The sequence below is a fragment of the Acartia tonsa genome, chromosome 14 (genome assembly GCF_053477335.1).
Source record: "Acartia tonsa isolate MP-2025a chromosome 14, ASM5347733v1, whole genome shotgun sequence".
NCBI lineage: Eukaryota > Metazoa > Arthropoda > Copepoda > Calanoida > Acartiidae > Acartia > Acartia tonsa.
Genome location: NC_137273.1, coordinates 23,505,537 through 23,627,638, shown reverse-complemented (window position 1 = coordinate 23,627,638; position 122,102 = coordinate 23,505,537). Strand labels below are relative to the sequence as shown.

The following is a 122,102-nucleotide window of genomic DNA, read 5'->3' as shown; positions in this document are numbered from 1 at the left end:
TTTCACAAACTAAACTTTGGGTATAATAGGGTTGTCCAAATTATGATTTAATTTTTCTAAAATTTTATTTTTATTTGAAAAAGCTAAATAAAACACTTTACATGAAAATATGAAAACAAATATTATTGACAATATTTTTTGGTGCACCCTATTTTAGGGTTCTTTGGTATAAGGATTTTTCCGAGGGTTTTTTCTCTTGCAGCCAAAAATCAACCAAGAAACTGTTAAAACGTATATTATTAACTCAATTTTCAAATGGCAAACTTTAAAAAGGTTGAAAAAAACTTAGTATGCATCTCAAAATTTAGATTGCTCAACATTTTGAGCGAGTTTATGACATATTTTCATGGAATTTTAGAATGATATTCTGTTACATCAATATTCGTGCTCACTATTGAAATACTCACACTTTATAATGTCCGATGATTTATTGAACTTCACTTGTAGAAATATCTTTGTTTTCTTAACCCTTACAGATCGGGCCCCATTTCCCACCTTAATAGATTAGGAGAGAAGGGGGGGGGGGCTTTAAGAGCCCCCCTATATCTCGGCTCCTGTTACAGATAGAGACGTAATTTTTTTTTCTGGTGGTTCATGAAAACAGCTGTAGAGCGGCCAATTTTTAGGACGAACTTTTATTTTTCATAACAAAAACATCGCAAAACGGCAAATAACGGAAACCGCAATTTTCGGCGGTAAAACGGCGGTTGTCGGCGCCAAATAATATTATTATCTGTTTATGATCAAAATAAAAGACTATCTACAAAAATTGGCTGGTCTAGAGCTGTTTTAAAATTTGGCAACTACTGGCTTAAAAACGGCAAAATTACGGGTAGAAAATAGAAAATCGGTCAAAAATCGGTCAAGGAGTGGCCAAACAGTCATGACCTTACTATTCACGGAAGTTCATTATTGCTCAAGGATTTACCAAAAAAAATATAGGTCACTATAGCTGTAATAGAAGTCACGATATTCATGATATATGTTTATAGTTTAAGCTGGACAATAAATCGGTCATAAAATCGGTCAGGAAGCGGTTACATGGTCAAACGGTCATAACACCACTTTTCTCAGATGTTCATTGATATCCAAGTATTCACCAAAAAAATATTAGGTCCTTACCTTATACAGAAAAGTCATAATGTAGAAATTAATATTTTTTAGAATTTTTCCAATTTTGGTGCCACCTAACCGACTTTGACCGGACACCACGACCGACGCACTAGACCAGATATCCTTATAAAATCAACTCTTGCCGACGTATAATTACTAAACTTAAAAAGTCATGAAGTGACAGCTCTCTATCTTACCTACAAAAAAAATGACATTGAAAAAACTAAGAAATAAATTAGTTAATAGAATATTTGAACAAAAAAATTTACGCTTCGCACCATTTCAAATAGTTTCTGATCTTTATCACATAGTATATTTTTAGTAGCGTAGCTTCTCTATAATTCGAAATGTCCGTCCGTCTGAGACAGAATAGGGGAAATGTGATTTTCTCGGCTCCTGTTTAAGATGGATGCCAGTCGAACCCCTTTTTAGCAGGTTTTAGGCTATTTTTATATTTTTCTAATTTTTCTTCATATCTTTGGTGTTTATTGTCCGATTTTCAAAATTTTTTCAGTTATAGATATCAAATTTAAATTTCCCGTCAATTAAAGAAAACTAACATGACGGACCGACTGCCTTTTTGCAGGTTTTAGTCTATTTTTATACTTTTCTAATTTTTCTTCATATCTTTGGTGTTTATGGTCTGATTTTAAATTTTTTTTCAGTTATAGATATTAAAATTAAATTTCCTGTCGTTTTAAGAAAACAAACATGGCAGTCAGATTGCATTTTAGCAGATTTTAGGCTATTTTTATATGTTTTACATATTTCCCCATATCTTTGGTGTTTTTTGTCCAATTTTCAAACTTTTTTGGGATATCAGTATCAAAATAATTTTCCCATTCTTATGAGCATCTTTTATGTCGTTATAATACAAAATAAAACAAGGTTTTGTGTTTATTTTCTCCGATAAATGTATTCTGGATTTTAAAAAATACACTTTGAATCTACTTGTACACATTCATATCCACGATTTTTTGTGCTTCGCTACTTAAGGATGTGTTCATCCTTGTTTTGTTATTTCTACAAAATATTAAAAACAACAAATACTTAAACCAAAAATTATCTAAGTCTTTTTCTCATTTTGTACATATTAAATAATCAAAATGCCCCCCCCCCCCCCTTGAAGCTAAGTGCCCCCCGGGGGCACTTTGATTTTTTTTCGCGAGGTAGGGGGGGGGGGGGAATTTTACAAAATGTTCAAAATGCCCCCTTCCCACTAGACAAAGTGCTTCGCACGCCACTGCATTATTGTGTCTGATTGGCCATCTCGGATAATAAATGTATTGTAGTGCGTCAACTTAAAGTAAAAAATTTTGAAAGGTTGGGGGTAGGAAGTTGTTTATTCATTTACGCAAATAGAGAAACATAGAAATTACCTCTACTTTTCAAATACTTGACGTTATGTATCATATCATTCTTATTTCTAATCGTATTTTTCTTGATTATTTACATTATTTGAAAACCATTCTTAGCTAACTAACAAATAATAAGTTTTTTCTTTTCTAAAAGGAACTCTTTCACTTTAATTATTCTTATTTTGTATAAATGAACTATATAAATGAATACTATTACTTATAAAATCTAATTAACTTGTTATTGCTGTGCTACAAGGGGACATAATTGTCTTTGCCCTTTTACTTTGGATATTCGATTATTTATTAATAATGTGAAATCTACAGATTATTATGTTAGCGCGTAAAAAAAATTTGCGAAATTGGTTAAACATAGGGAGAGCTAATCTGTAACCAATTTGTATGTCTGCAACACTCTAGATTTTTTCTGTGAAGATTCCCCGTACTAATGAGGTTCTATTATAAAATTCCTTTTTTCTGTCAGTCCGTCGGTGGACACGGAATTATTATCAAAAATATGATTACACAGCTTCTACTTTTTCCGTCGGAGTGTCTATTTATTCATCCAAAACACTATTTCTCCAGAAAAAATGTAATCTTCAATTCTGTATTTTTTTTAAAACTTATTTCCACTGCCTATTATTTTAAACATCAACTTTCTATAACTCATTTTGTTTTAATTTCTGTGCTTTACTACTTTTAGATGTTTTCTTCCTTGTTTTGGGTCAGTGGCGTGCGAACCGAAGGGGGCATTTGGGGCAATCGCCCCCCCCTAGCGACCAAAACGCCCCCCCCTGCCCCCCCCTAGCCACCGCCCCCCCTGCCCCCCCCTAAATGTTGAAAAATGCCCCATTTTGCCCCCCCCTGGTCAACAAAAATGCCCCTTTTTGCCCCCTACCCTACAACAAGCAAAACTATCCCAGTTTCCAAAAAACAGATCAAGAAATACTCAAAAAAAAAATTTTGGCGCTTCGCGCCAACCAGACAGTTACTTTTCATTTAACCTTACCAAATTTTTTAATTAGTGTAGAAATTTTTTTCACTGAACATAACAAACCAGGTAATAGGAAGTATTTTATTTTGTATAATATAAACTTTTTACCAAAGAAATTTTGTACATCCCCAATGATGATACACAAAATTACCTCTTATATAGATTACAATTAGTGGATGAAATGTTTGGAAACTTGATTCAATTAACCAACCAATCAAAATTCCATTAAAGTCCCCAAAGTTGTTGAGCCAACGAATAAGAAAATTTTATATGAAATATTTGGGACTAGTGTAATAAATTGCCCAAAAACCCCTCCCTCCCTGCATATTTGAAGAAAAAAATTTGCGCTTCGCGCCCTTCCAAATGGTTTCTGCTTTTTATCACATTGCATTGTATATTTTGTTTTTATTTCTATAAAAACATGTGTAAACAACAAATATTTAATCAAAAAGTTATTTTATATAAAAAAGAAACAGCGTTGATATTTATCTAAGCCTTTTTCTCAACACTGTATGTCTGTCTAAATGAATAACTATATATGATGTCATATTATTTTCAGGATAAGTTTCAGGATCATTTTTTTTGTGTACATACCCTTACAAAAAGACATGTTTTTTTTATGGCAATTTTCATTAAAAACCCTTACAACTAACTACACTCTATATTCCTAACTTGATAAAATACGCCAATCTTGTTGTCATTAATTGATTTTAGTTCAAAGGGGGAGTAAATATTTTTAGGTGCGCTTTATGCACCGCCCTTATAAATCCTTGGAAACACCACTTAATCAAAAATTAACAGAGTTTTAAAGTGCCATTTAAAGAGGGTAGGATAAGTTGATATAAACTTTTTAGCTTCTCTCTAATTCACTATGGCTGTCAGTACGTAATGCTAAGGGGGAAATGTGATTTTTTCAACTGCAATAAAAGATAGAAGGCTAAAACTTAATGTTAACATTCCCATCATTATGGAGTATAATTAACTATTAAAAATTCATGGAGGTCGGACTACTTTTCAGAACGTTTTTGGCTATTTTTGTATCTTTTAAATTTCGGGTATAGTCCCTTTTGTGACATTGCCTCTTAAGGTGCATTTCGTAGTATTTTCACAGTAGCTTTTCACCTATTTATAGCTCCTGCGGGGCCAATTGCCTAACCCTGCGGGGAAATCACCTGACCTAACATAACCTAGAATAACCTATTAAAAGCAACTATGAAAATACGACGAAATGCCCCTTAAGAGATTTTTATATCTGTAGATGAAAGGACATGTAATTTTTTTTATTTTTTACATTGTTCTTTATATCTTTGGTTTTTATGGTACGATAAATTTTTTTGTGGATTATAATATAAACAAAATAAAATTTCGAGCATCCAGTATGTAATTTACTTTGACTGTCATCACACAACATACAGGAAAAAGGATTTGTGACTTTTTCTACCTAAAATATATATTTATTTCAACAGATGCTCTTTAAATCTTTGTCTGTATTCTTATTAATGATTTTTTGTGCTTTGCTACTTAAAGATGTTTTCATCCTTGTTATCATACAATAAAGAAATATTTAAAATCAGTTTTACATATTAGGTTAATTTTTGGTAAATTATTTCCAAAATGAGTGTTTTTATCTCCCCCCCTTCCCGAAATTTTTTTTTAATGGGGTTATTCATCCTTCCTGCTGAGATTTTATAACATCCCCTTCCACCAATAAAAATTATTTTGTAGTAGGGGGGGGGGGGGGGGAGGTTAATTTATCTTCTGTACTTTTTTGATGCTTTCCAGCTCCCTTCCCTTCGGTCATTGCAGGGTGGGGAGAAGAGATGGGGGGGGGGGGGGAAGAGATAGGGGATATAAATGGGAAATAGGGATGGGGGAAGGGATGGGGAAGAAGGGATAAGAACTAGAAGACCCATAATCAAATAATCCCACCCCTTAAAACACCCTTATTTAAAATTAGTATATATAATCAAAATGCCCCCCCCTAAAGCAAAGTGCCCCCCCGGGGCACTTTGATTTAGGGGGGGCAAAATTTTACAAAATCTTCAAAATGCCCCCCCCTAGACAAAGTGCTTCGCACGCCACTGTTTTGGGTAGAAATATTATTTATATTAAGACCACATGCAAGGATCTTTAAGGAGACGTTTTATTATTTATTCTCTTTACCTTCTTGAAATTTCTCAGTTTATATTTTTAATTCTAACCAACGTGATTAGTTAAAATAAAACATGTTATTTTCTCTGTAAGTATTTTATAAAGCAAATCTTTCCCGATTTTGTATAATTTTTGATGGAACACGACTCCAGTGACGTCATATTTTTCTTTCCCGAAAAAGGGAAGGGGTAAGAAAAAAAGAGATGGGATAAAAGGGGGTTTTCCCATCTCTTTTGAAGAGATTTTCTTCCCTCCTTCCCTTTTTCGGGAAAGAAAAATATGACGTCACTGGAGTCGTGTTCCATAATAATTTTGGCCTGTCTGCATGTTCGTAAGATGATATTCCCTAATTTGGAGATTTAGAATATTGGGATCAAGCAGCCAAACGCAACAAGTATAAATATAGTGTGACAATATTTTGTCAAGTAAAGCATAGTATGCCAATATTCTATCAAGTTTGCAGAGTATGCCAATATTTTATGAAACAAAGCAGTATGACAAAAAAAGATGAATTTACCATTTTTTCTGATTTATTTTCATCTAAATCAAAATACAAATTTACTACTTAATTTACGCAAAATATATAACTAACAGCTGCGTCCCTAGAATCTAGTGGCTCTCTATTCCAAGTGGTAGAACAGGTACGAAAAATAGCCTAAACCATTAAGATTTCAAAATACAGGATCGCTTAAATAGCTGGACTGTTATGGTTCTCCTTTCAATGAAGCTTCTCATTGCATTGGTCCTAAAAAACACCCTGATTTTGTAAAATAAATTCTTTTTAAAATTTAAATGTCAAGTAGTGTTCAGCTCTCTCCTCCCCTGAAAAGTAGCCGATAGTATATACTATATAGGTATTTATTAGTTATTTATCATATTTTCGTAATATTGTGAATGCTAGAAAGGATATTAAAATTATTTCAACAATTTTGGTCATGTGATCAAAATTTGAATTTTCCTTCTACTATTGCCCCCTCTGGGGGCGAAGTAGGTGGAAATTTAAATTTTTGTCACTTGACCTTAATATTGGTGAAATAATTTTGAATGACCTTTCTTGTATAAGCAATATTAATAAAATATGATACTTGGTTTTGTCTCATTCTCTATCTTTTTCTTAAATTCAAAAAAGTCTATCAAAAAATTTACATCATCTAAGGGTGAACAATAAATATCTCTGTCTATTTTTCTCTATATTTCTTCCCCCTCCCCCCTCCCTCACTTTTCTGTCTATTTCCTTCTCTCTCTCCTCCTCTTTTGTACGTTCATTTATACAATAGAGATAACCTAGAGACAGCACAAGGGAATTTTGTTTACATTATGTATCAGCTATAAATTGTTGAATATCTTAGGTTAAAGCTTTCCTTGGGTGAAATATTTGAAGAAAATATTTCTTCCATCATATAATGTGAAGCGTATGACACAACATATATTCTAAGTTAGTTATAAATAATTTAATTTCTTATAATAAAGTTATCTTTCTAAATATTATATCATTGCAAAATTTAGTTGCAAATAATGTTGCCTAAAGGGCTGTATTTTATATACAACAAAAAGTGAACAAAGGTTTCTTTTTAAGAAAAAAATGGGGTCAGATTGACCATCTATGTCTAATGTTTATACCCACATCAAATATTAAATTATAACAATGTACAGTAGAGTGGATCAATTTTGGACATTGAATTTGTAATCAACATCTACAGTTTAAACGTCATATAAGAAACCTAAATATAAAAAATTGATTGTCCTTGAGGGGAAATGGGGGGAAGGTGTTTCCATGCATTAAAAATTTTAGAAGTTTTTTCTGGAGGTGCAACTTTTTTTCTTTCAAAGTATTGCTTTATGCATCTTTTTGAATTTGTCTTGTTGATTAATATAAGAATATCAAATTGGTTTTAAAAAATATTCATCCAAGCATGAAAAATCTTAAATTAAATGTAAAATCTCTTGGTTTTTAAATTTATTTATGGATTTTTCTTGCTAGGATCAATAGTTTTAAAAACAGATTTTTTATTCTTATTCTACTATTCAAGACAAAATTGGGAAGGTGCATAAAGCTATACTTTGAAAGAAAAATAATTGCCTCCCCCAAAAAAAATTCTCCCCACAAGTGTCTTTCTAAAAGTTTACATGCATCAGCGAGCCTCCCCATTATTCAAAATATTTTCTTTTCATTTTTTGGTCTCTTATATGATGTTCAGACAGAAAGTGTATGTAGCACATTAAAAATTAGAAAATCATTGAAAATCAAGCCACTCTAATGTACAGCATTTATTTCTTCAATTCCACAGTACAAAATTATTCCTGTATTTAAATTTAACATATCATATGGGAAAAAATATTCTTGTATTTAAAATTAATAATCATGTTGGAATTTTTTTTACAATTTTAAAATTTTTTAATAATGTACAGCAAATTATTTCCTTTTTATCTCATGTTTTGAAATTTATAAGATAGTTAGAATAAATTACAGAAATAATGAAAGACTTAAAGAAGAGAGCGTCAGGGGGGGGGGTCGAGGGGGGTCTCCCCCCTCAGAAAAAGCTTGGGCTTAAATCTTCAACAAATAAAGAAAACAAAATTATTTTAAAAATTTCTTTTTTATGTTAAATATTATTATTTTTGTGACACTTGATTTTGAATGACAAAAAATGTTGAAATAAATATTACCCACTGTATGAAATGTTAAATTAGAAATCAATAATGATGTTGGAAAATTTATTCTCATTTTATACTCTGAAAAAAGGAATTGACAAAAAATAATAATTTTTATTCCAAACTTTTAAAACAGCATGCCTATTTCTTATTGGTTGACACTTGAATTAAAATAAAATAATGAATATTATTTCAAGACCAGAAATAAATTTGAAATAAATAATTTTCTTTCCCCTATATTTTTTATTCCAAAATGCCAAGAATTAATTTTGAAATAAAATAATTTTCTTTCCAATATTTTTATTCCTTTTTCTTATTGGACGTCATTTTGTGTCCAATGAGAGACTAGTGTTTAAATATTTTAAAGCTTATTACAGCATTAATTTTGACAAGTAAAGCAGAGTATGCCAATATTATCCAAAGTAAAACAGAGCGTGCAATATTTCCCCTAGTAAAGCAGATTATTCCAATATTCCCCCAAGTCAAGCAGAGTGTGCCAAAACAGAGTATTGGCACACTCTGCTCGACTTGATCCGAATATTGAACTTAGCAGAATGATTCCTGTAACATTTTGGAAAGCGTCGCAACTCTAAAATATCGAAAGACCAAACTTATTTTTATTAAAGATGTGTTTTGTATTTATCAGCAAATTTTTACCCCAAAAAATCAGTTGTTTATATCACCTAAAAAATTTAATTTCATGTGAAGCATTACTCACAGACTGATGAATTTTGAATCTTAGAGTAGCTAAGCTACTAGATACTTTGACAGAAAACAGATATGTAAGAATTTTAGAGTAGCTACGCTTCTACAGTAGGTTTAAAAATCTGATAAAAATTAAAGTACGACAATTCATAAATGTTTCTCAGAGAGGGAGGAGAGATTAGGATGTAATTTATATTGGTACTCAATGTTTGGGCATATTCTCTTAAGCATTGGCTTAGAAACTTTGGGTAATTTTATTAAATCATGAAACTAGCAGCGTTCTATCTTTTGACGTAATAATTTTTTAGGGAATGTCATTAAGGAACTACATCAATTTAACGTACATTGTCATATCTCTTAAGATCCCTGATGTTTCTGCAATATAAAAAATATGGATCAAGTCGAGAATACGAATTAAGTTATTTTTCTGAATTTATCCAAATGTCTGCTATATAGCTGACGGCATAACTTAAGTTAGACATGTTTTAAAGTTGGGAAAAATTTATCATAGCGGTATTTAGTTTGACCGCTCGCAGCCTTTACAGAAAAAAGACGTATTACCGACTTAATCCGAAAAATATTGCTGTTTATGGATTCTGCAAAAATACTTGTTTTGTCTTATGCATAAACAAATTATTCTGTAGTTATTATCTTAGTATAAGTATGTTGCATTATAATATCTTGTAATTTTAATGCCTTCTCTTCCTGGATGAAAGAGTCGCAGCCGATAGTAAGATTTAACTGTATGAAATTTTCGTAGAGCGCGATTAATAGAACACCGAAAATGTTTTACCCTTTAAGTTTACGACTATTTACATACATACACAGTGGGACATAAATGAATATTTTTTACTATTTTTTAAACATATGTTTGCGCTGTGCCTATTTTTTAAGTGTCCATGTCTTTATTTCTAGTGTCCTTACATCTGTCTGTCTATCCTTCTGTCTGTTGTTCCTGATATTCTTGCTAGATTTGTATAAAATTATACAGGGTGTTTTTTTTATTGAGTTAAAAGTATTGCTTAATTTAACCCACTTGCCATTGACAGAAATTAATAATCTATATCTTAATTTGTTCATTGATGTGGGACATTTTGTATGAGAAAAAAATATTTGGCGATTTTCAACAAATTCTGCCTTAAAAACCGGTTTTTCCAAAGTACCTATTTTTGGATCATGACTAATTTAAAGAGTGTGCAAAAATGGGTACATTTTTAAAAATCAAATTGCGCGGCTTGTGTTAATAGTAGAAAAATGTTATGATAACCGTTAGAATCGTCATAAACTCTAGTTTTTAGGTTTTTAAGAACTATTCCTGTGCTACGTATAGTTTAGGATTGCTATGTGGTAAAATGTTCCAACTTACTTCAAATTTTTAACATTTCTCACATTTTCCAATGTAGCTTCTATACTAAAAATAGCATGAATATGATACATATATTTCCAAAAACTAGAGTTAATGACAATTCTAACGGTATGCATAACATTTTTCTACTATTAACACAAGCCGCGCAATTTGATTTTTAAAAATGTACCCATTTTTGCACACTCTTTAAATTAGTCATGATCCAAAAATAGGTACTTTGGAAAAACCGGTTTTTAAGGCAGAATTTGTTGAAAATCGCCAAATATTTTTTTCTCATACAAAATGTCCCACATCAATGAACAAATTAAGATATAGATTATTAATTTCTGTCAATGGCAAGTGGGTTAAATTAAGCAATACTTTTAACTCAATAAAAAAAACACCCTGTATAAGTGTGAAATTGCTAACTAAACGACGTACAATACATTGTTCTTGAGAATGGTGTGCAATCTACTCTCCTTCTCTCTCTTTTCCTTTTCTTTTCTTCCCTTTTATTTAAGACGTAGAAAGTAGCTCAAAAAAATCCGACGTAATAGAAATGAGGGATGGGGAGAGGAGGAGTGGAAAATAAAACCCCTATTACGTCACATGCTGATTTTTTGAGCGACTTTCTTCGTCTTTTTTTTTTTTCTTTCTTTCTTTTCCTTTTTTCTTTTCTTTCTCTCCTTTCCTCTGTATTTATGTTTGACCCAATGTTCCTATCATATCAATAAATCTTCGTTACTATTTGACGTAATCGTCCTTGTTTTTATATTCTTTTACCCTATTGTGCAAAAAGCGTGTAAATCCGAGAAAAGAAAATAATCTAATGCCGAAAATAGATATTCACACAAAATTACTACGAAAAAAAACTTTCAGAAAATTTAAATTGGTTTAGCTCAAATAATTTTGTCTATCCTTATACTAAAGTAACAGGATGTTTGTCTGTGTGTCTGTCTGTGTGTACCGAAGGATCTCGCTAACCGCTGAACCGATCGGGTTCTCCTTAACAGGGTAGATTCTCATATGTCCTGGGAAGGTTTTTAACTATTTTGGGGGAGGGTACTACCACCCTCCCAAAAGAAATGACAAAAAATTGAAAATTTTCTTAAAATCTGGGAGACTTCAACGTCAAATAAGGTGGTATCGTACATAAAAAATTAACTTTAACAAACAAAAACATTTAAAGTGCCACTAGAGGCCTCTAGGGGCGTAGCCGCTAGTAAAAAATAAAGTAGTCATAGCTGACATATAATCTAAATGCCATCATTCGAATGACATAACCAAAATCTACTAAATGCACGGATAATATTATGGACAATAAATTGATGTTCATCCCAACTGATGATAAACAAAATTGCCTCTTTTGTACTGCCTGTGCTTGTTTGAACCAACTAATTTAGATTAAATTAAAGTACCCATAGTTTTAGGGAACGGCTTTATAAAACTATCAAGTGCAATCTATAGTCCCACATTCCCTACTAAATGTCATTAGATGTTCATGAATGTCAAATTATTAATGAAACTCTATTCTATCGACATTTTGACTAAGTCGTATCTTTATATAATTACCCCACAAAATATCCTCACTTATATGATTTAATAACAGCTGCGTCTCTTGCATCTAGGAGCTCTGTATTTCCTGGAGATATGCTTCCCTAAAATGAAAAGCAAATCGATTTTTTGGTTGTAGATATCTTTGATTTTCTGTTAATATCTGTTAAACACAGAACCGATTAAATTTTAGAGAAGCTTTTCATAGCTCACATGTTGGTTTAAGGCTATTTTATTTTCACATTTAAATCTTGGTATGGTTTAGTCTATTTTTCTGCCCCTTATTCCTTCCAATACTCTAGATGCTAAGGGTTTAAGTTACTTTATATAATTGGAATTAAATTGATGCTTTAGTCTAAACTTTCATTTTTTGCATTATTGAATCAACATCTTTTAAATGTAGGTTATCCAGCGTACAAGCTGAAGCACCCAGAGAAAAGGTAGGAGGCATAGGAGAGGCTAGGGAATGTGATGGGTTCGAATCTTGGCTAACACTACGTTGAAACTAGAGACTTAAAAGTTTATCTATACTGCTGCTTTGTCATAGGCACGACAAGGCATATGGAATGTCTTGGCCCGTAACAGGTGCAACACATTGCTTTGCATAGACAAAGGTTGTGCAATCAATGAAGTTATTACCTGCAATAGTGTGGGTGTCTGGCTATACATAGCGCAGCTATAACAAAAACAGATAAAAATAACAGCAAACAAATTATAAATATTTAATTCATATTATCTGTTGTCTGTAGCTTAAGATATTAATAACTACTGAGTCGTTTAAGTAATTTAGTTTGTGGAAGTTTTAAATAGGATCTGGGTTAGCTTTAGACTGTTTGATTTTTGTCATATTTTGGTTTTGGAATATTTTGCTAATACTTCTTTCCCCTCTCGAATACGAACCACTAGATGCCAGAGGCGCAACCGCTAGTATATTATTTAAGATTTACAAAAATTTCTAATATCCAAATATTATTTCTCATTTTCCTATTCCCTTATCCAATGTAGGCCTCCGAGATGAAGCCCAACGGATCAGTGTTATGCGAAAAGGATAAGGTAAAAGGTGATCTAGGCCTTAATGTAATCTTAAAGGCCTTTTTATATTTTTATAGTCTATTAAGCAGCATGCCTTTTACTTATCTGTCCGTCTGTCTGTTTTTTCCTGTCTATATATATCCATTTGTCTAAATGTCTGCCTGTCCGTTTTTCTGTCCATCCGTCCGTCTGTCTGTTTAAATGTCTGTCTGTTAGCCCTTCATTCTTTATGTGAGTATAATGACTGTCCATTTTTTCCGTTTGTCCGTATGTTTGTAATTTCGTCTTTTTGTCCGAGTTCTCGTCTGTTTGTCCGCCTGCATGTCTGTGAGTTCTTCCGCCTGTCCGTCTTCAAGTGTTTTTGTTAAGATTGGTAAAGATGTTAACCAGAACAGCACAGAACTGGATCAAAGAAAACCAAGATTTTCACACCTCTCTATAGGTAATTATATTTCTTTTCAAACATGGAAGACATCGTCCATAAGGGAGAAGCTCCCAAAGAAACAAAAGAAGTTAGGACAACAATACAATAAAATATGTAAAATACTTTACGATTTGTAGCTACATTTAAAAGTGTTAGTTCAATGAAAAATTATTGGATTAATACAGCTCCGTTGGCCCTGTTTGGCTGAAAACTCGGGCCAACAAAAAAGGGGTTTAATTTAATTTTGAAAATTAGTCTATGTATCAGTTTAACAAGGATGACAACATCAATAAAAGCGAAGCTCTGAAACTGTAGGACAAACAAACAGGTATAAGTCTCAACAAAATTGTAATTAAATTTGTTGCAAACAGCATACTGTTTAAGGACATACTTAAATTTTAACGACTTAACTATAAAGATGCTTCGCTTATAATATTGTACCTTTTTGTAATGGGAATTAGTATTCCAAAAATCAGATAAATAGGATAATTATGTAACATGAAAAATTGTTGTTTGAAAGGTTGAAAAGCAACATGTTTTAATGGACGTAAAGACTATCTGGTAAAGATTATAGAAATGCTAGGCAATCTAAATTGTTACAGGAATCATCAATAATTCCAAGATGTCTCAGTTAACGAAACGGACGAACGGACCGACCATAATTGTAGAAAAGCTTTGCTTCTAAAAAACATGGGCATGCAGAAGTGTGTCGTCAATATAGCAATATACCAATTTTAACAATAAAATGTAGGAGGTCTGCCTTTCCTTTTCTACACCCCCTCAAAGTTCACGCAATAAACCCCGTGCATGCCCCTTATTTTAAATCATAATTTAATTTAAAGTTTTCTTTATTAACTTTTAGGCAGTCATAAAGAGTTCAGCAACTTTTTATCTGACAGAGAAGGAGAAAAACTTCGTGGAGGAGGGAAAAATCTGTGGGGAGAGGGAAGGAGAGAAGAGAGGTACCTCTCAGAGGAGGAGAAAGGAGAATTTGGTGGAGGTGCTACTATCTCTAAGGCAAGTGGGGGCAGGCATTAAACTCTAAATTTTATGTTTCAATTAAAACAGCAAAAAAGTCATTTTTAAAAGAGTCTGTAAGAGATGGGTTCGAATATTGACCCAAACACCAAGCTTAAAACAACTAAAGATGTTAAAAATTCTTTTAGAACGTTCCCCAATTTAATATTCAGTATATTTAAGATTTATTTTGCTATTTATTAGTTTTAGACTAAGCATTTTGTATAAACATCCTTTTTATTTAACTGTAAAATATGAAAATCAAGTTATGAGAGCATTATTAGCCCCATAGTTTATATGTTTCCCAAGTTTTTAAGTATTGTAAAATAGAAAAAAACAGGGTTTAAAAGACTGTAAACCTAACGTGTTTATTATACATCAACGTTTTCAAGGAACCTATTTAAGCTAATTTTCACTTTACGACAATTTTTCTAGAATTTAAATAAAGGATTTAAAATTTAAATTTCAGTCATAGCATAGAAAAGACAATTTAAACCTTATTTTACATTTTTTTTGCAGAAGTAGTCAATAAATCACTGAACTTAAATTTCATTAAATATACCATTAAATCAATTAATTTCCTTTTAAAATTATTCACAATAAAGGATAGAAGATACATTTAACTGTAAATTATACCATTCATTGAAGTTGAATCCTCATCCTATATGACTGGAGTCCCCTATTTTTGCGGGGCTAACCTGTACCTAATATAACCTAACATAACTTGACCTAAATGAGAGAAACTAAAAAACTCCTCACCTTCCTTATTTTTATTTTATTACAAAATTAAGAAGTCTTCGCTCGACGAGGCACTTTGTGGTAAACCGCCTAAAAATATCTGTATTAAATCAGGGAGGAAGAGTATAATTAGAAATAAATAAATCTTTACCAAAACCTCCAATATTTACAAGCTAGAAAAAGCAAAATATCTTTAAGATAAAAGTTTATGGGGAATATTAATTTCTCATCTACTACCATTTCCCTGTCTTCTTGCTATGAACTTGCACAGGCACAGTCAGTAACACTCACAAAAAGAAAAAAACTTAAAATTTCATAATGATGCTACAACAAAAGTAGTTTATTTTAAATAGTATAGTTCATAAAAATTATTTTAAATAATATAGTTCATAAAAATTATGAAATTCTGTAGAAAATAAATCTGTGGAATTTCCTGAGTGAAAAATGCGTATTCCTAAATTAAATTAAAGTGACAATTGCATTTTTTGTTGTTGTGAAAAATCAAACAGTGTATCTCATATTATACGTTACATTAAACATTTTAAAAATTTTAAACAAGGACGATTAAGTTCATAAAAAGCGATACAATAAGTGATAAGTTAAGTGTGATGTATTATAGTGTCAGATTAAACAAGACAGCCGCGTGCAACCGGTTAGCCTCAAGGAAAATAATCCTTTTATCATTTAAAAATTCGTCTAGAAGTCAAATAAATTTAAGGATGCCGAGTCCCATCAAAAACCTTCCTTGTTTGTCAAAACACCAATGATGTTATTTAAATTTACACCTCTCAGAAAAGCAACTCTTTATTTTTACGAGTATTGTCTAGAAATTATTATGGTAATAACATTCCCCTTTTACCTTATTTCACGCGTCGTACATAATGCAGTTACAAATTTTTTTACACCACTTTAGTAAAGAAAGACGGACTAACATAAGCCTATAAAGTAGTAAGTTTTTTTTTTGTCTGTTGCGAAGGATCTAGCTCAATATATCAATCTCGTAACACTTATGACTATTATTACTTTTCAAGTAGATTTAAATAATTGGCAGTAAAGTTAGGAGTATGTTGCATTGTCCAATCCCACTACCTTCATCCGTTACCCCCTAGCTAAGCAATGAAATAACGAGTTTATAAGATATTGGGGGGAGAATCATTTAGGTGGTTTCCTTCAAATCGCCTAGTCGAGCAAAGAAATCCCCGCATGGTTAAGGCCCCCCAAAGGTTTAGCAAAGGAAAAAATTAATCCTCCTTTTTCAATTTATGGAGCATGGAAAGAAAACAAGGTAGCGGGTTTCGTCGTATTTTTATAGTAACTTTTCCCTATTTCTAGCCCCTGTGGGAGGCTATAACCCTGCTGGGCCTATTTCCTAACTCTGCAGGGCAATTATTAAGATTTACCTAACCTTAAATAACCTATTAAAAGCTATTGTGAAAATACGATGAAACATGCTACTTTGTTTTCTTTCCATGGTCCTAATCTATTTCTTATAATAAGATTAACGTGGTTGGGGTTAGTGCTCAAAAGGAACAAAAGAAAAGCACCATCATTTAAAGTAAATAGATTAGTTACGCTTCTAATAAAATTTAAAATCAGAATGTCAAAATCAAAATGGGAATTTACCCGAAGAGAGTTTAATCAGTCATGGGTGCAGGTTGACTCTGACTTGGATTCCAGGCTCACATCCCCAGGTTCCAGGTTACCTTACAGGTAAGCACAATTTTATTGATTGTAGGGGAAATTCGATTTTCTTGGGTGCTATTTGAGAAGTTTTCATCCTATTTATATTCTTCTATGCATTAACCTATTACCAATAACCTAATTCTAAAATATTAATTATATATTAATATTAAATATTTGATTCAAGTAAAGCATTGCGAATTTACTCTATAAGTGTCACAACTTAACACAAAAGTACTGAAGATTACAATGTTTCGTGATTTATTTGATTTATTTCACTATCTTCTTTATTACCAAGATATTGTTAACTGCGCTTCTTATGGACATAATTGTCAGTGTTTGATATTTATACAATAAAACTTAAGTTTTGTAGGTTAAATACTGGTAAATCAGAGTTTCAAGAACGGCCAAACAGTTTGCAGAAAGAAATCATGACTGAGGAAAGTTTGTTGTCAAGAAATTGTTTTTAAAGACTTGCAAGTATTTTCCAAAGTGTTTGAGATATCCTTTTATACAAATTTTTATCAGAGAAGAAAAACCATTTGAAACAAAATATTATCTTTTAACACAATCTTACATAAAAAATATATTTGAAATATTGATTACGAGGGAAATTTTGTCCCTAATATCAAATTTTCTATTTGTAAAACCTTTTTATTTATAATCTAATTGTCGGACCATTTAAACGTTCTCAAGCAACAAACTTTACTATTAGGATTTATATTACGTGATGAAGGTAAGTCTGAATTCAGTTAAAATTAAAAAATATTACTTAAAATAAAAAAAAAATTATCAAAGTTTAAGTTTGGCTATTTTTATTATATCTTGATTGGTTGATTCAAACTTTGCAACCAATAATTTTAATCTCTAGAAGGGCTAATTTTGTTCATTGTCATTGAGGATTAATTTATCGTCCATTAACTTATAAACCAACTAATCAAGATTTGGTCAAACTACCTAATGTTTAAAAGTCAACAAATATGGAAGAACTTGTATATACATATATAACAATGTTTTACTTGCTTGTAGAAATCTCGGCTTGGCTCTGCTGTAATTATAAATAATCTGCACACTGAACAAACACCAACACAGATGGATGTTCAAGCCATGGTCAGTTTTACTTTAATATCAGCGGGCGATTTCCCTCAAACTGCCTATCGAACATTGAACTCTCTAGGAACGTCAAGCGTTTTATTTTGATGGGGTAAAATGAGACTTTTCTAATGTTTGAGGGGGTGTAAGCTTTTGTGCTTTTAAAATTTTTAAGAGAGTAAAATAAAAGGTTTAAAAGTTTGAACACCCCTCCCCCATTGGACGTCTGTGGAACCAGCCTCTCTCTTATTTTTAAAAGAAATGAAAATATAGGGGGGAATGGGGTTCTACCTAGTAACCTAAAATGATATTTAGAATTAAACAGACAAACGCAAAACTATATCCTTCCCCCACGTCAAGTCCCCTTTAGTAAAAAATATATCGCTAAAAATAATGATTTGTTTCTATTCTTTTTTAGTCAACAGTATTAAAGGATATTGGATTTGATGTTGTGATTCACAGGGTAAGATAATTATATCAGGGAGGGAGGGCACATTGGAATGTAAATTACACTGGTAAACAAAGTTTATAATCACATAATTCATTAGCGCATAAACTTAGTGTACTTTTTGTTATATTGTTAAATTCTAAACTGGTAGTGACTTTTCTACCAATAATTTAATATACAAAAGGGGTAATTTTGTTTACAATCTTTGGGTGGGTAAGAGTCACTGAAAATCAAGTACATTGTAATTTTTTTAAAATGGAAAAAAGGAAGCTAATTTAAATGGACAAACAAGCAAAATTCGAATTCAATAGGATTAATATAAAGGAATTGTCATAGTTCATTTTTACGGACCTAATTACATAACCTAGCTGGACGTAAACTTTTAAAAATCTTGTTCAGGATTTGACAAGTCAATCTATGAACAGTGTAAAGAGAAAGATGACAACTGAAACTATGCATAAGGTAATAAAATAAAAATAAGAAATCTAGACACTCAATAAGTTTATTAAACCAATAAGAATATATTTTAGGAACAATTAACCCACTTTTGTGGTCAGAAAAAGTTCATATCGTTTAACATTTGTTCTTATAAGAAGTATGTATATGTGAAAAGTTTAATTGTTTATTTTGTCTGATTGACCATCTAAGGGAATAAATCTATGCTCCTCAAGAAAAATTAATTTCAATGTTTTCAGACCAATAAACCTCTCAGTACATTATGGTTTATGGATTCGCTATCATCTATTGGCTCTCTCATTTTAGGGGAGAGGGGTAGAAAAAGCTCATACTATCATAAGATTTAAATAAAGAAAATAAATAGCCTAAAAGTCTGAAACCATCCTATAATCCATGTAAAGCTTCCATAAACTTGAAAACTCAATCGGTTCAGTGGTTAGCGATGTCTTAACAGAAAAACAAAAGACCTTACGTATTACTATAAATATTACGATTTTAGAAGCAATAAGCTAAATTATTATAAAGTTTAATAATATTTTTTTCAGGATTCAAATTGTTTTCTACTTCTTGTAATAAGGTAATTTAGTCATAATTAATCATAATATTTACAGTATATTTTATTTTTTAGCTACCGAGTCCCTTGTCTCTACAGGCAAAAATACACATAGCAAGATAGACTTATTATACTGAAAATTAGTATAAAAGTAACATATAGTGATGTTGTATAATATTTAATTACAATTATACATATAGTGGCTTTTAAGTTACTCCACATAAATTATTATTATAGTTTATTAGGAAGGAAGGGGACAATTAACCATTTATTAAACAAGACCCCAAAGTTTTATAATAAAGTTTTTTATTCTTTTTCTTTACAACTTTGGGGACTTTTATTGAATTTTGATTGGTTGTTACAATAAGTTTAGCGTCCAAATGTTTCAACCAGTAATTGTAATCTATAGAAGGAGTAATTTTGTGTGTGAACATAGTACATCAATTTATCGCCCATTGTCTTATTCATTTAGATACCTGAAGGTAATAAAAATTTGATAAAATTTCACACAAGGTACCTTGATAAGCACTGATGCATCTTCTTATTATTAATTTATTTAAAAACAAGGATGACAGCTTCCATAAGTAGCGAAGCTCAGAAATTATGAATATTTTTACAATATACCAGTGTCATCCTATAAATTTGATGAAATAGGGAAATGACGAAAACTTAAAAATCACGCAACCTTTAAATCACAAAAAATTAAAAATCTAGGAATCGATCTAGCACCACAATTTATAAACAAATCTTAATGAAACTTGATGGAAATATGTAGAATATAAGCATATTCAATCCCTGATAATTTAAGCCGCAATTCCTGATTAGGAATTGAGAAAACAATAGAAAACCTAAAAATCTAGGAATCGATCTAGCACCCCTATTAATCTAAAAATCGTAATAAAACTGAAGGAAAATATGTAAAATGTAAATATGTTATAAGAATCTTCACTAAAAATTTCAGCTGTCTATCTTTTATAGGAGCCGTGAAAATAACGTTTCCCCCACTTTGTCTCAGACGGACAGACGGACGGACATTTCGAATTATAGAGTAGCTTCGCTACTAATAAGAAGGCGGGAGGGTTACTCAAGAGGCACTAATTATAAAACGCCATTTTATTTAGTCATGGTACTGCTGACAACTTTCTTCTTGATAAGGTACACATTTTAAAATAAGGAAAATGATGGTTTAAGATGTGCAACAAGAATAAATTATTAAAAGTTGGGCGGTTTCCCTCAAATTGTCTGGTTAAATACCTTACACTTGTCCCTCCGTACAGCTAATTACGACATCATATTTCAATCGATACATAATTATTTGGACGTTGCACCAGATTTTCATGTACTCCCTGTCAATATAACCACGAATTCTATACCCATTCATATTGGACTTACATGCAGAATAGCAGAGAGCCGTCTCTGTTTCTTTACAAGATAGATAAATTTTGTTTATTTATATTAATGTATATCAGGATGGTAATAAAACTTGGAATATAGAATCACTTGTAACAGAAATTTGTGATGTTCAGGTAATATCATTAAATTAAGAGATTCAGGGATAGGACATTTTCATATTCCGATGTTTATGTCTCCCATTTGTTGGACTATCTAATATATCTAGTATTTGTGTTATTATTGTAGGAAGAATCAACTAATCAACTATAGGCCTCCCCTCATTTTTAATTTTAGTTATTAGAAAAGATAAAAAAAATTGTGAGGTGGACATTTTTTCTAGGGTCGATTTCTCTTGGGAGGTTGGTTGTACCCTCCGGGTATGAAAAGCTATAATGTAAAGGAGAACCATATCGGTTCGGTGGTTACTTTATATAAAGATTAGATTTATTTTGACAACTTGTTAATATTCAATATTTGTAAAGTATCTTTATATTGCAGAGCCTGGTTGGCAAACCTAAATTATTTTTCATCGAAGCTTGCAGGTCAATATTTTTTTCATTTTGTTTTTTTTATTTCCTAATGTCGGACGTGTAAAACAATTGCGCATGAAAAAATATGCCTAAATAAAGGTTCACCGTTTGTAGGGGTAAAGAGCAGAACCAGGGAACTGTACTGATGACAAAATCAATGGCGCCCCCACCCCAACCTTCAGGGGTTACTCTTCCAAATAAACAGGTAAAAATTTGGTTGCCCTTTTACAAGTATTTGTCCAAATACTTTTTTTACCCCTCCCATCCCCCTAACCTTCTCTTTACTATCCCTGAAGCTATTCTAACACTAACTTAACCTAGTCTAACCTAATCTCTTACTCATAAAGTATACTTGTGGTTAACTTTCGTGCACAGATATTTATAGATTTCTTTCCTAATTATCATGCTTCATGCCTTTTAAAAATATTGTATTTAGGATGTATTTGTTGGATTTGCGACAGTGCCTGGCTATGTTTCCCTAACATCTTCTGGTGGAAGTCCGTACTTACAGGTAAACAGTAACAAGGATTATTTTGATCATTGTAACAAACGTAGTCTTGTCTAATTAGTTTTTATCTATGAAGGGGTAATATTGATTATAATTATTGGATATTTAAAACTTGATTTAAATTCAGTAAATAAGGAGCAGAAAACTTTCATATATTTTGCATTTAAAAGATAATACAATAATTGTAGAATACATATTTATTTAAGATTTACAAATAACATGTATAATAATAAAATTTATATGCAAACATACAATTATTTAAGAACCAGAGAATAGCCAATGTTTAATTTATATGCAAACATACAATTATCTAAGAACCAGAGAATAGCCAATGTTTATTTTTTAAAAATATTTATCGCCCAGTTTAACTTGTTGCATAGATACTTTGCTCTTCATTTTACCTCTCACGAAGAGTAAATAGAGTGTAACTGTAGAACAAACTAGGTAATGGGCGGCCATACTCCAGTTATAAAGTGTGTTACTTTATTTTATGTTTTATTATTATTTGGCCACAACTTAAAAAATATGCTCACAAATCAGACCTTTTTCGACCAAAGATTCTCAAATGGTTCCTTTACAAGCCCAATCAATCAGTTTTAAGATATCTTTATATTTCAAGAAAAATTTATGAAAATACTAAAAAAAAGCAAATTTGGGTGTTACTTTTTATATGCACAGATACCATAAAATCAACAGAAAAAATACTTATTTTTACTTATTTTCTGTCATTTTTAAAGTTTGATTTTGTTAAATTGGCTATTCTTGAAGGGATTTATGCATTGAAATATACTGAAACATAATATTGGGCAGAAATTAATGTATTTCAAAGAAAGAAAATTTTAAAAATAAGAAATTCACTTCAGAGGACAGCTGCCAACCTCCAGTTGACATGATATAGTTTAATACTTGTTAGCAATAATAATTAGCCCAAAAAGTAAAACAAAAAGTTTTTTAATATGGTAAAAAAATGATAATCTAAATCTTAATTTTGGGGATGATGATCTGAAGGATGCTCCTACTGGTGGTGATGATGACCCAGATCGTATCCAAGTACATGAGCATTATGACAACTCATCTATTGAACTATGGTCCAATTTTTGTATTTGTAGCAGCCTCCAATTAAAAGTTGTAACAAGAAATACAGTGTGTTTTTTTTATGAGAACTTTTTTGAAAGCAATTTTACCCCACTTATAGTTATCAGAATTTAATGATTAATGGCTTATTTTCTTCGTTTTTAAGGGAAATTATGAAACAACCAAAAAAAATTACAGTTTTTGTTGAAAAAGTACAGTAAAGTTGAAAATTAAAAACTTAGGTGTCAACATCTAAAAATGGTTTTAGCGCATTTTTCTTATGTTTAAATATTCTACCTTTTGCAAGAATGGCTGCAAAACGCTTCAAAGTTGAGATATAGAGCTATAAATTTATACAGATACTATTAGGGACATGTACTAGAATAGGTCAAAGTTTGAAGGCCATATCTCAATCAGGGAGAAAGTACTGGCCCCCCAAAGTCGACTACTGAAAATCTAATTTTGAGCATAAGAAAAATGCGCTAAAACCATTTTTAGATGTTGTCACCTAAGTTTTTAATTTTCAACTTTACTGTACTTTTTCAACAAAAACTGTAATTTTTTTTGGTTGTTTCATAATTTCCCTTAAAAAACGAAGAAAATAAGCCATTAATCATTAAATTCTGATAACTATAAGTGGGGTAAAATTGCTTTCAAAAAAGTTCTCATAAAAAAAACACACTGTATAACCATAGTTTAATATGTCATAATGCTCATGTATTTGGATACCATCTGGGTCATCATCACCAACAGCAAGAGCGTCTTTAAGATCATCATCCCCAAAAGTAAGATTTAGATTATCATTTTTTTACCATATTAAAAATTTTTTTGTTTTACTTTTCCGGCTAATTATTATTGCTAACAAGTATTTAACTACATCCTGTCAACTGGAGGTTGGCAGCTGTCCTCTGAAGTGATAGAGGTCGAATTTCTTATTTTCCAAATTTTCTTTCTTTGAAATACATTAATTTCTGTCCAATATTATGTTTCAGTATAATCAATGAATAAATCCCTTCAAGAATAGCCAATTTAACAGAATCAAACTTTAAAAATGACAGAAAAGTAAAAATAAGTATTTTTTTCTGTTGATTTTATGGTATCTGTGCATATAAAAAGTAACACCCAAATTTGCCGTTTTTTAGTATTTTCATAAATTTTTCTTGAAATATAAAGATATCTTAAAACTGATTGATTGGGCTTGTAAAGGAACCATTTGAGCATCTTCGGTCGAAAAAGGTCTGATTTGTGAGCATTTTTGACCAAGCTGTGGCCAAATAATAATAAAACATAAAAAAAGGTAACACACTTTAGAATAACTGTGCTGTATATTGTTATTACAATTGATGGCATGATGATATAAAACACTAACATTAAATAACAATATACATAATAGAAAAACAGAAACATGCATTTTAAGCCATTTAATAGGATGAAGGGAACATTGGACTGTTAAATAAATAGGTACCCAAAGTTTTAGAAAAAAATACAGAAAGGGTAACAATAATTTATCGTCTATCGTCTTATCCGTAGCTATTTCTTATTTTGAACATAAGAATAAGTGAAGAAGCATATTCCTTTTTGTACTGTTGGCCAACAAACAAGAGCGTAGTCAAACAGGCTTATGGCAGAAAGTCCTAGATAAATAATATTAGGTTAAATCTTATAAAGAGTAGGTTTTGTTTTGGTAAGATTTTTAGGGGGGAGGGGGTCAAATTTAAAATCTAATATATTTCCATTTTTTTTTGAGGGGCAGGGGTGGTTTTTGGACGTCCTTAGTTAGCAATTTTATTTGTATTTCTATGAAAAAATACCTTTCACTAAAATCTTACCTATTCAAAAAACTTCAAAAAAACTAAACATAATTATTTAATGAAAGCTTTGCAATATTTTGATATAAATGTCCTTGGTGAACAACTTACCCAACCAAAGTCCTAGGGCACTGCCTAGCTCAACAGCAAGGGTAAATATATCAAAAGCTTTGACAGCCTTTGATACTGATACTGTTTCTGCTTTGATAAATCTTAACACTGCTTGTCCCTATATTAATATTTACTCCCTTTTAATATCTGCTTTTTTAGTAGCGAAGCTACTCTATAATTCACTATGTCCGTCCGTCAGTCCGTCAGTCAGTCCGTAACGCTATGGGGGAAATGGGATTTACTCAGCTCCTATAAAAGATAGGATTCTGAAATTTTTTGACAACATTCCCATCATTAAGGAGCACAATTAACTATAAAACATCAATGGCGGTCGGACGGCTTTTTGGCAGGTTTTAGGCTATTTTTTTAATTTTGCACATTTTCCCCCATATCTTTGGTGTTTATGGTCCGATTTTAAAAATTTTTTCAGTTAAAGATATCAAAATTAAATTTTCCGTCGTTTGGAGAAAACAATAATGACGGTCAGACTACCTTTTTGCAGGTTTTTGGCTATTTTTATATTTTTTACATTTTCTCCCATATCTTTGGTGTTTATGATCCGATTTTCAAAATTTTTTCAGTTATACATATCAAAATCAAATTTCACATTGTTTGAAGAAAACAACTATGACAGTCAGACTACCTTTTTGCAGGTTTTTGGCTATTTTATATTTTTTACATTTTCCCCCATATCTTTGGTGTTTTTAGTCCGATTTTCAAAATTTTTTCAGTTAAAAATATCAAAATTAAATTTTCCGTCGTTTGGAGAAAACAATAATGACGGTCAGACTGCCTTTTGCAGGTTTCTGGCTATTTTTATATTTTTTACATTTTCCCACATATCTTTAATGTTTTTAGTCCGATTTTCAAAATTTTTTCAGTTAAAGATATCAAAATTAAATTTCACGTCGTTTGAAGAAACAACCATGACGGTCAGTCCCATCCACAAAATTTTGTGCTTCGCTACGTATGGATGTTGTCATCCTTGTTATCATTTCATTGCTCAATTTCACTCTCCACCTCCCTCTACCTCTCCTCCATATTAATATCTCCCCCAATCACTCCCTCCCTCTCTCTGTTCCTTTCAATATACGTTACTTTTGAACGTATTATCCTTGTTAGTAGCGAAGCTACTCTATAATTCGAAATGTCCGTCCGTCTGTCCGTCTGAGACAAAGTGGGGGAAACGTGATTTTCTTGGCTCCTAGAAAAGATAGACAGCTGAAATTTTTAGTGAAGATTCTTATAACATATGCCCATCTAATCTATACATTATTTTGTCCATCTGTCTGTTGTTTGGGGTGCTAGATCGATTCCTAGATTTTCATGTTTTTGTAATTTTCTCAACTCCTTTTTAAGATAATGGGCTGAAATTTTCAGGGATTGTTTAAATTTACATTCTACATATTTTCTTTAAGTTTTATTACGATTTTTTTTTATTAGTTGGGGTGCTAGATCGATTCCAAGATTTTTAGGTTTTCTATGGTTTACTCGAATCCTATTCATAATTTGTGGCTGAAATTATCAGGAATTGAATATGCTCATATTCTACATTTTTTATCAAGTTTCATTAAGATTTGTTTATAAATTGCGATGCTAGATCGATTCCTAAGTTTTTAAAATTTTCGTTGTTTTTAAGGTTGTGTGATTTTTAAGGTTTCCTTATTTCCCTATTTTATCAACATTAATGTTTATTGTATAAAACTGCTTTATAGCATTTTTTCCGATATCCATTCATAATTTTTGAGCTTCGCTACTTATGGATGTTGTCATCCTTGTTTACAATGTATTTTGTATTCTCATTTGTGAGTACATTCCTTAAAGTGAGTGAGATGTAGTTTTTCTTCCAGTTTAATTTCAACTTTAAAACACGGGGGTAGACATTGTTTCATAAGGTCTATCTTCATACCATCTGTCAGAATGTCGATATCTTTCCAAATCTTAAATGTGAAATTGCATTTGAACAGGGATGTAGGGATGGGACAATGGATCTATTCTTTTTTGTTACATTGGATTTGTTACTAGAGCTATAGCAACTTTGCTTATTTTGGATAATGTTTAAAATTCCGGGTACTAATGAAGAAGCAGCTTATAGTGCCCAATAAAAAATTACGTCATACAATACAAATGACCAATAATAGGCCAGTTTACATTTTACCATTGGTCAATTACAGTGTATACTGGCTTATCATTGGTCATTTGTATTGAACGATGTTATTAGTAGCGAAGCTACTCTATAATTCACTTTGTCCGTCTGTCCGTAATGCTATGGAGGAAACTTGATTTTCTCGGCTCCTATAAAAGATAGACAGCTGAAATTTTTAGTGAAGATTCCTATGACATATGCCTATCTAATCTATACATCTTTTTCCATCTGTCTGTTATTTTGGGTGCTAGATCGATTCCTAGATTTTTAAGTTTTCATGATTTTCTCAATTCCTTTTCAAGATAGAGGGCTGAAAATTCAGGGATTGCTTAAATTTGCATTTTACATATTTTCCTTCAGCTTTATTACGATTTTTAGATTAATAGGGGTGCTAGATCGATTCCCAGATTTTTAGGCCTTTTCTTGATTTTCTCGATTCCTTTTCAGGATTGACGGCTGAAATTATCAGGGATTTCATTAAGATTTGTCTATTAATTGGGGTGCTAGATCGATTCCTAGATTATTAACTTTTCGTGATTTTAAAGGTTTCCTGTTTACCTATTTTATCATGTTAAATGTTTATTGTATGACACTGCTCTATAGTAAATTTTCACCCCATATCTATTAATAAATTTTGAGCTTCGCTACTTATGGATGTTGTCATCCTTGTTTTTTATTAGTCACTACAGGCTGCTTTCTAATGAAGAACTTCGCAAAATTTGTTATTCTCTAAGCAGACTCAGCATTTTAGTAATCATTATTTTATGATCTTTTAAATTTTATCAGTTGTGTTCACAGGATTTGGTACAATTGGTATGGCAGGTCTCCCAAATATAATTTTTAAAGAGGGTGTTGACAGCCCCGGCCCTTTACTAAATCCGATGTTTATTTATCATTACACTTCTGTGTTCAAGTTTATAAACCAATACTAAAGTTAAATTTTCATACAATAGTAAGATTTTGAAGGAATGAAATGTTGATAGGCTGACATTTTTAATGCAGATTATTCCTTAAGGTACAAATTTAGATCCATGTCTTTTGTTGGTATATCTGTTTCACATTCTTTCCCTTCTATAAACAATCCAGTCAAAATATATGCATTAATTTTATATTTATTAGCTTTCTAAATCTATTCAAACATTTTGGTAAAAATCTCCTGATTTATTTAAACTGTGGGCTTTAAACAATGGCGTGAAGCGCTAAAAATTTTTGAGCTATCATTTAGAAAACTAGAGTCCAAACTTAGTTGTAAATGTACTTTGTAGTTGGTAAGTGATGTACTTTTTTAAAGCGAAACTTTTCGTTGATTTATGTATGTTAAAGTTGTCCTATCAATTTCAAACTTTGCATAGTGATTCCTGTAGTAGCTAGGTAACATTTTAGAAAGCGTAGCAAATCTATAAATCGTTACTAGAATGTCCGTACGGCCATTTTAAACATGTTGATTCTTAACTTTTTTAACAGCAAATTTTCATATGATAGAATTTTTCGATTTATCTAATTTTTGGAAATCTGATTCCTAGGACAACAAAGTACAATGTTATAAGCGAAGCATCTCTATACTTAAATCCTAAAAATGTAAGTATGTCCTTAAACATTATCCTGTATACGCGCAGTTTTTCAACAAATTTGCTTAAAATTTTGTTTCTAATTTTATATAATTTATTCTGATTATTCAGTTATGGCACGCTACAAGTGTTAATGTTCGTTTGTCCTACCATTTCAGAGCTTGTTTAGATTTGGGTTCATTACCCTACCACTAATACAAAACATCCAATTGAAATAAAGATTATATATCCTAAAACCTCTATTAACAATCAGGTTTTTTTACGGTTTTCAATGAGAAAGATATAAAATTTATTGTTGACTTGATTCCTTTATTTTCCAACCAAGGAGGATAACATCCAAATGTTGAAAGAATATATTTTTTATAGACACTATAAACACAATCTGTTCAAATAGTAGATGCTTATTCAACAAGAGTTATTTTATTTACAAATGCCTGCTTTCAGTACCTAACCACTTCAAGTGGTGACATATGCTTTTATTTCTGATTGAATCCAAAATAAATTTATGATTGTTGAAATGAATAAACACCATCCTCCATAATCTTGATCCTTATTCCTGTAGTCAATACAGGTACTACCAGCATTTATTGTGTGGTCATGAACCTTAAATTTAAATGTAATTTTACAATTGAAGATTTAGTTAATTTCAGCTTTTAGAAAAAGAAATTGCAAATTTCCAAAAATACTACAATTATTGCTACTTTTATTTTATTGTATTTTCAGATAATATCTAAAAATATCTATGACCCCCCCCCCCCCAAAAAAAATGAAGGGCCTAAGCACAATCAAATGTAGTAACTTTGTAATTGTTAACAATAATCTAAAGATATCCACATTTTAAAGATGAAATAAATCGATTGATATTCAATTCACTATGACCTAATTTTGATAAAGTTCCTTTAATAAATTCATAATTGTAAAATCACTCTCCTCATATAATATTTCATAAGTTTTATAATCAAAGCTGTTGTTCGAAGTAGCCCCCAGCTCAAGGGCAGAATTTGAACTTTTATCTGAGGTCAACCTTCATTTATTACTTTGAGTATAGTTTTATGATTAAATTTTAAAGGATATTATAAAACATAATTTTAGCCCTTACATATGTACTCTATAACTATTGGTGCCTATTTCAAATATTTTTACTGATATAAATATGTAAACTCCTTGTACATTTTTATACAGTTTTGCAAATGTTTAAATGGAGCATTTTTAAAAACTTCCCTTTAATTGTAAAATACATTTTTGCAATTAAGATAATATGTTGTTTAAACTAAATTGCTGTAAGCAGCGTTGTTGGATATGCTGAGTTGCGGCTACCGATACTAAAAATCACCAAATCTTTCATCACGAAACCTTTCTTTACGTATTTTTTTTATTTTGTAGCATGAACGACCAACGGTCAAATTAAATTGTATACTTGATGCCTATTGGTATCGAAAATCTCAAAAAAAACTTCTGCCATCTACCCTAAATAGCAACTAATAAAATCACATTTTGGACTGATTGACTGACGAACGGACAGACAAAGTGATTTATAGAGTAGCTTCAATCCTAAAATTGGATCTATGTGATGAAGGAACTCAAAGTTGCCTAGTGTTTGTTGTTTCATGATCAATAAACGTTTTAATCTTCTTGTCTGTGGTAGTTATAGTTGTATCTTTGTTTAGTTGGACTATTAGCAGACAAAATCCTTAGTGGGGATTCATTGATATTCCAAACCCAAAAGGGATGTTAAAACCTCCTCAAAGGCCCTTTACAAAATCATTTTCAGGTACTAAATTCTTCCAATATTTTTAATGAAAAAAAGTCCCCTACAAAGGGAGCGCAACCAATTGCGGGGCGCTGTAGGAACGCCCTAATTTTTTGAAAGTACATTACCCCTCCACCCAATCATTAGAAACACCTTATTTTACTTAACTCTCCCTCAAATAAAATGGAATCTTGGACATTCTTGGGTGTAGGTATTTTCCGTGCGAGGCTGTTTTTATCTGTACTTAACCTAACCTAAAATAAGTATAAAAAATACATTATTTTGAAAGTTTGTTACTGGTGTATATGCAATTAAGAGAAATATGTCGATAACCTAACTAAATCTAAAGGTTATTTCACTGAAAAAATACAATCACGTGGGTGGGTAATTCAATGTTTTTTCCTTGGTAGAATTTGAAAACAAGTTTGCTTTTTGTATCCACTGTTACTTTACTGTAGTTATCATGTGAAAAGTCCTATGTAGAAAAAGAATGACAACATATTTATCCATATACGTAGCAAAGTTCCCAAAAAATCATTAATAAACGAACAAAGTGAATTATTCAAATGTTCATTGGTCACAAAAAGATAAGATAGATGAAGAAAAAAGTATAAGAAAGACATAAGAATTTGAGATAGAAAACGATAGAAAATCACGAAACCTTCATAAAAAGTATTTATGTTTTTTATTGTTGATGGACCCGCAGACAAACTAAGTTGTAGACTGAATACTCTTCAAAAAAATTAGTAATATCATACAGCGTTACAGACTGACGGATGTCGGACATGCATAAAAATGAGTCCATGTTTATAACTTTTCACTTTATTCCTGAAATCTTGTTCATAGATGTCATTCGCCATTTTATAGAAAGATGTATTTCCATACTTTCCTGCGGTTTCAAGATTTTTTATGGCAATCAGTAATTTATATTAACTTAAAATTTTGAGTTAGAGTTGGAGTAAACTCAGGGATGGGCTGGAGGGGACTGGTATCTAAAGTTTTAAAACATTCTACAAAGGGGGTAATTTTTGTACCATTCGTTGGGATGAATATAATTATATCCTCCATTGTCTTATACCTTAATTTCCTTGGGTAAAAGTGGTTTTTAATTGAACTATTATTATGATAATCGTTTTATAAAAAGAATTTGAGATCTATCATTGTAATTTAAAAATCTTTCCTTTCCACGAAGGTGCAGTCTCTCCCTCCATCATTCCCGCCAGAAACTTGGACTGTAGAGTGTATCCTTCTTTTCTGGCCTTACAAGTCAAGGGATAAAGTCAGATTGTACCTATTTTTGCTTCAGACATAATTGCATCCTTTTAACTTAAGTTATGCTTTCAAAGTGCCTTACAGATCAAAAAGACCCCCCCCCCCCATTCCCGTATTTTCTAATAAATTGTAAATCGAGGGGACGAGGGTAGTTTTTTGTTTGTTTGTTTCTTTTTGGTTCCGGTCAGATTTTTTCTGTTTCAAACCAGCAAAATAGTGCCTGTACAATATTTACACTCAGAGTTTTACCAATGGGTGTTTCTGTTTATGGGTTGATAAAAGGGGAATGCAGCAAATTGTTTTCAGTCCCAAAACAGCAAAATAGTGCCTGTACAATATTTACACCCAGAGTTTTACCAATGGGTGTTTCTGTTTATGGGTTGATAAAAGGGGAATGAAGCAAATTGTTTTCAGTCCCAAAACAGCAAAATAGTGCCTGTACAATATTTACACTCAGAGTTTTACCAATGGGTGTTTCTGTTTATGGGTTGATAAAAGGGGAATGCAGCAAATTGTTTTCAGTCCCAAAACAGCAAAATAGTGCCTGTACAATATTTACACTCAGAGTTTTACCAAAGGGTGTTTCTGTTTATGGGTTGATAAAAGGGGAATTCCTAATTTCTATTATAAGGGGGTGTTAACACTCCCTTCTCCTACAATATTTACACTCAGAGTTTTACCAAAGGGTGTTTCTGTTTATGGGTTGATAAAAGGGGAATTCCTAATTTCTATTATAAGGGGGTGTTAACACTCCCTTCTCCATGTTTAAAGGTATGAAATAAAGAAATAAGGATAAAATGAGAGGTTTCTCTCAGGTTAATATTCTTTATCCTTGCCTTCTCATAGTTGAAATGATTCCTCATACAAATGTATAATGTTGGCTTCTCAATTGAGTCAACTTTGGCCTCTTAGTTTATAGGTACAATTTTAAATATGTATATAAAAAGTTATTTATTGGATCGTATTATAGGCAGTTTATCGCTGATACCTAACCTAAAATTTACGGCTGCCGTAGTAAGAAAAAGTTTTTGATATTTTACTCATATTTTAATTTTGTACAAAAACCTGATTTTTGAATGATAATTGGATATTGAAAATATTTTTCAATTGATTGTTTAGATTGGTAAATGAAGATTCCAAAAGTAAAAATTTGGAAAGCAACTCTAATTTGCCTTGAATATAATTTCATTTTTTACTTGTTTTGTTTCATAGTACAGTGAAAGAAAAGAGTATACTGAAATAATAATACTTACTTTTTATTATATTTTAGTATGTAGTTTCCACTAATCAACATTGTGTTAAACATTAAACACCTTAATCATTATCAGGATGTCTGTCTGTCTTCCCGAATGTCTGTGTATCTTTAACAAAAGATCATGCTAACTGCAAAAGCAATATGGCTCTGCTATACAGTGAAGCCACTTACATGTCCCAGGACAGTTTTAACATTATTTAATATCTCCCGCTCAATAACCTTGGAAGCCAGGAAGAATTTTCTGCGACCAAACTAATATACATTTACAGCCAAGAAAATACAAAAGTGGAGTGTAACTTTTATAGCAGCCTATAAATTTATGCTGTACAGATAGACAAACGGACGGATACTCATTATTATACGGGTCAAAATGATTATAAAGGAAAATATTTTTATAATAATGGTATTTTTAACAGTTTAGTTAACGAAAGTTTTTATTGTTTTGTCCTTTAATTGGATAGTCAGGGAGGGAGGGGACATACGACTGGAAATTACACTGGTACCTAAAGCTACAAAACATCGTTGTCCTATCCGTAGGCTTAAAAACTTTGGGTAATTATTGAGTTTTGATTGGTTAGTTCAAAACTGGCGGTGTCTGCACTTTGCAACCAAAGATTTAGATATATTAGAAGGGATGATTATGTTCATCATCACTGGGGATGTACATAAATTTATCGTCCATTGTCTTATGCCTTAAAATCCCTATTGGAAAGTGGATGATTTAATCCACTTCAACATGGCTGTCACATTATTAGAAGCATGACTAAGCTACTCTACAATTTGTAACTGAAAGTACGTATATATATATTATTTCGCAGCCGGCTGTGAAAAACACTTTCAAAGCCGAAAAAAAGTGAAAATATATGTTGACACTTTTGAACCCCTTTTTACTAAAAATAAACTCCTATAAAAAAAATTGAGGATACTAAAACCCTTTTTTCCTTCCAAAATTAACCCCTTGATAAAAACTGAAAATATATGTAATTCAGCTGCAGGATATCTATCTATTAACGCTTACATTTTTTTTATGAAAGAAATATTTTTTAAGGCATAAAATCACCAAACTTTCCAAATTGAAAATCAACTTTTCTACAATTAGGTTCGGTCCGTCTGTCCTTATATTCTTTTTGCTAATATAGACTCAACAGTCGGGCACCTTGCCGCTCCTTAATAGATTTGGGGGAGAGGAGGGGGCGTTCAACGCCCATCCCCCCTATTTTCTCATATCCTGTTAGAGCAAGAGGACTAAAATTTTTATAATAAAATCTAAATCATAAAAATCTCTTGGGGCCAACAAAACTGGAATTATTCTTTTAAAAAACCTTATTATTAGCATAACTGTCGATAATACGATGTGATAAATTACTATATTACCCAATAATGTAAAGTCAAAACTTTTTGTGTTTATGTATAAAGAGCATTTTAAGAATGCTCTACCTGCACTAGATATGGAATAGATCGATAGCATGTTAGAACTGTCCTATCAATTTCGAACTTTGTATGGTAATACCTGTAGTAATTAGGTATTTAGAAAGCGTAGCAATTCTATAATCGTAACCAAAATGTCCGTACGTCCATTTTAAACATGTTGATTTTTAAAACTGTTTTAACAACAAATTTTATATGATATAATTATCTAATTGATCTGATGTTTTGGAATACTGATTCCTAGGACAACAAAGTACAAAATCATAAGCGGAGCATCTCTATAATCAAGTCCTAAAAATGTAAGTAATAAGTATGATCTTAAACTTTATCCAGTATTTTGCAGTATTTACTTACAATTTTGTATTGACTTTTATACATCTCTATTCTGATAATTCAGTTCTTACACTCTACAAGTGTTTATGTTCGTTTGTTCTACCGCTGGAACGATTAATAAAAAAATTTCAGGGTGGTTTTAATGTTTAAAGGTAAATCATAGGTTTTATGCTATTAGATTTAATAGGTGGATGCGACACTAGCTTTTTAAAATAACATATTTTTTTCTATTCACACAACGTGTCCTATTTATCAATTTATTGTTATGCATGTATGTGTGTATGTATGTCAACTAAGATCTTATTAACGGCTGGACTGATCATAACAAAATTTTCAGGGAAGTTATATGGAGTTCCAGGGTAGGTTTAAGCTATTTGGAGGAAGGATCAATACAAATTTAGATAGATAGATAGATAGATAGATAGCCGGTGCCTTCGGCACCACGGGGCTAAAAAAACTAGTTTTAATCTTAAAATTGTACATTCTATATCCGCGGAAAGCCGTTTATAATACGATACGAGAAATAACTATTCTCGTATTCATTCAAATCCGGTGGATAGGAACCGGTTCTCATCCATACGAAAAAACTATGTCTAGCATCGTATTATATCCAGCTTTCTACGAATATAAAAATGTACAATCATAAGATTAAACATTCTGTATCCGCGGAAAGCCGTTTATACTACGATGCAAGAAATAACTATTATCGTTATTGAGAATGTTGTTTATAAACACATCCTCCAATATATTATCCCTTAAGGTCCAAGAAATGTTTAAAACTTATTTCTCGTATTCATTTGAATCCGGTGGATAGGAACCGGTTCTCATGAATACGAAAAAACTATGTCTAGCATCGTATTATATCCAGTTTTCTACGAATATAGAAATGTACAATCATAAGATTAAAACTAGTTTTTTTTAGCCGGTGCCTTCGGCACCACGGGGCTAAAAGAACTAGTTTTAATCTTATAATTGTACATTCTATATCCGCGGAAAGCCGTTTATAATACGATACGAGAAATAACTATTCTCGTATTCATTCGAATCCGGTGGACAGGAACCGGTTCTCATCAATACGAAAAAACTATGTCTAGCATTGTATTATAAACCGCTTTCTACGAATATAGAAATGTACAATCATAAGATTAAAACCATTTTTTAGCCCGTGCCTTCGGCACTTCGGAGCTAAAAAAACTGGTTTTAATCTAATAATTGTACATTCTATATCTGCGGAAAGCAGTTTATAATACGATGAAAGAAATAACTATTATAACCCTCCCTTTCAACTTTTAAGTACTCCCTTTTAAAAGCAAAGCTTTTCTACAATTAGGGTCGGTCCGTACGTACGTCTGGAACGGATAGCTTTTTTCGTTAATTTAGGCATGTTAGAATTGTCCTATCGATTTCAAACTTTACATGGTGATTACTGTAGGTACGATTATGGATATTGTCATCCTTGTTTTTACAGAAAAAGAACTTTCAATAGCTAAGTGGGTGGGAGATATCTGACACCTTTTTTTCAACAAATTTTCCCTTGTTAGGTTTAACCAATTAATTACATTACTTTCAACACATATTTTCATTTTTCTAGAAATATAGATACTTTTTAAATCTTAAATAGCTAGATTTAAAAAAATAAAATATAAAAAAGACAGCCATGTCGATAGACAAATAGAGAGATAGAGGACAATTAAAGTGTTAAAAGATAAACAGACAGATAGATAGAAAGATGGATAGACTTTTGTGATGGGAGGAGGAATGTCTTAACCTCATAAACCCCAGAATAAGTTTCTGTGACCTATTTAAAGTCACCCTGAAAAATAAAGGAATATTATTTATAAAAAGATATATTGGGTTGGAGGTAGGAAGGGAATAGATTGGGTCAGGGGGGGGGGTGGAAAGGGGGTAATCGTTATTATTAGCTCGCTGCAAGTTTCATTTTATTAGAGAACACGAAAATCTGATGTAAAAGCCAAGTAATAATATGTGCATAGTAAGGTCGGCACTGGGCAGTTTCAATTTCAAATCTTTATAGTTAAGAGTCCCTTTAAAACAACAAAATTTTAAAGCAGTATGTTCATATGAAGTATATACAAAAAATGTTTTTATTGAACTTAAAAAATCATAACCGGACATTACTGCACAAGAAATAGTTTTATTAATAGTTTTACTTAACCTAATACCAAATCATATGGGTCCTAACCATTTTCAAACAGGTCTAAAATAATGATCCAGATGTTAGGACATACATTCCCTATTTATCAAAATTTTTGCTTTGACAATGTTTCATGGTACAAAAGTTAATAGTTGTTTAAAATAGTCTAGGCATTAGACTTTATATACCACCATCCTAATAGATTTTTAAATCGAAGTTTTCTATAATTAGGGTCGGTCCGTCCTTCTGTACGTCCGGATCAGTTAGCTCTTTTTGTTAATTTAGACATTGTCCTACCATTTTCAAACTTTGCATGATGATTCCTATGATAGTAAGGTACGATACAAGATACGTAGCAACTCTATAATTGTTACTTGAAAGTCCGTACTTCCATTTAAAACATTCAGATAATTAATTTTTAAAAGCGAAACTTTTCAATAATTAGGTTAGGTCCGTCCGTCCTTACTCCCAATCGTAACCGTTAGCTCTTTTCATTAATTTGGACAGGATAAAATTGGCTTATTGTTTTTAAACTTTGCATGATGATTACGATGATGATATAGTTAGGTATGATTCAGAAAGCACAGCAACTGTATAATCGTTATCAGAATGTCTGTACGTACATTTATTTTTAATTTTTGACTACAATATTTCTTGTGATTTATTTATCCTATTCATCTGGTTTTTAGAATACTGATTCCTAGGACAACAAAATACATTGTTATAATCGAAGCATCTCTATAATCAAGTCCTAAAAATGTAAGTATGTCCTTAAGCATTATCCTGTATTTAAGCAATTTTTCTTCCAATTTTGTTTATGCTTATACATTTACACTCTACTTATACAGTTCTTGCACTTACCCCATAATGCGTAATTTTTATATGTGGCATGAGAAGACCTTTCTATAGACACCTTAACCAGGTTTCTAACACAATCCTAGCCAATTTGGCAAAAAAAAGAAAGGCCTGTCAAACATCAAGAACTAGGCAGAGCTGTCATGTCTCAGTGTATGGTGGTTCTGTCTTTTTTTTTCTTCACAAGGGCTAAATCTCGAGCTTTAGTACTCTGGAGAGGTGAGTAGATTCAAAATTCAATGTTGATTAACTCATTGTTATTGCTTGAGCAATAGCATGAATTGTGTTACTTAAAAGCGAAGCTTTTCTATATTAAGGGTCGGTTTGTCTGTCCGTCCGTCTGTAACAGTTAGCTGTTTTCGTTAATTTAAACAGGATAGAATTTTCCTATTGATTTTTAACTTTGCAAGCTGATTCATATAACAGTTAGGTACGATTAGAAAGCGCAGCAACTCTATAAACGTTACCAGAAAGTCCGGACGTCAATCTAAAACAAGCTGATTTTTAAATTTTTTTCACAACTAATTTTTTGAATGTTAAAATCATCCTTTTCACCTATTTTTTAATACTGATTCCTATTACAACAGGGTATACAGGGTGCGCCACATAAATCCGGACTTTTTTAAACGGCCATAGCGCCAAAACTACTTGACCAATCAGGACGTTTGACCCCACTATAAAAAGCTTAGGTAATGACATTTTTGCCCATGAAAATCTTTGGACGATGGAGGACGTGAACGCCGAGCTGGCCGCGCATATGTTCAACAAGGCAGATTCGAATTGCGCAGTTAAAATACCGTGGATTTATGACTTGGGCCTACTAAATCTGACCTCAGCCCATCTGTAGGTGAGATGGACTAATGAAACTTGCTGGAGATACTATCAGATACCTAGTGAAAACACTAAAAAAGACTAGAGCTCTCTATCCCAGCTGAATTGGCTGTAGTACTCCGACAAAGTGGATCGTGATAAATTTTAAGATGTCAAAAACATCAAAAATCTTGAAAATTTCTCGGTTCTTGACTTCAGGGGCCCATTTGGAACCTTGAAACTCGTTTTAGACTATGTATTGCGCTGATAGCCTTATCTTAATCTTCATGCCATTTTTAAAAAGGTATAAAACGTTGTTCTAGCTTAACTGTGGCCCAAATGAGAGCCGCCGTGTCAAAGAGTAGCTTTAAAGATGGGTTAATTTGGATCTTGCTGTTACTCACTCCTTAAGGATATGTGGCCTGCCAGCAGCCCCGATCTTAATCCAAGGGACTTTTGAGCCTGGAGCGCCATTAAAGCATGAACCAATAGACGCGCCCATACCAAGAAGACCTCTCTCACTGCTCCTATCATGGAGAACTTCGCCTGCTTGAACAGGGACATGGTGACCAGGGTCGGCGGGCGGTTCAGGGGGCGGGTAGAAGCATTGATTGAGGCTGGCGGCGATTTTATTGAATAATCTATTAGTCATATACCTAGTTTGCTTTCCAGTTTTTAAAATTCAATAAAATCTTAAAAATTGACGATTTTATGTTCATTTGTTTAAAAATAAGAAAAAGTCCGGATTTATGTGGCGCACCCTGTATGTTATAAGCGAAACATCTTTATAATCAAGTCCTAAAAACGTCAGTATGTTCTTAAACAGTATAATGTATTTAATCAATTTTGCAACAAATATACTTACAATTTTGTATAGACATTTGTATTAATTCAGTTTATTCAGTTCTGACACTCTTCAAGTGTTAAAGTTTGTTTGTCCTTCCATTTCAGAGCTTAGATTTTATGGATGTTGTCATCCTTTTTATTGGTTTTTGACCAAAACTATAGGATTTATATTGAAAAAAGTAAAGCGATTGTTATTTTAACACCCTTTATATATTTATGTCCATCCGTCTGTATCTGTATAAAACTGGGGGGAACATAAATTTCTCGGCTGCTATTCAAGTTAAAGAGCCTAAAAATTTCATGAGAATGCCCTATACCGATGAGCTCCAGTTTATAATATTTAGCTCTGAGAGTCATTTGATTTATTTTGGAAATTTTAAATTACTTAGCTGCTATTCTAGATAGATAACCAATTTGTTTGATTAAAAATTTCTTAATCGATGAGCATCTACTCTCTACTCTACTCAGTACGTCAGTCTGTTGGAAATGCTCTGATGGTCATTTGATTTGTATTGGATTTGTAAAGTTGTTTTGTCCGTTTGTCTTTACATCCTTCCTATGAAGCAGAAAGCTGCGACTAATTCTTAAACACATGATAGTTATTTCTGGCATCATATTATAAAAAGCTTTCTGCGGATTTGTAGAAAACTGGATATAGTAATGAGATAGATATTTAGATAGATAGTTAGAACGGTAGATAGAAATATAGATACATAGAAAGATAGATACATAGATAGATAGATGTATTAATCATTACTTGGACTTTTTTAACCAAATTAGTTTTTTTAGGTTATTGATAATTAAAACAACCTTCTTAAGTTAATCATTACAATAAAATACAATTTTAAAATTTATTTACTGTGTAAATATGCATAAATATGACGTTTTTACTGACAATTTGGTTGAGTTTTACTCAAAGCATATTGCATGTTGACAATAAAATGATTATAACTTAAGTTCTATTTGAGATAAATTGATGAAATAAAAAGTATATTCAATTTGATTATGCTGAGAAGTCACTTATTGGTTTTAATAAATAATAAACCCTTTTGATTGGGGGGGGGGGGGGGCGTTGAGTATCGAAATAAAGAAACTAATGTAAATTTCTTTTTTTTTCTGATGGGTTTTAATGATTCATATAGCAGCAAAACTGTTTTTAGAGAATAGCCCTTTGTCTGTCTGTCCTTTTGTCTGTCTGTCCCTCCCCTTGTCTATACATCTGTCTAACTGCCTCTTTTTCGGATTTCAATGATTCATCTAGCATAGCCTAATTCTAATTAGTTAATACATGTATGAGAGCTCTATCCTGTCTCAGTAACTCAGTAAAAGTTGTACAGTACAGTTGTACAGAATAAGATTTTTTATTAAAGTCTCGAAATTGAAATTTAAAAAAACAGCTGATCATTTTTGTGGATTTTTTTTAAAATTACTTTTTTACCCAAATTTTCATAGTTTTTCCCCAAAAAAATCACAATATTCTCACATTTCCAGCTTAGGTATTCTAAATTTATGCAAAAAAAGTATAATAGATGACATCTATAAAAAGATCCATAACCTCAATTTACTATTCTAAGATTTGTAGGTAAAACATAGATCCTGGATGTGATAAAAGGATTCTCTGAGGTTCCACCAAAGAAGTTTAAACAAATTAGAATCAGCAATACTTTTGTACAATGTTTTCATTATAGTATTGACAAGTAAATCACTTCTAGATACCAAGCATATGGAGGACTGGTAAAATTATTTCATTACTGAAACCAGGGAAACCTGACAATCAGGGTTCCAGCTACTGCCCTGTCACACTTCTTTTTCCTGCCTGCATGATTCGTCCCTACCTGAATGATGCTGTTAAACTTGCAGACCAACATTATGGCTTTCACACAGGAAGGTTCACTACCACTGCCTTACAGAGTATTAAAACCTTAATCAACAATAGCCTAAACAATAAGAAACCACTTTTTAGAACAGTGCCAGTTGTCATTTATCTTTCAAAGGCTTTTGACACTGTAAACAATTAAGTTCTACTGTATAATATTAATGTACTAGACTTGACTGAGTACATGAAATGTTTTCATGTGAATACCTTAGAGGTAGGTAACAATTTGTTGTTATCAGAGGATCTAGATCTGCGTACAAATCTGCCAAACAGGCTGTCCTACAAGGAGAGGTCCTATACCCTGTACTCTTCAATCCGTAAATTACATCAATGCCAACAACTCCAACAGCATATGTCCCCTTATTGATCCTTATGTCAAGGACATTAAAGCTTTCTTAGTAGTTCTTGATGATTGGTTAAAAAGTCAGAACCCATTCATTTCTCCAGCTAAATCATCTGCAATAGTCTTTACAGCCTTTTCGAATGAAGCAGGCACTGTAGTTATTGTAGAGGTCAATGTTAAAACAGTACCATAAGTCAGACATCCTAAGCTCTTAGGTGTTATATGTGACAATCTTTTCTATATTGACCATCTTGTTAAGTAGCCTAGAAACAAAATAAACTCTAAAAACAAAAGCTTGAAGCTCTCTCCACTAGAGGGAAAGAAAAGTAAGTTATAGTAAATACATACAAAGCAATTTACCAGTCCCTGATAATCTACTGCAGTCCCATATTTAGTAATGATAGCTGGGACAGCATTCTGTTTGCTGGAAAAGCTGCTCTGAGAACAGCCATCTACTGTCACATCATGACCATCATTGAAAAACTGCATGCAAAAACCAAGATTATGCCAGTGATAGACCATTAACATCTATGCTAAGCAAGCAAGTTTCTCCTGTCAACCAAAACACAAAATCACCTCTACATGACAAATCTGATCCCACCACCCTCTAAACACCAAATGAAAAACAGGATTTCCCAACTAGATCTGTCTGAAAAGACCTACAGATCCAGACTTAAAGGAAGCCTGCAAGAAATATCACGCTTTAACTGCTAAAAGACTGCCACAAGTAGACCAAATACCCCAAATTTGAAGCCTTCAGCTTCTATAACAAAAAAGTTCTAGGCATTTTAAAATGACATTTTATGTACAATGAAAATTTTGAAAGAATTGCAATGCTCTTGTTGAAAACTTTGAAATTAAACTACGTGGCCTAGAAACAAAATTATAAGCTTATTTTTGTCATAAATTTAGGTTTCCAGTAACTAATTATATTTTTACAATAAAAATACCCATTTTTATAGTCAAAATCATAAAAAAAAAATTAGGTTTTACTTGCGTTGTACCGAATGTACTGTAGCCAATCAGAAGGCTGAATCATCTTAACAACCAATCACAGCTAAGCTTGTATTAGTTTACCCCTTTGTTTCCGCTATGATTTTCGTTTAAAAATGCAATTTAAATCGAATTTTTTTCATAGATTTTGACTATGAAATGTGTTGTTTTTATTGTAAAAATGTAATCAGTTACAGGCAATCTAAGTTTCTGACAAAGATAAGGTTATAATTTTGTGTCTAGGCGACGTAATTTGATATTGTTTTTTCTTTTATGAGCATTGGAAATCTTTCAAATATTTCATTGTACATAAAATGCTATTTTGAAATGCCTAGAACTTTTTTGTTATTGAAGCTGAAGGCTTTAAATTTGGGGTATTGGGTCTTCTTGTGGCAGTCTTTCAGCAGTTAAAGCGTGTTATTTCTTGCAGGCGTCCTTTAAGGTGATACACACAGAATCTGTCAGAAATACCAACAGAAACTAAAATGACAATAAAGATCTAAACATACCAGCCCCATCCATCAGAAAACATGAAAACTCATTACCCAGAACAGCAACAACCACCCTGGCTCAGTACTTTCAGGTTACAATGTTTACCTGAATACCTTAAAGGCCAGAGTAAACAAGAATCTGGTGCAGTTTGTGTCTGAAACTGGCAAGAATTTTACACAACCACCATCATTTCAACTGCAACCACAACCCATCAAAACCTAGATACCTTTGAAAGCAGCCACAATACTGAACTGACTGTTTCCAATGATGATGAGCAGCAACAAACAATAACAGAGGAACTATTTTGACATCAAGTCAGCAAGGAATCAATATTGAGCAAGATAACTTTTCAATATTACAAGGAAAACTTTATACAGAATCATTGCTGATTCTGAAGCATGTTAGTTTCAACTTCATTGATGGAACCTCAGAGGGACATCTTTATACAGCCAGGAACTATGCTATAACAATTCGTGAGGCATGTACGAGGGACATGAAAAGTGAGTATTTTTTTTGTGTTGACTACCAAAACAAACTTAAGTTTTATTTAATTGTTTAGACATTTATTCAAATAACAACTTCAAATAACTCTTACAAAACTTCTAGACTACAAATCTTAGATTAGTCAATTGATTCTGTAAGATCTTGTTATTGATGATAACATAATCTTTGGTTCAGCTGTCATCTATTATGCTTTTCTTTGCAAAAATTTAGATTAACTAAGCTGTAAATATGAGAACATTGTGATTTTTTGGGGAAAAACTATGAAAATTTGAGGAAAAAAGTAATTTTTTAAAAAATCCACAAAAATGATCAGCTGTGATTTAATGAAAGTTATGGGCTGAACTGTCATACACTCCCGGTCATAGAAATATATGTCTTGTCATACATAACTGAAAAAAAACCTGTTTCCTATCCAGGACACCGGTGCTTAGCCGTTTTTTGCCTATTTTCAGGGCAAATTCATCATTAATTATGTAGGAATCAACTTTTAAAAAAAATGTTTTTGGTTCACTTCATGATAAATGATAGCAATAACCATTTTTTAAATTTCTAGTACCAGCCACTAAACAGCTAGAAACGGCTGAACATGGCTGGCGACGAACAAGAGTATTATGTCTAGATAGGGCTTGTGACATGTCTTTGGGTAGGTTTTTAGAGGTGCTGAACTCAAAAATACCAACAAGAATTGTGACTGACCATCCATATGGCAACTAGGAAACGGCTGAAAACAGCTGGCAGCGATCAGGAGTATAATGTGTAGATAGGGCCTGTGACATGCCTTTGGGTAGGTTTATAGGGGTGCTGTGGCAGCTGGGATACGGCTGAAAACAGCTGGCAGCAGTCAGGAGTATTATTTGTATATAGGGCTTGTGATGTGTCTTTGGGTAGGTTTTTAGATGTGCTGAGCTCAAAAATCCCAACAGAATTTGTGACCGCCCATCCATATGGCAGCTGGGAAATTGCTGAAAACGGCTGAGCTCAAATATACCAATAAGAATTGTAACCAACTATCCATGTGGCAGCTAGGATAAGGCTAAAAACAGCTGGCAGCAGTCAGGAGTATTAATTGTAGATAGGACTTGTGATCTGTCTTTGGGTAGGTTTTTAGGAGTGCTGAGCTAAAAAATAACAATAAGAATTGTGACTGACCATCCATATGGTAGCTGGGAAACAGCTACAGCTCAGCCTGTTGCCATGTTTTGTGGAAAATTAAGGATATGTGAACATCAAAAATTTTTATAGAAAAAACTTTTTCAATTAAAATTTTAACCCTATTTTGTTGAAAATATCAATAATAGAAAAGTTAAAAGTCCTTACATAGTTGTTCTACATCCAAAACTGCTAAAAACGGCCAAAGAAACGGCTATGAAAATCTAAAAATTGTACAAAACCAGCTGTAGTTATTACGAAAATGCCATATGGATGGACGGCCACAAAAATTAGTAGAATATTTGAGCTCAGCACCCATAAAAACCTACCCATAGTTATGTCACAAGCCCTATATTCAACTCATACTTTTGGCTATACCTTGCCATTGTAAGCCGTTTTCAAATATTTAACAGCTAAATATAGAATTAAACAGGTTTATAATAAGTATTTTGATGAAAAAAGCTAAAATTTCAATTAAAAAAGTGTACTTATACTGCAATATTCTATGTTTAGGTTTCCTGGAAAATACCAAAAAATGGTTGAATAGCTGTTACCCAGCTGACATAGAGACAGGCACTCAATTTTTGGTAGCAGTTTTGGGCTTGGCACCCATTAAAACCTATATCTAGAAAATGTCACAAGCTTATCTACTATTAAAACTTTTAGATTTTCATAGCCATTTCTTTAGCCATTTTAGCAGTTTTGGATGAATAACAGCAATGTATGGACATTTAACTTTACTATTGTTGATATTTTCAACAATATAGGGTTAAAATGTTAATTGAAAAAGTTTGATTCTATAAAAATATTTGATGGTCACAGATCCTTATTTTCCACGAAATATGGCAAACAGCTGAGCTACAATCATGAAAAATAATAAAAAGTAACAAAGCACATTTTTTACATCAGTTGGAATTATTTTTATCATCTAGTTTTTGATTTACAGATGTTTTTATGCGTTTTTTACCAACCAATCAGTACCCAAATTTATTTTGCCTTATTATATACAGGGTGTTTTTTTTAATAGGACAAAAGTATTGCTTAATATAACCCATTTGCCACACAGTGCGATCCAGTGGGACATCCAAAAAATTTAAAATTGACTTTTATCTATCCTAGGAATTAATAATGGCTGTAAGTAGACAGCTAGAAAAGAAATTTTTTAAAAAATTTAATTTTTGGTAGATTTATACCATTTTTAAAAAAGGTAGTGAAAAATTTCGGTATTATCCTCTAACCTAACCTAAAATAGTTGTTCGTCGGGGGGGGGGGGGGGAGGGAGGGGGGGAAGTACTCAAATTTTCAAAATTGAAAAAAAAAATCTAAGAGGATAATGCCAAAATTTCTTTTCAGTTTTGATGATTTTCCAGATTTTTTTACACAATTTTTTCAAAGCAACAAAAAATACATTTATGTTCATTTTATGAAAAAAATTTTTGATTGAGGTACTTTTCAGATACCTGTACCAATGTCGAATTAAAGAAAAATTTAAAAAAAAATTTTTTTGGTGGTGCAAATTGACATTTTGTGAGAAAATTTCACCAAAAATATTAAGATTTTTAACCCCAAAAAATCAGTTTTCTCCATTTTACCCAAAAACGGCCAGGAGGCCCCGGGTTTTGCAATAATAATATCAATATGCAACATGTATTATGTATAAAACAGTTTTCACAACCTGGGGCCTTCCGGCCGTTTTTGAGTAATTTAGCATCTTACATTGCATGGTTTTTACAATTTCATTCTTGTTAATTTCAAATTTTTCCCCCTTTAGAGGGGGAAAGAGTCATTATAGAGCCCAAAGTCATCTCTGCAATGTTTTCAAACTTTTTGAGGCGGATCTTTCTTTACTTCTGCATAATTTGCTTTCGGCCATCCGTTACGCCATTATTTGCCGCCGTTTGCGTGATTTTTAACGATTTTTGCGTGTTCTCGCGATTTTAATGGACATTTAAGGGTTAAAGGAGTCATTAAATAAAGATGACATAGAAATACTTTTATTTTTGCAATTAAATTTGCTAAATTTCATGTTTTCTAAAAAGATGCGTATTTATAACTGGTTTTGGTCCAGCAGAAGTTCAAATTTAGGAAATAATTATAATATTTGCAAATCTTATATATGCGTAATTATGTTTATATTCTTATACAAACTTTAAATGAAGATAGCTAGACTTAGAGTAAAGGTATTAACACAAAATCAAAAGTTTATAAAAAATTATGTTATTATTGTTTATATCTGTAAAAAAAAAATGCCTTTGAAAACATGCCTTACAAGTGTCCTATTTTACTTATACTGGACCTACCTAAAAATGCCATGACTCGAACTGGGTGCACCTGACGCAATATTCTTGTTCACAAACATTGTTTGCATTGAAAAAATATTTACATGGACGTTGATTTTGTTAAAATATTCAAATCCTAACTAAAGTTATGAAGGTTTATAGATTTTTTAAAAATAGGGTAGCTTCGCTCTTCCAATACCGACAGACATACTTACTAAATGCACATTAGAAGTCAACAGGAGCAAAATTTAAGTTATTTCCTAGCTAAAGCAAAAAAAATTACATCATTTTCTTAAAAACAAGCCTATTTATTGAAGTTTACTTTTGTTTACTTTTAATGTCCCGTTTTTAGGCAAAAGATCGCACTGTGTACCACGTAGCTCCTAAACTATACGTAGCACAGGAATATTTCTTAAACACCCAAAAACTAGAGTTTATGACGATTCTAACAATATGCATAACATTTTTCTACTATTAACACAAGCCGCGCAATTTGAATTTTAAAAATATACACATTTTTGCACATTCTTTAAATTGTTCATGATCCAAAAATCTTCCAATAAAAGGTACTTTGGAAAAACCAGTTTTTAAGGCATAATTTGTTTAAAATCGCTAAATATTTTTTTCTTATACAAATTGCCCCAACCCAGTAAAGAAATTAAGATATAGATCATTAATTTCTGTCAATGGCAAATGGGTTATATTAAGCAATACTTTTGTCCTATAAAAAAAACACCCTGTATAGTTAAAAGATAGATTGGTAGATAGATAGCCTAGATAGGTATTTTGATTGATTTGGTTAAATCCCAGCTATAATTTTCGTTCTACAGAAAAGGGAATTTAGTCCATTGTCTTATCCCTTGAGATCCATAGATATATCAACTTAAAGGGATAGTTGCATCAAGTGCATTTCAAAAAATTTATTGCAAGCAAAAGTTACAAGTATACCATCAAACATATATGATATTGTATTACAGTAAATAACAAACAATTAGACATAACGAAATTAGTAGTCACGCTGTTATTTTTTATAAATAACATATATCACAAAAATACTATTTTAAGTCCTAATATTTTTAAACTACATGGTAGAATATTGAAATTCTTTCAAATGTATGCCCTATAAATGTAAAGGGGTAGTTTCACGAAATGCATTTGAACTTAATTTAGTGAACCGCATATTTTTTCCTAGTTAATGGGTGAAGCTACATTTAAATAGCATATATTTGAAATGAATTCAATTTTCTACCTCGTAGTTTTTAAAATATCAAGACTTGAAAATTGTCCTTTTGTGATATATGCAATTTAAAAAGACGATTTTCTAGTCTTGATATTTTAAAAACTACGTGGTAGAAAATTGAAATTCTTTCAAATATATGCCATATAAATGTAGTTTAAACATTTAACCAGGATAAAATATGCGGTTCACTAAATTAAGTTTAAATGCATTTCATGAAACTACCCCTTTAAACCATTGAACAGGAAAAATTATGCAGTTCACTAAATTCAAATTTAAAGGCATTTCGTGCAACTACCCCTTTAAAAAAAGAATTATATTTAACTCCATGCAGAACCAGAGATTCTGTTGGACCAAAATATAGATATATAGATAGTAGATAGTTAGACATGTAGCTAAATAAATAGATAGACAGAAACAAAGCATATTCTATAGGTTTTCATTATAACAAGGATGACAACATTCATTAAAGTGAAGCACTGAAATGGTAGGACAAACGGACATTAATGCTTGTATAGTGTCTGAACTGAATAATCAAAATATAAATGAATAAGAGTCGAACCAAAATTTAAATAAATTTGTTGAAAAACGGCTTGATACAGGATAATTTTTATGGACATACTTACATTTTTATAGAGTTGCTTCGCTTATGATATTGTACTTTGTTGTCCCGGGAATCAGTATACCAAAAATCAGATCAATCGGATACTTAGATCACATAAAAGATTGTTGTTAAAAAAGTAAAAAAATCAACATGTTTAAAATGGACGTACGGACATTCTGGTAGTGATTATAGAGTTGCTTAACTACTACAGGAATAAATAGGACAATTCTAACATGCCTAAATTAACGAAAACAGCTATCTGTTACGGACGGACGGACGTACGGATGGACCGACCCTAATTATAGAAAAGCTTCGCTTTTAACAATTTTACTTTGTTGGTAACTATTCTTAAATTAGATTAGAGTAACATTGTGACTGTGCGTATGAGTTTGTCTTTCTGCCTGTGTGTACCAAGAATCTCGCTAACCACTGGACCATTAGTTCTCTTTCACATTGTTGCTTTTATAGGTCTTTTCTGAATGGAACCACAACCCTCCAAAGAGAAGGGGGGGGGGGGTAAAGGAGTTATTACGCTCAAAATTATCCATAATTTCAAAACTTCTATTCTTACAGTTTGTTTAAGGCTATAACCCACTTGAAGTTATATCTTAATCTTTTAAAAATATATTTAGTCTTAGATAATTAGATAATAAACAAAGGTAAGTGGAAATAGTTGTATCTGCAGCAAAAGTTTTTAGTAGCTGCGCTTCTTTAATAAGAAATTAAATCTCTAGATGTAGGGAAGACTGTACTGAGTATGTATGGCCACTATTTGAATAAAGCTGAAATAAAGTAGGGTTGCTGCGCTACTTTACTTCAAAAAAAGTATCCTATAATTGGATGATAATATAAATGTTTAAGTTAAGTTCAAATAGAAATAAAAATTTAACAAATATGGAACAATTTTAGCTGGAAAATAAAGATAAATAAATGATTTTAAAATTAGATGTTTTATAAATACAAATTATACAACTTTTTATTATAATAATTAAATGTGATTTTTTTGTATGTATACTATAACAATGGTTTAATGCTTTTTTAAACACAATCTCTCAAAAGTACAGGTTCTATTGGCTATGACCCATAAGATAAGAAATTAAAGTTTTTTTGTTTGAAGCAAAATATCTTGGAAATGGGATATCAAACTTCATAATCCATTTTTCTAACGTAACAAAAATTTCATAGCTAAAACATACAGATACTACCTACCTATATTACTTTTTACTTTATTTTTAGAATATAGTTTTTAGAAATGTGCTTTGGCCCCATGTATTGATATTTCAGGGATGATGTGGACGATAGGCTACATTTTCACTGGTACCCTAAGCTTTCTAACTACGTTATTTGTTTATTGATTCGAAACTTTTGGGTGTTTTTATTGATTTTTTATATAATTGTATCAAACTTTTTAACAGTTTATTTTAATGTGCAGAATGGGTAATTTAGTTTATCATTATTGGAAATGTTGTTTGTAAATGTTGAGGATTATTTTATCTTCCCTATCCCTTTTTTCACACGTTTCATTTTGTGTTTTAGTATCAAATAATTCAGGAAAAAAGGAAAAAAATACAAAAGAAAGATTTTGGTATTTTTATGAAAAAAGGTATAAACTATATTTTATTTCATAAATCTTTAATTTAGACCAAAACAGGTTTAAGGCTATTTTACCTAGAAATATAGATACATACTTCTTCTTTTCAAATGTTAATTCTTAAAAATATAACTAATTGTAATAAAAATGTTGTTACTAAGTATTGGATATTTATTCCTGGTCACTTTACTGTTAACTTCATCCATGAATATCTTTAAGGAAAAGTTTTTCAATTTTAGCCCCCCCGGGGAGTGTGTGAAATGTTTTTTTGACCTTTTTTCCCACGTAATTAATTAAAGCATAATACTCATTTTTTTGTATTTATTTAAATTTTGATTTTTATTTATTTTTAACAGATTTTGAAAAGTTTTTTATGTATGAAAAATCGTTAAAGATATGTTTTTAAAAGGGATAGGGAAACATTTACTTTAGGATAATACATTTACTTTCTTAAGCATATAATTGTTGAATTAAAAATACATTTGTATCATTGCCATGCATAGTTAAGACTTTCAGACAAAGGTCTAAGGGAGTCAAAGGGAGTGGGAAGTCAGTAATCAAAACCACTCAATGACATCATTAAGATTCCTTGAAAATAATATTTGATAGAAATATTTTTAGATATTTCTATTTTTATAAGAAACACTTTTGTGTAAGAATATTTTTTATTGGGTAACAGGAAACATTGGACGATTAAACTTGACATTTGTTGTGTGTCTTTAAAACTTTAAAACAGTGTGGTTGACAAAACAGCACAAACGTACACAACTTTTTGCTTCACTCCTATTATTTCACATACCCACTTTGGCAATTATATTTTTATGCGTTAGCACTTAGCCTTTCCATGTTCTTTCTATAACACAAGAAACCAAAATATTTATTTTCAGTGTACCCTTTTTTTTATTTTACAACAGCTAAAAGTTTTGTAGTTATGAAGGAACACTTGGCAATAAATATTTGAGTTTAAAACAACAATTTGTTAAATATCTTACTTTCAATTTCTTATTAACTTATTAAACTTATATTTGTTCAGCAGTTATCGAGATCTTATGCTACACACTAACAGACATATGTTACTTTCTTAAAAAGATTTAGCATTTTACAATTATCCCGGGGCCTGTGAGAGATAGAAAAATAAAAATATAGATACATAGAAAGTAGATAGTCCGTTTAATGGATAAATAGATAGTTAGAAAGCTAGCTAGATAGATATATAGTCTGTTAGATAGATAGATAGTCCGTTAGATAAATAGATAGTCCGTTAGATAGATAGATATATAGTCCGTTAGATAGATAGTCCGTTAGATAGATAGTCCGTTAGATAGATAGACAGATAGATAGTCCGTTAGATAGATAGATAGTCCGTTAGATAGATAGATAGATAGTCCGTTGGATAGATAGATAGCTCAGATAGCTCGTTAGATAGATAGATAGATAGTCCGTTAGATAGATAGATAGATAGATAGATAGATAGATAGATAGATAGATAGATAGATAGATAGATAGATAGATAGATAGATAGATAGATAGATAGATAGATAGATAGATAGATAGATAGATAGATAGATAGATAGATAGATAGATAGATAGATAGATAGATAGATAGATAGATAGATAGATAGATAGATAGATAGATAGATAGATAGATAGATAGATAGATAGATAGATAGATAGATAGATAGATAGATAGATAGATAGATAGATAGATAGATAGATAGATAGATAGATAGATAGATAGATAGATAGATAGATAGATAGATAGATAGATAGATAGATAGATAGATAGATAGATAGATAGATAGATAGATAGATAGATAGATAGATAGATAGATAGATAGATAGATAGATAGATAGATAGATAGATAGATAGATAGATAGATAGATAGATAGATAGATAGATAGATAGATAGATAGATAGATAGATAGATAGATAGATAGATAGATAGATAGATAGATAGATAGATAGATAGATAGATAGATAGATAGATAGATAGATAGATAGATAGATAGATAGATAGATAGATAGATAGATAGATAGATAGATAGATAGATAGATAGATAGATAGATAGATAGATAGATAGATAGATAGATAGATAGATAGATAGATAGATAGATAGATAGATAGATAGATAGATAGATAGATAGATAGATAGATAGATAGATAGATAGATAGATAGATAGATAGATAGATAGATAAATAGATAGATAGATAGTCCGTTTGATAGATAGATAGCTCAGATAGCTCGTTAGATATATAGATAGATAGATAGTCCGTTAGATAGATAGATAGATAGATATATAGATAGTCTGTTAGATAGATAGATAGTCCGTTAGATAGATAGATAGATAGATAGATAGATAGATAGATAGATAGATAGATAGATAGTCCGTTAGATAGATAGATAGATAGATAGATAGATAGTCCGTTAGATAGATAGATAGATAGATTGTCCGTTAGATAGATAGATAGTCCGTTAGATAGATAGATAGTCCGTTAGATAGATGATTTTCTTTGTGAAAGAAATTATTTTGTTTAAATCAGTCCATTAACAAGGAAGTTGAGTTTAGTGGTTCAGAGAGTCATTCTAGGTAAACTACGATATCAGATTTGTAATCTCCAATTAATATCCAGGTGAAAGGGAAAAAATTGGTTGAAATTGGTAAATAAACAAAAAAGTTGGATTTAATGGTTCAAATAGTCATTTTAGGTAAAGTACGATATCAGATTTGGAATATCCAATGAATATCCAGGTGAAAGAAAAAAAATGGTTGAAATTGGTCAATAATCAAGAAAGTTAGGTTTAATGGTTCAAAGATTCCTTTTAGGTAAATTACAACCAAACTAGAAGCGATCATGACAAGTTTAGTGATTTTTTAACTTAATAATTTGAAAAATTTATTTTTATTGATTTTCCCTTATTTAAAAAAAATTTCATTTTCCTCGAAATCTGAGAATGGTAATTAATCAAAGGAATTTATTGAAAAATATATGTGAAAAAATCACTAAAATTTCAAAAAATATTGAAGCCGGCTGCAATTTTATATATGGAGTTTTATTATATAAATACTAAGAAATTTTACTTAATAGCATATATTCTCTCTTTTTAGAAGCCACTTTTTTTCACAGCCGGCTTCAAAATAATATATGTGACTGTATATTTTTGTGTAGTATGTAGTTGTTTCATTATAATATGATATACGTCCGTGAAATTCATATCACTAATTTGTTGAAACTTGTACTTATGCAAAAGCATTATAAACACGTTATATTATTTAAACTTTTATTGCATTTTGATTGGTTGGTTCCAAACTAGTAGTGTTCGATCTTATCAACCAATAATTCTGATCTACAGAAAGGTATCCGCTTATTAACAAACTTGTTCTTGTAATAGTATAAGAGCCATTATGCATTGAAAAGTAGGTACTTTTACTCAAACCTATTTCTTGACCATAGAAATCCCAACCCCCCTTTTTTTAATTTTTACAAATAAATGCGTAGCCCCATCCTGCTGGGACAAATCCCTACAGGGTAAACACCCTGAGAGTTCAACGAACTTTAACTTAACCTAACATAAAATAAGCTGATCATAAATATGTTTTTTTTAAAGTTCGTTCGTGGTCCAAATGAGGGAAACTGCCAAAAACTACTTGAGAAAATGTTATCAATTAATTTTTAAATTATTTTCTTTATGTCACAATTCTTTAGTTTTTATATTATCGTTTTTTTTATATATAAGGACATTATTTGATGCGAAGCTAAACTGTAATTAAAATTTTCGCCTGTCTGTTCATCTGAAAAGTTTGCTGGTGAAATTTTATGTGGAGATTCCTATGGAAAGAAGTTTTGGAATTTCAGAATCTTTTCTGAATAATTAACCTCCATACTTAATGTATAGGCGTTAGCAGGTGAACTGGCCACCCATGGCAAGTCTAGAGATCTTTCTGAAGTTCATCTTCTTGTCAAAAGAAAATTAGCAGGTATCCTATTAATATATAAGTATCATTTTTTGTCTGAAGATTAAGATTTCGATAACTACTGAAATATATTAATTCTCCTTTTTAAAGAACCTTCACGTGCGTTCCGGGATGGTTTTAGGCATTTTTATTTTTAGATGGGCTATTTTTCTGTCCTTTTTTATACCCGTTTGAGTGTAGAGCCTGTAGATGCTAGTGAAAGAAAACATACACAAATACAAACAGAAAGGCAAAAACAGGGATAAATAAGCAGCATTACGTATTTAAATGTGTAAATTATTTTTTTAAAATTTCTAAATAGCTTCGTTAAATTAATTCATTCTTGTTTGATTATGAAGGTTTAAAACTTGGAAATGCTGGTGTCACACAGGGGGCGGAGGAACGATCAAGCTTACTAAGGTAAACATTGTTGATAAATCACTGAATATGTACAGATGGAAGGAATACTAATTAAAATATAAATGAGCAACACAGGGAATAGTAAACTAGACAGCTTTTTCAGTATGGCCGAGGACCGGTTTTAATTCGGCAGATATTAATCGGTTTCTTTTTTTCAGCAAACTGTTGTTTTCAAGATATACTGGTTCTCATAAGGTAATTAAAATTTGCTTGAATGGGATAATCATTGATTTAAGTCTATTAACCGAAGAGAAGCTTCATTGCACAGACATACACATTACACACATGTAAAGACGTCCTGTTACTGTTATGTAAGGATTATTTTTTTTTGTGCCAGGGAACCATAAAGGATGATCAGAATAAATCTTGGTTTTCCAGAAGTCCATCCCATTCTGGTGTTATCAAATCTTTCTCTTCTCCCCTATTTGAAACTAGGACAGGTAGGTCCTCTCAAGCATGGCTCACAATCCGATTTATTTCCGCTGGTTTAAAACTTGTTCTGAGCCATAATTAAAAATGGTTTCTCGCCCTCGAGGATACCAAAACTGGAAATCATAAAATTAGTCCCTGTTTTCTGGCCTTGACCTAAGGCGCTGAAAACTGTATATAATACGAATTTGGACAAGTTTTTAGAGAGAAAAAAACGTATTTTTGAACCTGTTTTTAGGTTAGGGTAGTTATCAAAAAATAGAACCCTTAACTTTTGGGAGGTTAAAGCCCCCTTGCAGAAAAAGAATATGTAATTTTAAATAATAAATGAATATGTCATAATTATTTTTAGTGAGCCCAGTAACACAAACTACAAGTCCTGTTCAGGTACAATTATTACAGTAACTAAGCTACTCTATTTATCGAAATGTCCGCCTATCCATCTGTAAGAAATTGTTAGAAAGAGACATGAATTTCTTGGCTGCTATTCAAGATTAATGGCTGGAATTCTTATATAGATTCTCTATATGATTTACTAAGTCTGTCAATCATGCTACAAAAGACAGTTACATATTTTTTACATTTGTGCTACTACGATGGCGTTTTCTGAGGCATATCATAATTGGTACAAAAAAGTTTTTTGATTTTTTTAAAAGGGAAGCTATCACGGAGAGTTATCTGAACCCCCGTATATTTTCCTTATAATTAAAGAAAAGCTTTGGCCAGGTGTCAGTGACTCTTAGCAGGAAATCAAGTGCTTTATTAAGCCATAAAACAATTGGACACCATCTATAAATAATAAACATGTTACATATTATACAAATTTTTAATTCAATACTTTAATAAGAAAATCAAATCCTTGTATATAGCTCAAAAAGAAAAATCTTTAGTGTGGCTTATGTATAGCTTAAATTAAATCATAACAAAAAAATCTACTGATATAAAAAATGTGTTTTGGTAGTTTTCCAACTTTTTTAGTAATGAAGCTACTCTATAATTTAAAAAGTCCGTCTGTATGACTGTCTGTCTGAAACGTTTTGGGGGAATTTCTCCCACAAAAGATAAAAGACTGAAACTTTTTTGTTAATATTCCCATCAAAATGGAGCATAATTAAATATAAAACATCCGTAGTGGTCTGACTGCTTTTAAGCAGCTATTTAGCAGCTTTTAATATTTTAAAATTGATTTTCTTGGCTCCTGTAAAAGAGAGAAGGCTGAAACTTCTTTTCAACATTTCCATCAATATGGAGCATAATAAAGTATAACCTCAAAAGCGGTCGGACAGCTTTAAAGCAGCTATTTAGCGCTGTTATTTTTCAAACTGATTTGCTCGGCTCCTGTAAAAGAGAGAAGGCTGAAACTTCTTTTCAACATTTCCATCAATATGGAGCATAATAAAGTATAACCTCAAAAGCGGTCGGACAGCTTTTAAGCAGCTATTTAGCTGCTTTTATTTTTTCAAATTGGTTTGCTCGGCTCCTGTAAAAGATATAAGGCTGAAATTTCTAATTAACATTCCCAACAATATAGAGCATAATAAAGTATAACCTCAAAAGCGGTCGGACAGCTTTTAAGCAGCTATTTAGCTGCTTTTATTTTTTCAAATTGGTTTGCTCGGCTCCTGTAAAAGATATAAGGCTGAAATTTCTAATTAACATTCCCAACAATATAGAGCATAATTAAGTATTTTTCATCAATAGCGGCCGGACTACTTTTAAACAGCTTTTTAACACAAGTAAAAGCACTTTTTGCAAAAGATTTTCTCGGCTCCTACAAAAAAATACACTACTTCAATACTTAGGGTTGAAAATACTTTGGTAATCTGACTGCTTTTAAGTTGATTTTCTTTTAAAACTGTCAGACATAAACCTTAATTTTTTAAGGTTTCGTGGTTTTAAGTTTTTGTATATTTATTTGCATATATCTCTCTTTCTATTTTTTTTGTTAATCAGCTCTATACATCACTTTGTCCGTTTGTCTATTTCATTATAGATTTTGTGCTTCGCTACTTGTGGATGTTGTCCTCCTTGCATATAATATTTTATTTTAAGCCTATTTATAATTTAATTTCTGTCTTGGCACGCAAACGGGTTTGTAAGTTTGATAGTTTAGAGGTTTGTAAGTTTTATAGTTTAGAAGTTTGTAATTTAGATTATTTGTAAATAGTATTAATTTCATAGAAGAATCTTTAGATTTCTATACTGCAAAGGTTTTTTGAAATAATTTCAATAACTATTAAGGCGAATTTATTAAATTTTTAACAGTTTGTATTCCAATATTAAAGCAATTTTTATTGGGTTTTTATTTAACTGTAGTCTATAAAGTTAATATAAAAATAAACAGTAGGAAATTGATATTTCTGTTGAAAATTTTCTAAATATTGATTGTATACACTAATATATGAAAAAGTCTTAAATAATTAATCAGACGTTAGTGTTATAAGTCATTTATGAGTTCAAATTCAAAGGCAAATTTTATTGAAATTTATTTATCGATAGTTTACCTTAAAAATAAGTAAGAGTTAAGTAGATATAAGTCCTTTATAAGTTTCAATTCCAATATAAAGGTAAATTTTATTGGATCAAACTTTTTAGTAAGATATATGGGGATTTCAATATAAGGCAATCTTTTTTGAAAATGTATAAGGCATCAACTATTAATATTACGAAGGTAGGTATAGCATTGATAAAAGCTTTAAAAATTAAATTTGTCTTTTTTTAAAAATCAATTGATATTAGTTATAAGTAATTTAAGAGTTAAAATTCCAATACTAGGGCTTATGTCATTGGAAATCTATTTAGCTGTGGTAAAAATATTTCTTAAAAATAAAAAGTATGAACTAAGTCCTTTAAGAGTACCAATTCCAATGTAAAGGCAAATTTTATTGGATCAAACTTTTATATGGATTCCAATTTTAGGCATTTGTTTGGAAAATTTATAGGCATTAGCTCTCTACATTACAAAGGCTTTTAATGATTCAATTTGTCTTTTATTTGAATAAGTCATTTTTGAGTTAAAATTCCAATAAAATGTTATTGGAAATTTATTTAACTGTGAGATAAAGTTTACCTTAAAATTAAGAAAATCAAAAATAAGTCAAAACAAGGATGACAACATCCATAAGTAGCGAAGCTCAAAAATTATGATTGTATATCAGGAAAAAAATACTGTAAAGCAGTGTCATGTAATAAATATTAATATTGGTAAAATAGGGAAATAATCACACCTTTAAAATCATGCAACCTTATAATCATGAAAACTTAAAAATCTAGGAATCTATCTAGCACCGCAATTAATTGTCAAATCTTAATGAAACTTGATGGAAATATGTAGAACATGAGCATACTCAATCCCTAATAATTTCAACCGTCAATCCTGAATAGGAATTGAGAAAACCATGAAAACCTAAAAAATCTTGGAATTGATCTAGCACCCCAATTAATAATAAAAATATTAATAAAACTTGTTGAAAATATGTATAACATAAAACTAATTAATCCCTGAAAATTTCAGCCCTTTATCTTGAAAAGTAGTTGAGAAAATCACAAAAACGTAAAAATCTAGGAATCGATCTAGCACCTTAAATAACAAACAGACGGACAAAACAATGTATATATTAGATGGGCATATATAGTGGGAATCTTCAATAAAAATTTCAGCTGTCTATCTTGAATAGGAGCCGAGAAAATCACGTTTCCTCCAATTAATTAATTACGGACAGACGGACGGACGGACATTGTGAATTATAGAGTAGCTTCACTTTAAAAAAGACTGGTAGGACACACAGACATTAACACTTAGTGTCAGAACTGAATAATCAGAATATAAAAGTTTAAGAGTTGAAGCAAAATTGTAAGTAAATTTGTTGAAAAACTGCTTGATACAGGATAATGTTTATGGACATACTTACATTTTTAGAACTTGATTATAGAGTTGCTTCGCTTATAATATTGTTCTTTGTTGTCCCAGTAAACAATATACAAAAAATCAGATCAAACGGATAATTAAAACACTTGAAAATTTGTTGTTAAAAAAGTAGAAAAGTCAACATGTTGAAAATGGACATACGGACATTCTGGTAATGATTATAGAGTTGCTACGCTTTCTAAATCGTACCTAACTACTACAGGAATCATCATGCAGAGTTTGAAATCGATAGGACAATTATAACATGCCTAAATTAACGAATAAAACTATCTATCTCGGATGGACGTACGGACGGACGGACCTACCCTAATTATAGAAAAGCTTCGCTTTTAAAAAAAAACAATAAAATACGTAATAATAATAATAAAGAAATAAGTCCTTTAAGAATATCATTCCAATATAAAGGCAAATTTCATTGGATCAAACATTTATAGCAAGTTATGTAAGGATTCTAATTTTAGGCATTTTGTTTGGAAAATTATAGGCATCGGATCTCTATATTTCGAAAGCTTTAAATGATTCAATTTGTCTTTTATTTGATCCAGTTAAGTTGTAAGAAGTTACAAGTCATTTAGGAGTTAAAATTTCAATACTAAGGCAAATCTTATTGAAATCTTATAAATATCCCAAATCAAAAGTGATTTAAATAAACAGTTTGACTTTATAATAACATTTGATATTTACTAGTTCTACGTAATTTTGTCTGGAAATTTTTTTTTATTGGTCATGTCTGAAGTCAAAAACAAGTAAATAGATCTATGTAAGCTAAATTCTATATTACCAAATAGTGGAAGAGCTCATAGCATGTTGGGTCTAAAAGGCAATATAAAGACTTGATTTAGAAATAAAGATCAGACTATTTAATTTCTAAATTAATTTCTTGTGATGGTCATATTTTATTTAGAAAAATTATGGGAGCTATGTAAAGCTTTCATAAAATTTTAAATTAAATTCATTCAGTGTTTAAAGATATCTTAATGGACAAATATATTATCAAAACCAACAAGGTCAAATAAAGAAAAACTATTCTTCCTCTAATATTTTCAATATACTCGATGAGAGTTCTAACATTAAAGTAATATATATAGAGTGATAAATAGCTATGAAACCATTTTCTTTTTTCAAAGACCCGTGACGCTGCAGAAGGTTGTTTATAGATAAAAATTTTGCTTTCTCACTTAGCTGCTAGAAAGCTCATAAGCTGTCATTGGAATAAGATTTGAAGGAACTTTACTAATTAATCAAAACCACCGTATATTTTGGTATAAGGATTTGGGGGACCTTTATTATTAATTAAAGTCATGTGACCTAATGTACAAGAGTTAAAACAATTAAATCAAAAGATTTTATTGTAAAACTATTTGTAAATAAGAGTATAAGAATAAGATATTGTTATCAACGACAAAAAATAAATGTTTTGCCTAATTTTTGTAAAAATTTAGAGCATATTTATCATTTAAAATCAATGCTATCTTTTCAAAAGTGTTTCCATTAATTTGGTTGTGTTTTGTAAGCAAAACCTGTTTTTTATTATTTGTACTGTGTAATTTTATTTGAATATTTAATTCAAAGATAGCAATTTTTTAAAAAAATAACCTAAGATGAATGTCGGAATTTTCTTATTAAACATAATAATGTATATATAATTAGAATAGTAAGACCTTGAAAATAAGCAAAAAATTATTATATGATAATTATCAGTAAATCTAAAAGAATTTAAACGTAATTATTAAAAAGCTAGCTTCAAAAAATAATAATACATTTTTTATTCAAATACTATAGTACATTCTAACAAGGATGATGATATCAAGTTTAGCAACATTTAACAAATATGTCTTTCAAAAATCAGTTAATTTATTGCATGAAATATTGAAAATGTATATAGCAATTTACAGATTTTTATTATTTTCAGGAATTTAAAATAATTACATTCATTTTGTAACTGTAAAAGCAGAGTATAGCATGTAAAGTGTCATAAATGAGCTACAATTTGAAATAGTTTACATATATTTATTGGGATGTAATATCCTTTTATAAAAGGCAAATACAGATTGATTTTAATTACAAGTTCATTGAAAAAAAATCCGGACTTTCTGATGGATAGACAAAGTGAATTATAGAGTAGCTTCGCTACTGAATATGACATATACACATACATGCGCTCTGGTTCAGTTTACATTGCTATGGACAGTTAAACTATTTAGGAAAGTTGTAAGGAAGAAAGTTATCTATCTAGTACTAAGATAAAGATTTAAAAGCCTCCTAAAAAAAGAAATATATTTTTAAAAACAAATTAAATCTATATTGCTGTTAACTTTAACTTTAATATTGTTATTATAAAAAATGGAAATAATCTCTACTTTCCGAAATAATTGTACTCAAGACAGCTTGTAATGAAATTACTATCCAGATTTTTACGATTTTATAATTTTTTGACAACGCCAAAATTGTTTTTTTTACTTTATTAATTTTAAGATATATGCATTATCTATAAAGGACAAACACAAATACATAATAAATTTTATAGTTAAGGTATTGTTTCTAAAAATGAAAAACCCTGTATAAAACTCAGCCATTTTAGAGTCTAAGCTGTCAAATTTCTTGAGCAATGGGATTGTGTTGGTAGGTCTTTGCGATAGTTCTATATAGTCATGTACCCTTGCTCCCTCTATTCTCTAACTTTATTGTTCTAACAGGAAAGGTTAGTTTTTATTTTTTTGAACCAACATTATACATAACATTGAATCGCGTAAAAAGTATATCAAATTTAAATCTACATCGTAGTAAAGTGTATACAAATGGAAGCGCTGTAAAGTGTCACGTGTGAAGTAATAAAAAAACATCTATAAAGGAGGAATGAGAGAAAAAGTGAGAAAGGAAACCCCTAAAATATGTACTTTTATGACGTCACACGTGACAATTTCCAGTGCTTCTACAATTGGTACATTAATGTAGAGATAGGTATAATAGTTTTTATATGATTCTTGTTATTATCAAAATATCTTGTAATAGGTAAATGCAAGAAATAATCTTAATTCTCAATTTAAAAATTAAAACAAAAAACATTTTCGTTGTGAGGTTCAAAAATTTGAGAAATGGATTAACATTTCAAACATTTATCCACCACTGTATCTATAACTATCATAAAACTAACCTTTGAAGATAACCAAGAACTATCACATCACTTTTTACTTTTTTTATCACAGAAATAAACTTAAGCTAAAGCCAGAACTTGATTACACTTTGATTTGGAATTGTCAATGGGAGGTATAATAGTTATTTATGGCATCGTAGTATAAACAGCTTTCCTTGAATAATGAAATGAAATGTATAAGATTAGGACCAATTTTGTTAGCCCTGTGGGACCAAAGGCCAGTACTAACAAATCTGGTATTAATTTTCTAATTTTTTAAATATTCGTGGAAAATTGTCTGCAATACTCGATGCTCTACATGATTATTCAGTATGCCTGAGAACTGGTTCTAATCGAGCGGATATCAACCGGTTCAAAGCCATACTGGAAATAAATCTCCCATAGTCAAATCCATTTTTTAATAATTAATATAGAGAGTTAAATATTTTCGAAAGTTTTTTGGTGTTTCTGAAATCTTCAAGATAAAAATGCAAATAATTTTAAAACTTTTACTTAAAATGAATAGTAATGCAAATGTTGGAAGAGGTTGTTTAAACTGCCCATTTCTATGAAGGAATGTGTTATGAATGAATGAAACTATTAAAAATCTTAAAAAGTACTAAATTTAATTATTTGCTGAAACATAAAAATTATTAGGGAAAAAAACATTGCTAAAATAGAATAAAAATTTTTATCATGAAAATAATAGAAAAAAAAATAAATTACTTTGGCTCTAGTTTATTTATCACAATATCACTTTTCACGGGCTGAGTTTTGCCACCCAAAGAACTATTTGCCTCCAACCTTTCCATCAATCCATACATGTAGTAAAAAATAAATAATATGCAAAATAATAGATGAAATATAATCAAAAATATGAGATAAAAAGTAATTATGGATTGATGAAAAAGTTTTTTTTAGATGGCTAACCCTGTCCTGTCACATGTGTCACCTGCAAGGTTGCATAATTCAAACTGGAGCTATAACTCCTGGCAGCTTGGCGCCAATCTGCCTATAAGAGGGATTAGGGAATACCCCCCCCCCCCCTTCTTTACTTCTCATAAAGAATTTATGGCGCAAACAATTTGACCTTCTTGCAAAACTGGTTTTATTGGCTTGGGAACGGAAGGAGGGATATCAATGAGCCAATTTTTGTGTGGGTAATATACCAGGATTTTAAATTTTGTATCCCCCCCCCCTACTGTATTTTTGGCGCAAACAATTTGACCGCCTTGCTAAACTGTTTTTGGCTTGGGAAAGGAAGGAGGGATATTACTAAGCAAATTTTTAAAATCTTGTCTACCCCTCCCCCCCTGACATTTTATAAAGAAAAGTATTTTTAGTGCAAAAAATTTGATATTAAATTTGATATTAATGAGCTAAATTTTCGATAGGTAATGTACCTAAATTTTAAATCTTGTCGTCTTGGGAAATAATTTAGGGCGTGCGTGGCCCCCCACCTTCCCTTAAAACTGACCGCCAAACAAATGAAACTGCATGATAGCGCAAAGAGGGATAGCTGTGAGTGATAATTCTTAAACGGTCGAATTTGATCCACTGACAAGAGTTTTAGGATTTATTGTAACTGGTTTCTACCCCATCCCTTATCCTCTACCCCACTTTTGCTTTCATTACAAAATTCTTCCATCCAAACTTAACAACGCTACTCAATAATGTAGCTCACCAAATTTACACATAAACTGACATTAAAATGCGAAATACATATCATTCATTATGAAAATGATATATCCAAGTGCGTCTGTCGATAAAAAGAGAAAGACGCAATCACTCATTTAGCTCTTTATTTTTAATTTTTTAGTTTAAAACTATTGTACTCAGCTAATCCTTGGCTGATTTAGGCTTTTAATTATATCCTGGCTGAGACAAATTGAGATCCGTTGACTAATCATAAATCGGTTCAGTTAGAGGGATACCCAACGTCTACTTTTTTTTGCTACCCAAGTCTTATAACTACGTTGTAATAATATGTAACTCCCTAAATTAAGTTTAGAGAAATGTGTACTATATATATTTAAATCACGCCCCTACCGCGTTTGGCAATCCTTTGTCAACAACCTTCTTAAACATATTTCTACATGTTAAACAAATTGAGGGCGTGGGTATTCCACCCTTCCATCCCCTTTAACTATACTGTAGAACAGGATGGAGGTGCAAAGATAAGTTTGTGTAGCTTCCTTCCACTGAAGATCCACAAAGAAAATAAGAGGATGAGGTTGAGATAAGAGCAAAAGCTATCAATGTTATAGGACGTTTAGAAGGGTCAAATAGAGGATGACAGAAAAATTTAGGGTCGGATTTTGTACAGTACATTTTTAGTAGCAAATCTACTCTTTAATTTGAAATGTTCGTATGTTCGTTTGCAACGTTTTGGGGGATTTTCTCGGCTCCTTTTCAAGATAGACCCTTGAAATTTTCAGGGTTTTAATAAGTTTACATTATTTTCACTAAGTTTCATTAAGATTCGTCAATTAATTGGGGTGCCAGATCGATTCCTACATTTTTAAGTTTTCATGACTTTCTCGACTCCTATTCAAAATATACGGCTGAAATTTTCAGGGTTAAATAAGTTCAAATTCTGCAAACTTTTATCAAGTTTCATTGAGATTTCTTATTGGTTATGTTACTAATCCGCTGCTTATGGATGTGGTCACTGGACACCCTTGTTTATACACATTTCTTTAGTTTTACAAATATCTTTAAAAGCCTTAGTTATTACAATTCAAGAGGAAAAAAACTAAATAAAATTAAAATTTACCAGAAGTGTTTGGAATGACTTTGTACTTGATGATAAAGGACTATTGGGTATAGGTAACCAAGCAGAAGGTCTAACTTATCATTGTTGTACTATTGTAAGCTTCTTAGTTCAAGGGATGCAATCCACATAATTGGAATGGGAAGGATCGTGAGCTGGGCGCAATGAATTAATCTTAAACTAGTTTTTTAGTAGCGAAGCTACTCTATAATAAACTTTGTCCGTCAGTCCGAAACGCTATGGGTAAAACGTGATTTTCTTGGCTCCTATTCAAGATAGACAGCTAAAATTTTTAGTGAAGATTCCTATGACATATGCCCATCTAAATTAAACATTGTTTTGTCCATCTATATGTTATTTGATGCTAGATCAATTCCTAGATTTTCTAGATAAATCTTAACAAAACTAAGTAAAAATAAGTAAAATCTAAAATTAAGTAATCCCTGAAAATTTTAGCCCTCTATCTTGGACAGGAAATGAGGAAATCATTAAAGCACCCACACCATTACTAAAAACAATTTTCATTCTGTCTCAAAAATGATCAACAAACATTTACAAAACCCAAACAGAGTCATGAGGCTATACTGCGTCTTGCGCGTCACACTGAGCATGCAAATTCTCTCAGAGCACACCAGAGCAGACAATAATTTGGACAAAAACTTCCCTCATATCTTTATGCATAATTTTTCTTTTTTTTAAAACACACAATATCCAAGACAGAAGCTTTTCTATAGTTAGGGTTAGTACCTACAGGAAATTAGATTTTGTTACAGTCATCAATAATAGTAGTCCGACCGCCATGGTTTTATAGTTAAGTATGCTCCATAATGATGGGAATCTGACAGATGGACATTTGGAATTATAGAGTAGCCTCGCTACTAAAAAAGGATATCTTGGGGCAATTTTGAAAAAAAGCATTAATGTTTGATACATCAAATGTTTCTTGGATATTGTGAGAGCTTTTGGAATACCCTGATAAAATGTTTCTACCAGCTGGCTAATATAACAACAACAACCCTAGTCCCCCTCTTTATAACTTTACCCTCCCCCCCTGATCATGAAGTAACTTATTGACCAATGACTAAGGTCTAAGGAAAAAAATTACTTGTCACATTATCCATGTATTATATATCCAATAGTATATTAGAATTTTTTCTAGCCTAATGCAGAGAAAACAAATGATTTTATCCAAAGAAGAACTATCATCAGCAGAGGTAATTATTTACATTTCAATAAGTAAGAATATCTCCAATAGTAATGTAGCTGACTGAATTGTTGGAGTTAAATAAATCCTAAATAGTTTTGTATACACAGCTTCATTGTTTGTATATTTTATTCATAGACCTTTTTATTATTTACTGCTGTGCGTGTACATGCTAAGAATCACATCCTACCTTGTAAATATTTGACAGATCAACGTACTTGAAGAGTAATTTTGGTAATAAAACTGAATTTATTTACATTTAAAATTATTATTTAGATAGACCTAAAAGCCAAATATTTTCAAGAACATCTCCTAAGCAACAAAGGTAAACTTTTTTATTTTTGTTTTATTAGTTTCAAATATATTTAAATTACATCAATGTAGAATATAATAAAACATTTGTTCATATTTCAAATAAAAAGATTTTAATAAAAGATTTCTTCATAATTTTATATTATTTTTCAATAAAATTTTTTTAGAGCTAGATTGTTTTCTATGGAATCAGAAAGAGACCAACCGAATCTTAGGTAATTTATTATTCAAACTAGGCCATTTTTTATATCAGATATTATTGTCAAAGTTTTAAAAATAAAAGAAATATTTGATAATATAACAGATTTGAAATTCAGGTATATTTAAATTGATTTGAATCGTATAATTATATAACTGTTCTTGGTAAAAACCCAATAAAATAATGATTTAAAAACTTTTTAAAGATATTTAGGAAAAACCTCAAGGAATGTACATAAACAATTCAATTTAAAAAAATAATTTTTTTAGATGGATTTTATACAATTTTAATCTTTCAGATTTAATCCCTCATTGTTTACAGAAACAAAAACCAAGGTCATTAAATATTTTATAATCTATATTAGTTGCTAAGCTATTCTGTAACTCAATGTGTCTTTATTTTTTTGTCCCAAAGAAAATGTGATTTAATCATTGTTAACTGTAAGAGATAGATGGCTGTGATGTTGGCGTTGCTACAAAAGACCAACACCTACATAAGGCCAACACCTATATATTGTTATATAAACATCATATTTATTAATAAATTAATACATAATAAATACATGGCCGCAGCGCTCGGCCCCATTGCTTATAACCTAACCTAACTTTACCTTAATATTGTAAAACAAATATTAAAAATTTGAAAAAATCTACCAACCACTTTTTGTAAAATACACAAAATTCTAAACTATAAATAAGTTATTGTACATTAAACATTCTTACATAGGTTAGGTTAGGTAAGGTTATAGGCAAGGGGGCCGAGCACCCGCGGCTAGGCAGGCCAGGGGGCCGAGCTCTGCGGCCATGACCTTCTAGCATTACGATTTTTTGAATGTTGGTCTTTTGTAGGTGTTGGTCTTTTGTAGAGTTGATCTTTTGTAGCAACGCCTAGTTGGTCTTTTGTAGGTGTTGGTCTTTTGTAGAGTTGGTCTTTTGTAGCAACGCCGTAATGTTAAATGATTCTGCAGGCCAAAATTAAACATATGTAGATTAATAAATTTTTATAATTTGTTGACTGACAAACATCTACTCTTATAGATCTCTTGTTTCATTGTTCTGTCTGTAATTTTCTGTTTGACATCAATTATTAGTTCTGTATGGAAATTTTCTCTCGGCTTCTATCATTATTCTGTTCTTCGCTAATTTTAGATATTTTCATCTTTGTAAATATATCCTTGAAGATATTTTCATTTTTTTATGTATTCTTAAAGATGACATAAATATTAAATTAAATGTTTCAGTCAACAGAATTTTACTCTATAGAAGTTAACAGCTCAGATGTTGAGGTAATGTATATTCATATAAATACACTTAGATATTGTGCTTTTAAATATGCTTCAAATAAGTATTTGATTTTAAAAGGATATTTTAGGGCTACAGTCGCTAGTTTGTGTAAGGAGACAATATAAATGTAAAAAAAGTTAAGAAACTAACTTAGTTAATGGTTTTTATTTAAAAATACTAATGTTCCTTAGAGTGTTGACTTGATTAGAAAAAAAATCTTAAAATTAATGTTTTAAGAGGATTGACGTAAATACTATGTACAGTTTCTTTGAAACCAAAACAATATATAGAGATTTACAGAGAATGAATTCCATCATATTGATGACACATATACATATTATGGATTAGTTATAATTCAAGTCTTGTGAAAGAAATAAACTTTTTGAATTTGTTTTAGCATAAAATTATAATATGAGTGACGTATCAAAAGAAATGCATGGCACTTTACAAGTTATCAAATCAGAATCTTTTCAACAAACTAATGCTACAAGTGAAATAACTCAACAATGTCAAAACATTGATTTAAAGTTGGCTTACACATCTATTCCAATTTTTTTACTATCGTTATTTATTGGAAGTATCATTAGATCTTATTTCAAATCTTTGGATGTGCATGAGAAAAATATTGTTGTTTTTCTTGATAATGTTATTTCAATCTATCTACAGGAATAATAAAATCAAATTTACTGAGTTATTAGAGTAAATATTTAATATTCTAGTATTTATGATGTAAATTTTAATTAGATCAACAAAAAAATTGTCAAATATATGCAATTTTTATTTGATAATTCATATGATAATTGCAGCTATAAATTAGGAGAATGTTAGAAGGTTTCTTTTCTGTTGTAAGTAATAAAAAAAAATTATAGGTAAGGGGTTGTTCTAGGGCAATATCTCTAAGGAGTTATTTTAAACAGTCTAAAACATCCAAGGAACTGTTCAAAGCTTCCCCTAAAATTATAAACACAGACCCAATATAATATCTTATTGGACACACACAATTAAGTTAATTATAACATAGGATAATAACTAATAATACTAGATTTTATTAAAACAGTTAGGTGTTGCAACTTCTACAATATCTATCATGTGGAAACTTTTTCTTGGTGAAATTCCTTTATTAGCAGCTGTAGTAATAAATATAATTGTATTTGGCTGCTTTTCAAATAGTTTTGGCATATTTGGATTGCTTTCAATAGTTAAAATCTGCATCTATCATGAATTTGGATGGTTTATGAAAATAAATCAAAAACATTTATCAAGAATAATTGTTGTATTTACATTAACTTGGTTCCTAGCAAAGGAAAGCAGAAGCCATTACTTGAACTTTATGCAGAGAAAATATCATGGATTAGCACTATTTTTAGCTTTTTCTAAGTATTGTGGACAAAAAAAAGTTGTGATGAGTGTTTCATATTATCCAGCTGTTATAATGTTTTGCCTCCTATCTTTTCTCATAGAGTGTTATATATCTGTTAAAATAAAGAGACTTCCCCTGTCAAGCCTTAAAACTGGAACAATTGGACACATAATGATGAGTTTAACTTTGATAATAGTTTCTACAAATGTTGAAAACTTTGCATTTTATGGAGTGAAAGCACCATTCACTTTTTTTGTGTTTCAAGTTCTGTATCTGCTGAAATACAGGGACTATGCCTACCATTTTATTAAAGAATTGTGTCCTTGTAACAGGAATACAGTTGAACCAGAACAATATCAGATTTCTCTTAATGAGTTTGGTATTTTTGTTGGTAATAATGATGCCCATAGCACTGAACAAACTAATAAAACTTTGAATCAAGACTTTGAAGGCTCACAAAATAACAAGTTTGGTGGTGTTTATGTTGGAAGTGAATAGATATATAAACCATTGGCATGTATGGGGTTTTGTAAGTGGGGTAAAAAACAGGGGTAGGATAGATACCAAATTTTTATGTTAATGGGGTGTTGACACCCACATACACCCCCATTCCAGACTCTAAGACTAAAAAAGAACTCTATTACAATCAGATTGTTATTATAAAATCCTAATATGATTAAAAGTTGACAATTCAAAGTGAAGCACAAATTGACTGAAAATATTCTAATTTCTTGTACCAACAAAATTACCCCATAATAATAAGAGTAGTAATGTGGTATCCGCCTCGGTTAAATGGCAGATACCCAAGTTCAAATGATTACGGCAGTGCGAACAGACGTGGACACGTATAATTATAGAGAAGCTGGGCTTCTCTAGCTATCACTAAATAACAAACAAAGTCTATTCAGATGTTACTTTATTCAGGGTCCAAAGGTTACTAACTTATAATACAACAAATAATAAATACGCAGATTGGAATAAATAATACTAAAGCAAAATCAATATAAATACATATACAATAATCAGATTGGGCAATAATGATCCCCCATCCCTGGAAAGGGTGGGGGAACCAAACAATGCAGCTTAACCATAATAAGGCTGTCAAATCTATCATTAATTTTAAAGCATAGGGAGGGGTCAGGCTGACCCCTTCCCCGGTACTCGGGGGAGGGCCCTCGGCCCTTCTCCGAACCCAGGTCAGGGTTGCCACAGAACATGGCTCAAGGTTGCCGAATACCACAACTCTCCCCTCGGAAGGCTGGGAGGGGGTTTCCCCACCAGACTTCCGACAGTGGTTGAGGCCTTCGGCCCGCTCATTATGGGACTGTTATTTACAAGGGTTAACAATTCAATGGAATCCTAGTGGTGCTTTTCAGAGTTGATGGGCCCCCAACGTGGGGTAGAAGGTAGAGGCTGGCTTTTGTTGGGCACGTAGCTCGGCGCCAGCGGGTGTCAGGCCGGCTTGGGGCGCAGCCGCTGCTGGGCCTGTCAGCAACGGGGCATTCTGGTTGGCGGTGGCAGCGGCTGGAGCACTGGCTACCAGGTTGACTGTCTGGGCGACAGCCTGGCCTCCCGAGGGGCCGCGGGGCTTTCCAGAGTGCGGCCCAGGCTTGCCTAGGCGGTCATTCCCACTATCGGCTGATTTCATGGATACCATTTCCTCGGCTGCTTCCCGGCCAATAGGAATGGCATCCCAGTCCACTGAAAAGTCCCGGGACTTGGCATGGTTGATCCTGGCCCTGGCCAAGGCCTTACGATACAAGGTTGGGTGATACAGAAATACTTGCGACATCGCGTTCAGGGCGGCACGTACACCTCCTTGTGCAGCTGCCAGGGAGATGATGGTTAAGTCTCCCAGTAGCTTGAGAATCAACAGCATCAGACACAGTATGGCTGCGCCATCTCCCCACTCATGAATAGCTTGTCTGAACCCAGCCCAGACATCCAGGGTTTCCTCCCCTTCCTCCGCCAGTCGGTCAATATTATAGGACACGATTCCATGGTCTCCGGTGGCTGAACAGCTGCCTTGCTGGTTGCATGAGCCATACGACAGGCCGGTCAGCATGGCGGCCTTATACGCCGGGAACGATAGTAGCTGCTGCCAGTCATTCAGCTCGGCCTGGGAATACAATCCTCCCGAGCTAAAGTCATCCAAGGGCTCGGTCAGCAGTTGCTTGGGTGTATCCAGCGGGGGCAGCCTCTTCTTAGGTGCTGGGGTTAGCTCTATCCACCCTTCCTCGGCGTGTACAGTTAGGGGGTAGGTGGAGGAGCAGGGAATCTTGGTGGCGTGACCGCTATACACCTTTGTCACGGCATCTACAAATCCTGTGGGCTCCACCGGCACCTTGTCCCAACATTCATTGCTCTCCCTTACCACGTATTTATTACGCTGGCAGGTAAGCTGGAGCAATACATCTCCCCTCAAAATAGAGAACGTGCTCCCCTGGACACGCACCGGATGGGCCGGGTCTAGCTGCTGGAGCTTCCAGCAATTGGCCGCTACCTCTTCTGCTGCTGCGCTTCGCATCTGAGTTTCCAGGGTAAATCCGATGTAGCCCGCGTGTATCCAGTGACGCAGGACAGCTCGGACTGGGGACACGCTAGGGTCAGGTGGTCGGACTGGGACTCCACCCGGCCTTTCTCAACTACGTAGGTCTCCTCCTTGACCAGCAGCCGTCGCTCCTGGAGCACTAACTCATTGCGGTACAGCTGGCCTTCAAAATGGACGTCCTCCCCTTCACAACCCACCCCCTTGGGGCTGTTGACCAATGCTCCTACCATATCAAGGGTGAAGAACAGGGGGTGGTTCAGCTGGAACTTCAATGGCTTGGTCTTGCCTGGCAGGGTGTAGACTCGGCTCCGGGCCAGGTCCCGGCAAGTCTCTGGGTCAATCTTGGTTGGCCGCATGAGGGTGGGGACCGACGTCACCTTCAGGTGGCCCCAGACTCCACACCTAAATGTCCACTGGGACACTGTGAGTTGACAGCTATATCCCGTGGTCTCCCGGATCTTAACTTGCTGCAGGCTCGTTCCGGGGTCCAGGTCTCTCGGTGGCGGCGACGGTTGTCGCCCCAGGCACCGGCATGGGGGCGCTGGATAGCACCCCCCAGTCTTCACAGGTGGCGGCGGCGGTTGCCGCCCCAGACATCAGCTTGGGGGTGCGAGGCCGCACCTCTCGTCCTTCCCAGGTGGTGACGCCGGTTGGCGTCCCATACATCGACTCAGACTCGCTGGCTAGCGCCTCTCGCCTCTCCCGCTCGGCGGCCGCCAGGGCCTCCCCGTACACCGTTCCGGTGGCGCTGGGTAGCGCCCCTCTGCTCTCGCTGGGGGTGACAGGGGTTACCTCCTCCTTCGGGGGACTCGGTCTGGCGGGCACCATCATGTTGAGGCCGAATGGCAGAGGCCGCAGGACTTCTGGCTCCGCAATGTTGGTTGGCTGCACGAACTCCGGTCCCATGTGGTTGAGGCTGAAGCCCAGGCCAACCCGGTTGGGTTCAGCTGCTCCTCCCAGCACGTTGATCCTGGCTGGGATGGTCCCAAACTGCGGCATTCCTTCTGAGTGGCCCACAGCGCTGGGGGCGGCTGCTTGCTGGAGTGTTGCTGGGGACGCGCTCCCTTCCATGTTGGCTACCTGGCTGGGCTTCCCTGAGTGAGCGCCCTTGCCGGCTACACCTCTCCTCCCGGCTACCTGGTCCCGGCGGCTGGGTGCGTCGCTCTTCTAGGCTGACCTCCATAGGCGTAGGACAGTCTCTGACTCGGTGGCCTTTCCCATGGCAGCAGTAGCAGCGGCCTGGAATCTTGGAGGCGTCGTCTGGTGCAACCTTCCCCATCTGGTGGAGACCCGGAGCCAAGGCGCCAATCTCCATTGGCTCCGAATCATCATACTGGGGCAACTGGACGCTGGCCGATCCCGTGAGCCCGTCGGTGGCGTCCACTAGGCACACACCCTCCTTCAGCTGCTTGGTGATCATGGTCACGGTGAACATGGCTCGCCTCGTGTACTCAGGTACCGAGGCGATCTCATGTCCCATCATCTCACGTTTCACGTTGGCGTTGCGGATGCCGCGGTTAAGCTCATCAATGAGCAACTCCAGATCTTCGTGGCTGTAGGCCTCCCTGTACAGGGCGCACTTTGTTCTCCCGTTCTCTGTCTCCGCACGGTAGACGGACTTATCCGAGTGTGGGGAGAAGGGGGAACGCGTGAGGGGACGGGGTAAAGCCGCCCTTCCCCAGGTGGGGAGGGGGGTGCCGCAGGCTTAAGGTGACTGGGTTGTGAGGTAATTGGGCTTCTCCCTTAATCCTTGGCTTATCTGATGTCACCTCGATTGTATTTGCTTCAATTTATGGGTGGCCCCTCCCCTTCCGTTGGGATAAGGGGTGTATTTGCCGTGCTGCAGGTTTGGGGGTCCGATTGTTTACCAATGCATTGTTAGCTTACATCTAGGTTCTATTTTTGGCTTATCACAAGTTCTATTTTTGGCTTATCACAATCCACGGCAATTATTTACCAAGCCCTGCCCATAAATCTATTGTTAAGCTTTCACACCAGGGTGGTAATCCATAAAATCTGATATAATATCTGTTTTTCTCAATGGGTGGCTGCGCTGTAGCCTCTCAGGATACTTGGAAATCTGATATGATATCTGTTTTTCTCAATGGGTGGCTGCGCTGTAGCCTCTCAGGATACTTGGAGTTAACGTAGTTTTTCTTCTGTTTGGTACACTACACTCGTATTTTCGCTCACAGCTCGCAGCTATTTTGCTTGTTTCAGCCAGTCGGCGGCAGGGAATGTCCCGTCCTGCAGAGCCGTGGGTCAGAATCCGGGTGGTGGCGGCAGGGAATGTCCCGTCCTGCAGCGCCGTGGGTTCGGATCCCGCTATCTTTTGCAGTAAATGGTGGCCTGTTTTCAGCCGTTTGCAATTATTTGGCCTGTTTCAGCCCGTCCGCAGGCCTGTTTCAGCCTTTGAGCGCCCAATCCTCCGTTAGATTTCGTCGCTCTCCGCGGTTCTCCGTCGAGTTTCGCCGCTCTCCGCGGTCTCTCGTCCGATTTCGCTGCTCTCCGCAGCTCTGGTTCCGCCACTCTCCGTGGTCTTTCGCTAGGTTTTGCTTCCACAACTGCTGGATACAGAGTTAGACCTTGCTATCCAGGGTGGGTAATTCAGGTTGCTTGTGTCAGTTTTGCCAGTTTCACTGCTGGGAGTACCTTAACCTCAGCTGCGCGTCTGCTCTACACTTGTGGTTTGCCGTAATCTCACACAGCTGTCACCAATTTGTGGTATCCGCCTCGGTTAAATGGCAGATACCCAAGTTCAAATGATTACGGCAGTGCGAACAGACGTGGACACGTATAATTATAGAGAAGCTGGGCTTCTCTAGCTATCACTAAATAACAAACAAAGTCTATTCAGATGTTACTTTATTCAGGGTCCAAAGGTTACTAACTTATAATACAACAAATAATAAATACACAGATTGGAATAAATAATACTAAAGCAAAATCAATATAAATACATATACAATAATCAGATTGGGCAATAATGATCCCCCATCCCTGGAAAGGGTGGGGGAACCAAACAATGCAGCTTAACCATAATAAGGCTGTCAAATCTATCATTAATTTTAAAGCATAGGGAGGGGTCAGGCTGACCCCTTCCCCGGTACTCGGGGGAGGGCCCTCGGCCCTTCTCCGAACCCAGGTCAGGGTTGCCACAGAACATGGCTCAAGGTTGCCGAATACCACAGTAATTCTATTCCCATAATATCCTACTATCTTTTATTTCTAGGGTGGTTTAAATGCTCTGCTGAAAAAGGTAAACATTTTAATAAAATTTATAATTCTATACATTAGTTCAGGAAGGGAGATTAACATTGCCATTAAAATTGATCAACCCTAATGATAAGCTAAAAAAAGCAGTTTGTGATTAATTAAAATTCGGTTTCTTTTCCCTCTGTCCCAGATTAAGCTATAAAGTAAAGTTTATAAATATATGTAGTAGGGCGGGTCGATTTGCAAGCTTTTTAGGATTTTCTCAATGGTAGACATTGGCAAGGGTTACTGGGCCATAATAAAACCCTGTGAAACCTGAAAGGGGTTTTGTACAGCTTATACCAATAACGAAATTAATTCGGGAAAAAATCACGAAACCTATACGTTTTTTTCAGCTGTCGTTGGTGGGCAACACATCGTAAAATTGACGACCTCTCCATTTGCCCCCCAAATATTATTTTAGATTTATTTTGCTTGTTGGTTATACCTTATTCCTGGGTTTTGTAATCCAAAACAACGGGAGCGCGGGGGGTTTAAATTATACCCGCCCCTTATAAAACCAAAAATTACAAATCTGAAAACTGTTTTGAAAAATATTGATTCAGTCTGAAATGATTTTCAAATAACCTACCAAAATAAACAGATTTAACTAAATCAGCTGTTTTAGGTAAGTTAATGAGATCTTATTCGAACTAGAAGCAATATTTTTCAAAACGGTTTTCAGATTCATAATCAGCATTTCAATGCGGTCATTCTGATATGCAACATGCCTGTGTTTAAAGGAATTAAATTAAATTAATATTGGCCCGGTAACCCTTGCAAATGTCTTTCAATGTGAAATTCCAAAATCGCATTGAAGATAGATCATTGATTACTTTTGTTGTCTATTTTTTAAAGGTCACTGAAATCTATGGAGGTGAAGGAAAAGTGAAAATAAAGAAAAAGAATAAGGTAAGTTTATGGTTTCGGATCGGATTTTTGGTAAGAAAACGAAGTAGGGGGTTTCGTCGTACTTTCACAGTAGCTTTTATCCTATTTCCTTGCGGGGGGGTTCTAACCCTCTAGAGCAAATTTCCTAATCAAACTAGCAAACTTTTCAGTCAATTACTTTAACCTTTACTATGTCCGTTTGTTCATCCATGATTTTTATTCTTTGCTACTTTTGGATGTTATCATTCTTGTTCTTTTAGTAGATTACTAGATTTAATTAATTTCCATCATATTTTAATATCTAATCAAATCCACAGTTCCTTTTTTACAAAGTGCCGGTTAAGCACTGATTACCCCCCCCCCCCACCCCCTCCATTATTTATAAAATTTATTCAAAATTTGCGACGGGATTTAGTTCATTACCCTATGCCTAAACCTGCGAGGACTGTAAGTGCAGTTCTCTAATCCTATAGGGCTACCCATTACTCCCCCCCCCCCCTCCAATTTGATTTTCAAATTAAGATTATTTCAAAATAAGGAGGGAGAAATCGAAACAAGAGGGTAATTGGTGTGATGGCGCATGACTTTATAAAATCTACCATTTTATTAAATTCATCTAGAATAAAGTGTATTCCTTCAAATATCGGGGACCAGAAAAAGCCACAAATCTTTTGGAAACTGCTCTTCAAAAAGTCAGGTACTAGATATGAAAACAATGGCGTGCACAGGACTTTGCCAGGGGGGTGTGAGCCTTTTTTTGTTTAAGACAAACATTCGGTTGGGTGTACAGCATAATATCTAAAATGCTAACAAAATCACGAAATCATAAATATCAGATATCTTGTAATTTTTTTAGAACCTTGAATTCTCGTATGGTTGTATAACCCTATGAAAAGGGGTATAGGATAATCGTACCCTTGAGAATTTTATCCACGCTTCTTTAACATTTCCGTGCCATAATGTTTACACTTTGTAATCAACTAGCGGCTTCGCCCCTAGCCTCTAGGGGCTTTGCCCCAAGAGGTGATAAAAAAAATTATTGCGAAAATTGTATAGGACCATGGAAATCTCCTTCAAAAAAAAAAAAAAATGGGGGGGGGGGGATTTTTTGGTTTTTGGGGGGGTTGGGGGTGTCCCACCCCCCGAGAAAATAGCTTAAAACCACCACCGGACCAATAGGTAGATACCCTGAAGAGTAGAATCCGATCGGTTCAGTGGTTACCGAGATCTTAAGGGACAGACAGACAGACGGACAGACGGTCAGACGGACAGACAGACATCGTTCTACTTTGTATTATAGATAATGTGGACGAATCGTAAACTGTATATCTATCGGTTCTGTTAAGGGATTACTCATCTAAACTTTCTATATCTATTTTTCTGAGTAATATCTGATTTAATATTTTTCAGAGATCTCCAAGAGAAGAGCACTTTATGGAAATTTACTCAAAACTTAGAAATAACAACAATCAAATAAGTCAAAACAATCTGTAGCTGTAAACGTAACTTACTTTTGTCCAGTAAGATCCAGTGAGGGAATTGAACTGTTTTATAATAACAGTTTCTTAACTGTTGGCTCAACAACTTTGGGGAGTTTTGTTAATTTTTGTATGGTTGGTTAATAAAGTTAAGTGTCTAAACGTTTCAACCACTAATTCTAATCTATAAAATGTGTAATTTTTTTTATCATAATTGGGGATGTACATCAATTTATCTGCCATTATCTTATCCCTTAAGGAGACCTGCTATTAAATCTGGGTGGGAGGGTACTTTAGACTCTAAAATACGTAAAGTTTTCTAAATACTCATACAACTTTTGAGACCTTTGTTAAATCTTGATTGGGTTAAACAAACTATCAGTGTCTTTACTTTTTCTTTATCTATAATGTCAATCTAAAGAATGTTTAATGTTATATCAAAATCATGAAACATTTCTTTGTAGTATACAATGTACATATCTTTTGTAGCATGGCTACTAGACCATGATCAATTAACAGGATTGTTATCGCGGTTAAGGGAATCTGAACAAAATTTTGACCATGTACCTTAAAAAGAAGCCTAGAAAATTTCCTAATAATGTCAGACATACAGCGATTATTTCGAATAATGGACTAGCTTCGCTACCAGGGAAAAAGGAATGATATTCTGACAAACAATTCTAAAGGAAAATTTCCCCACAACCCCCTTCCCCTTTTCCTCCACTTCTTACCCACCCCTCTTCAGTTGCGTGTAAAAAAAAATATACCCCCACCATACTTTAAAAGGTTTCTTGATTTTTTGTAGAATTGATTGTTAGAATAGCTAACTCTGCATCGCTACTAAAAAGCTTTATTGCAACATTTAATCAAACGCATTATTGTCAGGGCTTTGCAGTTGCGCGTCAGCCGCCTGTAAGCCACAGAAAAGTCATCCTTTAACAATTTTCAAAATCAACTTGAAGTCTAAACATAATCAAAATATGACAACCCCTCTTTTTAAAAGAATAAAGCATCCAAACGGGTTTAGATTTGAGGTTTAGTCGCGGATGACGTCGGCTACCGAGTCCTGATTATTGTATAGATCCTATTCATTTAAAGCTTATATATGAATCAGTTTATTCTTATGTGTGTAAAGAAATAAAATAGTAAATTTCCTTTATTAGAATTACTATTATTACTAAACAATTGTATTTCTTCAATTTTGTTAGGCAATCTTTTTTCAGAAAAAAATATCATAATTAGTGGTTTTTTTGTCTTGCATATAAAAAAGAATAGGATTCATTCTAGTTTTGTTTACTTAAGAGGCCAAAGACTTGGGTCAACAAAACAGGGACTAATTATATATTTTTATTTCTATTTTAGTTTTCATGGTATATTTTCTATAATACTATACTATTCATGACTTTTGAAATTCTCGGAGCCGGTTTTTTTCCAGAGGAAATTAATCCTGATTTGGCTATAACAGATACTAAAGCCTCCAGATTCCTATTCTTTGGTTGACTGGTTAACTTTTTCATTTTTATAGATATGTAATGTATATTATATGTTATATTATGTTAGTTCTTATCAATGTCTTTCAATAGTACAAAAAATCATTATATGAAATTTTTTCCTATTCGAAAAAAATTACAATAATTGTATATATTTCATTTAATTTAAAATAAAATATTTTGAAATAAAGTATTAAATAGTTGGAATGTTTTATTTTCATGATTTTATTTCAAAAATTATTTTTTCTTTAAAATAAATCCGTGATTTTTTAAATATCGTTTGTAAAAAAGCTAAAAAATTACCTCTTGGGTCAAAGCCCCTAGAGCCACATCCATCTTCTTCATTAAAAAGGATGAGTAAATGGACGACGATATTTATGATACACAAAATAAACCGCCTGTAGAATAAGTTATTGGTTTAAAAGTTGGGACACTTCTTTCATCCCCTCTTAGTCTAAAAATTGTTTATAAATCTATGATTCTATCTTAAAAATTTCTTTTATACAGGATGCTTGTAACAAATGTACTTAACTTGACATTCTAAGACTTGATCATAGAGATGCTTCGCTAATAATATAGTGCCTAATTGACCAAGAAATCATTATAATAAATATTAAATAAATAGGATAGTTGATATAACGATGTTATAAATGGACAAGATGATAATGACTATAGAGTTGCTACGCTTAAAAAACACGAAAGTTTGAAATCGATAAGACAAATCTAACATGCCTAAATTAACTATTAAGGCTATGTGTTACAGATGTACTTATTTACTAATAAATCCAAATTATTGAAAAGATTCTCTTTTAAAAGTAACGGCATAAATTTTGTCCTTACCATAAAGTAGGCTGTTTAAAAGTTAAGCTTTGAATGATTCAATTAATGACCAAACATAAAAAATTTCATTATTATCTTTAATAGCGAAGCTTTTCTATTATTAAGGTGTCTAAGTCCATCCGTACCTATAGATTTCTAACTTTGCATGATAATTCCTGTAACAGTTTGATTTTGAAAGTGTAACAGATCTAAAATTAGTTTACAGAATTTCCGTATATCAATTTAAAACATGATGATCTTTAACTTTTTAATTAGGAGGAAGATTTATTTATAATGCATTTCTTAATTAAGTCATTTCCATAATCATTATATTGACTAGAAGCATTAAATAAAAGTAATATAGACTGACATCCTATTATTTAAAGTAGTAACATATTAAGTTATCTATTTTTGGGAAGATAGATAGCATAAGATGGTTTAAGGCTATATTTCTACCTTCCCCCTAAAAGCTAGGGGCATTAACTAGTAAATTCCAAAGGGGTTATGAAAAGAAAGCTAAATTTCCCCTTTAAACTATAATTTGAAATATATATACATATGTTATATGTATAAGTGATAACTTATAAGTTATCCTCCACTATGATCAATCACTATTATAGAATAGTTATTAGAAAGCTATTAGAAACTGAAAAGTAATTTTACTATATATAATATCTTTAAAACCCACTTTTTCCTATTTAAAGATTTAGATGACTCCTAATACGTAGTTATTAACATAAATATTTAGTATAGTGAGGTGAATTAAAGGCTAAAATCAATGAGTATTTTGATTTTTAAATTTTTCTTTTTATTAGCGAAGCTTCCCTATGATTTATAATGTCTGTCAGTTCATGTGGTACATCTCTGCATTAAGATTTTTTCAGCTGCTATATGAAATAGATAGCTGGAAGTTTTTGCAAATATTTAAATGATCAATCGTCACTTATCATTTTCTCAGCTGCTTTTAAGTGTAGATGTCTAAATTTGCTTGTGAAGATTTTAAAAACAATGATCATAATCATAATTAGGAATGTATTAATTTATGTCATATTTAATTTTAGATCATACAAAAAATGGGGAAACGTCACAAGTTCGGGGGATGTGGAGGGGCAATTCGTAAGTATTTTCTTTTTGTTGACACCTTAAGACAACACACCCTTTGTTATTTATTAGCAAGCCTTTTCAAGAAATAAGCGTACAACTGACACTGCTTATTTACGATATATTGGAAGCTTAGTTAGTTATGAACATTTTTTTAAAGGTCAGTTAGTGCTTTCCCTCAAAGTGTCAGTCGAGCACCCCCCCTCCCCCTTAAATTTCAAAACAAGTTGAAAATAAGGAAGAGGGGCGTATTTTTATTCCTATGCATATCTCCTGGGATGGCCTGCTGTACCCTAACCCTAACCCTACAAACAAAGTAAAAATGTCCTCCCCCCCCCCCTCTTATTTTAATTTATTTTTAAATAAGGGGGCAAGAAAACAAAGTCTTGGTAAAATACATTTGAAGTAATCCTCTAAAGGCTAAAGGCGAAGCAACTATTTTTTTCAAAATAATATGGAGCTACTATATCATACAAGGTAAAAGAGAATAATAGTAAATGTTACAATTTGACATTTGAAATTGTAAACATTTACTTTAATGTTTCATTTTTCACTAGGGCATTTAATCTTTTGGCAATTTTTAAAAGCGAGGAGCTTCTTTAAATAATGCTCTGCATGTTTTAACGCTAGTGCTAGAAGGATAGTAAGGGACAAAATTTACACTAGTACCCAAAGTTTTATATACAAGTTGTCTTATTCGTTGGCATGACAACTTTTGGGACTTTTATTGAATTTTGATTGGTTGGTTCACAAAGTTGAGTGATCAAACGCTACAACAACTAACTGTAATCTAAAGATGGGTTAATATTGTGCATCATCATTTAGGATGGCCATAGGTTTATCCTTTTAGATCCCTGAATAGCTACTCTATTGATTATTGAGTTAACCATAAATACGTTTTTCCATCATTATTTTAGGAAATTCTGATCTTCGCGTTTATAAATGTTATAATCCTTGTTTATTTTAGATTAAGGATAAAAACAACTTTATTTTTGAAGGATTTTTTAGGGTGTAAAGTTAAAGAATTTTTCATATTTTTTAATTACTTTTAATTTCTAGTGCAACTTGAATTTGTTTCTTTAAGGTACAGGAAAGAATTTTATATTGGAGGGGTTACCCACTTTCTGAAAAGAAACGCTTTATATAACTAAATTGAAAGTTGGTGCTTTGACTTCTCTATTTTCATTCCCTAAAATGCCCATAGCTAACACTATTTTTGATTATTTAAACGTTATTTTTTATAGTATATCTTTATTTTGCTAGAAAGCCCTTTAGGTTAACTATAACTGTACGAAATTATTGTGTATTAATTTCTGCACATGTATCACATTATCATCATATTATTACAAAAGCACAAAGCACACCTTCTTTTTGATTAATAATATCTTTGGCAGCATCCTAATTGAGGAGTCAAAATGACTCCTTCATCTTAAGAAATACTTTCCCCCCCCCTTCCCCACTTGCCTCATGTCAGATTCTATTTAATACCTTTAACCCTTACAGATCGGGGGGGGGGGGGGGTCATACAGCCCCCCCCCTCGATCTATTAAGGTGGGAATTGGGGCCCGATCTGTAAGGGTTAAGTAAAGAAATGAGTCTCCAAGTGCTCTTCAGGATTATGGCACCACAGGTATAGGCCTCGCAGGGCTAGGGCCTTTTACACATATAAAGCCAGGGTAGGTTTGAAAATGAAACGCTTTGTGGATGTGATAATAGCAGAAGTGAATACTCACCCACGAAATGTCGGCCTCAACAAATTTAAATGTAAACAAACAAAATTCTTTGGAAAAAAATTATTTTATACTTTACTCCCCAGGGAAAGAAACTTAAATTATATATAAATATTGTTATAAATTATTCTCGTGCATAATTATTCTATAATTGAGTTATTTGCTCTGTTTGGCTTTTATACACTTCTATTAATGGCTTTGGGGTGGTAGTGGATTCCCACAAAATATTTTTTAGTAGCGAAGCTACTCTTTAGTTTCAAATTTCCGTCTGTCCGTAAGAAACGTTTTTTGAAATTTGGGAAACGTGATTTTCTCGGCTCCTATTTAAGATAAATATTTCCACCAAGTTTCATTAAGATTTGTCTATCAATTGCGGTGCTAGATTGATTCCTAGATTTTGAATTTTTCGTGATTTTAAAGTTGCGTGATTTTAAAGTTTTCGTTATTTCCCTATTTCATCAAGTTTAATGTTTATTGTATGACACTGCCATATTGTAATTTTTTCACTATATCCATTCATAATTTATGAGCTTCGCTACTTATGGATGTTGTAATCCTTGTTTTTATTACAATTTACTAAACGTTAGGTCCAGCCGTGTATGTGATCATTCAGGGTACATATACATTAATATACATACACAAACAAATAACTTACTACTTTATACAATTAAATTGTTCTTTTCTTTGTTATCTTTAAAAAATATGGGCAAAAGAGAAACTTCCCAGTCATCGGATAGAGAAATAGAGTAATAGTAAAAGATAGAGAAATGTGAAAATGAGTAGAATGAGAGACAGATAGGTAGAGTGAGAGAGAGAATAAGAGATAGAGAGAAAGAGGAAGTAAGAGTGAGATAGAAAGGGAAATTTAAGAAATTTGGGCGGAACTGTTACAAAAAAATCTTAATTTTAGTTGCTAATTGATTTGTATTTTTTTTTATCAACAAACAAAATAATAATGTAAAAAAAAACAATAAGTATGAAACTTTATACAGAACTTTACAGAAATTTAAAAAATCTATTGTTAAAGATTTTATAACTAAAAATAATAGTCTATTTAGTTTGGCTTCGAAACAGATATCGTTGGATTAGAACCAGTTCTCAGTCACACTAAATAATCATGTAAAGCATCGCATTACAGGCAATTTTCCACTAATATTAAAATAAAATCATAAAATTAATACTACTTTTGTTAGCCAATTTTCGGCCCCTCATAACTGGTTTTAATCTAATATATTTTGCATTTATAAATCCGAGGAAAATTTGTCTATAACACGATGCGATAAATAACTGTTAAAATTTTTGATTTTTTAGTATTTTTGTATGCTTACTAATTCCGCAAAGCTCTTTTAAAGGTCCTAGAAATAAAGTAAAATTATTAGAGCGATAAAATACTGGAAATTATTTACCCACTTACTTAAGGTAAAAGAGTTTTGTTTATCCGTTAAGAATTTGCTAACTACTGATTATGATTTTTTTGCTTTTAGGAAAGCTTTACATAGTTCCTGGGATGGTTTTTGGGCTATTTTTATTTTTAGATTTAAGTTTTAGGCATTTTCTCTACCCCTGTTATGCATTGCTATGCCTAGATGTTTCTTTGTTTTTTGAATTATATTTAATATGAGGCTGGGGGTGATATTTAATACACCTCCTCAAATTTTTATATATTGGATATCCCCCTCCCCCTTTAAAAATGAATAAGGTGCAAGTGTTAGTGTTAAATTCCTCAACCCAATTTCCATTTTGCCATCAATATTTTTAAAAGGGAAGCTTTTCTCTATATATAATTAAGGTCGGTTTGATCATACGTCTGTCCGTAACGGTTAGCTATTTTAGTTTTTAGACATGTAAGAATTGTCCTAGCTATTTTAAACTTTTCATGTTATTACTGTAACAGTTAGGTCTGATTTAGAAAACGTAGCAACTCTATAATCAATACCCACAAGTTCATACGTCCATTTTAAACATGTTGATTTTTAACCTTTTTGACAACAATTTTGTATATGAAAGAATTATCCTTTTTATATTATCCTTTTTATCTGATTCCTATTTCAACAAGGTACAATGTTATAAGCGAAGCATCTCTATAATCAAGTCCTAAAAATGTAAGAAGCATCCTGTATTTACGCAATTTTGCAAAAAAATTACTTACAATTTTATTTCGACTGAAAACATTTATATTCTGCTTATTCAGTTATTGCACTCTACTTCGCTTTTATTGATGTTGTCCGTTTTTTTATGAAGTTAAATGAACATGTGTGAGTTTATTTGGGTATATGATGATTCTAGATAATTAAACATATTCTTTGGGCGCATAATAACATTCTAAAACACACACAGGGATGGGGAAAATGCTTCCCAGTATGGCTTCGAAACCGATTCTGAAAAAATATGTCTTGTATCGTTTTATATACAGTTTTTTACGAATATGAAAATGTACAATCATAATATTGAAACCAGTATTGTTATTCCTATTTTGATGGCTCAGAGGCCACAGTCCTGGTCAAAAAAGCAGGAATTATTTCTATGATTTTCGAATTTTTCTTGAAAAATTATCCATTATAAGACACAGTAAGTGATTATTTGCTATGGCGCAGAACCGGTTCCAATCCAGCGGATATTAAATAGATTAGAAGCCATACTTGAAAAGTTATTCCTAGCTGTATATTTATTTATGTAGCTGAAGATACACAGTTTAAGTCAAGAAAAGTTCAATTTCTTAGTTGATACTTAACAGTTATACACTAAACAATGATTTTTACAGAAAATATTATTTTATTATTTTCATTTCTTTTTCACGTGTTAAAAATAATTTTGATGTAAACTTTTGTGCTAGGAATAATCATGATTTTTGTCTGACTTTCAGTGCATACCATGTGTAGAAGTGATTGTCATAACAAGGATGACAGCATCCATGAAAGCTAAGCTTGATATATCAGAAGATCAGACTAACGAACATTAATAAATGTATGGTAACGTCACATTTAGTATTTTACATTATTATGCATTTTAAGATTTAATTAGGGAGATGCTTTGCATATAAAATTGTGGATAATGATAAAAATCAAGTTTAGGAGATGATTATGAAAAAGCCAAAAATGATTGTAATTATTATAGAGCTGCAATGATTCTAAACACTACCTGCCTTAATTAACTATATGAGCTGTCTATTACAGAAAGACTTACGGATCGACCTAAACCGTAGAAAAGTTTCGCTGTAAAAAATGAGATGGTGTTAAATATACGACCTGGTTTAAGTTTGACCATTTTTGTATTTTTATGCATATATAGGAAAACAACTACCAAAGATGTGTAGCTTTTCAACCATTTTTAAAGCTATTTTTTTTAGGGTTGAATTACCTCAGATTCCTTATTTAATTAGCATTTCCTGTTTAAATTATTACAGGGCTTTAACATTTCGTCCAGTCCAAACAAAACTTCAGTGTTGGAAAAATAAACTGAATCGCAGTTTTCCTCCGATAATGAGTTGTGTGCTTTGTTTTCCCCAGGGTCTGAAAGCGTCGGTTTAGAGCCGCAGATTCTAATGAATTAGAATCAGAAGCATAATGGATTATATACAATTATAATTTTAAGTGAAAATGGGAAAAGGAAAAGCAACAATACGAGATGTAAATGGACAAATTGTGGAAGGGGAAATAATATCTGCACAGGTAACTTTGATCGGTCACCATGACCGTTGATCGGTTGGAATTTCGATATGGGATCTTTTCTTCTCGATCACATATTGCTCAACTTAATAAGTCATTGCGTTTGGGGTCTGTAGGTTGCACACAAAACAATTGAGAGGAAAACAAACGAGGAGAGAGGGTATTTCGTCACCCCCCCCCCCTCCCTCCTATTGATTAGGGTTAATTATTCGAAAACAGTAAAAGTGTCTGACTATGACTTTTACTGTTTTCAATTATTCTGGATTCAAATCTTTGTCTGGGTTCAACTTAGTAAAGCGTCAAGCTAATAAACTCTTTGTTTCTTTTTATTCCGTTTAAAAAAATACAATTATGCCTTTATTTCAAACAAAGAAATTGTAGATATGTATGGGAATCTGATAAGATAAATAAAAATTTATCAACGGTGATCTCATTCAATTTTACGTCAGCCATAGCTACTTTATTTAATATCATACATATATACGTAAATATTATTGTGTCGATACTTTGTTAGACACGACCAATTTTTACTTAGCAATAAAGTTGGCATAACCGTTCATGTCGACAAAAAGCCAACACTTTTGATGGGGTTTACAAGATCTTAGAGGACATACAGACAGACAGACACATTGCTACTTTATAAATAAATTTAGGAGAAAGAATCAGTGTTCCAGAAATCTGTGCCAATCCTTCCAATTCCTCTGGCATATCTCATTGCATTTCTAAACATGGTACCAGGTAAGCAAGAGCGTGTAGGTGGGGGGGGGGGCGTGGTGAGAATGTTACTCCTGTGAATCTCTAAAATCTAGATTAAAGCTTCTATGAAGCTTCAAATCAATTATTAATTCTGTTTACAAATCAGGTGAATTTAACCCTTAACAGTCGGGGGGGGGGGGGGCGTTGAACGCCCCCCCATCCGTTTTTTTTTATCTCATTTTCTGTGTGTGAAAGATAAAGAGCCCAAACTGCGTGACTTTTTAAGTTTGGGTATGACACATAACTGAGAGTTGGAATTTTTTGAATATCTCCATTCTGGCGGGCACAGGATGCCAGCAAACCTGGCAGGGTCATCCAGGTAAAGAGCAAAAATATTTTTTTGACTTAAACAAAGTATCTTATCTTGCCAAAATACTAAAATATCCTCTAGTAGTACATCCTTATATGAAATACAGGTGTTCAAGTCAATTTCAGGTTCCAGGTATGATCCTGCAGGTCCTGATCCTCCAGGTCTCCAGAAATCTTTAAAAGGCTCCTGTGGCCTCAATTTTTGACTTAGAGACTTCAAATTTTAAACTTAAGCTTTTCTTACATGTCTACATAACGTATTAAAATTTCATAAAGATCCACCGCCGTTTTCCCGCCGACCGCCGACTGCGGCGGCTGGCAGCTGCCAAGTACAGCTGCGGCCGCTGAAATTTATATTTTGACATTTCAAATATAAAATTTACATAAAGATAAACATTTTCTGCAAAAAAATTGTTCTTCTAGCTTCAAAAATAAGAAAATTACAGCCGTTTGAAATTTTTAAGTAACAAAGGACCTAAAAACAAAGGTTGTTAAATAAAAGGGTGAAGGAAGCGCTCTAGCTCTAATAGGAACTGAGATAATATGGGGGGGGCGTTGAACGCCCCCCCCCCCCGACTGATTAAGGTGCGGCAAGGGGCCCGACTGTTAAGGGTTAAAACATTTTATGGAAAAAAAATAAAGAAGGGTAGTTACCCTCCCATTTATGTAGTCTCTAACTTATTGCGTTTTAGTTAACAGGAGAGTAAACAATGAAACATCCTTCAACGCGAAACTTTTATTTTATTGAAATATAATAGTCAAAAATGTATATTAGGCGAAAATAATGCAGATGTTATAAATAAAATTAAAGGAAAAAAATCGTTGATGAAGGTTAGAAGATAGTTTTTGAAACTTTTTTTTGGCGGGTGGTAATTTTATAGGGACGATTTATCTAGGGAGGAAGGTGGTATCCTACACCCTTAACATATAGTTATAAAACTTCCCAGGACCTATTAGAAGCTACATTGTATGTATAAGTGAATCATATCGGTTCAGCGGTTGGTGAGATCCTTCGGTACAGGCAGACACAGATTGACAGACAGAAATTGACAATAACAAACCTAATTATTTTCAAGGAAATCAAATTAACTCAAAATATCTTTTTTAAAAGTAACATTCATAGCAACTTGAAGAACAGCTTTAAATTTGAAAATAGACGGGCAAAATTGCATTATCTAAATTCTTGTATTTTTTTCTGCAAAAAGTTACATATACAGCTTAGCAACATTTTTTTGTGCCTGAAGTGTGTAGGATTTAAGAAAAAGTTTCTAAGAATAATCTAGAACAGGAACTTAAAATCATATATAATTTTCCTAAATCTTTTTGAAAGAGAAGCTTTTCTATATTTAGGATAGGTTCGTCATTCCGTAACGGTTAGCCCTTTTCGTTAATTCAAATATGTCAGAATTGACCTATTAATTTCAAACTTTGAAGGATAATTCCTATAACAGTAAGGTATGATTTCGAAAGCGTAGCAACTCTGTTATCCATACCAGAAAGTCCTTAAGTCTATTTAAAAGTGCTGATTTTTAACTTTTATGACATCAACTTTTTGTATGTTGTGATATTCGATTCATCTGTTTTTTTTAATAATGACTCCTAATACAACCAAGGTACAACATTATGAGCAAATCCTATAAATGAAAGTATGCTCTTTTACTGCACAAATTTGTTTAAATTAACAAATCAATGTTCTGCTTATTAAGTTCTGACTCTCTACATTACTTATTGCTTTTTTGCCCATCCTTCCCATCTTAAAGCTTCGCTTTTATTTATGTCATGCTTGTTTAAAAGATATTCTATAATGATTAATCTCGCTTAGGGCAAGAATTTTATTTTTCTAATGTATGAAGGTCAGTAAAGTAAACATTAATAACCATATCACTAAAATATAATCCATTTTCGTTCACAACTCAGAAAGAAACAAAAATATTCTACCTGTAATCAATTAGTTCTACACTAAACCGTGACAAAAATATTAAAGATCTAAAGGAAGAAATTAAAGAAAATCAAATAAAATTTAAACTATTTTCAGGACTTGGTACAATTCTAGGAGCAATTATTCACATTTTTACAGGTAAACCAGATTTTTCTTTGACTTTGCTCTTAGAAGCAATCTACAAAGGAAGTTTAGTTGGCAAATCTACCTAGAATAAACCATATATGCAAATATCCTAGTGGACGGGGTTCTAGCGAAAAAATAATGTTACATTTAAGCCTTTACTGACCACTTATAAGATTTAGGAAAATTATCCTATGATAGCAGGTTAAAGGGTGTGATAGTTAGTTTAATAATTAGAATATTATATTCAGGAAAATCATCCTATGATAGCAAACTGAAGGGTGTGATAGTTGGTTTAATAACTGGAATATTACAAGCACTACTGGCTGTGGTAGTTGTGGGTTGGTTCTGGAGTCTAATGTAAGTTTCTTATAGTAGCAAAGATTCTCTACAATTTACTCTATTAGTTGTTATGTCAGTCTGTAATGATTTCAGAGTTATACATATATTATTTATTCTTACTTTTATTGATAGATATGGATGCTGTCTAAAATGGTGCAAAAAATGGGGACAAATTTCAAATTGTTTTGGCGTGTGACGTCATACCCCCATCTCTTTTCTAGGGGGATTCTTTCCTCCTTCCCTTTTCTTTCCCCTCACTTGTGACGTAAATAAACAGCCCCGTCAAATCAATTTGAAATTTGTCCCCATTTTTTGCACCATTTTAGACAGCATCTTTTTGATTTTTTAGTTTATTATAAACTAGCGGCTACGCCCCTAGAGGCCTCTAGGGGCACTTGAGGCGGAGGGAGTTAAATTTGATAGATATTTTTTTAGATTAAAGAAAGAAAAAAATTTTTGGGGGGGGGGGAATTTTTTTTTGGGTTGGGGGCTGACGCCCCCTCTTTTTTATTTTTAAATAAAAAAAATTAAATTGAATTTTTTTTTGGTGGCGGGGTATTTTTTCTAGGGGCGATTTCTCTTGGGAGGGTTGTGGTACCCTCCCCAAAAATATTTATAAACATTTCCGGGAACTATGAGAACCTACCCTGTTAAGGAGAACCCGATCGGTTTAGCGGTTAGCTAGATCCTTCGATACAAACAAACACACAGACACACAAACATCCTGTTACTTTAGTATAAGGACTACCAGCTACGACCCTAGAGGTCTCTAGGGGCACTTGAGGTGGGGGGAGTCGAATTTGATAACCCAATTTCTTATTTTAGATTCTTAAGAAAAAGTTTAAAAAATTTTTTTTTTTTGGGGGGGGGTTAAAATTTTTTTTTTTCGGGGGGGGGGGGTTGCCGGGTGCCCCCCCAAATTTTTAATTTTAGTTAAAAGAATTTCATTTTTTTCGGGGGGGGGGGGTATTTTTCATTTTTTGGGGGGGTTGGTGGTGTCCCACCCCCCAAGAAAATAGTTATAAACCTTCCCGGGACCTATGAGAAGCTACCATGTTAAGGAGAACCCGATCAGTTCAGCGGTTAGCGAGATCCTTCGGTACAAACAAACACACAGACACACAAACATCCTGTTACTTTAGTATAAGGATTATTATAAACTGCTAGCGGCTTCGCCACTAGCCTCTAGGGGCTTTGCCCCAAGAGGTTTGATCAAACCAATTTTTCGTATTTTAGATTTAAAAAAAAAAATTGGGGGGGGGGAGTTTTTTTTTGGGGGGGGTACACAGTGAGCCCAGGAATCCAATTTTGTGGAAAAAATTAATAACTTCCTTATTTTTCAACCAAATCAAACAATTTTTTTTTTAATTAAAAGGTTTTTATAGTACCTTTTACAGAATTAACAAGATTATCGCTTCCTCCCTCTCTAGATGATTGGGGGGTCAAAATATCACCCCCAAAAATTGGTTTTTGGTCGATTTTGATCCAGGCCACTTTGAATGGCCATCACGGCCAGAGAAGTGATGGGAAAAAAATTGTGCAAAATAGCAAAGATGGGCAATGGCCTAATGTGTCAGGTGACATGTGTCCCAGGCCTGTCAGCCAAGCAGTCTGGCTGCACTGGCATGCCAAAAATCCTCAAAAACTTCAATTTTTGACAATTTTTGCGACCTTTAACTGCGGCTGTTGGCCAAACGGCCGATCAGACCACCTCTGGCCGCACACCCGCCAATCCGGCTTGGAATGACCTACAAAAAAGTGGTAATACACGTGGCTGCGCCACAAACACACGCCACCCTGTGTGCAAAAAACACAACAAAAAATTGTCATTTTTTTGGTGTGCTAACTTTGCCGCCAATTAAAGGACGGAAGGCGGCCGGCAATTATCTCTGACTTCTTCTGAGTGCAGTTAGAGCCGGCCATTGTGGTTCTAAAGATAACTTTAGATTTCTGGTAGCCCCTCCAGGAGGCCCTCAGGGTCCAATACACAAGGGCATAGTAAAATTTTATTTTGAGGTGCTCTAACTTTTCCACCACTGGTGGGAAAATTTTATGCCTTGATTTATCGGAAAGGCATTTTGCCAGATTTTTACCCTGTAAAAGGATTTTTCTCTATAATGAAATCCGACAACAAATTATATAAGGATTATACACTATAAATAGCTTAAAACGACCTTTACAAAAATATCTATAGAGGTTAAGCAACTAAGTGAAAGTTGATAAGACCAATGGGATCCTCTTATATATTGCCTAATTAATGCTAGAACTTCATCCTAAAAATTTTCACCTCGTTGCTAAAAAGATCAAGGTATTTGAATCAGAGCTTAAAAAAATATTCAATGTGCTTTTTTTTGCATTTTCACCAACTTTCTTTAATATGGATTCAAGAGGTTTTTTTAATACAAAACTATTTAGTTTCTTGTTATCCAGCGTTAGATAATTGCACAACTTTTCTAAAATGTTATTACATTACGTCCTAAGTTAATATTTGATTAAATGGCAAGTAAAACAAAAAAGAATTTAAAAATATTTTTTTTGGGAGATTTTTGTATCTAAATTTCGTGAATTCCAGGGTAACAACTTCAGAAGGCCATAAAAACTTGAATTTTTTAAATTTTTCATTAATTTAAAATGGCAAACCTCCTCTAATATGATGAATTTTAACATGGACTTTTGAAATAATTGATTTTCTAAAGTTCGATTTTGGGCATAAATAATTTTTTCCACAAAGTTGGATTCCTGGGCTCACTGTGGGGTAGTTAGTCGACCCCACTATTTTAATTTTAGTTTAAAAAAAAATTGGGGGGGTATTTTTCATTTTTTTGGGGGTTGAGGGTGTCCCACCCCCCAAGAAAATAGTTATAAACCTTCCCGGGACCTATGAGAAGCTACCCTGTAAAGGAGAAACCGATCGGTTCAGCAGTTAGCGAGATCCTTCGCTACAAACAAACAGACAAACAAACACACAAACTAACAGAAAGACATCGATCTACTTTGTATTATAGATAAATTTTCAAATATTTCAACCACTAATTTTAATCTTCAGATTGAGTATATCATAAATTCATAATTGTTTACATAGATTAATAGATTACTAAGATTTCAGAGATAAAATCAACCTTATTCGACGTTCACTCAAAGCCCAAAAATAATGGACTTAAAAGTGTATTAAACTGTATATAAGACATTTGCGAATATATTGATACCATTAATTTGCCTCTTAGATAGAAAAAAGTATGTTTTTTTAATATTTTTATCTTGCTACAAATCAAATTTTAAATTTAAGTCACCAAAAATGCTAAACTAATTTTTGCTCTAGAAGAATCAATTTTTGGAGTTAGAAAGTGCTTAATACCTCATTTTAATTGCCTGGCATTGCTTTATAATATACAGGTAATGACTTGGTTTTTTATGGAACAGCTGACTAATAAATCGAGGTTTTGTGATAAACCCACTTTTGTTGTTGCTCCATAAATGATATTTTTTTTCCCAATTTTTTTGGCTGTAAAGAAGCTTTATATATTCATATAACATCCACCTAAATTTGACTTTTGATATTTTATTTATAACATCACCAGAGGGAATTGAATTTTGGAAAAAAATATCAATTTATATTTTACACTGCTATGCATTGTTCTTGTTCTTGTTTCTAAAAAAAAATTATATTATAAAAAAGAGAATTATTTAACGCTTCTATAGGTATGTTTATCATTTTTCTAGGCTAAATATAACTATAATTAGACCATTTTAAAGTTAGACATCATAACATATTAACACAATTATTGAATTGGTCTGTATTATTAAGCTGGCAACTCTTAAAACAGCTGCATTTCATTATCCTATTATATAAAGTAGTATCTTTTTTGTCTTCAGCTTAAGATTTTGACAATTACAGTACCTATTGAGTTCTGTGTTTTATGGATGCTTCATATAGGACCCTGGATAGTTTTGGAATTTTGAAAAAAATATCAATTTATATTTTACACTGCTATGCATTGTTCTCATTCTTGTTTCTAAAAAATATTTTTATAATTAAAAAGAGAATTATTTAATGCTTCTATAGGTATGTTAATCATTTTTCTAGTCTAAATATAACTATAATTTCAGCATTTTTTAAACATCATTATATTCAAGTTATTGTAATTTTTAAATAAAATATTAATATCAAGAACTATTGGAACAATTTTTACCATGCAAAACAAGGTGTTATAAAGTGTAGGAACCCTCACAATATCTATTTGTCTGTCTATAATGCATTACACATGTAATGCTAATAGAGAGGATGCTATAAGAGTGCTCTTATAATGTGAAAATCTCATAATTGAATGGGCTTCCTGAAACCAGAGACCATAAAGTTGGCCTAGTCACTACAAGGGGGAGTGCAGGAGTATCTAGGGGGAGGTGCTTTTAAAAGGGTAATTTTTTTAGAGATGGGGGTAATCACCCCCCTTAATATATTATGGGGGGTATAAACCCAACCTTTTAAATTATTTTTAATAGGAGTAAAGAAAATCCTTAAAACTTACAAATCTAGGAATCAAACTAGCACCCCAACCAATAATTGGTTCCATGCCAAATGTAGGAGTGGAAAAACATTGGAGGGACAAATGCATGAGTCCCAAACGTCAGAGTGGAACAAACACAGGAGTGGGACAAAAGTTGGAGTGGACAAACGCAGGATTTTTGGGACAAACGTCGGAGTGGACAAACACAGGAGTCCCAAACTTTTTTTTCAATTTTGAATTTTTTTTATACAAACACAGCCCCCCCTACCTTCGTCCTGTTACTTTTCTTAGTTAGGTTAGGTTAGGATATAGGCTAGGGGGCTGAGCGATGCAGCCATAGTCATTATTTTGTAGACAGGGGTATAAAAAATTTCAAAATTGTAATATTATTAAAATAGTAGACACTCCTAGGTTTTATTTAAGCAATGTCCACTCCAATGTTTTCCACTCCCATGTTTGTCCACTCTGACGTTTGTCCCATTCTTACGTTTGTCCACTCCGATGTTTGGGACTCCTGCATTTGTCCACTCCAACATTTGGGACTCTTATGTTTGAGGTAGAACCCCAATAAGTAAATCTCAATAAACTTCATAAAATTATGCAAAATATCACAGTATTCAATCCCTGAATTTCAACCATCTATCTTGAATAGGAGTAGAGAAAATCATGAAAACTTGAAATGTAGGAATCGATATAGCCCACCCCAGTTTTTTGGCAAATCCTAATGAAACTTGATGAAAATATGGAGTATTGATAGAGAGAGAGAATATTCAATCCATAAAATTTCAGCCTTCTATCTTTTATAGAAGCCGAGAAAATCTCGTTTTCCCCTTTCCGTCTCAGACAGACAGACATACCAATGGACAGACATACAGATGAATTATAGAGTAGCTTCACTACTAAAAAACTAAATAGGATAATTGTTGTACACAAATTGATTTCAGTATGTTTTAAATGAGCTTACATAATCAAGGACGTCCAAGCTTTTTGATTTGGGGGGGGAAGGGGGGGGGGAAATTGAAATATCTAAATTTGGGCATCCCCATGTTTATTTTGTAGGGGAAATCTTTATATAATATAGGCAAGGACGTCAAAGCTTTTTATATTTTTTTTTTGGGGGGGGGGGGAGAGGGGAAGATTAAAAATTAAAAATTTAAAAATTATGGGGTTGCCCCAAATCAAATTAATTAATAACCCTTAACCCCCTAACCCCCCCCCCCCCCTGGGACATCCCTTTACATAAAGTAATGATTATAAAGTTGCTAAGTACCTTACTGCTACAAAAATCATCTTCCAACATTTAAGATTAATTCTAACACGCCTGAATTAACAATAACCATGGCGTGGATATACACATCCTAATTGTAAAAATGTTTTGCTTTTTAAAATTGTAAATCAATTATTCAGGAATCGTTTTACTTTGTTTGTTTACTAGCAGCATCTAGGAGCTCTGTAATTAAAGGAGTAAGGAAATTAGTAAAATAGCCTTATACTTTACCGAAATCTTAAGCTACAGACAAAAAAGCTTTATATAATATGTATTAATTTGTAAAACTGCAAATGATAAAATATGACCTATTTTTTTCTCTTTAAAAATTCTCTTTAAACACCTCCCCCTTTTTATATAAAGATGCTAATTCCCCCCAACCCCAAGAGGATATAAGCAGTAAAAAAACCCACAGGGGGCTCAATTTTCTAACACTTCTTTCTTATTTAGTCTTTTAAAATGATTCAAAATGCATTGACATATATATGTATATTTTTTTTTAACTCTTATTTTATACATCTTAATTGGAACTGATGATCTATTTTTATAGAGAAACATATGTATTCCATCAATAAAAAGTTAAAAAATTAAGTGTGTTTATACATATAATAATTACTATATATAATAGGATAATGAAATGCAGCTGTTTTAAGAGTTGCCAGCTTAATAATACAGACCAATTCAATAATTGTGTTAATATGTTATGATGTCTAACTTTAAAATGGTCTAATTATAGTTATATTTAGCCTAGAAAAATGATAAACATACCTATAGAAGCGTTAAATAATTCTCTTTTTTATAATATAATTTTTTTTAGAAACAAGAACAAGAACAATGCATAGCAGTGTAAAATATAAATTGATATTTTTTTCCAAAATTCAATTCCCTCTGGTGATGTTATAAATAAAATATCAAAAGTCAAATTTAGGTGGATGTTATATGAATATATAAAGCTTCTTTACAGCCAAAAAAATTGGGAAAAATATCATTTATGGAGCAACAACAAAAGTGGGTTTATCACAAAACCTCGATTTATTAGTCAGCTGTTCCATAAAAAACCAAGTCATTACCTGTATATTATAAAGCAATGCCAGGCGATTAAAATGAGGTATTAAGCACTTTCTAACTCCAAAAATTGATTCTTCTAGAGCAAAAATTAGTTTAGCATTTTTGGTGACTTAAATTTAAAATTTGATTTGTAGCAAGATAAAAATATTAAAAAAAACATACTTTTTTCTATCTAAGAGGCAAATTAATGGTATCAATATATTCGCAAATGTCTTATATACAGTTTAATACACTTTTAAGTCCATTATTTTTGGGCTTTGAGTGAACGTCGAATAAGGTTGATTTTATCTCTTCAATAAATAATTTTTTAATTTAAGCACTTTTGACTCTAGGAAAGAGTTTGATATCCTTGTTTATAAATAAGTCGACATACAATTGCAATGGTCATTATCTGCTATATATAGCATTGACCTAAGTTATTATCATAGCTAACAATATTAGCTAAATTATAAAAAAATGTAAACAAAACAAATGTGTGGACTTTGTATGGCTTATGTAATGACAACTGCTATGCTAGCCTATAAAGTTTTTTTTTTTTTTATAAAATTTGTCCTTTTATCGACAGTTGATATGTGATATATGGCTGACTTTTTACCAATATAACGATATTCTTCAAATGCCATAAAGACTGATGTTGAAATACGAGCTGTATGTAATATTTCATCGCACAATTCAAGAAGAACGTCTAACCTTAAAAGAAATAAATTAGGTTAATTTAACGCGTGAATATTAACCATTTTTTTGTTTGGGAAACGGGTATAAAAAAATTTTGATGGCAAAACCCCATAATTTTAAAGGGCGAGGGTGGGCTGGGGGCATGTCCTTCATTAGATTATGGCGGTAAAAAATTAACCATTTTTATTGGTTTAGGCATGGAGCATATTTTGTACGGAAAGCCAACGCACACGAACATCCAGAAGAATGCGGACAGAGCGTTGTTTAGAGTAGCTTCACTCCTCATATTAACCACTGCAGGGAGGGAGGGCACATTTGGCCTTAAATTATACAGTGCAGTGTTGTAAAACCTTTGGGGACATATTAAACTTAAATTGGCTGTAAAAACTAGCAGTGTCCAAACTTATCCACCAATAACAAATTACCATTTCTGTAAATTAGAAATATAAGGTAAACAAATTGTATCTGCTAGTTTGTACAGTACAACCCAAGCAAGATTAATGAAAGGTCTCCAATTTTTGAACTTTGGGAAATAATATAATGTTCAGTCCAATGTCCCCTCTCTCCTTACATTATCATACTCATAGAAGCGGAATCAAATAAAAATTATAATAAACTTTTAAATAGGTAACCAATTCAATTAAAATTAAGTCAACATGCATTTTCAAATCATTTCAACAATTAATAAATAAAGTCCTATAGTAAACATATACAATTCATTTATACAAAATGAGATATAAAACAGATGTTCAGCTGTCATAAAATAGAAAAAACATAAAAAAAACAAAAGAGAAATGATATGAAATAAATAAAAATAAATTCAAATATTTGTCTATTGAAGCATTGGCCGACGAACCATGTAAATTAAATATTTGATGAATACCAGTTGGTACAGGGAATCTTCACCAAAAGTTTTAGCTGTCTATCTTATAAAAGCCTGAAATTACAGCTTCCCCATAATGATAAGGAAGGACTGATAAAGTGAATTATAGAGTAGCTTCACAAATTTAGGAATCTAAAATAGGTAAACTTATTGGGATATTTGGGATTACCTATTTAATTGGTAGTGAAGCCTGCATAAACGTCCAAGGTTGGAGGTAAAGGGTAGTTTACCCCCCTCAAACCTGTGAAACCTCTCATTTTACCCTCATCAAAATAAAAAAACCGTTAGATTGCCCCCATCTAAAATTGAGACCCTTTATTTTACCCTCCTCAAAAGAAATCTTGTACGTCCTTGTACGCATAGGTATTTCTACATATTTTTATTTGATTCCAGCTAATAATTGAATCTCATTTTTCATTAATTTTCATAACCAAAGATATGTCATTTAAAGTATTAAAAGTGCTTTTTATATTGTTTTCATTTGTAATTAAGCTTTGTAATTTTTTAGAGAAAAAAATTATAATCAAATTTGTATATGCGAACTTGTATCTATTAATATATCAACATAAACTTGATTTCAAAACCTTTTTCTTCTTAAAACTAAAATTGAAAATTTATTTTCGGGGTCTGGTCGATGTTCCCACTCCTCCGACCTAAAATGCCCCTTGAAGCCACCGTAACCACTAGCATCTATCGCCTCTGAATTGTAATGGATAAGAAGAAAAAGAAAAGAAACCCAAAGTCATCCCAAGGCTTAAATTTACCAAAGAAATAGCCTGAAACCATTCCGGTACCAATGTTAAGCTTATCTAAACTCACAGCCCAACAGAGATCTTAAGAAGCAATAAACTTTTTTGATTTATATTGATTCTAATGATTTCTATTATTCTTTCGTGTTGTCATCATAAAGTAAACCTAAAATTGTAGTAATAATAATCCCTTTATACTGTTATGTCCAGGATAAGTCAGTCATAACCACTTTTTTAATACAACAAGTCGAGATAACTATTTGTAAAAATAAACTAATCACAATATTTCGAACCAATTTAGCAAAAATATTTATTTTTTCTTTGATTGTAGTATTATGAATATTTTCTATATATTTTCTCGTATTCATTCGAATCCGGTGGATAGGAACCGGTTCTCATCCATACGAAAAAACTATGTCTAGCATCGTATTATATCCAGTTTTCTACGAATATAGAAATGTATGTACAATCATAAGATTAAAACCAGTATTTTTTATCCGGTGCCTTCGGCACCTCGGGGGAAAAAAAACTAGTTTTAATCTTATAATTGTACATTATATATCCGCGGAAAGCCGTTTATAATACGATACGAGAAATAACTATTCTTAAATTCATTAACTTCACTCGAAACCTCTCACATTTATTTTCTTTTACTTAATAATCACGAAACCTTTAATGTTTAAAGTTAAAATTTATTTTTTACTGCATTATTGCATCAAAATCCATGTCAGATCTATATAGGAAAATGAAATAAACGTCTATAGAGGAGCTCGAGTTTTCCAATAACTTAGTGTTTAAATTAGACATAATTTACTCCCATTGACTGCTTAGATATATACCATGTTACTCATTTTCATGAACTATGATTTTTAATTCCATGATGATATTGAAAATACCATAAAGAACATTATGTGCTAATTATTGTGGTTAATACAATTTAAATAATTATTATATATGTAAATTTTCAGCTCATCTTGACATTTTAATTACTACATTCATAAATGCATAAAAATAAAGAAAAAAAACATTACCTTTGTAAAATACTTTATTAAAATTTGCAACATAATACTTTTTGTCTTAAAAACATCATTAATACTAGTAGCACTTTAAGTGGGATTCAGAGGGTTTGAATTCCGCCCATCCCCCATTTCTAGTTTTAATTAAAAGAAAAAAAAATGTTTTGGGAGGGGGGTAATTTTTCCAGGGGTAAATTCTCTAGGGAATTTGATAAAATAATATAAATAATATAAAATATTTTGCTTTTATTTGATTAAAGCTGTATTAAAAGTAGAAGGATGTGTGTCTATTTGTTAAGTAATAATAGTTTTTTCAGTTTATTATATAGAAATAGACCGTTGCCAAATTATAATATTACTAAAAAATCATTTTTAGCTAATCTGGAGACGGAGCCGTTTTTAACGAAAAATACGGCTCCCGAAAAATGTTGCTGCTCGCAGCTCCTGGCTCCGACTCCGAAACGCTGATTTCAGGGATTACAGGTAATTATCCATGAGCTTGAGGTTTGTGGTAGCAATGACCGCCAGCAGCGCCAGGTAGAATATTTTACTCAGCGCTGTTCTGTCCATCCTGGCATATCCAGCTATTGTCAACAGTTGGTCAGGCCTAAAATAATCGATAAATTATTACATGGATGATGCAACAGATTTACATTTTCTCTTTTTCAAAAAGTGATACACCTTACCCACCCCGTTCCTACTGGATGAACGAACTGACCAATAGGTCCTTGTTAGCAATCTTAATTGGCTCGAAATATTTTTCTGTCAATATATCCCTGTATATTCTATATTCATTTCTAAAATTAATTAGACTGTCTTAGAAAGACGCATCTTATACACACCTCTTGAAGAAGGGAAATTGGCAATGTTGGCTTGGTCGTTTTAGACAAAGATATAAATTAGCCATTAAATATAATTATTTAGTTTTGATTCTGATAAATAATATAACCATAATTAAAATTGTTTAGGGTCGATAGTTTTATCCCCCCCCCCCTCCCCCCCCCCCCCCAGTAACCAGTAGTATGTATAAAAGTACATGTTCATGTTATATGAAAAAGCACTTTCACTAAGAAATTGTTAGAATACACATTCCTAAAATTAAGATATCATAAAATGTATAGTGCATATAATTATCAGATATAAAAGATCTTTATATATTAAAGTAAGATATAAATCTATGGCCAATACCATATTCCATATTTTTGTATTTTTGGCAAATATCCTATTTTTAAAAGACATTTTTTTTTAGTAAGTTCACGTTTTAAATTAAATTTTCTTATGGCATTGCACATAAAATACAGTTTTATCCCTTGTGTAATGAGAGAGATGGCCGAATGCTTGGTCTTATGGCTTTTGGTAAGTTATTAAAAAATGCAATTACTTTAAATACTATATTTTAATGATTTCTGGAACCATAAGATTTTAATAAAAGCCATAGGACCATTTGGATCTTTCAAAAGTTCCATTTTTTCAGGCTAACCAGGCAGAATATTCTACCTGGATTCTATTATATACTTTATCTTCTTTGGTACTATTCTAATAAAAGTACCTTCTGGCTATAGCTAGTGCAAGAAGTGCTGTATCATTCTGAACAAATCCAAACTGACTCACTATTGACAAAGTTTTAAACAGCTCTCTTCTCAAATGTTCCCCTGAATACAAGTTTTTTATATTCAAAATTTACAAATATCCTATTATATTGAGTATTGCGATTTTTTCAGCAGCTTAACATTGCGATAGCTACTGCGCTAATTGAGTACTACATTCTAATGAAGTAATTCTTGGCTATTTTTTCGCTATTGTATAGTTACGTTCTTGAATACAGAGACTCCAAATGCTAGGTTCGCAGCTAATATTTTATGATAAAGAAAAGATCAAATACATAGAGATCTTTGCTTTTTGTAATTTTTAAAATAATATTTTCTTGTTCATTGGTTTAACAACTTTCGGGACTTTTAAATTTTTTTTTATTGGTTGGTTAATTAATTTGAGTGTCCAATCATTTTAACTATTAATTATAATCTAAAGAAAGGGTAACTTTGTGTATCATCATTACAGATGAATATCAATTTATTGTCTTATCCCTTTTGTTCACCGCATCTCTAAATTTTAAAAAGAAATCAAGTGTGTAAGTACCTGCATGACAAAACATGGCCATTCTCATGTAATGATGAATTCCAAGCAAAATGTATCCAGCACACCACCTAGATTAAGTATTTTTACATAAATGTGCTCAAAATATTTTTAATCTATTGTGTGAAACACAAATTTGCAATATTTATCACTAGTGGATGTGTCCCTAGCATCAAATGGCTCTTTATTTAGAGGGAAAGGGAGGGGGGCAAACAATAGTTTAAAACCATTATGATTTAAACATAAAAATGAAATAGCCTAAAACCATACAAGGACCTTCATGAAGATGCCCTAAAACAGAGACCTCAATCAGTTTATTAGTTACAACTAGCAGCTGTGTCCCTAGCATCTAGTGGTTTCTGTATTTAAAATGTTTGGGGGAAGTAGCATAAAAATAAAATCTTCCCAGGAAATATGTGAAGTTTCCCTTAAATGGAGAACTCAATCGGTTCTGTGGTGTCAAAATCTTAAGTTACAGACTAAAGACCTTACAACTTTTTATAACAGGATGTACCATGGAGGATTTGTATTCTGTGTCTTGTTCTTGAAAGAGTTGATGAGGATGACAATGGCAATGTACATGCTGGCAACCAACAGGTAGATGTTCAGCGCAAACTCATAGAACAACAGACTTCCATAGATTGCCTGAATTTTTTTTATAAAACTGAAGCTCTTTATAGTGATTATAAAAAAGGACAATATATTAGAATAATGGACTATTCTCATCATTTATCATTTTATTGGCACTATCTCTACTACTACTATCTCTACTTCTGCAGAAATAAAGTAATTGTTATTTGTTTATTGAATCAGAGTTGTGCAAAATGGGGGAGTGTCCATCCCTCTTGCAACATTAATGAGGTAGGTAACATCTCTAGATTGTCCTGTCCATCCCCCTGAACCTCTCTTGACTAGGCGGATGCTTTTGGGACATCTAGTGATTTCATTCACCCTCCTAACTTAAAAAAAACCTTTCTTGTGGTCTTAACCCCCCCTGATGCTCACACTCCTCTTGATTTTGGTATAACTCTGTGCACAGCTCTGTATAGAATCAAAATTTTACCTGGAGGCTTCTAACTTGATCTATCAATCTATCAAGTCTCTTTGGTAGTCCACCAAACTTCAAAACTATGCAAAAAAAGATACTAAATCAAAATGGTTAATTAATTTTCTCGTATTCATTCGAATCCGGTGGATTGGAACCGGTTCTCATCCATACGAAAAAACTATGTCTAGCATCGTATTATATCCAGCTTTCTACGAATATAAAAATGTACAATCATAAGATTAAAACCAGTTTTTTTAGCCCGTGCCTTCGGCACCTCGGGGCTAAAAAACTGTTTTAATCTTAAAATTGTACATTCTATATCCGCGAAAAGCCGTTTATAATACGATGAAAGAAATAACTATTCTGATATGGATAAACTACAAACAGAATAATTTGAAGGTAATCGTTTTCAAAAATCTAATGTCAAATAAATTATATCTAATGCCAAATCTCCCCCATTTATTTTAATCCAACAAAGATAAAATTACATTAGAGAATTAGAGAAAGATAATCCCCAAACATTTATAAAACAATTACATATTCATTGTTTTAAATACTTTGGGGATTTTTAAAATTTTTTTTGAATGGTTGGTTCATTAAGTTGAGTATCCAAACGTTTCAACTACCAATTGTAATCTACAGAAGGGGTAATTTTGTGTATCATTTATTGAGGATGTACATCAATTTATCTGTCATTGTCTTGTCCCTTTATATCCATGAAAAATAACTGATTGACTTTTGTAAAACCTTTATTATAGAGAGTACCATCCTCTTCATCTCTTGCAATAGATTCATTTTTGTACAATACATCACTTCTCAGATGCCTGCAAGTTCGAAATATTTAGTTTTCAGGTTTCACTTAAAAAAATTAGATTTTGTTGAGACTCCCTGCGTTTCACCATTTTTTGTGGTTTTAAAGATAGTTTCTATATTACACCCATCTGGGGGATTAATTTGATGTATAAAATTAATGTAAAAACTTTAAACTTAAAAAAATAACAAAAAATGGATTTTTCTCATTATTAAAATACCACAGTGAGAAAATTGCAAGAAATCGGACTTAAAAAGGTTATGACTAAATTAAGGGGATTGGAAGTTATGGTCAAAATCTGAGACCTCGTGCATAAAAAGATTTTTCGTAAATGCGCCAGGTCTTGTTCATATTGATCAACTTACACAAAGTATTCAGAGAGTGTAAGAACAAAGTGAAGAAGTATATATCCAGCAATGTATAAGTTCTTGTTGAATCGATAACGAATTTTCTGATAACTATAGCAAAATCGCAAAACTCACAAATTTCCGATTTTATTGTTGATAAAATGTACGCAATAATAATCGTAGTATTTCTGGCTGGGTATGCTAACTTACACAAAGTATTCAGTAAGTGTATGAACAAAGTGAAGAAGTATATATCCAGCAAATGTTGTTGCTATGTACAAAGGTATTTGCCACAGGACCAATAGGATTGACAAGACAACCTGAAAAAATAAAAGTATTAAAGGAAGCCTGCAAGAAATCCACCGCTTTACTTGCAAAAAGGTTGCGACAAGTAGACCCAATACCCCAAATTTGAAGCCTTCAACTCCAATAACCTTTAAACAAAAAATTGAAAACTGCAAGAATCAAAATTTAAACTTTTATGTTGCTGCTAAATGGCATAACCCTAATTAATTTGGGAGGGGGAGCAAAAACACCCACTACACTCGTCTTTCGCTTTAAACTCTTTCTAGACAACTGACCCAAACTCAATGAGTGGGGAGAAAGTATGCAATAAATCCTGGTATACAGTACAAAAAAAAACAATCTTAAATTTGTAGCCTTAGTTGTTCCTTTCTGTTTTACTGTCTGTCTTTATGACTATCTTTCTGTTTTGTCCAACTGTCTGACTGTCAGAGTTCAGTTGTTATTATACGTTAATGTGATTTTATTATTATTAAATTTACCTGCTTAGTGCTTGTGTCACAGAATACAAGTGCTACATGTATGTTCATCAACAACTGGCCAATGATGAATATGATAAGCCTGAAAAAAAGACGTCAAAACTGGTTCCCACTGCTGCTATATCAAGTGCGGGACATAAATATTAGGGAGAATGGCTTGATTCAAAACAGGCGCAACTCATTACCATTCACTGTTAGGACTTGCAGACAAAGGTTGTGCAATCAAAGAATTGGTTGTCTGAAGAGCATTTGACCATGTAATCATGCACATCAATTGGTAATATTTGGTTCAGAGATACACCAAAATATGATCTTGTGGTGTATCCCATCTTATTTAGAGTATCCAAGGCTAGTTCCATGATTGTTCTAATCATTACTTGATATTTTGGTTACCTGTTGACGAGAATTCCCATAGTTCTTTTAGTCGGGATATATCCAACCCTGTAACCATTAGTAACAAAAGTCTCACATATGTCACTGATTTATTAATCTTTAGATAAAAGAATAAAAGCAGCCAAAAAGCAGTTTGTTTGCTAAGGAAGTTATATACTTAAAAAAGTAATTTTTCCAATCGTGTTCTGGACTGACATATGGTATGACGGACAGACAGAGTGAATAATAGATTAGCTTCATTATTAAAATTAAATTTAGGTGTTAATTTGTGTATTAAAATAAGTTACATATTCCAAAAGTATTTTTATATTCAGCATTTACATAGATTAAATTTATCTAAAATTATTCCTCAATAAGTTAATTCTGCTCCAAGATATTCCTGTTTTAGAGATATCATTTTTTTATTTTTGTTGTATTTTATTCAAAAATATTGAACAAATATTATTATATTATTTTCCAGTATGTCTTCAAAACCAATTAATATCCGCAAGGACAAAGGACGTCCAAGCTTTTAAAAAATGCAATGGGGGGTGGTGGGTTACAAAATTTAAAAAAAGTATTTTGTGTGTGTGTGGGGGTGGGGGTAAAAAAATAGAATTTAGGGGTTGCCTTTGGGACGTCCCTGAGTATTCTCTGGCTTAGAACCAGTTCTTAGCTATATGGAAACCTTTTAGCATTGTATTACGGACAATTTTCCACGAATATTAAAATTAAAATTATAAAATTAATACCAGTTTTGTTATCCTTGGCCTTTGGACCATCTTGGCTAACTGGTTTTTATAATATCTTATTATCCGTTGAAAGCTGTCTATAATACGATGCGCTAAATGAATAATCTTGTGAAAATTTGCACAATATCATTCCTATGAGAATGGGTAGAAATATAATTGAGACCACAGGTATGGAAAACAGGACAGTTTGATCTGTTGTGCTCAGGTAATAATGTTTCTCCTTGGATTTGGGCTGAAACAATCGATATAGAATTACTTGGATGTTGCACAATATTTTCGCCTACTCTAATAAAATGGTCCTTCCTGCTGGCTTATATAAAAGTACTCCCTATTTACCCCTTTCAGTCAATCCCCTGACCAAGTACTGACCAATAAATACGGACTTAAGTTGCAACCTAAATTGACTACAAAATTTCCCTTGACATAATATCCACATATATTGTATCCATTGCTGAAACATATGACATTAGATCTAGTCTACATTTAGCAGAAAATAGTAAGCTGGTCATTTTGTTACCAATAAAATTTCCTGGTTGTCTGAAGATGGTATGATAATTTTTGGACTTATATTCTTATCAAAAAAAAATTAAGGCCAACGTTTCAAACTACTTGAGCAACATTTTTTTTTAAATTCATCTGCAAAAAAAATTTAATTACTTTGGTCAATAAGTTATTAATAATACCTGTACTATAGATTCTACAGTTAGTTTAGTAGAATCAATAAGACAGTATACAAGAAGTCCAGCACCTCCAGCCAACCATAACAGAAGTACCAACATTACATACCAGGTTCTTGCCTGAATTATAAAGTGCTCAAAAACAACTCACTATACTAGTTTAATTTTTGTCTGTAGCTTAAGATTGTAATAACTACTAAATTGGTTGAGTTCTCCATTTCAGGGTTCTTCTGTCATGGATAATTAACCCTCCCTGTCCTCGCAGGGACAGGGAAATGTATTGTATCTAAACTGTTGTAATGATATGTAAATTGATTATGACATTAATATTTGTATATAACTATACCTGCACCTATGAATTGTAACCCATTGTTAATTGTACTTAGTTACATGTGGATCGTTTGATCAAATACACATTTTTACGTGATCTTTGTTGATCATTCTGTGGAAGCGAAGCTTATATATACTAGGGAGTCTGAACGTCTGAATGCCTTCAACAGTCTGTTATAAAGGAACTTGAGCAGTATCCAGCAAGACCAGATACTAGACATGCATTATCGCAATTTCAAATTATTTGATCAAGATAGAAGTTTCTGAAGATTTTTCTTTACTCCGATTGCCAAACCTATACTATGATTAAAACTGTATAAAATCTACCTCACAAAAGTTGAAATAATAATGAATGTATCTTTCCCCCACATCTGCTGGAAAAGCTCCCACCAGCAGTCCAAGTCTCATATATCCCTAAATAGAAAAGTTAAATATTTTAATAGAAACAGAACAAATGAATGGAAAAAATGAGCTTTGAAATCCACTGTTCATACTCAAGAAATTTTATTATTTCTTGTTTAAAAGTAATAGGATGTGTGTGTCTTTGTGTACAGAAGAATCGCACTAACCACTTAATCGATATTATGTTTTTACCTTGTAGATTCTGTTCCTGGGAAGATTTATGGCTATATTGAGGGAGGGTACAACCACCCTCCATATAGAAATCACCCATAGAAAAATAACCCCTCAAAAAATTATTGCTTAAAACTATGTTGAAAGTGGGGGATTACAGATGGATATAATAATAGACAAAGTAAGTTATAGAATAGCTCTCATTATCAGAAGAACATAATTTGTAAAAGTGATTATAGATAAAATGAAACTTTGAAGCACCCTAAGGAAATGGAAGAGTAGGATTATCAAGTGACTGATATACTTAAAATGAACAGTAAAACATATTAGTAAATAAAAATAGTGATAATATTTAAAAACTGGTCTTAGGCTTATTAAGGGTCCTTTTAGTCCTTAAAAGATCTGCATTTATTTCTAATCATTTTGATGTCAATGGAAAACTATGTTTACTTTTATTGGTCTTAGAGGAGATGGGACCACAGAAGTGTTGATAGTGTCAGGATCAAAATATTTTTGAACTACAAATATCACTCTGTAATTCAATCCTTATATAAATGTAACATGATGTCACTGAGCCTATTTGTCTATGTGTTTGTATTTAAGAATCTTGCTAACCGCTGAATCGATATGATTCTCCTTTACAATAAAGATTCTCATAGTTCATAACGATTTTGGGGGAACATGCCACCCCATTCCCAAAATAAATAGCCCCTAGAAAAAAATTACCCACCAAAATTTTTTTACTTTATCTTTTTAAAACTAACGTTTAATTTAAGGGGGAGGGGTTTGATTTCCATCACCCAATCTCAAGTGCCCCCAGAGGCTTTAATGGGGTTGCTCTGATACTGACATTAATTTGATTACATCTTTGCTTTAAGTTTTGAGAACAATTATTGTTAATAGCATTTTCTGCGCCTCCAAATTAATAAATAATAGTTTTGAACATAATAAAAAGAATATTAGAATTTCAAAGTGTCCCTTTATCTTCAGAAACTTCTCCTGCTGGGGGTGGCATCATCCATCTGTTTACACTTCCACCTGTACAAATATTTAGTAATTATATGCTTTATCATTATCATTATCACTAGTTAATACCTAACTTGGGGCGGGGTTCTCCTTTCATTTATAGTGATCAATGAGAGAACCCAAGAGTATCATCCACTTGTAATGGAATGCAATACTCACTATAGGATATTACGTCAAGTAACATCCAACAGACAACTAACCCTTTAATTGTACGCCCTTTGTCTGAAAGTCCCAACTGTGCATGGCAATGAGTTGTGCATGCTTACGTCCCAAGTCATTCCCTCTCCTCTCACTAATAATGTCAAGTGACATTGAAGAAATAGGCACCATTTTTTAGTCTAATATGTGAAGATTCACACCTGAGTATTGCCTATCATTATTACCACCATACCCTCCAACCTCTCGCACAGATTTAGCATCGTCCATTCCTGAGATTTTAATGATTTTAAAAGCGATGCTTTTCTCTAATTACGGTCTGCACGTCCGTCCGTACGTCATAATTAGATCTTTTCGATAATTTAGGCATGTTAGAATTTTCTGTTCGATTTCAAACTTTAGATGGTGATACCTGTAACAGTAAGGTATGATTAAGAAACTATAAAGTAGTTACCAGAAATTCCATGCGTTCATTCAAAAAATGTTTATTTTTAACTTTTTTATAACCCTTTTTGTATGATACAATGGTACAATGTCGTAAGCAAATCATCTCTTTAATCAAGACATAAAAATGTAAGTATGTCCTTAAACAGAATCATGTATTTACGCAGTTAAGCAATAAGTTTATGTGCTATTTTGTTGAAAACTTTAGATTAAAAATCTGCTTTTTAATTTTGACACTATAGTAGTGTTCATTTTCGTTTGTAGAATTCAGAGCTTCGCTTTTATGAATGTTGTCATTCTAGTTATTAGAAAATATTCTTATATCAATGCAATGGATATAGAATATTCGTGGAAAATATAAAAAAAGATTGTGTTCAATGTATGTTGCTAATATGGACATAATTTATTGGTCAGTTCGTTCGTCCGGTGGGAGGGGATTGGGTGAATACTTATTTTAGCTAGTTACAAAATTTCGCTTTTTTAGAGTACATGATAGTGTGGTGTAAGATCCAAGTAATATTCAATTTAACTCAGTAAATGCTTTAAAAGAACATTCCTTTTGTGATGCTGTGATTCAAATTGTCAGCAATATTGCCTCCAATTTGTTCATCCTCACTATGAATATCATCATTGTTGTTTACTTCTTCTTTCTCAGCAATCATATTATCTTGGGTATGTTGAGGTTTATCCAGGGATCTAAAGGGATAAGACAATCGTCGATAAATTGATGTACAGTATGACCCTCGAAAAAGTATTTTTTAGCATCTGCAGCCCTTATTTCTCAATGAATTATTAAAAAATGTATATGTCCTTGTTCTCTATAGATTTCCACATAAGTAGATATAAAAATTTTAATTTTACCTCCATTAACTCCGGAGATTTTTAGAGCTAAAGTTTTGAAAAAGTGACTGAGAAAATGAATTTTTTTTGTTTCTCATAATTTTTGGATGGTTATATTATGTTATTCTGGCAACTGAATAATAATACACAAAGAAAAACAAGTTAACTTATTATTTCTTTTTTATTCCACCAAAAAATATCAATTTTATATGGCAAAAAATACTACTGAATGAATTGATTATTTGCAAATTTTAGGTTAATTATTTACCCTTATTTATGAAAAGGATTAATTATGACAGTTGCTCCGCCCCCTTTTCTGACATCTCAATCATTTAATAGGGGGTAATTAAGTTTTTTAGTCTAAAAAACATTATATTCTAATTTTATTTTCTTTATAACTTTTTTGTTATTAAAGTTAGGGAAACAAAAACAATTTTCCTGCTATATTCATAAAGATTTATTTGGTTTTTCAAAATATCATTTAACTAAAAAGAATCAAAAAATATGTGTAAAAAATGCTTTTTACTCAAAGCCTAAATTTTTTATTTCATTTTTGTATAACAAAAATAAAAGGACTTCTACCTCAATTTTGCTAAAAAAGTCGTTTCATGTTAAAAGTTACTTTTTCCTCAGTCACTTTTTCAAAACTTTAGCTCTGAAAATCTCCGGTGTTAATGGAGGTAAAAAAAATATTTTTATATCTACTAATGTGGAAATCTATAGAGAACAAGGACATATACATTTTTTAATAATTCATTTAGAAATAAGGGCTGCAGATGCTAAAAAATACTTTTTCGAGGGTCATACTGTACATCCCCAATGTAATACAAAATTACACTTTCTTTAGATTACAATTGGTAATTGAATCGTTTGAATACTTAACTTGAACCAACCAATTCAAATTCAAGTCCCCAAAGTTGTTGAGCTAACAAATAAGTAAAGGTTATTATAAAAATTTTGGAACAAATGTCCATTCCCTGCCTGGGTTTACCAACTTATTTATTCTCCTCAAATTTGTCTATTATTTTTTGTTAATGGGATTGTCATTTTTCTGAAGTAAAAAAGAAGACAATCTTTAAAATCGACAAAATTATAGATTTAAGTTTTCAAGAAAAGTACTTAATCAAATCATTAGTTATTGTAATTTTAAGCTTCATAATAAAACCTTACATTGGATATTTGATGAAATATGATTTGAATATTTAATAACATGTCACCTTAACCTTATAAGCATTTGACTTTCCTTTATATACTGTGTCTCACTATGTCTCTCAAGGGTTTTTAATTGAGCTGCTCACACAATGTAGGCAATCAAATCAGTAAACAAATATCATGTTTTAGTGATTGATTAAATACTTTTCTGAACATGTCTTTCTTAAATGGATATTCTTTAACTCACTTAATCCGTCGTTTTGTCTGTTATGGTCTAGGAAATTTCATTTCCAAAGTAAAATTTAAAGAAGTAAGTATATTTATTTATTTATATATATATTTATTTCAATAACAATATGCCCCCATTCTTTAGGGGGGTATTACACTGAGGATAAAAAGCCTAAACCACAATGATATAAATATGAAACAACCTTGAAAAGCAAAACTCAATCGGACCAGCCATTTCCAAGATATTTTGCTGCAAACAAAAATTCTTACTACTTTATTAACTGGAATAAGTGCTAAAGAAATCAATGTTCTCCACCTCGGGAAAAAATTGAAAATAATAAATTTGCTTTTGTGTAAACATATTTTTAGTTAGTGACCTCAAAAAACTATCGATGGCGTATTAAGAGGTTTTATTTTTGGGAATAAGGTTAATAATAAGGGAAAGTTGAATTCAGGTGCGTGCACAGGGTTGTGTCAGTAGGAAGCGCGATTTGAAACCCCACATAAACCTGACTTTAGGGGGCGTTAGGGTATGTGAGCTTTATGGTGGTGTAATAAAGAAAATAAGAGGGTTGTTATTGTGAGGTGCGGCGGATGGCCCAGCAACATATATTCTAAACTTACACTCATATCGCCCCCGCCTGTGCTGTTTTTTTTTTTTTGGGGGGGGGGGGGGTTAGGTATCTGGACGGTATAAACCCTTGTTTTGGGGGGTGGACATCTTGGAGGTGTATATAATCCACTTAATTTTGCCAGGGCCAGGTGGAGAATATATAGAATCTGCAAGCCTCTGATTAAATAAGTTTTTATCAAATAGTAGTTTACCTAGTAGTTTTTTTGTCTGTAGCGATTGCGAAAGATTGCGAAAACCAAGAAAGCTTCACATCCCTTTACATATATTTAAGTCTTTTGATGGTTGTAGGCAATGTATTTGCTCTTTTCTACAAAAATTAGTAATTTAAAAAGAATAACATTTTGAACCACCTCTACACGCTATTTATTTTAGAAGTGATTGTTTTACTATTTTACTGACCATATACTTTATCCATTAATAATTAATTACTTAGATACACACAAACTTATTTGTTTAAAGCGAGGCTTTTCTATAATTAGGTCAGTCCGTCCGTAAAAGCTCTCATCGTTGATTTAGGCATGTTAGAATTGTCTTATCAATTTCAAACTTTGCATAGTGATTCCTGTAACAATTGGTAACTATTTAGAAATCGTAACATTACTTTGGTCGTAACCCGAAAGTACGCACGTACATCCAGTTAAAAAAACAACAAATTTTTAAAACAATTTTTTTTTATATGATTATAATCTTCATGCGATTTTTGTAATAAGGATTCCTAAAACATCAATGTACATTATTATAAGCGAAGCATCTCTAAATCCAAGTCCTAGAATTGGCCCTTTTTACCAATTTTAAATTTTCCAACAATTCTATGTTCAATTCTGTTAATGAATATTCCGATTATTAGGTTTTGACACTCTATAAGTGTTCAAGTTCGTTTGTCATAACCGTCGGATTTGAGAGTTCTATGACTGTCTATGTTTCTGTAGCTAAAAACGCTAACCACTGATTTGATATGGTTCTCCTTTACAATGTAGCTATTCAAAGGTCTAGGGAAGGCAAATATAAATTTTGGGGTGCGGTAACACTACCATCCCAGGAAAACTTGTCCCTAGAAAAAAATTACTCCACCGAAATAAATAATAAACTTTATTTTTTTAAAACTAAAAATGAAAATGTGCAGGAGTCGATGTCTCTTATGCTCTAGAGGGGTTCCATTGGAATTCAGCCCACACGGGATTCAACCCACGGAATTCAGCCCAGCGGGATTCAACCCAATGGTATTCAGCCCACACGGGATTCAACCCATGGTATTCAGCCCACACGGGATTCAACCCACGGAATTCAGTCCACACGGGATTCAACCCATTACATATGTAAAATTACCAGTTTGAAAAAAAATATTTTTTTCTAAATTTGAAAACTAAATTTTTTGAAAATTTTTAAAAAAGTTTATTTAAATTTTTTAATTGTAGAAATTATTTTATAAAATATGCTTTATAAAAAAAAATTGAGAAAAAAGAATTATTTTCTAAAAATTTGTTTATCAAATTTTTTATAAAGCATATTTTATAAAATAATTTCTACAATAAAAAAATTGAAATAAACTTTTTTTTTAATTTTCTAAAAATTTAGTTCTCAAATTAAAAAAAAATATTTTTAAAAACTGGTAATTTTACATAATGGACTGAATTCCATGGGTTGAGTCCCGTTTGGACTGAATTCCGTGGGTTGAGTTCCGTGTGGGCTGAATTCCGTGTGGGCTGAATCCCGTGGGTTGAATCCCGTGTGGGCTGAATACCGTTGGGTTGAATCCCGCTGGGCTGAATTCCGTGGGTTGAATCCCGTGTGGACTGAATTCCAATGGAACCGCTCTAGAGGACATCAAACATAAAAATATAGATATTAATAATTAGGGGGGGGGGGGGGTTAAAGCAACCATCTCGTAATCAGTGAGCAAATGGCACTTAGAATTTGAATTTTGATCTGAAATTTTGCATGAATAATCCTTGGTAGGTCTATTTTCCCTAAATTGAACAAAAAGTTGGAAAAGTACTGACTAACGGCTGGCAGGTCAGCCGTTTAGCCATTTTAAAACTATTTTCAAGGCAAATCATCACGAAACCTATCTCCACATGTTTGCTGCTCCAAAACGTTTTCAATAGGTTCTAGCTGCTAGTTGCTGGTACTAGAAATCTAAAAATGTTTTTTTTTTATCATTTCAAATGATTTAAAGCAAAAATATGTTTCAAAAAATTGATTCCTACATAATTCATGGCAGATTTGCTCTAAAAATAGCCAAAAAACGGCTAAACGGCTGTTTTTTGAATTTTGATACCTGGTAACCCTTAGAATTTCAATTAATAGTTTAATTACTAGTTTTTAAATCTTGCATCAAATAAGAGGTGTTTTACATTTAAATCTTGTATTTCACCAAGTATAAATAATTACAATAAACATAAAATAAAATAATAAATATCAGATGGTATCTCATGTAGCTTAACACATGGTTTCACTAAAATATAATATAATATTAACCTAAATTGCATTAAATTAATTTGATTTTACTACTAGGTATATGACTAAAAATTATACTATAATATGATAAATCTTATCCATTCTGAGCTGAAGACTCAAAAAAGCAGAAATAAAAAGTAAAAAGAAAATAAAAATTAGTTATAATATCTTACCAAACATTGAGCTATCCAGGCTGAAAGGTAGAATATCTTAGAAATTAACAAATCATCATTTAAATCTTCTAATGCTGTATAAAATCTAAACATATAATATTAAAAACATAGATTAGGTATATCAACTACTACATTTGATATACCCAACCATAAAACATTAAAGGGGTTGGTTCTTAAAGCTACATAAAACATAAGGAATCTATGCCTTAACAAAATCACTTAAACACTATGAATTAGAGCAATAAGATTGAAATGAAGTTAAATTAAAATCTATCACTTAAATACTCTATGGACAAGAGAATAAGTAATGAATGTACAATAAATAAAGCTGGCTTCCACGCCTTTATTATGAGAGTACTTACCTAACCATGCTTTTGAACTTGGTAGCTAAGGATTTGTGCCTAGTGTTACTACTAGGACTTTACTGATCAGACAACAATTCTAATCCAAATGTTCTATGCTTTCATAGTAAATCTTTCAGACTAGAACTGGTTCCATTTGTAAACAAATGTGTACAGCACATTTATAAATCAATAAAATTTCAAAGAAGGTGTATCAACTTTTTTTTTTATAGCTAGCCGGTTCTTTTAGTAAGTAGTAGATGTAAAATTTTTCATAGAATTCAGATATGCAATCGGTTTTTTTTGTAGACCTCTTATTTTTTAAGTAATTTAAGTTTTTAAAAAAAAGATTAAGTCGATTTTAAGGTACTAAAACGCAACAAAAAAAAGGAAGAAAATGTCCATTATGTACACAAATAGTAAGATCTTTAATTTGACACCTTACTTTTTGAGTTTTGTCAGGTAATTATTGAAAAAATTGATTTTTTAAACCCACGAGAATAAAAACTTTGAACTTAATTTTATCATTTTACAGGTAAAAAAATATGGGTTCATATATACCTTTAGAATCAGAAAAATATTACGAATCCATTGTAAGCAAAATTGAAAAAAAGTAAAAAAATAAAAAATAAACAAATGGCCAATTATATTTTTTGTTCAGGCAACACTTTCGTCTTCCCTTTTTTACCCCCTCTTTACCCCCTTCCCATTTTTATACTCAATTCAAGAATTAAGACGTTGCCTGTATAATATAATATGATATTTTCATATAATTCCTTTTATTGTAGTTTATATACTATATTGTAAACTTTTTTTTTCAAGTTTGCTTACAATGGATTTGTAATATTTTTCTGATTCTAAAGGTATATATGAACCCATATTTTTTTACCTGTGAAATGATAAAATTAAGTTCAAAGTTTTTATTCTCGTGGGTTTAAAAAAATCGATTTTTTCAATAATTACCTGACAGAATTGAAAAAGTAAGGTGTCAAATTAAAGATCTTACTATTTTTGTTCATAATGGCCATTTTCTTTCTTTTTTTTGTTGCATTTTAGTACCTTAAAATCGACTTAATTTTTTTTTTTTAAAACTTAAATTACTTAAAAAATAAGAGGTCTACAAAAAAACCGATTGCATATCTGAATTCTATGAAAAATTTTACATCTACTACTTACTAAAAGAACCGGCTAGCTATAAAAAAAAAAGTTGATACACCTTCTTTCAAATTTTGTTTAAATAGCATCATAGCATTTTGAGCTAAAAATAAAAGTTTTAAGTAGATATTTCAATTTTGCCCTTTGCAGACAAAATTAATTAATTCTTAAAAGAAAGAAATTTTGTGTTCAATTTTACTCATAACATCCTAAAATCTACAAAACAACGGCTGAGCCATTAGCCGTTACTTTTTCAACTTTTTGTTCAATTCAGGGAAAATAGACCTACCAAGGATTACTAATGCAAAATTTCAGATCGAAATTCGAATTCTAAGTGCCATTTGCTCACTGATTACGAGATAGTTGCATTACCCCCCCCCCTTTGCTTTACATATGTCTCTTTCTCTTGCTAAAATGTCAAGATATTTTGCTTAAAATAATCCCCATCACTTACGTTTACTCCCTATTTGACCATAAGAGGCAACTATGCACATTTATTGATCGAGAAGGAGATCCATTTAATTTCTCATGTCCTATCCCTGCTATCCCTGATTGAATGTGTAATCAGCTTTTTAGAATTTTCATATTTTCCACTTGATGGAGAAATTTGCAATTACTTCTTTGATTACATTTCATCCAGTTTCAGCCCACCTATAGGTAATCCTTATATAAAATTAACAGAATCTGTTTGTCTGTCTGTAACGATGGATCTCGTTAACCACTGAACTGATATGGTTCTTTAGTAACAACAAACCATTAGTATTTTAGATTGAAGAGGGTAGCAAACTAAAATAAATAACAGGTTTGATTTTTTTTCATATTAGGTATTTTTTAATGACATCCTAGTCTAACAATAGAAAGGCATATAAACATATGTATAAGGCAAAATATTTCATTTATTACAAGCTATAGTCATATGGTTTGCGGAAACCTCAAATTTAAGAGTATTTGCAGTTATGATAGGTGTCCCAAATTTTAATATAAAATCAACCTAAACCTTATTTATTTATCTTTGATGTCCTTCCCATAAACCCTGCAATAACACATTTGAATAAATTTAAAACACTTTTGGCTTAAGATTTTCAATGACATTAGAGTAAAACATTAGAGCGAGCAACCGCATTGTGCAACCTTTCTCTTCGGTCATTGAAAATCAACCAATATGGTGTCGCTTATATTAACACAGCCAAGTAGCAGAAAAAAAATTAGAAGCAGACGAAAGAGGTCTTTGGAAAAGGAAGGGAGGTAGTTGTCTGTATATACATCTATACTTTAGATCTGTTGCAATGACAACTTAGGGGGGAACAATAAAATTTAATAGAAAATTGGCATGAAAATTTGTTAATGGTTTGAGATTTTAGAACACAATGCAAATTTTTTTTATTTTGACAGATGAGGTTAAACTCAGATAATGCTCCAAAAAAATGGATTTATCTGTTTTTGACAGCAATGATTTGTTGGGTTCTATAAGAATTGCATCAACTTGAAAAATAGAGATAATCTGTAGAGATATACTCTCTAAATCAGTCAATGGATATTAGTTAAGGAACAACCCAACCATGGTATTGGTTGAGATTTTGTACATATTTTGGTAGGAAAGGGCATAATTTTTTTTATTTCATTTGCAAAATAAGTCAGCTAAAAATAGTCGCATTTCTTAAGCTTATCTTGAGTAAATTATATTATGTACAAATTTATTTCCTAGTTTAGTGTTAAGTACATGCCTAAATCTATGATAAGTTAGCTATAAATAGTTTAATTTCTTAGGATAAAGTTAGCTTTGTAGTAATTATTTTTGTATGCCCTACTACTTGAATGCAAAAAAACAAAACAAATGTGTTTGTCTGCTAGAGGAATACCTTTTAAAGTTTGACAAATTTTTGTATGTTAAAATTATCCGATTAATCTGATTTTTAGTATTTTGATTCCTGAACAAGGAACAATGTTATGAGCGAAGCACCTCTATAATTAAGTCCTAATAATGTAAGTATGTCCTTAAACAGTAGCATGTATTTAAGCAGTTTTGCAACAAACTTACTTACAATTTTGTTTATTCTTATTTTATGATAATTCAGTTTTGATACTCTACAAGTATCACTGTTAATTTGTCCTACAGTTTCAGAGCTTCGCCTTTATGAATGTTCTCATCTTTATGTTTTATGATAATATTAATAATATTTATAAATAAACACCTTATAAACATTATTATAATTCAAACCTAAAAAATAAAAAAATAAAAATAAAAGAAGCATTAAACAATCAGCCTAAAACCCATAATTGCCATGATCTTGCCAACTATTTGTGATGTCAAATTATTTAAGTGTTTTCTTAGAACAAGCCTTTTCTGAGTTAAACGGCTTTTTATTTGAGTAACAAGAAAAAGAAATAATTCTAGAATTTTGATCTTCATTTTTACATTTTTACAACTTTTTACATAAACAGATAAAGGCGAGAAAAGATAAATTTTTGCTTGATAAAAACAAAGTAGCATTTTTATTGCAATAGTTTTGAAATTTAAAACCTTTTTATAATCAGCAGGAAAAAGGAGGATAATGGACGAAAATGATACTGTACCCTTAAAGTTTATAAACTTTCTCTGACCAAAAAAACTTGAATGGGTTAAATCTTGATTGGTTTGTACAAAGTATTAGTTGAGGGGTTACTTTTTTGTGATAAATGGGGTTTTATCCCATTCCACCCCTTTAAATCCCTGTAAAAAAAGACCTGTACTTCAGTGACTCCCAAAGTCAGTATAGCTTTTACATTTTCCGATTAGAAAGAAACCTACCTTAAATTTTAATAAGTGATCGCCTACGTATTATGTCAATTTTATGAAGGAAAGAGATGAAAACATACATAAAAGCGAAGCTCTGAAAGCAAATGATAGAACTAACGGATAAGAACACTTCTAGAGAGACAGAACTTAATGAGCAGAAAATTTATTTAAAGATATAAGCAAAATTGTATGTATGCTTAAGTATATTATTTTATGGCCTCGCCTAAAATATTGGATCTTGTTGTCAAAGGAATCAATGTTCCAAAATAAAGATGAATAATAATTACATCCTACGGACGGACTTTCTGCTTATGTCTAAACTTTCTAAATTAAGAAGTGGTTATCCCCGTCCCCCATTAAAAAAAAGCTTGGACGTTCTGGCTTTCCGCCGTAGCTGCACTAGTGGCTAATTATTAGACTACAGCAGCCACATTGCATGATAATTCTTGTAACATGGACTTCCTAGACTGAAAGTGCCGACATCAAAAATTTGTAATCTATATTTTTAGAAATGATTTAATTGTCTTTCCATGTAAAGGGTGTTGAAAAGAACCAATCGCTTCACTAAATATTAACCTTACAGTTTTGATCCAATACTAATAAAAATAATGCAATTCATGCCCAATCAATGACAATAAGAAGACAATATTGAAACTTAAATCTCCTCAGCTCTCCAGAACATTAGACTTAGCCCTTGAGGAGAAATTTGCTCTACAAGGAAAGTGCATAAAATATTAAAAATTAAGACATATTCTTCTTTTAAAAAAAAGAACTAAGTTTCTTAAGTATTTGAGATCTTGTAGAAAGATCCCGTAATGTTTAGAGTTTTTTTATGTTGGGCATGTAAAGATCTTTCTATAGACACCTTAACCAGGTTTCTAACACAATCTCAGCCAATTTGGCATAAAAAGAGAGACCTGACAAACATCAAGAACTAGAAATAGACAGAGCCGTCATGTCTCAATGTTGAATGGGCCTGCCTTTTTATGCCAAATGGGCAAGAATTGGGGTAGAAATCTGGTTAAGGTGGCTATAGAAAGGTTTTTACATGCCCCGTCAGAAACTCTCAACATTATAGGGTCTAAGATTTGAAGTACTTAAGAGGGTTAAAATTATGAACTAATGTTTTTTTTGAACATCCTTTGTTTATATCCGTGTGGTAGAAAAGCACCGGAAAATACTGGAGATTGGTATATTACAAAGTAGTTGCCTAGCAACTAATTTTTTCCTTCTAATATTTGACTATAGAGTTATGCTGTATAGAGTAGGTTTTGGTGTAGCTGGATGTTCTTTCTATAATAGTAAATTTTACCTCGAGAGAACGAGGCTGCTATCACCAAGGATGTCCAGGATTTTTAAAAGCGAAGCTTTTCTATAATTAGGGTCGGTCCGTCCGTCCGTACGTCCGTAACGGATAGCTTTTTTCGTTAATATAGGCATGTTAGAATTGTCCTATCGATTTCAAATTTTACATGTTGATTCCTTATATAGTTAGGTACGATTTAGAAAGCGTAGAAACTCTATAATCATCACCAAAATGTCCGTACGTCAATTTTAAACATGTTGATTTTTTACTTTTTTAGCAACAAATTGTTATGTGATCTAATCATCCGATTGATCTGATTTTTGGTATATTTATTCCCGGGACAATAAAGTATAATGTAATAAGCGAAGCAACTCTATAATCAAGTCCTAAAAATGTAAGTATGTCCTTAAACATTATCCTTAATCAAGCTGTTTTTCAACAAATTTACTTAAAATTTTGCTTTGACTCTTATACAGTTATATTATGATTATTCAGTTCTGACACTATACAAGTGTTAATGTCTGTTTGTCCTACCGTTTCAGTGCTTCGCTTTTATGGATGTTGTCATCCTTGTTGAAATAAAAATAGCACCCTTAAATTTTTTTAAATACATATAATTACAATTATATGAATTAGAAATCTAAAAAAAGTCTATATTATTTTTGTCAATTACTATTTCACATGAGAAAACATACATAATAATAAAATTAAATATTCACTCAGACAGACATAACAACAATTAAAGTACAATCTACCTATGTATCTATCTATCTGTCCATCTATCAATTTTTCTATCTAACTAATAACTATATAACAACATCTGCATGTTGCATATTTTATGGTGAATCAAACAAGATAGAAGTTTTTCAAAGGTTACTAATTTATGAATTAAATTAGTTGTGAGTAAATGTATCAAATATATTCTATTCTTTCTGTCTGTCTGTTTGTTTGTTTCTTAATTTTATGGAAGCTTCACATTGGTCCTTGCATGGTTAGGTTAAAGGTTATTTTATTTCTATTTTGTTTTAGGCTATATTCTTCCTCTCTACCAATTACAATAAATATACCCACTCACTCTTTATTTTAGGGGCGCATCCGCTTGTACTTAATAAGGCTAACCTAATAGCAATGTTTTAGAGCAGCTGCGATTCTTAGAATGCAAAGAAAAATAAAATTTCTCTGATTTATTATGTTCATGTGAATAAATGTGCGTTGCTTCGGTTTAATAACCTTACAAATATGCGTTTTCATATAGTAGCAATACAATTTATTTTCTGAGCAATTCGAGCAATTTGTCGAAGAGTGGGGGGGGGGGGGGGGGTGGACATTTTAAAGATTTTCGAATTTTGCCCCCCCCCCCTCCCCACCCTTTAAAAAAGTAATCTTTAACGTATACTTTGTAATGAAAGGCAAATTATTTAGGAAAACTTATTCCTACGTACAGAATGACATTTGGATATCCTGTTCTGAAAATAAAACTTACATTTTGATTCTAATAAAAAATGCGCAAACGTTTTCCCCCTAAAACTAGAAAACACTAGAAAAAGGACCATTACTTATTCTACGACTTAAAATAGACACAAAAGCTTTTAGAATTTGTCAAATGGTTTAGTCTACATGTCTAAAACATAAAGGAGAGCTTTATATTGGTGCTGAAAATGTTTTAGGCATTCTTTGATACAATTTTAATCAATTCTTATCCAATAATCTCTAATATTTTAGTTCAAAGAAAATGTATAATTCCATTTTTAGTAGCGAAGCTA

At 32.3% G+C, this 122,102-nt stretch overlaps 3 protein-coding genes across 4 annotated transcripts; 2 read left to right on the top strand and 1 right to left on the bottom strand.

The window, feature by feature from the left end:
- Positions 1-5,634: 5,634 nt before the first annotated feature.
- Positions 5,635-77,981, top strand: LOC145305686 (uncharacterized). The gene is made up of 31 exons (XM_080147398.1): positions 5,635-5,701; positions 12,273-12,309; positions 12,875-12,922; positions 13,271-13,343; positions 14,188-14,342; positions 16,735-16,790; positions 17,134-17,202; positions 17,478-17,496; positions 17,790-17,870; positions 18,271-18,315; positions 18,700-18,762; positions 19,302-19,333; positions 20,431-20,464; positions 20,779-20,835; positions 21,200-21,243; positions 21,346-21,436; positions 21,668-21,742; positions 54,116-54,197; positions 54,533-54,593; positions 54,752-54,788; positions 54,931-55,033; positions 55,375-55,409; positions 66,016-66,070; positions 66,337-66,385; positions 66,540-66,587; positions 66,870-66,906; positions 67,812-67,856; positions 74,998-75,024; positions 75,879-75,932; positions 76,532-76,608; positions 77,322-77,981. Exons 1-31 carry the CDS (start codon positions 5,688-5,690, stop codon positions 77,386-77,388), a joined length of 1,770 nt encoding a protein of 589 aa, XP_080003524.1. The 5' UTR covers positions 5,635-5,687; the 3' UTR covers positions 77,389-77,981.
- Positions 77,982-80,763: 2,782 nt separating this feature from the next.
- On the top strand, positions 80,764-99,835 carry LOC145305685 (protein stum homolog). 2 transcript variants are annotated; one of them, XM_080147396.1, is made up of 6 exons: positions 80,764-80,814; positions 86,121-86,197; positions 86,848-86,932; positions 89,295-89,336; positions 89,573-89,681; positions 97,374-99,835. In XM_080147396.1, the coding sequence occupies exons 1-6, from the start codon at positions 80,772-80,774 to the stop codon at positions 97,444-97,446; spliced, it is 429 nt and encodes a 142-aa protein (XP_080003522.1). In that variant the 5' UTR covers positions 80,764-80,771; the 3' UTR covers positions 97,447-99,835. The 2 variants fall into 2 exon arrangements, with proteins under 2 accessions (XP_080003522.1, XP_080003523.1); XM_080147397.1 differs by lacking the exon at positions 80,764-80,814 and adding an exon at positions 85,379-85,493.
- A 2-nt stretch (positions 99,836-99,837) lies between these two features.
- On the bottom strand, positions 99,838-109,149 carry LOC145305684 (uncharacterized). The gene is made up of 15 exons (XM_080147395.1): positions 109,037-109,149; positions 108,102-108,689; positions 107,406-107,492; positions 106,755-106,868; positions 106,206-106,303; positions 105,691-105,721; positions 105,341-105,426; positions 104,951-105,029; positions 104,376-104,485; positions 103,755-103,831; positions 103,023-103,087; positions 102,474-102,604; positions 101,963-102,030; positions 101,376-101,478; positions 99,838-100,433 (listed from the first exon to the last, which is right to left on the bottom strand). Exons 3-15 carry the CDS (start codon positions 107,484-107,486, stop codon positions 100,304-100,306), a joined length of 1,173 nt encoding a protein of 390 aa, XP_080003521.1. The 5' UTR covers positions 107,487-107,492; positions 108,102-108,689; positions 109,037-109,149; the 3' UTR covers positions 99,838-100,303.
- Positions 109,150-122,102: the final 12,953 nt, after the last annotated feature.

Bases quoted from the DNA above. Each gene is read 5' to 3' on its own strand.
- LOC145305686 (XM_080147398.1), top strand. The intron at 17,871-18,270 runs GTCAGTTTTACT...ATTCTTTTTTAG, and splicing joins AGATGGATGTTCAAGCCATG to TCAACAGTATTAAAGGATAT. The intron at 66,071-66,336 runs GTAATTATTTAC...ATTATTATTTAG, and splicing joins AAGAACTATCATCAGCAGAG to ATAGACCTAAAAGCCAAATA.
- LOC145305685 (XM_080147396.1), top strand. From the start codon at position 80,772: ATGGGGAAACGTCACAAGTTCGGGGGATGTGGAGGGGCAATTC. The intron at 86,933-89,294 runs GTAAGCAAGAGC...AACTATTTTCAG, and splicing joins ATTTCTAAACATGGTACCAG to GACTTGGTACAATTCTAGGA. The intron at 89,682-97,373 runs GTAAGTTTCTTA...TTATTGGTTTAG, and splicing joins GGTTGGTTCTGGAGTCTAAT to GCATGGAGCATATTTTGTAC.
- LOC145305684 (XM_080147395.1), bottom strand. From the start codon at position 107,486: ATGAGACTTGGACTGCTGGTGGGAGCTTTTCCAGCAGATGTGGGGGAA. The intron at 106,304-106,754 runs GTATTATTAATA...CGATTGTTTCAG, and splicing joins CTGTAGAATCTATAGTACAG to CCCAAATCCAAGGAGAAACA. The intron at 105,030-105,340 runs GTAACCAAAATA...TCTTTTTTTCAG, and splicing joins ATGGGAATTCTCGTCAACAG to GCTTATCATATTCATCATTG.